This window comes from Lissotriton vulgaris, chromosome 7, assembly GCF_964263255.1.
Source record: "Lissotriton vulgaris chromosome 7, aLisVul1.2, whole genome shotgun sequence".
Lineage (NCBI taxonomy): Eukaryota > Metazoa > Chordata > Amphibia > Caudata > Salamandridae > Lissotriton > Lissotriton vulgaris.
The window spans coordinates 245176356-245320534 of NC_141695.1; the positions used below are offsets into that span (position 1 = coordinate 245176356).

A 144179-nucleotide genomic window follows, 5' to 3' on the forward strand; every position below is an offset into this window, starting at 1 on the left:
TATCTAATTCTCGCATACGTATCCTGGTGCAGAAGATTAAGCAAACGGCATAAGTACTATGGAACTCCAATTTTCTGGAGGATGCCCCAGAGCTGATCACACTGCACCATATCGAATGCGGATTTGAGATCCACAAAGGTTAGGTAAAGACTACCTCCCTCCAAAATCACTGTTTTTCAGTGGATCAGTTGCAATCTGAAAATCTGATCAATGGTTGAGGTTTTACATCTCAAACCTGCTTGTAGAGGTGTTAGAGCATTTTTTTCCTCAATCCAAGACTGCAATCGACCCAGGAGAACGTGGGCAAATAGCTTTTGTGTCACATCAATTAAACCCTTCAGTGCTCCTGACGGAGCGGTTCCGTCATGAGCGCCGGTTGCGCTGTGCTGATGATGGAACCGCTCTGTCATGGCCCCGTCCGCTCAATAGAACCTTCAGCACAGCGTGAAAATTTGGGCCGCGCTGAAGGAATTAAGCTTATTTGGCGGTAGTTAGCTGGATTAAGCCAAGAGCCCTTCTTGTAAATCGGGATGATTTCTGCGCCTGCCCAATTCGTGGGTAGCCCAGAGATAGGGTATCCACACAGATCCTTCATTCTTAAATAAGTCCCCAGGAATTTTATCCAAGCCTGGTGCTTTGGCTGGAAGCAATTTCCCGAGTGCTGCAGTAACGTCCCTTATAGTGCAGGTAGAAGCACTACTACACAGGGTAGAATTGTAGGTGGATGAATCCCTAGTTGGTCGGACTTGATCCATAGGTCTCGAGTATAATGATTTAATGTGCATCCTCCAGACTTCCTTCCCCAAATTCGGTTCAATTGCCAAGTTGCCTTCGGACTTCCCAGTTCTCACTAGGTTCCAAAAGCCACTCATATCTCTATTCTCTAGAGCCTTTTTGATTGCTTCCCATTTGTCTAGTTCCCATGTTAACTTTGCTTCATCCACAGTTTTGTTTGTGTACTGCCCTGGCGTCTTTGATATATTGGTTGTCCTTTTCTTTAACCACTAACACCAGGGTAATTTTTGCATCCCTACATGATTTATTATACCAGGAATGTCTATTTTTGTGATCTAAGCGTTTTTTTTGGTGCTCTGTTAAAAAAAACATTGCTAGTTTAGAGAGCATATCCTGGTGATTCTTGCCTATTTCCTGCAAGGATTCTAAACCTTGGGCATTTGCAAATATATGAAAGGCAAATTCCAAATGGGGAATGATTTGTTCATAAAGTAAATATTAATGTACTCATGCCTCCAAACACACCTTGGAACCAGAAATAACATAAGAATATTTTTTTTAAGGGTGCTTTTATACTTGTTCCACTACTGTAATGTAAACTATTTGTAGACATTACAGCTCTATCGCAGTGCAGCATTTTTTCCAGTAAGATTTGTTGAATCTGAGGGTACTTTCTTTTTGAGAAAGTCTATACTGCCATATCTCACTTATAAACTTTTCTCTTTAATAATCAGCACCTCACCTCTATTTCCCTGGCATTGGCCCTATTTTCAACAATCCCATACAGGTAATTGGCATCTTTGTTGTGCATTTTGTGCCCAGTTTTGAAGCTAAATTGTAGCTGTCTCCTAGTCACTTACTCAAATCAAGGATGAAAGACGAAACCATGCCGTTACCACACAGTGTTATAAAAATATTTTCTTGCTAGTTGCAGCGCACTTTTCCACCAAGTTATGATACACTCAACAAGTGTTTGCACACCCAGATGTATTATGGAACACAATCCACCTTCCACTATATACAACAACCTTAATTCTGCTCTCACTGCCATTACTGTGGATGTGAACATTGTTCTTCTCTACACAGGCCAGTTTAGAATCAGGGAGGTTAGTGACCATGAAGTAAGCTGATATAAATGAGTGGGCCAGTTGCTGGTTATTGTATGGTATCAAGCCTGCGCAACACTCATTGTCCATGACAGCAGTTCTAATAAGTCCATTTATTAATTGTCTTGGCTACTTGCCAAAGAGAAATATAAAAGAGAAAAATGCTTGCTCTACACATTTAATGTATGTTTTATGTTTGCATCTTTTCCAGCTCATACAGCTCTTGCCAGTTGTTTCAGATGCAAAAAAGGGAATCACCAATTTTTGATACTCAATTATTCAAACTCATTTGTTTTCTGTTTTAGGAGCTGGTTTATAGCTCATTATGAAAAATGATGAAAATGACTACTCTTTAACCCCTTCGATGCTTATGACGGAACAGTTCCATCATCAGCGTTGGTTGGGCTGTGCTGATGACGGAACCGTTCCGTCATGACCACGCCCGTTTTTAGAACCTTCAGCACAGCGCGAAAATTCATGCCGCGCTGAAGGTGTTCATGGTTTGTCTTGCAACCCATTTAAATGATTATGTGCTACTACATGTTAAGCGACATTTCTCCTATTATCAAGGATATCGCTAACCCTGTTAGTGATAAAAAAAAGCAACGCTAACCGCGTTTAGCACTGCTTTTTTTACACCTGGTATTTTCCTGACTTAGCCATGATAACCTATGGAAGGTGGATATCATGGCTACGTTTGTGAGCCCCTATCATCAAGCTAACGCCAAACTTCGAGAGATTATCGTTGGTTTTCCAGCTAAAAGCACGCTATCTCAGTGATAAAAATCCACGCTACCCAGCAATAATTATCCTAGCGCTAAGTGCGCTTAGCGATAATTATCGCTGGGGCTTGATAATATGGGCCACAGGGCGTAAATGTACAACACTGTTACTATGCATATATGTTCTGGTTCACCAAATGTGTCACCTATAAAAAAAATATATATATTTCATTTTAACACAGTTAACACGCATGCAGAAATGGCTATGGATTTTCCATCATGCATTTGAAGGCAGACGAATTTGCTTTGGCAATATCAAGACTGGTGATGAAAGCGAGTCAGAAACATGTAGTGGATCAATTGTGGTACTAAAGGTGACTTGCTTTATTTTCCTCTATATTTTGTGCACATTTAAATCTGAAATAAATCCATCACCTTGTTATGTTTGTAAATGACAATTTAATTTACTGGAAAAGGAAACTGTACACTGAAGACTTGTAGATATCCTTTTGACATAGCTGCTATTTTCTGGAAACAGTCATTCCTAATCACTGCTACTTATGCTGTTTAAAAATGTCAGTAAACCAGCTTTAATTGACTTGCATTTCATCTTAAAATACGGGTGGTAACTTGATAGCATGTGTAATAATGCTTTGTGTTTAGCTTCTGTCTGATCTGCAAAAGCAACAAAGGATTGCTATAGTAACTGCCAGTTCGGAAAAGTCCTTTATGCGGAAAGCGAATTACTTGGCATCCTCAAGAATTGAAAGGCTGCCATGAATGCTTCCGCAATGTTTCTCCTCAGTGGTTAAAGAGAAATTATTTTTCCACCAAAACAACTTGTATCTTTTCAAAATGCCATAAGCTCTACTTCTCAAAAGCAAGAAGCACTGTGTAAACATGCATGTGTGTCAAACCATTGAATTCAACACTGAGCAGAGTTTGGAATCCACCCTAATGTCTTTTCTTCTGAAAAACAAAACTGAACAAAGAAGCTTGCTTATTGACTATATCTGACTAACTCCTAGACTGATGTCCTGAATCTACAACTTAATCCATCACACTTAAGAGTTTGAAAAGGAATGGTGGTAGAGGAGTTAATCTCACACCAGGGGCCCGATGTAGGTATCGAAATACCGGTCGGAAACGGCCGAAAATACCGATTTTCGGCCGTTTCCGACCGGTATTTTGATATTGATGTGTAGGGGCATTTCAAAATACAGAATCGATAATTTTACCGATTCTGTAAAATACCGAATCAGTAAAAATACCGAATCTGTATTTTGGAATGTAGGTAGCACTGAAATCACTGCTACAGGGGTGTAAGAATTCATAATTTACCACCAACTAGAAGTTGGTGGTAAATAATGAAAACCCTCTAAAAAGCATTTTTTTTGCTTTTTAAACGGTGCCATGTTGCAGACAAACATGCCCTTAGGGCATGTATGTCTGCAACATGTGCACCTATACATAATTGAGGGGTGCAACAGGGTGTCAAAGTGACACCCTGCCACCCTTCAATGTTTCCTTAAATTACCGAATCGGTAAATACCGATTCGGTAATTGGCATTCATTCCTATGGGCCTCCAGGCCCATAGGAATGAATGGCAATTACCGAATCGGTATTTACCGATTCGGTAATTACCGAATCATTCCGATTCGGTAAATAATTTGGTAAATATACCTACATCCCGATTGCCAGTTCTTAAATACCGAATCGGTATGATTCGGTATTTAAGAATCGGTAATCTGGGATTACCTACATCGGGCCCTATGTCTCTTAACAACACCACCACATGCTACCTTCATTGTTCCACTCAGAAGTGCACTCATTATTAAATCATCAACTCTTGAAACAAAACTTAAATCATCATATCAGGCTCACAGTATGATGTAAAGGGCTGCACTAATTTTTGAAGACTGGCTTGCCCTATAAAAAGGTAAAATAAAGTTGTGGAGACCCGAACTAATTCATGCTTTTTTTTTTCTTTCAGTGTATAAAATATCTGTAAAAGATCAACACACCATCAATGGACAATCTATTAGTCTGGAGCTTGCCGTGAAGATCTTTCAATGTGGAATAGTTGAAAAGAAAGTCTGACTTTGTAAACACAAATGAAATTGCTTGTGTTTGTTGGCCTTTTTCTATGTGTACTTTTCGTGTTATCTTCTGCAGGTTCTTTGGGCCAAGCATGTTGCAAATAAAATAACATCCACGTTAACCATCCATTTTAGTACTCATTTTGTTTCATATTAATATTCATTTTTGCCACTGAAGGCCACCATTTGTAAAAAACAAAAGTAAAAACCTGTACCCCAACTGAAGACAAAGCCAGTGAGTCTGACTCAAGCTTTAAGCTGCTGTAGAATGCAAGATAATACATTCTTGAAACACTTACTTTCCACCCAGATTCATTTCATGCCACAGTCCACTTTTTAGCATAGAGATCCAAAAACACACAAAAAAATCTGATTCTTTGTTATTTATAATTCAGCAGATTGCTAAAATAAGGAGGTTGTATTATATCTGATTACTATTTTCTTTTGTATAGGGATGTGTAAAGTGGTATTTAGTCTGCGAAGGTACTCCTTAATGAATTAACGTTCCCAAATTCCAGCTCAGTGACAGAGTGTAATTACATAAAGTAGTGATACAAACAAAACAATATTTGAACATTCAGGGGTAATCCATAGCCATCAAAACTTTTAATCCATACTCATCCTGAAGTTGTCCTGAATTGTCCTAGAGTAATCCACACTCATCAAAAAGATATCATGAAATCATCCAAGAGAAATCCACACTCCTCGTGGAGTTGGCATGAAATCATCCTAGGGTATTCCACACTCATCCTTAAATTATCAGCTAGTATTTCTGGAGTAGCAGATCATCATCCTGCATATTCAAATGAAGTAATAAGGACACCATCCTGGAGTAGTTTTTGTGATGACCAGTCATCTCATTTAAATATTATGCCTTACAGGGCCGGACTGGCCGTTGCGGGCCCCGGGCAATCCCCGGGTGGGCCGCAAGGCTTGGGGGCGGTTTTGGGCCCCTGGGGGCTGTTTTTAATACAGGGCCGTTTTTGCAGCATTGCTGCAAAAACGGCACCTGTAACAAAATCGGCCGAAAGCCGGCCCTGGCAAAGAGCGCGGTCGCACCCCCAACCCCCCGGGGGAGGTGGGGGCCAGCCTAGCACTTTGCCAGGGCAAGTTTTGGTGCCCAGTCCGGCCCTGATGCCCTATATACATATTGGAGGATGGTTTGGGATGACTTCCCCAGCTAATTACAGTTTACTGGAGGATGTAGTCATCCAATGACTTTAGAATGACTCCAGGAAGATCTTCCTTTTTGACTTGGGATGTCTGAGCAATTTGTGCTGTACAGCTATCCTAGACTTCAAGAGCTCAGGAGTTGCATGGCCTGTATTCTTTAGTCAGCCAAGACTTCAAGGAGCTGCAGCAAGCGCCTTAAGTTCTGTAGCTAGGCAGTTTGGGCTTCAAGGTGCTGCTGAGGCCTCCGTTCACAAGGTCATGAGATGCGTGAAAGAGCTGCAACGGCCTGCCTTCCAGGAGAGCCAGCAGCCTGAGCTCCCTGCACTACACAGGCTTCTTAGGGATGCGGGGACTTGCAGCCCTCTAGGCGCAAGGGCTTCAAGGAGCTATGAGACCTGTGCTCAGTCGCCAGCAAAGGGCCTTAGTGAACAGCACAGGCCTCAAGGAGATGCAGCATTGGTCCTCAATAGGCTGCTGCAAGTTCAAAGAACACAAATGCCCAGAGCCCTCTAAGCTACATGTGACCCTGCAGAACCATGTTTTCTATGCACCCTGGCTTCAAGGAGCTGCAGCATTTTGTGCTCTTTGCTGAGGCGGCTTGCATTCGCCGGACAACATAGGTTTGCCTGTGCCCTCTAAACCAAACTTCTAAACATTATGGTATTGTTTTTTTTAACATGTTTATCATTTGATTAAAATATTCACCTATAAAGTCACTAACAATGGAAGAAGAAAGTCGGTATGCTTAGTTTTTGCATAGAAAATTAGAAAGTACAGTGTGAGAGCAGTACATTAGAAATGTACTGGTGATGGTTTGAATGAGCTGCACATGAACACACCCTAAAACCTGTTTGTAAAATACACGCCATTTGTCCAGTTCCCAAGCTTTAAAAACCAGATTATGCCTGCTTTGCTCAGAAACTGTTTAGATTAACTAGATAGAAACTACAAACCTGTATTTCAAGAAATGTTAGGTGACCCGAGAAATGGAAGCGTTCTTTTTAAAGTTTTTGTGGTGCGTTTCTGGGTGCTTTCCATAGTTGTGCACAACTTAATGAAATTCTGTGCTCCGTGCAGTGTGTCCATGACTACAGGGGAATAACAGAGGCCCCCGCAGCCCCCGTGGTGCTGGGGGGGCCCCGGCCCCATGTTCCAGGAACCAGGGGCAGGGGCAGCCTTAGGCATGTGCAAGCTGTGCACCTGCACAGGGCCACCAAACACCAGGGGCCTCCACGCTAATATATATCCTTAATATAATAATCCTCTGAGGATGGGTACATATTTGCGTGGTGGCCCCTGGCAGGCATTTGGCGGTCTCCGGCTCTGTTCCACTTCCTAACACCCTGACCCCGCCTCCTGAGCTCTGGGGGGCTCTGCCCTGCCCAGAACCCCTCTTCCGGGGCCCCCTACCTACGCTTCCTGCCCAGGGCCACCATGAGCCTAGAGCCGCCCCTGCCAGGGCCCCCGCCCCCTTACTCTCAGCAGAGGAAGACGGCTGCAAGCAAGGCAGCAAGCCTAAATTAAACAGTGCGCACCCGCCACCACGAAAGGTGACAGCCTCTATAAACATTAAATTACAGGGGGGTGTATTAACAGAGACTTCCCCCGCAGGGGGCCCCAATGCTCCAAGGGCCCCCTCACATCTCTCGAAAGAAGACGACTGCAAGCAAGCCAGCCAGCTATAAACAGTGCGCTTGCCGCACACCATGGACGATGCCGGCCTCTATTTAACCATTCATTATAGGGGCATATTAACACAGCTCCAGCAAGGGGCCCCCTCACTCTCAGTAAAGGAAGACGCAGAAGCACGGCAAGCCAGGCCTATAAACAGTGCGCGCACCGCCACCGACGGTGACGTGCCTCCTCGGCCTCTATTTTGTTAAGCACTAATTATGGTGCCGTGCGTGTGCACCCCCTGCTTCAAGCTGTATTTGTAAGCTCCCCTCTGAAGTAGGGGGAGACCAAACTAATGGGGAAGATGAGCTAGTTAGAACACCTGCCTGTCTGAGCCTTTAAATTATTTAAATAGTTGGCGCGCACTGAGCACAACAGCTCTTTAGTCTTATTCACATAATTTAAAATGGTCCGTGCTCGTGGTCGTGGCGGCGCGCAGTTGTTGTCTATGCGTCTACGTGCCACGGTGCCGCAGTCTTTTGGGTGTGGGCGGGGCTCGTGACCAATGCATGCCAATTTTGTCATGCGCATTGTAAAAGTGTGCATGACTTTAGAAGAAGCTAGAAGAAGGGTGCGGCCGCCGTGGTATTAAAAGAGTACTACTAGCCCATGCCTGGCCCTGGTGCTAGCCTCGCCCAGTCAGTCGCCCCCTTTTTTCTGCTGCTCAGTGTCCACCCCACTCGCCTTCAAAGCTGCAGGCCAGCCAGGCCTAACTAAGGTGAGCTAATATGTTGTGTCCTGCTCAGGACTCGGATGGAGGATCTAATGATAATGAAGCCTGCCCGCTATGCATTCTCAGGGCAGGAATAGGTGGTATAGAGAGGGCTGAGGGCGGCGCAGATTGCAGAAGGGAGATGGTACCATGGGAACCATTAAAGAAATATCCCTCTTAGCACTGTCAGGGCTGGACTGGAGCCTGGATGTCGATGAGATGGGGGAGGGGCGAACGAGTACCGGTCCGGTAGTAGTGCTGAGCCTAAAAGCAGTAGAGTAGGTGTTACCCCTCAAGTCAAGTGCCTAAGAGATGAGAGGCCCCCAGCGCGAGGCCGCGAGCATGGGCAGAATGCTTGGTATGCAAAACCAGACAACTGTCTGAGGACAGGGTTAACTTGCACACTTCACACAGAGGATGTTAAATTAGTATTGTCGGTCATATAACACAAAAAGAGGCAGAAATAAAATGCATGTCACACAAGCACACTACTTACCCTGCACTCATGTCACACTTCACTCACCTGTTCCCCTCACTGCTCAATCTGTAATCTCACTCAAATAAGCCTACTACTACCCATGCATTCTTTTGTTCAACTCTGCACTTACATATGGTCACCTCACTCACCCTGCAGTCACTCCTATTACCCAACTCCAGTGGCGGTTTCTCTTTGAGGGCATCGGGGCTCCACCCCAGTTACATTTTGTAAGAGATTTCAACGTTATAAAATCCCCCCAATGAAGATTTAATTTTAGAAAAAATAGATTCCCAAAGAAGAAAACGGGACATTGTAAACACGGGGAACTGTCTCTGCGAGTCTGCCCCACTCACCACAGCAGTTCTGCTGTTGTCACTGTCACTCACGTGACTGATTGCTTTGCTCCCGGGCCCAAAGAAGCCTCCTACGCTACGTGTTTGCAGGGCAGACAACCTCACAGCCCTGAAGGCTGTGATGTCATCAGCTCGGCAAAGACTTAGCCTGGAGGCCCAGTCTCCACCCCTGATGGCGTGGAGGTAAAGGTAGCCCCGGGATAACAAAACCTCCACATCAATCAGAGAGTGGAGGGGAGCTTGTCACAGTGTCACCCCATCCCTTTCCAACTCGTGGAAAGGGGAGACCTCTCAGTCACCCCGAACGTATGGCTGGGTGCTCCGACTGCCCGGGAAACCTTTGCAGGCGGGGGGCGTGTCCCCGGCCGGTATGCCCAAAGTGGCATGGTTGGAGCACACCCCCGCCGCCTAAGAGGGTTGTCCTAACACCCGCCGGGAAGTCCGTGCACTTTTGGGTGGGATGGGGATGCTGCCCCGCCTTCCCGCCTCAAGATAAGAGTCGCGGGAATCCAGGCAGGCATCCTCTTGTTCCTGCGCTCTGAAGGCTGCACCACTCGTGAGCCCTCAAGGGAACAAGCTGCAGTTTTTTGACCCACCCACCAGCCCCTGTTGCAGAAGTTTGGGAATTAGCAAAGTTCTGATTCGCAATTGATTGTGATGCATAAACATCATAGATTATTCCAAAAGTGTGTATGTAACTGAATACTTGTCTAGAGGCCTTTTTTCCTTTGTAGAAGTGTAATGGACAGTATGCAATAAAATCGTTTCTCTGTTATAGGACCTTTTTTCCTTTGTAGCAATGTTTGTAGTATGTTGGATACTATCTTGGGACGTCCGCTCGACAAGGGCGGGAGTAGCAGTGAGGGATATATCTAGCTGTAATATAAGATTAAGCATAGGTTTTTTCCCATTAGTAGGTAACTAACTGACGTATTTATTTAGTCTTCGGTCGGGCGGTAAGGTCATGATCGGTGAGCAGTGATCTCAAGGTCCCTAGTGCGGGCGCCACCCATTATCGATGGGAGCGCCCGGGGGGAGGCGGCCATCTTTCTTTTTCATGATTTTAACATAATTTGTGCATGGGATAGAATTCCTTGTGGGAACTTTGAAACTGGATGTGAGCAAAGGTCCAGTCAGTGTCAAACAAAAATACACCATTTAGGGGCTGTTTGCGCATCTTGTCTCCACTGTGCCGAAGCTACAATTTCAAACTCGAGCGGACCATTTGGAGACCCTGTGCCCTTGAACACAGAGCCGCATCCAGCTCCTTGCGTCTTGACCACACACCTACTCCCCCCTATGTGGCAAACACAACATAATGCATAGGAATCAACAATAAAACTAACACAGGTGCCTACGTAGCTGAAATGAAATTTCAAGCCATGCTGTGTATTTAAAGACATCGTGATTAGCAACCACCCACCCCCAGCCACAATAGTAAAATGAATACAGAATCATACAAAGCTTTAACATGTTTAGCCCCTGAAGGTTTGCTTAAGCAGGGCTTTAAATGGGGTGGTCGGCGTGAGGTGCCTGGTGTCCTATGTTTTCCGCAACCTCGCTGCACCCTGGTAATAATGCGACCCCCGGTACCCTCGGGTTTTGTGCCCTTTGTCCCGGGCCTGTGTCCATACGCTTTCCCAGACCATGCAGAGGCGAGGGGTTTCTCCATCTGCCACTTTCTATGCTGAACCCTCCTCAGGTCGTTCAGGCGCCCTCGCTACACTCGCGCGCAACGGTGTGGTTCATTACTAATTTTATGGTCCACCACTAATTTCGCGCCTCACCACTTTCAAATGTCACCAGCTGTCACTGCCCTACTCTCCCACTGTTGCATCACTCACCGTGTACTCTTTAATCTATGCCTACTCAGGACCATTAACTTTAAACACTAGGCATAGTATTTTCAGAATGGACGACTCCGTGCAGTATTCACCAAGGTGGGATTATGAACAAAATATATACCATAAAGGGACCTGTATAGATGAAAAACAAAATAGTGTGCACATCTCTCACCTCTTAAGCTATTGCTAATCCCTGCATCCCATTGCACAGTAAGCTGCACGCACCCCATTCAGTAGTCCTCATGCACAACATGGAATGGGAACACTTCTAACATAGCATCAAATTCAAAACAAATACAACGCCCTTCCAACCACACACCCTACTCGTATAGTTGCTTGCTACTCATGTAGGCAAGCGCTTCAGAGCTCCACATAGGGGTAGTAGGCCCTCTGTAAATATTGCAATACAATACATTCTAGACCGCTCCCTCCCCTGTCTTCTTGGCTCTGTCCTTTGGCTCCTGCCTCCTTGCAGCCGTCCATTAAGTTAATGCCTTCTTGCATCTGCCTTCAACTCCTGCATTCTTCGCTCTCACCATCCTCATCCAACTGTTGAACGATTACCTCCTCAATCCCATCCTTTCTGCTATTTCCTTCTTGGTTTTTTTTCATTTTTTTTTACAGAGTTTTATGTAGCACAAACTTGACCCGAAGGTATCTGGCATCAGAGCGCTTTACATAGTACCAGTTGCGTTACATGAGGATACATTCATTTTTGTTAGGCACGGGGAGATTAAGACATTTTCACAGGATGTTCAGCGTCCTTGCCGAGACTCAAACCCAGTTCCTCAGATTCGAGGTCGACCACCCTAGCCGTTAGGCTAACTCCTCTCCTCTCTTGTATCTCTCCACTGAGTACTCACCTTGTTGCATCCATTCCTCCAGTGCCTGCCTTCAAGTATCCCTTACGTTAACTCTCTACATCAATAGTTGGTATGGTTAAGCTACCGTAGTGTTTAATAACTTTGTATTTTCCTTCCTTTTAGGCAGTATTGGTGGAATAAAACCCACAATTACAATCTTTGTGGTGTACACAAAATATTCTTACTGCTACCTTCATATTCATGGACTCTACTACTACATTGACTTTCTACAATTACTTTTTAATCAATGAAATGAGCAAACGGCCAAGAAAGTATTCAAGCGGTGCTCAAAAGCGGCAAATTAAATCAAAACAAGCGCAGTTTGAAGACAAATTTATGAAAATTGACTCTATCTTTGTGCAGGTGATCATGACGCATCATCATCTCATGCATCATTACCAGAAAGCGATACAGCTGCATCATCAACAGGAGACAAAGCAGCATTGCCACAATCCCAATTGGTCCCACCACATGACAAAACATTACAGTGCTGTGATCAAACCACAGCACTACAGGCAACAACAACCACTATAGGAAACATAGAAAGCAAAAGTAAAAAAGCTGTGTCAGCAGTGCCTCCATCTATTACAGAAGGAGTCAGAGAAAGTGTAGGTACACCGGCTAGGCCTACACTGCTACCAGTGACTGAAGGAAGCTCAGAGACTGAGAATACACCATCAGCAGATGAATCTCTGAGTCAAATATTACAAACAAGTGAAGGAAGTGCTGAAATTGTAAGTGCACCAGATGTATCACTGCTGCTACCAGTGGCTAAAGAAAGTGAAGAACCTTCAAATGTGCTACTTGTTTCTGAAGTATTGTCAAACATTGAAGAAGAAACTGAAGACATTATGAGTAAGGATGTGGAATTTCATTTAGAAGAACTAGAATCGAGCAGTACCCAGTTTTGCCAGGATTTGTACCCGAGTGATAGAGGTAACTTTTTAGACAAACCTTCGCATGATACCAAGTTATGAAGGTTTGTCATTAGAAGTGGCGCATGCAAGCCTAGAGGACCCTTCCCACAAGATAATAAAAACAGGTGCTTTTCCACAAATGACTACTACAAGGAAAATAGGACCGGAGATAAGACTCCAAGACTGTCGTTGTGCTACTTTTTAAAAATGGACAGTGCATACTGTGAACCTTGTTGACTTTTTGGAGATAGAAAACTTTCATCCTATCAGCAAGCATGGGCTAATGATGTAAAAGACTGGCAAGGCTTGTCTTGAAAAATTAAAGAACATGAAATGATGCGCTCACATTTAGAGGCTTGTGCTGTACATGGAAGATGGAGGCAGGAGGAGACAATCGATAGACAACTGGAATCCGACTACAAAGAGCAGGTGAACTATTGGACACAAATTCTGAGTAGGATCATCAATGTTACACTTCTGTTGTCAACTTGCAATTTACCTTTCAGAGGACATAGAGAAAACCTGAAAGAAAAAAATGATGATGGGATCTTTCTGTCATTAAACTTTTGGCCACATATGATCCTGTTTTAAACCATCTTATTACAACAGAGAGTAGAGTTAAATACTTGAGTCCTACTATTCAAAATGAGCTGATTGAAATGTTTTCAAATAAAGTGCAAAATGAGATAGTAAGTGAAATACAAAATGCACCATTTTACTCTGTTATAATGGACACAACACAGGACATTAAAAAAGAAGACCAATAAAGCCTGGTTATCCGATATATATCACTGTGCCTTAATACTGATGAAATTCCAACTGAAATCAAAATTAATGAAAGCTTTGTTGGTTTCTATAAAATTACAAACCAAAGTGCTGAGGGGATAGCAACAGAACTCGTAAACCTTTTAGAGGACAAAGGCCTAATGCTTAATAAATGTAGAGGTCAGAGATATGATGGTGCCAGCATAATGAGTGGTATATATAGTGGAGTGCAAACCAGAATACAACAGCAAGAACCCAATGCAGTCTATGTACACTGTGCAGCTCATAATCTAAATTTAGTGTTGAATGATGCCTGCATGCACATTCCTGAAATTGCAGAATTGTATGACATTATACAGAAAGTGTATTTTTTTTTCAGCCAAAGCATCAAACGGTGGGAACTTCTTACGATTACAAAAGAGAGCACAACTCATTCAAAGCCAACACTTAAGAGACTCTGTCCAACACGTTTGGAAAGGGGCGACCAACTCGGTCCCCCCGAACTTATGGCAGAGTGCCTCGATCCCCCCGGGAAGCCATTTTTGGGCGGGGGGCGCGTCTCGGCTGGTATGCCCGAAGCGGCGTAGCTGGGGCGCGCCCGTTCCCGCCCTAGAGTGGGCTGGCCTAGACACTGACGCAGCCAGCCACGCCCTCGGGGCAGGCAGGGGCGGGTATACGCCCGCCCTGAAGACGAATAAAAGGGACGCAAGACCAGAAGACATCCTCTTGTTCCTGTGCCTTGAAGCTGCACCTCCTCGCTGCACGTGAGCTCGGGACGGAACGAAGAGCCAATTTTGAGCGTTTTAATCTTTCTTTTTGGTTTCTAGATACTTCGTTTGAAAGATGCCCAAGAAAGGCGCGAAGGGAATGACGACTGACCAGATGGTTCGGGTCCTCATGAAGGAGATGTCCGAAATAAAGAAGCGGTTGGCGGAGCGAGACGGGGAGGAGGGATCGGGGCGTCCACCGGATGGAGGGAAGCCAAAGAGGCCGAGAAGGGGGCCATCCGGGGGAGACGTCCCGGTCCCCTGTTCCCCGCTCGAGGCGCCAGCCCCGGTACCGGCCCCGGTACCGAAGGAAGGGAATCCGATTCCCGTCGTAGTCACCCCGACATCCACTGAGGATATGCCCCCTGAGTTGGCGGCACAGTTAGCAGCGTGGTTGGGGGACAGTAGCGAGGGCGCCACGGCGGCCGAAGCGCAAGCACTGATGAAACAGTTGCGCGAGAAACGTGATACAGCCAAGGTACCCGCGCCGGCTGCGGTGATAGACAAGCCACGAGTGGCGGAAGCAGCGTTCGGTGCAGGTAAGCGGCCATTGCCGATCGCGAGGGATGAGTCAGCACCCTCTCGTAGAGAAAAATTGGGGCAACATGTTCCTTTGGCAATAAAGGAGAAGATTTGGGCGGGGGAATATGTAAACATTTTCTCCTTGCTTGTTGATCATTATGAGGTTGAAACTGTTAAGAGTCAAAAGGATCTGATGCATCCAAGTGTTTGGCGCGCAAAAATGGCCGCCTTTAAAGTAAATGAGAATATTGGCAACTGGGGCAATGCATGGGGAATTTTTACGTCAATTTTGGGGGAACGTAGGCCTGAATTGCTCCCTGAGTTTCCAGTATATCAGTCACGAATTATGGGGTACTCGACATCGCACCAAGGTAACCAATGGTTCTGTTATGACAACCTTTTCAGGAAAGCGATGGAGCATAACAAAAGTTTAACCTGGGACTGTTATGATTCTTTGACATGGGATAAAATGAAAGAGTCAGGGATGTTGAAAATGCCGTTGGTGGGGAGTACTGTTGGTGAATCCTCCCGCCAATATGGGGGGACGCCCTTTCGGTCGGGTACGGGTACCGACGATTATCCAAGACCCGCCGGCAATGCAGGGAAGAAGGGTTTCTGTTTCAATTTCAACAAAGGTAAATGTACTAGGCCCCCGGGATCGTGTAAGTTCAAGCACGAATGTAGTGGTTGCGGGGCACCCCATCCTGAGTCCTCGTGCAGAGCCAGAACGAGTGAGAACGGGGGTAGAGGAGGCGCCAAACAGGTCTAATGTAGTCCGAGGGGCGCCTTTACCAACCCCGATTGATACCTTGGCGATGATTCCCTGGCTCAGCGAATACCCGGATCGTACTTCTGCCGGGGTGCTGCGGAACGGTTTTTCATATGGTTTCCGCATCCCGGTGGGGGACTTTCAGGGTGTCGGGACGTGCAAAAATCAACTTTCCGTCTTGCAGCATACGACTGTAGTGCAGGATAAGATCCGGAAAGAGGTTACCCGAGGTCGGGTTGCCGGCCCGTTTAGTGTTCCCCCGGTACAGAATTTTGTCTGTTCTCCTTTAGGGGTGGTCCCCAAGAAGGACCCAGGTGAGTTTAGATTGATCCACAATTTATCAGCTCCTCATGGCCTTTCTGTAAACGATGCAATTGATCCAGAGGTATGTTCGGTGCGGTACGCATCATTCGATGAGGCCGTAGCCATTTTAAATCGCTTGGGGCCCGGGACGCTGATGGCGAAATCAGATATCGAGTCAGCGTTCCGTTTGCTCCCGGTACACCCGGACGACCAACGTCTTCTGGGATTCATGTTTCAAGGTTCGTATTACTTGGATAGGTGTATGCCGATGGGGTGCTCTATATCTTGTGCATATTTCGAGAAATTCAGTAGTTTTCTACAATGGGTTTACACGAAGGAAACGGGTTTTCGAAATGTGATGCATTACCTTGATGACTTTCTGTTCCTTGGGGCCGCTGGGGATGACGAATGTGCCCGGGCCTTGACTGAATTTTGTGTATTAATGGATCGATTTGGCGTGCCATTGGCACCAGGTAAAACTGTGGGTCCCTCGACTTGCCTCGAGTTTCTGGGGATCGAGTTGGACTCTAGTGAGGGTTGTTTTCGTTTACCAGCTGCCAAAGTGTCGAAATTCAGGGCAGCCCTGCAAATGTGTATAAATGCATCTAAAGTTACGCTGCATCAATTGCAGCAATTGGTGGGGAAGTTGAATTTTGCCCTGAGGGTGATCCCAATGGCCCGCCCCTTTTCCCGTTCAATTGCCCAGGCGATGGTCGGCCTAAACGAGGGTCATCATCGCACGAGATTATCGGCTGAGGTCCGCCAAGACATGCGTATTTGGTTAGCATTTTTGGCGGATTTCAATGGTCGAGTCGTCTGGAACAAACCAGCCTTGTCCTCTGAAGAGCTCGGTCTATGGACGGATTCAGCGGGAAGCATGGGCTTTGGCGCCATCTTCGGAACAAAACGGTCGGCACAAAGGTGGCCAACATGGTGGCATGAAGGGGGGCTGACGAGTAATATTGCTTTCCTTGAACTGTTTCCCATTTTGGTGGCCCTCAGAACCTGGCCCGATGGATTCAAAAATCACTCTGTCATATTCTGGTCTGACAATATGACCGTTGTAGAATGCATCAATAGTCAGGCAGCACGTTGTAAAATGATTTTAAGGCTGCTTAAAGAAATTGTCTTACTGTGTATGCAACTGAACGTGGTATTCAGAGCGAAGCATGTCCCAGGGGTGATGAATCAGGCGGCTGATGCACTGTCTCGTTTTCAAATGCAGGCTTTCTCGGGTTTCCTTCCCTCAGCGGACCCAGAGCCGGCACCCTTTCCCGAAGCTCTCTGGTCTCTCGGTGCCCCGAACTTCGTTACCTCGTGGGAGAGAGTCTAGCACCAAGGACGAGGAAGGCATACGAAGGGGCGTTTCGGGCCTATTTAGCCTTTTTGGGGACTGAGAGAGGGGGGCTTTGGGGGCAGGAGGATTGGGTAGTGCATTTTCTGATGTCCTTGCGTAGGGCTGGGAAGTCGGTGGCTACAGCCCAGAGGCATCGTGCTGCCATTTCCTTTGTTGCCAGGGCTCATAATATCCAGGACCCGACAGCGTCTTTTGTGGTACAGAAAGCGCTGCGTGGGTGGCAACGCCTTGAGGGTCGCAGAGTAGATGAGAGGCGCCCGATAGGTCTGGATAGGTTGTCCCAGTTGCTGGCCACACTCCCCGACACATGCTCGTCTCAGTTCGAGGCCTGTTTGTTCCGAGCTGCTTTTACGCTTGCATTTCACGGGGCGATGAGGATAAGTGAGCTGGTGGCAAGGAACAAACAGGATGTGGTGGGGGGTTTGTGCCGGGAACACGTTCAGATCTGGGGTGAGACGATGACTGTATCCTTTGTCAAGTCCAAAACCGATCAAGGTGGGGTAGGGGACTGCATAGTCATTCGCAGGATTCCAGGGTCCTCCATGTGTCCGGTAAAGTGTTTAGAAGACTACCTAGCACGAAGGGTGGCATCATGGGGAGGGACATTGTTGAGACACGCGGACGCCACCCCACTGACGAAATTTCAGTTTCAGCGGGTGCTCGCGATGTCGATTACCGCAGCGGGCTTGGACCCGGGCGAGTTTGGGACCCATTCCTTTAGGATAGGGGCTGCCACTGAAGCTACAGCCAGGGGTCTCAATGTGGAACAAGTGAAACGTGTGGGGCGCTGGTCCTCCAATTGTTATAAGAGGTATGTGCGGTTGCACATGTTGTGAAGCTATGATAATGTACTCACGCTTCTTGTTTTTTGTTTGGTTTTCAGTTACGCAAGCCTTCGAGGCGGGGCGGACTATGCAGTCGACCCAACACCAGGCCAGCGGTCAGACATCACCGGCTGTGAGGAAAGAGGTGTGGGTCGTGGGCCACTCATACGTGAGGCGTGCCGCTGACGTATTCAAAGCAGGTGACATGATTCACGTAGCTGGGGAATACGGGTACAGGGTGTCCTTCTACGGAAGAGGCGGTCTCTGTATTGACCAGTTTCAGGCATTCTTTGAGGGTTTGTTAGGGCGGACGAGGTCACCGCCGTCTATAGTCATAGTACATTTAGGGGGCAATGATTTGGTCACCACCGGTAGACGACTTCTCCTAGAGGCAATGCTTTCCACTGTAAGTTGGTTGGCGAGGAAAGTTCCGGGGTGCATAATTGCGTGGTCTCATATGATCCCACGAAAAGTGTGGCGGGGGGCTGTTTCGATTCCTGCTTTGAACCATTCTGTTAGAAAACTTAATAACAAAGTGAGTAGGTTGTTCCGTTCCAGGACATTGCATTCTATCTCGCATGGTTGTATTAATGATGACAGTATGTATCTAGGGGATGGTGTGCATTTGTCTCGGGTGGGAAATGAGTTACTCATAGGAGACTTCTTAGCATGGTTAAAAAACGTTGAAACATGACCTTTAGGTAGGAGTTTGGTGGGGGTCCGGATAGCCGGTCAACTATCCGGCCTGTGGCGGTAAGGTCATGATCGGTGAGCACTAATTAGTAGATCCCTATGAGTGGGCGTCACCCAACACGGATGGGAGCGCTCGGGAGAGGTGGCCATTGGCCCCTCAATGGGGAGGCGGTCCCGTCTAAGGATGGGTCGCCGGAAGTAAAGGAAAAGGCGGTCAAGGCCCCTTCCTTTGTAGGAGGGGTTACAGCCCCCTCCTGGGGAATTTCCCGGGGCCAGTGACATCTGCGACGGCAGATGCGGTAAGTTGTGTGGGGTTGGGATAAGGTCTACGATACCTTCTAGATACCTCACACGAGTATTCGAACGACCTTTAACTGGCGTTGAGTCTTTAGGTGCCCCCGTCAAGTCAAGGGAAATTGGTAGTAGTTGCACTTGAGGTACGCCTCCGTGCTGTCGCCCCTCCCAAGTGGGAGGGGTAAGTCGGGTTAGGGATCTTGACACCGGTTATGACCTTGCCGTTGGCCCTTAAACGTTAGGATGTACAATTTCAATATGTCAAGAAAATGTTTGTAGGATGCTAGTTCCGCTAGGAGAACCTCTGTATTAGAGAATCTGTGAAGGTTAGCCAAACATCGTAATGTGGTAATGAAATTGTACATAACATGAAACGTTTAATGTTTTAATTTTGTTTTAATAAATACGGCCGGGATGGTCACTCCATCCCACTTCCAAAAACTTCAAGAACTGTTTCCGGTTTCCCTCCTTTTGGGGATTGTGTTGAGAGGGGGTGGCGGGTATCTCGGCCATATGGAAAGGGGCGACCAACTCGGTCCCCCCGAACTTATGGCAGAGTGCCTCGATTCCCCCGGGAAGCCATTTTTGGGCGGGGGGCGCGTCTCGGCTGGTATGCCCGAAGCGGCGTAGCTGGGGCGCGCCCGTTCCCGCCCTAGAGTGGGCTGGCCTAGACACTGACGCAGCCAGCCACGCCCTCGGGGCAGGCAGGGGCGGGTATACGCCCGCCCTGAAGACGAATAAAAGGGACGCAAGACCAGAAGACATCCTCTTGTTCCTGTGCCTTGAAGCTGCACCTCCTCGCTGCACGTGAGCTCGGGACGGAACGAAGAGCCAATTTTGACCCACCCACCAGCCCCTGAAGACAGCCAGTTGTTTGTAATAAAGTTGATTAATTTTGCTTCCATTTCGTTTACAGGTTGTGGAGTCCTGTTGATGTTGAGTATAATAAAGAATGGTCGGTTTGAGTGCTTTTTTGCCATTAAAAAGATTCAGATATAGTGTTGGATTTTAAGCATGCTCTTTCGGTCATAGTGGCCAATGTATTCTTAGGTTTTGTTAGCACTATCTTTGTTAGCACTGTCGTATTTATTTTGGTAGGCGGTAAGGTCATGATCGGTGAGCACTAATTAGTAGATCCCTATGAGTGGGCGTCACCCAACACGGATGGGAGCGCTCGGGAGAGGTGGCCATTGGCCCCTCAATGGGGAGGCGGTCCCGTCTAAGGATGGGTCGCCGGAAGTAAAGGAAAAGGCGGTCAAGGCCCCTTCCTTTGTAGGAGGGGTTACAGCCCCCTCCTGGGGAATTTCCCGGGGCCAGTGACATCTGCGACGGCAGATGCGGTAAGTTGTGTGGGGTTGGGATAAGGTCTACGATACCTTCTAGATACCTCACACGAGTATTCGAACGACCTTTAACTGGCGTCGAGTCTTTAGGTGCCCCCGTCAAGTCAAGGGAAATTGGTAGTAGTTGCACTTGAGGTACGCCTCCGTGCTGTCGCCCCTCCCAAGTGGGAGGGGTAAGTCGGGTTAGGGATCTTGACACCGGTTATGACCTTGCCGTTGGCCCTTAAACGTTAGGATGTACAATTTCAATATGTCAAGAAAATGTTTGTAGGATGCTAGTTCGGCTAGGAGAACCTCTGTATTAGAGAATCTGTGAAGGTTAGCCAAACATCGTAATGTGGTAATGAAATTGTACATAACATGAAACGTTTAATGTTTTAATTTTGTTTTAATAAATACGGCCGGGATGGTCACTCCATCCCACTTCCAAAAACTTCAAGAACTGTTTCCGGTTTCCCTCCTTTTGGGGATTGTGTTGAGAGGGGGTGGCGGGTATCTCGGCCATAGGGCATCGAGACATGATGATCTCCATGCGCTATGCTATCATTTTATGGACATCATGAAAGCACTCACTACCATGTTACTGCATTCTAAACAGGTTGAGGAGCGCACAGAAGCTCAGGGTCTTAGGAAGTGCATGGAAACTTTTGAGTTTGTGGTAATTGTTGTAATCCAGTCCAAAGTGCTGGAGACAATATATATTGTGTCCAAACTGCTTCAGTCTAAAGATCTGGACCTATTACAAGCATCAAATATGTTAAGTAGTGCAGCGAAAACATTTGCCAGTTTCAGAGAACAGTTTAAAGATGTTAAAAGCTCAGCATCTTTACTTGCAGCTGCATGGGGAATTCAATTGCATTTTACACAAAAAATCCTTTTGCTGATATGAACACCATAATGCAATGCTTTCATTTCACGATGCCTTCAGAAATCCTAAGAGCTAGTGAAGAGGAGTTATTTGAAGCAGCCATGACCCTGGCAGCTCATTACGAAAAAGTGGCACAATAAAGGATCTGCAGTCCAGCCAAGTATCACGCATCAGACCTGAAGCTAACGCATTTCGGTGCGGTGGTCCGCATCACCGCACTAAAATGCAAAATCACGCATTATAGAGCCTTCTCTGCTGACAAGCAGAGCGGTACTATAACGCATGACTGAGCTGCAGCCGGTGATACTCCCGTAGGCTAGAGGGCTGCCTCTAGATCTTACCCGCAGCTCTATTCTGCTCGCTGCAATGTTTCTATTGCAGTGAGATACCCCCACCCCGGAGTCCCGAGTTCGCATGCGCATAACTGCCATCGACCTTACAGGAGTCAGTGCCCATGATTGACTATAAGTGAGCGCATCAGAGACAGACACAGTCTAAGGTGGGGAATGAGTCACAGGTCCACCATTGCCCTGCTGAACTCAGCTGCCGCCCGCAGTGCGACAGGCAGCATTATATTAAGTTTTTGCTGCACTTTAGACGGCGCCGTAATTCTGAACTGCGCAGCATCCTGAGAGCCCGCTTTGAGCTATTTGACGCTGTTGCGTTGGGGATCTTGAGGTTTGTCACGATTCTTGCGCCACCCTGGGACAGCCAGGCCCAGGCAACGCCGGCCGCAGCTGAATTGTCTTTGTGAACGAAGTAGGAGCTGATCAAAGCTGCGCAGGATGATGGGATCTCGCCCGCCCAGCGACTGAACCCTTAACCCCAGGCCTATCTGTGGTTTACCCGAGTGAGGCACCTGGCAGGCCTCATGATTTGCCAGTGAAGCAGTGCAGCAATAAAGGAGCAGAGCTTGCTAACATCTGACTTCCCCGAGTGGATCCGATACCAGCTTGCTGTCGCAGCAGGTGCAGCCGGGCTCAGCTGCCCCAAGAAGTCATTGGTCATCAGAATGAAGTAGGTACCAGAGCGAGAGAGTGCCGGTATGTTTTAAAATGAACACTTCTGTGCCATATGTGTGTTTTTAGACTACCTGCTGCATGACACACACTGGTGCAAGTACTCTTAGGTAGTGGGGGTGACATGCCACTGAACCATGGCCAGGGCTGACGGCTGCACACCTATTTATGAATATTACTGCTCACTCTCTCAAAAAGTGTATATTTTAGATAATACAGCTTACAGTCGAGCTCTGAACTAGGCTATGTGTAGCTCAGTCAGCCTCTCCTCATGAGGCTTACCCTGCCCCCCCTCCAATGCCTTACTGAGTCGTATGGTAATGGCTTAGAATAGCAATGCAATTTATTCTCAGCCTCAGGTAAATAATAAATAATGAGCGGGGCTGCGCACCCCGCTATAATCAGCGAATTGATTTTTAGTAAACTGCTCAGTGTGTCTTTTTGAAATAAAGTGCAGTATGCGTCCGGGTTGTGACCCCTATGGGTGTAATTTCTGATATTTATCTTTCCCTCGTTTTAATTGCATGATTTTGCTTGTGGAAAAAGTGTCACTCATAGTTGTTGAAATGTCACTCATAATTACGCTGAAATTATAAAAATGTCACATAAAGCAATCTGAAACCTTGGCAGCCATGGATCTGGCTGACTTTTTATTTTTGTGACACCAAACCATGCAATTCTGCCCAGTGTTTTGGATGTTGCAACAGCACTGAAACTTTTTCTAACCATTCCAGTTACTGTAGCCAGTGCAGAAAGGTCATTTTAAAGTTAAAATTAATCAATAACTATCTCCGAAGCACAATGACGAAGGAAAGGCTGTCAGGGCTTTCAACTTTAAGCATTGCGAGTGATCGAGCAAAAATAATAAAGGTGAAAGCTTTAACAGAAGACTGCACGAAGAAAGGCCAAGAGGCAAACATTCTTTCAGTCAATTACATCTCTCCAATTCCGTGAACCAAGCTTTAGTAGCCTTCAGCCACCGGTCTAATTTGCCAGTCACTCTTCCTGGTGTAAGTAGTCTTCAGCCTTATGTTCACTCTTTAAGTATTGTTTTCTGCTGTACCAGCCTTCAAACTCTGCAATACATTTCATCAGGCTCCTGCAACTACTGTTCCTACTTCAAGTCTGATTTTCTAAATGTATCTGTCCTTTGAGTCCCATGAGGAAGCAGTAAGTAATATGGTATTCTGCCAGTATATCATACTTTAACCCCTTCCAAGCTGATGACGAGCTGGGCTCGTCATGGTGTAGCCTCCTCAAACACTGATGACGAGCCCAGCTCGTCATGAAACAATAGAAAATAGCAATTCCCAGCACAGGAGGGGAATTGCCTTAGCAGCCATGGAGTTAAATATTGTTCGCTTATATATAGGCTACCTCAATATTCTGAACATACGTTTATAGAGGCAAAAATAAATGTATTCAGTTTAACCTGACTTATATGCACCCCCTTGACACTTTTCTTTTGCACAGACAAAAGGGGCATTATTTGAGTAAACAGCTTTCTGTATTTTGCTGCTGAACTTGTTATTGTTTTTGCCGGTCCCTTAAATATTGGCGCCTTTATGCACAAATGAAAGGGGCATACTTTGTCGAAATTGGCTTAATGTTTATGCTCCTAAACTTGTTATTGTTTTTATCACTCACGCTGAAATATTTGCACCTTTATGCACAAATAAAAGGGGCATTGTTTGACTGGATGGGTTTGATGTTCATGCTGCTAAATTGTTATTACTTTACCAGGCACTTTGAAATATTTATGCCTTCATGCACAAACAAAAGGGGAATTAATCTGATTAAATAGGTTTGATTTACGTATGCTGCTGTCTGCTTTACTTGTTACTGTTTTGCTAGTCACTTTGAAATATTTGAGCCTTCAAAAAGGGAATTGTTAGTTAAAACTGGTTTGATTATTGAATGTGCTGTATTTGTTGTTTATCAGTTGCTTTGAAATATATGTGCCTTTATGCACACACAAACGGGGAATTGTTTGACCAACCTGGCTTCATTTTTGCATATTGCTGGACTTGTTTTTACAATGCACTTTGAAAGTATTTTCACTTTGATGCAAGAAGAAAGTTTGATTATTTTACAAAACATGCTTTCTTTTTGTATATTGCTGGACTTGTGATTGCTTTATTTTGTACTTTGAAAGTATTTGAACTTTTTCTTTTCCTTTACCAACTACAGTTTTTATAGATTGGCATTAGGTACTTGCTGATATGGTTTGTTTTTATTCTACATGCAGTGTTATTTATGGTGTTTCTTGCACTTGTCTGTAATACGTGTACCTTACATCTTGTATTTAGCATTGTTTATACTACAGAAATTATAAATTAAAACAAACATCTGCATCAGTGTTCTGAAGCATCCAAACAGTTTTCTTCCTCAGCCTTGTTTGCCTGCTTGTTTTGCAGTGCTTACTAATAAAGACATTATGATTGAAATTGATTCCTCCGTTCATGTTATTATCATGCACAACCCTTGACAGTCGCTAGTGTGTAGCATGGAGATAATTCACCAGTCTATTTCTCTTGACTTTCGCAGGATACTGAGTTAAAGCTTGTGTGTTTATGGAATTGCAGGTTTGGGTTTGTCTTTCAAAGTTTCAAGGTATTTTCAATTCTATTTTAGACCCTTCATAGTTGTTCTTCAGCCATAGGCAGTTTCTGAGACAATAGGATCGCTCCTTGGCATTGTTTTGACTGTTGCCTCAGTTAAATAATCTGCTTTTGACAGTATTGTTACAAATGGCAGAGCTTGTTTGTTAAGAGTGTTTTCCACTTTCTCATTAGAACTTAGAGAAAGACAATATAAAGGCATTTCATTTAAATGTTGGAGGTTTCAAATCAAAATATGCTAGATTTCTGGGTGTTAGGGCAAAGTGGTACATGGTGGGCCAAGCCGCCGAAGGGGGGGGGCTCCATGTGCTTTGCAGGGGGCCCCTCAAGTTTTGTTACACCACTGCATGACTAACACTGTGTATATACATCCTGAGTGGAGGTAGAGACGTGTTTAGTGGGGCACCGCTAGCTGTACTGTGTCTAAGTGCTCCTTTACTGAACAAGAAATGGTAGGATGGATGGAAGAGGTTTGTATTCAGTTTATTTCTATAAACTGGTTATTTGCCACTGTGAGGATTTATTTCACGGTTTCAGAGCCACTGAGCCCACATATGTAGAGTACACTGGCATGCTGGGGAGTGTTGGTGCTGTAAGACACAGCCATGGTGGAGAGAGGGCTTGTACGGTAGGCAGCCAGTTATGAGATGAGGAGCCAGAGCTCACCACTATTAAATATCACCAGCCAACACTGAATTACTGCCCATTATGTTATGTTATGTTATGTTATGTTATGTTATGTTATGTTATGTTATGTTATGTTATGTTATGTTATGTTATCGGTATTTGTTATGCGCACAGCGGCTCCAGCGAAGGAGCGTCCTGGCGCAGTGACAAGGTAGGACATAACATAACAAGGAACTGAACAGGGAAGGACCACTGAGAAGACTCACTAAAACAAAAATGTTTTAATAGCTTTCCGAAAAAGCAAAAGGTCCTCCAACAGGCGGATTTCAACCGGAAGGGAGTTCCAGATGGTTGCAGCTTTGACACTAAATGAGCGTCCACCTGCACGACAGAGCCTGAATCTAGGGACCACAGCGAGAGCCTGGCCTTGAGAACGCAGGGTGCGTGTAGGTACATAAAAGGACAGGAAGCTAGACATAATCTGGGGACCTATACCCTTCAGAATTTTAAAGGTCAAGCAAAGGACCTTAAAATGGATTCGCTTCCTCACTGGAAGCCAGTGCAAGGAGCGGAGGACATTTGAGACAGGACAAAATCTGGGCAGGCCGACAATCGCTCTAGCCACAGCATTTTGTACCCGTTGTAAGCGGGTGATTTCTGCCAGGTTGGCCCCCACCAGGAGAGAGCTGGCGTAATCCAGGCGAGAGATGACAATGGCCTGGGTTACCAGCTGCCTGGTTTGGGCATCAAAAAATTTGAGGACAGGTCTTAAGCCCCGAAGGAGGCCAAAACAGCACGCTGCTGTTTTCTTGGTGTGGCCAACGAAGGTGAGACCAGCATCCAACCAAACTCCCAGGTTTTTCAGTTCCGATACCGGAGTCGGAGTCGGTCCCAACTCTGACGGCCACCATTGGTCACCCCATAATTCCACTCTCTTCCCGACAATCATAACCTCTGTCTTGGTGGCATTGAGCTGGAGACAGTTCCCCGTCAACCAGCTCACAAGCCTGCTGTTCACTACCTTGCTTCACTGTAATCTCTATTTTTAACGATTGTTGATGTCACAAATCCTGACATTTTGCCAAATTTTGTACTTATGCTTTTTTGCATATTAATGAATGGGACACAATATCTATAACACAAATAACAATGGTTTGAGTTACTACCACTAGGTGTACAGCCTTGGTGTAGTTTAGAAAGTAATAAATTCCATATCCCATGCCTCCCTTGAGTACATTACTATATTCGGATGTCAACAAATGACCTGTGAGTTATTTTTATTTTTGTAACGTAAATCTGCAGATTTGGAGTTGCCTTCGAGACTTGTTGAGAACAATAATGTACATAGATGCTATTTTGACGCAAAACAATAGTAACATTAGGAACATTGTAAGGAGGTTTTCAGTTTAAATAGTTTATTTAGAAAAATACATGGTTTTCAAATATTCTTTTGTGTCTCAATTCTTTATAAACTTTTTTCGAAATCAAACATGCAATGATCAATAATCAAATACCTTCATAAAAACAGAAAAAAAGAAGCACCAGTTATACAATATTAGATGCAAGCAATGACATAGATACCAAAAAGAAATAATAACAAAGCAGAAGGAAAAAAAAAACAAGCAAAGTACAAATACAGATATTTTTTGAAGTGGCTGTGCTAACCTCACGCTTTAGCAACTAGGCCCTCCCCGCCTCCCCCGGCCCCTTCCCAGATCTTTCCTGGAGTAGGGGCTGTCCCACAGTTTGAAGGTCTGTCAGGAGTCCAGGGGAACAGCTGCCTCCAATAGGCGCTTCCAGAGCCAGGCTAGACACAAAATAAAAGTGGCCCCCATTTGTGAATTAGAAAGATAAAAAAAAACAAGTGGCCCATGTTTACAAAGTGGGGTAGTTTTGAACTTGTAAAGACATGCTGTGTAAATGTTTTGCAAAGTATGGAAGAGTGAAGTGATTTAAGCTTGCTGCGGCAATGTTTGTTTAAATATGAGGAAAATATTTGTGTGTTGCAAATTTAATAAAGAAATCTAAACCATAAATATGAGGAAAATCAACTGTATAGACCTGCTCAGTAGACCATAAAACAGGTCCACAGACAGCTAGAAGACTTGCCCACACACTGACTTTTCAGGCCGGCCCATTGGGCACTGCCTGATTGCTTCATAGGCCAGTCCAACCCTGGGCGCTGCCATCAAGAACAGCGTGAGTGCTATACAGCCATCAAAATCTAATGCCACAAAATCAACCCACATGCCTTAAGCGGGTGTAAGAGGCTTTCTTACCGCTCATCTGATGATGATGTAATTTTATGTGAGGTCATCAAGAACAAATCTTGTGTCACTTCCTGCAATATCTTCAAAGGGAGAGTGTATGCTGCAGTAGGAATTAAGGAAGGGAATGTCTTGCTTATCATTAGGGTGTTAAAATGGCTGCAGCCAGAAACGTAAGAAGGTATAGTATGGGATAAACACATTAGATTAAGAATCTATCTTGGCCTCTGTGTGGCACTGCAGCCTGTTTACTGCTGGTGGGTAATTGGATAGACTCGAATCCTGGTGGCTTCTCACCGCAAATGTCTTTATCTAATCAGTTGAGGCATTACACGGCAGGCTCGCTTTCAGACTGGATTTTATTTCATCGCTTATACCACAAACATCCTTGAAATCCCTCTGATAGATTACCATGTTGTAAACGCTGGTGTGACTGAATAACCACATGTCATGCTCTTACCACAAAAGCCACACAAGCTCATACCGTGTCAAAAGAAACACACCCAGCATAAGTAATGTGGGAGGTCTTCAGTGAAAGGGAATGACTGATGTAGAGCTCCACAGAAGAAAGAATTTGCAAAGCCAACAGACCTGGGTTAAGTGTGTTATTGTGTGCAGTTTAATCACATTGAAGGCGTACAAGAAACACAAGGCAGACTGATTGAAGGCTCCCAAGCATTTTGTGATAGTCCAGTGGTTTTTTGATGTTTGAATGGTGTGATGTACTATACTTATGAAACTGTGCTACAGAAGCACTCCGAGGCAGCCGCGGCCTATGACAGGTATGAACGGTGGGGCCGGTGAGGAGCGGGGGAAGGGCGGAGGGAATTATAATGCCAAAAGAAAATTAAATAAATAATTATTTTGCCCTCGTCATGGTCTGTCTAAATCCCCCCAGCCCGCCGCTCCGCAGTTACCTGCACAGGCCGCGGCTGCTCAAAGGTTACTCGGATGTGCATTATTTCTTGTTATTGGCACACAGGAAGTCACCAATGGCACCCTGCTAGTGATTGCCATGAGTGTACCTGCGCTAGAGGGGAATAGCTATAAGAGGGCTAAAAATGGTGAATCAAACAGAAAACGATAGTTACTGAAGGCATCAAAATATTTAGAGCTGACCCCAGGTACACATATGGGGGCCTGCCCCAATTACTGTACAAGTAGCCATATATGTATTTGGTCTATACTACATTCCCTACAATATATAAGGTCTGTCTTTTATGGCCCTTAAAATGTGAAGTCTATTCTGAAGTTCCTTTCACCTGTTCCGCCATGAGAAGCAAACCAAAGACCTCTTTCAGGTATTGGTGTCTTACCCATGGGCAGTGTGAGCTGAGCTCAAAACCAACAACCCTTCCTCAGGTCGACCCGGTTGATGACTACTCCAAGGTGCACCCGAGGTGCAGAATGACTGCACTTCAGCCCAGTTCTTGATATCTAAAAGAATATGTTCCAGGGCTCAAAGTTTTGATCAGAAGTTTGCTACTGGTGCTATCCAGGCAGGTAACACCAAGTGTGCGTTGTCTTGATTGCACTTCATGTCTCTTTCATCCATCACAAGCCACTCCATGCCCCTTTATCTCACTCATTTACATGACTTTTTCATCCCTGCTGTCTTTCTTGCTTTCTCACTGCTTTCCCATCTTTCTCTCGCTACTTCTTTCCTCTTATTGTGTTTTCTCTCTCTTGCTCTGGCTCAAAGTCTGATGAGGAGAAATACATGTGGGTTGTTGCCACCTGCAACCACCAGTTCAAATTAAGCACTTGGGGTGTCTATTGATGTTTGTCAAATTTAGCACTTGGGGTTCCAATTGATGTTTGTCAAATTAAGCACTTGGGGTTCCAATTGATGTTTGTCAAATTAGGCACTTGGGGTTCCCATTGATGTTTGTTAAATTTAGCTCTTGGTGTGCCCATTGATATCTGTGGATCTGCCTATGGGGCGCTTTCAACACTAAAAAGGTGGGCCTCATAGACCTTTTACTGAGGTATGTGTGCAACCTCTTGAGTGGTGCCTTCAGGACTTGAGCTGGGCCTCACAAACCTTTAACTAAAGTACCAATGGTTCTCTTTGGATGGTTCCTTCAAGGGGTTCGAGATGTGCCCCAAAATATTAAGCCGGTATAATTTAAGGCACACATGGGCTTTTCAGTGGCGTAACACAAAATGAAGCCTCCCCCCCCACCCTGCAGTAGGTGTTGAGGTGGCCCCTTGTATCCCACATCTCACAGATATACATTGCCTTCAGCCAAATGTGGGTCCCCGACAGAATTAGGTCCCTTAAAGGATTGGGAGGCCCCCTCTGATCCCAGGGCTGCATGAACCTGCGTGCACCCCTGGGGCCTTCTCAAAACTGGATTGGAGTAAAAGTCTCGAGGCTTACATTTATTCCTGTGCCAATACATACATTGAGCATCATGAGCTAAATGTACATACCAATATAGGCACAAAGTACCCAGGCTTTATGTGCAATTTTACATAAAGAAAGCCTATTAAACAGCCTGAAGGGAAACCCAATAGAGATGTCACAACAGATTTTCACCATTGCCCACACAATAGTGCATGTACTGGAGCCTGCTCAGCTCAGTTAGCCGCAATGCATGGCCCTTTGTGTTTCTGAGCTGAGCACTCTGCAGTCAATTTGTGTTTGTTAACGCTTTACCCATGTGCTACAGAAAGAGGGCTACACTTTGAAACAAGAACAAAGCTCCCTTCTGCATCTGTGTGCAGGTTCCAACGGATAGTACCAGGCAATATCGAAGTCAGAATATCGAAGAAACACAATATTGTGAGCAGAATATTGAGGGACATAATATCATAGAGGTAAAGGCACAGTGGGGGTATAGATTTACCATACTAATTTAAAACATCTCTGTTTAATGAGTTTTCACATTTTTGTAACTATATTTGAAATTAGATTGAGACTTAACATCAACAATTATGTGTTTACATCATTGCAGGACGTACAGATCACTGCCCTGAGACTAATTTCTCTTCAGCTACGAAACATAACAATTTACTCTTGGGCTACAGTGCAAGCAGCCTGCCCTTAAAATCACCCCACTGAGTCTATTGTGTCTCCAGGTGTAACTAGTCTAAAGGTGTTGAAGTGGTTCAATCAGGGTTCTAAGATCTTGGTGTGTTTCTCTGGACAACTCTTCAATTTGTATGCTGCCAACTCTTCTGTAGTGGAGTATTTATCCTGTAATTACTATTCTTTATTTCAAGTCATTTTTATTGAGTAATAATAAATGAACAAATGACAAATAGATGCTGGAACTCAAACACCTACCTGCCGTGAGGGGAATGGCCATTGACGCCATCATTTGTCTGCTGTGAGGGGAACGGCCAACAAGTCCTTCTCGCCGCTGGGGTGACTACATCCCCCAGCAGCCCCTCAGCGGTGCCTGCCGTGACGTCTCTCCCCACGCCTGGAGGCGCATAAAAGACCAGCCATCCTCCAGCAGCGCGTAGGGTGACCAACTGGCATAGGTGCAAATTCAGGACGGTGAGTGTAAAAATTCAGGACAAAGTGACAAAATTCAGGACAAAAATTCAAGACAAAAGGTCAAAATTCAGGACAAAACTTCGGGACAAAAAGTACGTTTTACAGACACGTCAGAGGTGGTAGCGCAATAGCATATAAGTAAGTAAATAGACAACCATCTAAGTACAAGTCAAAATAAGTTTATATTAGGTTGAGAAAATCATACACTTCACGTTTTTTCAGTATGGCCGCAGCTTGCTACCTTAGACGATTAAAAATGTGCATCTCGCTCCAGCAGGTACATTAGTCATTAGACAATGATGAATCACACCAGAATATAAGTGAGCCCGCTTTTATTGTTGATTGAAAACTACTGGATATACAAGGAACTTTGCAGTACCAGCCCCCAGTAACAAAACCGCTCCCCACCCTTTCCAGCCTCCCAGGAAAACAACAGATGCCCGGTCCGGCCAGTCCTGCCTTGCTACCACCCTTCAATGGTGCCCCTCATCTTCACTTAGACAGTCTCTCATGTGTATTTAATTTCTCTTAGTGGTACTCATCCCAATTATGTAGGGCAGGGTGTCGGAGTGCGTTACATCACACACATTATACATAGACAATGACTCATATTAATGTGAAAGTCAATGTATAGGAAATGTTACTTAAGATAATAGGTGCCACAAGGTGTAATCATTCTTTCATCCTCCATTCAGTCTTTCACCATTCATTCTGTCCTTCCATCTATCTGCCCATTTATATCCAAACATATTCAACCATTTACAAACCTATCCACCATATATCCTTCCATCCATCATTTCACTCATCCATCCCTCATCCACCCTTTCACTCATCCATCCATTATTCATCTACCCACCCTTTCACCCCATCCATCTGTAGTCATCCATCCAATCTTTCACCCATCCATCTATTCACTCGTCCATCCAGCCATTTACCCTTTTACCCATCCAGCCATCTATTCACTCACTCACCCATCCACCCAGTCACTTATCCATCCATCCATCCACCCATCCACCTACTCATCCATTCATTAATTCCATCCATTGATCCTATGACTCATCCATCCTTTCACTCATCCATCCATTCTGTCATCCATCCACCCTTTCACTTCTTCACTCATCTATCCATTCTTTTGTCCATCCATCCACCCTTTTACTTATTAATTCAATCCATCCTTTCACTCATCCATTCACCCATTCACTCGCCCATCTAAGCTTTCACTCACCCATCCATCCTTTCACACACCCATCCACCCTTTTACCCATCCATCAACCCTACCACCCATACATACATCTTTTTACCTTTTCTCTCATCCATACTTCCACTCATTCATCCATCCTTTCATTTTTTATCTATCCATTCACCCTCTCATTCATCCATTCATCCTTTCAGAAATCCATCCAGCCATTCACACATTCCATCACTTATTTACTCACCCACCTTTTCACATTATGAGCTGAGCCTTTGTCTGCAGAGTTGTAGACAGAAGAGGCCCATCAAGAGCTTCACCTCGCTGTAGTTCCTAAAGCAAGGGGTGGGGTGGGGTGGGGGAAAGTTCACTATGCCCCTGCACATAGGCAGTCTGAAAACGCAGAAGTCATGAGTCATGCATGATGCACAGTGCCAGGATGTGAGTTGACTGTGACATGGTGTTTCCAGGGCTTTAAGTGGTGTAAAAAAACTGGGGTGTCTCTTCAAAGGGGGTGTTCGATGTAATTAAGGACGTGGTTTAAAACACCTAGGCTAAAAATCTGCGCTACGTAGTGTTCCGCCGGACTGGTATTATGTTGTTTATGTCATTGTATCCAGATATATAATACGGCAAGTATCATTACACAAACAACAAGCCAGGACTATTGGCTTTGTCAATGGTTGTTAGTTGCTTAAAATAAAAGAGCAGCAACCATGGCTTTGTTGATTATAATATTGAAAATACTTCAGTTCAAAAATGATGAGGCAGTGCAAGAACTATAACCCGTTCTTTTTAACTTATTTTACAGGCTTCTTTATATGAAATGTTTTCCAACGTTGCAGCATTAGCATTTCTTTTTTACATTTTATCAATCAGATTGCCCTGCTGTACACTGAGGCAGGAGGAGGCCGCCACATGCTCTAACACCCTAGACAGACCCATTGACATTCTGTATGCGGCAATTAGCCGGCATACAGAATGATAATGGGGGGTGTGGGGGGGGGGGGGGGCTGCTCTTGTGCAACAGGAAGAGTGTGAGGCGCCAGCACCAAGGGTCTGAGGCCTCTCACAGGGAACAGTGCTGTTCCCTGCAAGGCCAAAATTACGGACAAAAGGCGTCCGTAAAAAGGATCCTCACGGACAACGGACGTGAGGTCCAAAAAACGGACTGTCCATGAAATTTACGGGCGGTTGGTCACCCTAGCAGCGCAGGATGCTGGAACTCAGCGCACTTGCACTTTGCCATTGCTGTTAGGGGAACGGCCATACAAACACCTAGCTGCCGTGAGGGGAACGGCCATTGACGCCATAATTTGTCTGCCGTGAGGGGAAAGGGCAACAAGTCCTTCTTGCCGCTGGGATGACTACATCCCCCAGCAGCCCCTCAGCGGAGCCTGCCGTGACGCGCACTGGTGTGCCCGGGCCAAGGGCAGGCCCGTCTGCGCCCATCAGAGGCCGAAGGAGGCCGGGCAGGGCCACATTATTTTCAGCTTCCACATCGGAAGCCACCTTTGATAAGCACACAAACTTAAAAGGTACTGTTTGAACTTGCGGTGGGTTGTTATTGATATTATTGACACTACTGACTTTATTTATTGATTTTGGTATAAAGGAAGATGGGAAAGTAAATCATGTCAAAAATAAAAGTGGGACAAGGAGTAGTTGGCACGTTGATGCATTTTTACTAAGAGCAGATACCGCTCTCATTCACGAAATAGAGTTAACAGAGCGCAGCCTGTCTTTGAATCCCCCATACTCAATCAGTCTGTAGTAACCAGGGAAGGTTGGGTGACTGGCAACTTCAACCTCCAACCAGTGGGCTACATTCATCAAGCCCAATGCCTAATAATGGCACAGTATAGATAATTGCATGCATAGGCCAATCAGGACTATGGATGGGCCCGCCGGAGGGGATGCACGGGCCTTGATTTCCCCACCAAAAGTGATGTTACAGGTTGGGCTAGAGGGCTCATTTGTACGATGTTGAGCTCTCATCGCAGAGTCAGGGTCTACTCCGAAAAGATGGAAAGGCCAAAGACTCTTTAAATTTGCAGTCTGTTGGCCAGGTTTATGCCAAACCAGATAATAGACCGCAAAGCCAAAGGGGCATATCATCAAGACGATTATCGCCGCTTTAGCGGCCGTTTTTCGACCATGAAGTGGCTATAATCCTAATGCGGTATTAGCAAGGGCATGCTAACCGGCTTCAGCATGTGTAACCTTATGGCATAGCACATTTCACCAACACCTTGCATCTCATCGCTAATGAGATGCAAGGTAGGCGTTTCTGACATTCACTACATGCCAGAACATCGATAACGCGGCTTCCTGCTATCAACAAGGATGGCCCATTCCCGCGTTGCGACCATGAAAGTCGCACAAAGAGCCGATTAAAGCTGGTTCCTTACGCCAGGTTAATTGCTGACTTAGCCATATTGCCCTATGGGGGGTGGATTATCATGCTGAATCCCCCATGGCATATCAACAAGACCTACCCTATAGCTGACATGTTATCGCTGGATTACCAGCGATGTTGAAGCATTTTGCCGCTATCACTGAATATATTATCGATTTGGAGATAGCCGTTGTTGATACGCGGTATCTCAGTGACAATATCCAGCGATAGCATGCGATAACTTCAATCGTGCTAAGCGCGATTAGCGATATTTATTGCGGGGCCTTGTAGATATGCCCCAAAGTACTTTTGTGAGTCAGCAAATAGATGATTTAATTATAAGTGGCACTGATATTAATTTGCACCTTCCCTCACAAAGTACACCTTACATTATTGTGTTAGCCAATGTTCTTCCGTTGCGGTCTGGCCAGAGGGAACACTGGTATTCTCTGAGAAATAAGGCACTGCACTTTGTAAATATAAAAACAGGGTTTGATAACAGATTCTTATTCTCAGCATTCAAGATGGCTCGCAGGATTGGGTGGGTAGGTGCAACTTATAAGAACCTTCCAGGGGATTATGGTGTGCTGACCTTTAGATCCCCAGGCCTGGTAAAATCAATATTAGACATGATGGTTAATAAATCGGAGAACAAGCACACAATTTCTGTATTACCGCTGGGTTTGTTCTATCCACCACCCAAACCTGTAATTTATAATATGGAAGAAGAGAGACACCCGATGATAAATCAGCACCTTCAGCCCCAACCCTGGTTTCATAGAAATCAATTTGCACCATTAAGCGATATAGCAGAATTAGATTCATAAAAGGGGGTAGGTCGCATGAAAATTCACATGATTCTTTCAATGATTTTGCCAACATCCCCATTACAACTGGGAATCTACGGGTACCTTCATTCCCCAGGATTACCAGGCCAACATTTGTTTTAATCCTGAATCTGCTCAGCAGCTAAGTGCATCCCTGTCTTTAGGTGCAGTGGAGGAGGCCCTGCGAAAGGGTATTGATTCCAAAGCCCCAGGGACAGATTGGGCACCCTTGGACTTCTTTCAAAGAAATCCAGTGACATTGGGCCCCTTGATACCAAGGGCCAGATGTAGGTAGCCAAATACCGGTCTGTAACGGCCGAAATTCGCTAATTTCGGCCATTACCGACCGGTATATTGAAAAGGAGATGTAGGAGTCAAAAATCTACAGAATCGAAAAATATGAGTCGGTATTTTACCGATTCGGAATTTACTGAATTCATAGTTACCGATTACTTATTTACCGAATCGGTAAATAAGAAACGGTAAAAAATGTCAATTGAGATGTAGGAAACCAAAAAAATACCGAATTTCATGAAATTCGGTATTTAGGAGTCAGTATTTACCATGGATTGAAAGCAGGTGGTAACCAGGTGCGGGCTATAAAATAAGGCCCCAAAATGCAACAGTGTAACCAGAATGGCGGCATTCTACGTCATAGCAATGCGTCTACGACTACAGGCAGCAGGAGAGAGGGTATGGAGAAGGGAGGAGCAAGTGTACAGGCAGAGGATAACACTCTTCCAATTGACGGAGCCAGAGATACTGCAAAGGTACAGGCTACACCCCAGAACCATCCTGGACTTGATCAGGGACCTGCACCCACTCCTGGATCACCCAACACCAAGGGCGCACGCCATCCCTCCCCATGTGCAGGTGCTGTATAGCCTACACCTGCTTGCCTGTGGTAGTTACCAGAGTGTGATTGCTGCAGTACGTGGTGTGTCCCACAGCTGCCTGTCCCGTTTCTTTAGGAAGTTCCTTGAGGCCATGATGCACAGAATGCATCATTATATTCGGGTCCCTGACACACCTGCGGAACTTACGAAGACCAAAACTGAGTTATATGAACTGGCACACTTCCCTCACGTGATAGGCTGCATAGATGGCACCCACATCCCAATCTGCCCACCTGCAGCCACAGAACACAAATACAGGAACCGGAAGTCAACGCACTCCATCAATGTGCAGGTGATATGCAACGCTGGCAAAATCATTACAGACATTGTGGTGAAATTCCCTGGGAGTACCCACGATTCGTACATATTCCAGAACAGTGGGAACTACGCACGCCTTGTTGCTGGAGAGTTTGGGGAAGGATACCTGCTAGGTAAATGACTGTGACACAACCTGATAGTTATAGCAGATGAATGTATCATGAGAATGTAACTAATGGCACTCTCTTTTCCACCTAGGCAATAGCGCATATGCCCTGCGGTCCTTCGTTCTCACCCCCTACCTCAATCCATCTACCAGGAGTGAGAGGCGTTACAATGCGGCTCACAGATCAACTTGCAACATTGAACGCACATTTGGACTCCTCAAAAGCAGGTTCCGCTGCCTCCACAAGAGCGGAGGTGCACGCCAGTATACTCCAATCCTGTGCTGCAAAATGATAGCGACCTGTGCCATGTTGCACAATCTTACTACCAAGGAAGGCACAGAGGTGGAGCTCACACATCATGAGGACATTGATGATGACACAGAACAGGCAGAGCCCTATGCAACAGGAGCAGCACCAGCAACAGATGGGAGACTGAGACGGGCAGAGATCACACGCCGATATTGCTAAGTAAGTAAGGAGACACAGACAGGCTTAGTTTTTGAAGTACGTAGTTTAATTGTCACTACGACATTTAAATGATACCACACCATGGTACTACAATGTCTATTTTTCTGACTGGGTGGTCACAGTTAACCTCACCGTGACCTGTCCTGTGGGTTGAGGATATGTTCAATGTTTGCGCCCACGCACTACAGTGGGGGATGCACGAGTCTGGGGCTTTCGGTGGTACCTGGGTTACCAGATTGGCGCCTGCTGCTCCTACGCATGTCAGGAACAGGAGTGCTAGAGCCACTCCTGCTTGTGGAGTCTTCTGTTTCCCCGACACCTGTGTCTCCAGCATTGGCTGCTTAGTTAGTGAGCATCAGCTCCATAGCAGAGGTGACTCTCCCCATCTCCCTTGACAAATCTGTGCAGCAGTGCACAATTGCATCCTGCATGGCGACAGAACGCCGGCACAGCAGGGAGGTTGCTGTAGCAAAGCGGTTCAAGGCTTTTGACTGTTGCCGCATATACTGAAGATTTCTGCGCCTCTCACAGTGGTCTCTATCTAATTTGTCGCACAGAGCATTCATGCACTGTGTCATGTCTGTCATCCCCTTTGCCATGGACTGCATGCTCTCAGTCTTGTTGCCAATGCCATGGTCTATGTTTGACATCTTTCAATTTATACTGCGTACCTACCTGTACACTGCTAACATTGCCTTTGCCTGCAGGCGCTGGACTTTTACCATGGTGGCCTCAAGACCATAGAAGACCCACTCTCCATCCTGGCCTTCGCCTCTCTCCCATGCCCTTCGGCCTCAGACACTGGCCCGCACAGCTCCTGAGGTAGTCTGCTGCCCAGCGTTGATAGCCACAGGTGGATTACTTGGAATTACACCCTCCTCATCTTCCTCATCTGACGTTTGCAAAATCCTGAGAGGGGGCACACCAAGCCTCCTTGCCCTTCCCTGCACAGATGACTGTGATGTTGGTGTGTGGGAAAGTGCTGCTGGTTCCAACTCTTGGGTCCCAAACAACAGAGGTGTCTGATGCTGTGGTGTGGTAGGTCGCTCAGGTGTAGTGGCTTCCTGCGTTGTGGTGTTGTCTTCCTGAACAGCGCTATGACCTGCTCTTTCTTTTGTCTTCTCCCTCCTCTCAGTTGTCGGTGCCCTCTCCTCCCTTGCCTGTGCTTTACTGCGCGATGACTCTCCTGTGGACAGATATGGACATTGAGTCAGTGGTGTAGTTCACCTGTGTGTCATGATTAAATCACACTTCTATCACACAATTGCCTAGTCTTCATCAGCTTCTGGAAGTAGTGTGTGGCATGCCTTGCTGAATGCTATGGTCACTGCATTGATGAATGTACCTATGACTACGTCTCCCATGATGCATTGCTGGACATAAGTGCAACCTGTTCTGAAGGGTGATGCTGACACACACAGTTGAGTTGAGTTGAGTTGAGTTGGGATTTATAACGAGCGTAGCTACCCTAGGGCATCCCAGCGCTGACATGATCTTAGATCCAGAGAAGAAGTAGGAAAAAGAAGATTGAAGGTTAAGGGAAGAGCCAGGTTTTTAATTGCCTCCGAAAAGTAAAGAGGTTATGTTCTCTCTTCATAGCAAGTGGGAGGGTGTTCCACAGTTTTGGGGCATTGTAAGAGAACAAGTGGCCCCCGGATCTGGCCTTTCTTATTCTTGGAACGCTGGCGAGGGCGAGAGAGTCGGATCTTAATTGTTTGTTGGACTGGTGAGGTTTCATCAGGGGTCTCAGAATTGGGGGGCCTTTGTCGTGCATTATTTTGTGGGAGATGCATAAGGTCTTGAAGGTAATTCCTTCTTTCACTGGGAGCCAGTGAAGGCTTCTGAGAGCTGGTTTGGCCGAGCATCTCGCTTTGGTTCCAGTTAGGATTCTGGCAGTCGCGTTCTGGGCGCACTGCAGTCTGTGAACATCTGATGCCGGAGCCCCCAGATACAGGACGTTGCCGTAGTGCAGTCTGGAGTTCACCAGCCCCTGCATCAGTAGTTTCCTTGATTGGAAGGGGATCAGATGGAGGATCTTTCGGGACATACGGATGAGGCCAAAACAGGTGCCGGAGGTTTTTCTGGCCTGAGTCTTAAAGTTGAGGTCCTGGTCCAGCCAAATGCCAAGACTTTTGACCTTGGGTTTGGGGGTTGGAGGCGTTCCCATGCATGGTGGCCAGGAGAGGTTTGTAGGGAGCTTGTGTGGGTTTCCCAGGAGAAGTATCTCCGATTTATCTCCGTTCAGTTTTAGTCGAGATTCACACATCCATTGAAAAACCCTATCTAGGCATATAGCCAGGTTGTCTAGGCTATTGCTCAACTGGTTAATAGAGACCACCAGCTGGGTGTCATCGGCGTACATTACTGTTTTGATGCCAAAAGGAGCAACAATGTCCTCTAAAGGGGACATGTAAACGTTAAAAAGCGTGGGGCTCAGGGAGGAGCCCTGGAGTGGCAGGGCCTTGGACGTGGCGGTGCCATCCGACACTTGGAAGGATCTTTCTTCCAGGAAAGATTTGATCCAGGACAGGGCGGAGTCAGCGACTCCTATCAGACTTAGCCGGTGGATGAGGATGGCGTGGTCCACCCTGTCGAAGGCGGCACTCAGGTCGAGGAGGATCACTGAAACTGATCCTCCTGCGTCCATGATGCTTCTAGCCTCTTCGACCACGGCTAGAAGGGCGGTGTCGGTACCCTGTCCAGGTCTGAACCTGGTCTGGGATTGACGGAGCAGGTGATTGGCTTCCAGGAAATTAGAGAGTTGATGGTTGGCAATACGTTTGGCCACTTTGCTGATAGCAGGGAGAAGCGATATGGGTCTGAAGTTGGTTGGGTCCATGGGATCGAGGTGAGTTTTTTTTAAAAGAGCCCTGACCGTGGCTTTCTTCCAGTTGGCCGGAACAGAGCCCAATTTAAAGGAGACGTTATTGAGGTTGGTGAGAGAAGGAGCCACCGTGGAGGCGACCAATTTTAACTTGCTGATGGGAGCTGGGTCTGAAGGGGAACCACTTTTTACAGTTTGTAAGGTGGACAGAAAAATCTCTGTGGTGATCTGGGGGAAGGTTCGTAGGCGTGGAGCCTCTGGGAGGGGGGTGGAGTAATGGTAGCTTGTGGGGGAGTGGGGGCCGGGAGTGAGGTCAGAATTTTGTCGATTTTTGAAGAAAAGAACTCGGCCAGCTGATTGCATCTGGCGCCCTCTGGGTCCGGAGTGGGTAAGGGGTCTTGAATTTTCGTGAGGAGACGTACAATGCAGTAAGTTTCTTTCGCAGGATTGGCTGCTGCTGCTATCTTTTCCTCAAAAAAGATAGCCTGTGTTTTTTTTATAGAGTTTTTATAGAGCTTGATGGTGGCTCTACTCTTTTTTGCTTTCCGTCGTCCAGTTTTTTCTCCATAGGCGCTCGAGTTTTTTACATTTTTTTTTGAGATTTCGTAGTTCCTGGGTGAACCATGGTGATTTGGCGGTTTTCTTAATACTGGGGAGGGATTTGACTGGCAGGGTGATGTCTAGAGATTGGTTGATCCACTTGTGTAGTTGGACATCGGCTCTGGAGGGATCTGGGTCCAGTACTGGTATGGTGGAATAAAGTACTTGGGCCCAGGAGTTTATGTCCAAGTTTTTCCACGGGCGGTAAGGTGGTTGGGGGGGGTGTCTGTCAGGGGCCTTGACCAAGAGTTTTAGTTTAAAAGGGACTAAGAAGTGGTCTGACCAGGGGAGAGGGATGGGGGACTGAACTGTCAGTCTCGTGAGATTGGAAAATATGGGGTCCAACAGATGTCCCTTGATATAGGTGGGTAGGTTGCTTTGTAGTTGGAGACTTATGGAGCCTAGGTCTGCTTTAAGATCCGCAGCTGGCTTGATAGACAGGTCATCAAAGTGGAGATTTAAGTCTCCCAGGATCGTGAAGTTCGGGGATAAGCATGCGAGGGAGGAGATAGCTTCAATTAGGGAGTCACTAAAACGTCGTACCGGCCCAGGTGGGCGATACACTAGTATCCCTGATAGGGTAGTAGAAGGTGGCCGGTGGATGGAAAAATGAACATTTTCGCAGTCCAAGATAGGGCTTTCTTTGAACTGGCAGGACAGGTAGTCTCGATATATGATCGCTATTCCCCCTCCAATACCTGCGGGTCTGTTCTGAAATTTTATAAGGTAGCCAGGTGGTAGTGTTTGGATGATGTCTGGCTCCGAGCCTGAAGTGAGCCAAGTTTCTGTAAGAAAGAGTGCCTCGATATCCGAGTCCTTCAGGAGTAAATTGATTTCAGTCTGGTGCTTCGGGAGGGATCTGCAATTAAGCAGGGCCATGCCGAGACAGATTGGTTTGGGGGGGGTGTGGGCTGAACCTGTAGGTGCAATTTGGACAGCGTGAGTGTCCTTCCTCTAGGGCAATAGTACTATTACATGGGGTGGCTGGGAGGCCTCTTAGTCTATGCAGAGTTTCCTGGGAGTATTTGAAGTGTAGTAGAGTGGGTGAGTTAGGGGTTGTGGGCTCTGGGCTTGGTCTGGAGCGGACGGGCGCAGACGGGCTTGCCTTAGGCGCTCCCGCTGCGCTCGTCCGCTGCGCTTCCGGCCTAGGCACATTTTATAGGCGGTTGCTGATGGTGATGGGCAGGGGGCGTGGCCTAAAAGGGGCGTGGCCTGAGTCCTTGCGGTGCTCGTCGAGAGGAGTGAACAAGGTCCGTGGGGAAGGGGGACAGTGAAATGAGTGGGGATTAATGTCCATGCATCTTACCTTGGTTCTTTGCAGCTCTGGCAGAGCTGTCAGCGTCCCCAATCCCATGGATGCTTTCAGGCTCCAGGGTGGATTCTACCAGCTCCTCAAGGTCTGTCAGTCTTGGGGCTCTGTTTTTCCCTCCACCTGTGGCTCCAGCTTCTTATCTCAGTGCAGCAAGTTTTTTCTTGGTGATGATGCGCAGATCGTACCATCTTTTTTTAAGGTCATCTATGTCCCTGTTTAAGACCCCAATGGCATTGACCTTGGACTGGATGTCAAGCCAGGTGCTACGTTTTTACAGACTCTGCAACATGCAGAGACTGTTTTCCAAAGATTTTGGTGTGGTGTTTCACCACCTCCTCAACCAGCACCTGCAGTTCTGCTGGGCTGAATTTGATTTTCCTCCTGCGCTCAGCTGTATCCTTCTGGCCATCCTGGGACTCCATTCTGCTGATCAGGTATGCTCAGGGAAGCCAGCTCCTCTCGGTTTCCTTCTGCTCTCCAAACAGTTCAGTTGCTTTGCACCTGCATGGGTGTTGCCACTCCCGGGTACTGGGGAGGGGTGGTTGCATCTGATTGGTTGGTTCCTCTGTGGCTTTGTTGTGGGGTGTGGTGGGTGTTCCTGATTGGCTCACAGGCTCACATGGGTTATTTTTCGAATTACCGAATTGGTATTTTCCTAGGACTGGTTTCTGGCATTACAGCCGTCTTCAGCCAGGCTTGCTCGAATCCAGTGGCAAAGTGAGCAAGGGACTCACGTCTGAGCATACCCTATCAAACTTATAGCGAACAAAGCAGTACAAAAGGGGGTGGTGATGGACAGAGCATCTGAACGAATGCCAGAAACCGGTCCCCTGAGGCTTGTTTCCGCTCAAGGGAAGGCATGGCTGGGCAGTTCGGGCTGGACTGTTCCCATGAGGCACAGGGTCAGACTGATTTGCATATGGCCATGTCTGAACTGGGGTGGCAGAGTGGGCTAAAGAACGGTGATGGATTAAACCCAGATCTGTTGACTGGGTGTGAGTGTTTGATTGGTTCAGATGCTCCGTCCATCACCACCCCCTTTTGTACCACTTCAATTAATTCAAAGCATATGGCAGGAAAGGCGCGCGCGCTGCACCACTCACAAGCTTCTTTTTTTTTTTCATCCATTTCACGGCCGAAGCAACTAAACGCTGATGTCTTGTTCTTTTCTGTTTAGTCTCTATGCGTGCACGTCTTATCTTCAGTACCTTTTTATCTCCTTAGCGCATTCCTATCTCCTCATAACTCACGATCTCTGACCTTGTCTGCCTACTGGGCCACCTCTTCTCTACACGCCTGGGTCCTCTTGTTTCACCCTCCCTCGGCATGCGTGCCCCCTGCATTACTCACCTCCCTATGTCTCCTTTCGGTTCATCCTCTCTGTGCAGTGTGCACGCACGCCTTGTCTTTTGTATCTCTTTTCTCTGTGCATGCCTGCCTCCTTTACTTTCACCCTATCCTACCGATTGCATTGCGCACTCCTCTTTCTCTTGACCTCCACTGTGGGGGATGACTGTCTCCTGCACTCCGCTCCTCCAGGCGAATGACCCCAGGTTTGATTGCATACATTTTTTCAGCTGCACAGCGCTGCTAAAACAAGGATGAAAAGCGACACAAAATGTTCCCTTTAATATTCATTTCAGGCAGTGGAAGAACCAGAAAACTGCTTATTATCCACGAGAACAAAGGCGATTTGGACGATTCTCTGTGAGACGTAAAACAAAGGAGAGTAGAGGAAGCAGAAATGTTTCCAAGCAATGGGGAGGGATATAGCACCCCCCCGCCCCCTCACCCACACACCACACCCCTCATCCCTACAGTGCACATAACTTGGATGGGGAGGGCGATCCCTAGAGTTGTGATTTTTTGCGCTTTGCGGGGGTGGCATAATTTAGTTAACATTCTGAGTAGGGCCTTCTCAAGACTAACCAGTAGTTTAATTAAGGGGTGAACATTGAGCCACCTGAAAGATTATGCACACACTGGACCACATGCTGTCATCAAATTCCGTCAAAACGTTGAAGTTGAAATCATTTCAGACGTTCAACACAATTTCCCCTGTAACATGAGTTGTGGACATTGGAATATCTGACAGCAGGGCACAAGTCCTAAACAAGCATTGCCATAGCCAATAGGTCTCACCTTTAGAACCTTTTAAGTGTTTAGCCAGGCAACAGGTTATACTGGGTGCTAGAACACCTATTCGTACTGCACTAGTAGTGGGCTAAAATGACTGCACCTAGCCAACACGCTAAATAAAATTAGTAATTTCCAGGAAAGTGCAGTAGCTCCGCGCTCATGGGTAGAAACGTTGCAATACAATAGTCAAGATGAGAACTAATGATGATATGTGATAACGTGATTCTCTCCCACACCTTCCCACCATGTATAAAAACAGCCACAACTCTGCCACAAAATATTTAACTATACATAACTCCTAACTTCACAAGTGACAGCAAATCCCTTTTCAAAATGGCCACAATACAAAACACACAGTTTACCAACCACGCAGAAGAGAGTGGCCGCTTGCGGTCTCACCCTGAAAGCAATTGAGGTCTCATGCATGGTAAAAATGAACTAAAGAAAATAATATGATATGACATATTACCTCAAGTGGTAGGTTGTATTATGGGAAATACCAATGAGCACTTGCCAGACAACCTCGGGCCCAGACTATTGAAACCATTAATTTAGAAAAGCTGTGTCACCCTCACACCCCTCACCCTCACACCCTCACACCCCCTCACCCTCACACCCTCACACGCCCTCACCCTCACACACCCTCACACACCCTCACTCACCCTCTCACCCACCATCGACCCACCCTCTCACCCTCACCCACCCTCTCACCCTCACACACCTTTTCATCCTCACACACCCTCTCACCCTCACACTAACACACCCTCTCACCCACCCTCACCCTCACACCCCCTCACCTTCACACCCCTTCACCCTTACACACTCTCATCCTCACACACACCCTCACCCTCACACCCCCTCACCCTCACACACCCTCACACCCCTCACCCTCATACCCCCTCACCCTCACACTCCCTCACCCATCCTCACCATCTCACCCACCCTCTCACACTCATCCACCCTCTCACCCTCACACACCCTTTCACCCTCACACACCCTCTCACCCTCACCATCACCATCACACACCCTCTCACCCTCACCATCACACGCCCTCTCACCCACCCTCACCCTCACTTCCCCTCACCCTCAAACCCCCTCACCCTCACACCCCCTCACCCTCACCCTCACCCCTCACACCCCCATACCACCTCACACCCCTGCAACCCCTCACACACTCACACACACCCTCACACACCCTCACTCTCATACCCCGTCACCCTCACACCCCCTCACATCCCCTAACCCTCACATCCCCTCACCTTCCCTCAAACCCTCACCCCCTCACCCTCACACCCCCTCACCCTCACCCACCATCACCCACCCTCACACCCTCACCCTGTGGAACAGAAGCCCAGATTACTACCGATGCCCAGGCCGCTGGCGCAAACCGCCTCTTAGTTCCCATGTTGAATAGTTACCAAATAAAGAGACGGGCGCTGGAGGCAGGAATCAAGAACAGAGTTTAATTCTCATGAGGAGAGCCAGTCATTTCGGACACGAAACACGGTGTCTTTCAGGAGGTGCTCTAACAAGTGAGCTGAGACTCAACCTTTTATACCTTACAAAACACTTGGCATTACAGTCACAGCATTGTGAAACGAAGGAAAGATAACCCTATAATCCTCGTGTCAATCCTACCCCACATGTGTTCACTATAGGGACCCTTGACCTGCTGATAAGAGGGGAGGGCAATCACGCAGCTGAGTGTTTCATCAACAGTTTAGGATGTGCGCGCCTAATCATAGCCAGGGGGTGGGGTGGCCAGGATCAATAGTGGGTCCTTTGAAGAGGAGTGACTTCATACAATAAGGGCAGTAAATGGTATCTCCTGAATCAGGCGATGGCCTCGGACATGTGTGGTCAGCCGGACTCGGGGGAAGAGGTCATCAAAGGAGTGGTATTCATGCTGCGTGGACAATCGAGCGCGGAGGGAAGGCTTGTCAACAGAGGGGCATTCATGGAAGGGAAGGAGGTGTTGGTCAGGCGCGGCCGTGGCTCTTCAAGGACAGGGTCTTGCAGAAGAAGAAGGTTTATGGCTTGCCCATGTGAGGAGAAGGGAGGGGGAGCCAGGGTGGACACGGGGACAGAGTCACATAGAGAGAGAGAGAGATCTTATGACCAGTACAAGAGAGAGCGGGGGCAGTCAGGTGCAGCTGGGGAGGGCTATGCCAGCTAAGGCGAAGGATGCCTCTTCAAGAGGGAATGGGGGGGGGGGGTTTTGTGCGGGTCAAGCAGGAGAGTTGCCTTTCACAGCAGGGTCGCGCAGAGGGAGAGGGTTTCATGGTCTATGCATGAGAGAGGGGGTTTAAGATACGCGCAGGAGGGAAGCCGGGGATTCCAATGGGTAAAAGGCCATGGTGCCTAGAATGGCTATACATATGCATAGGGGTACGGGTTCTTACTGGCAGAGTGTTATGGTCAATAATTTACGGTATTCATGGTGCTCACAGGGAGAGGAGTGGGAGAATAAGGGAAATGAATGCTGTTCATGTACATCAATTTCTTCAATTTCTACAGTCGCCCCTTTTTACATTACAGCAGTCATTTTTGTAATTGATGGGGTTACAGGCAGACAAGCATCGTTGATGAATTAGCATTTTGTCGATACTAACATTTGGCGTACGATCATAGACAGTTGAGGTGATGGGCAGAATGCAGCACATAGGAAATTGCATTTCGTTGTGTTCCTGACAATTAAACGCACTACATAGCATAAATCTTTCTAAAAAAATGTGACCAATGAACAGTTTTTACCAGGTAGTTGAGAGTGGAATTCAGTTCAATACACAAGGTTTCTTCATCACAGTGTCTTTTTGTCATTGAGCCATCACTGGTAGGCTCTAGTCCGTGTACTTTCGTTGGCGCTGTTGAGCACCGGCGGTGGAGCTATAGGTCCAGCTCGGTTCTATCCTTACGCGTTGCAGGGTGCGGTCAGTCCTCTGCTGTTAGACCACAGTCCTGTTCCCTAAACAATCCGCTTGGCGGCGCCTTATGCTCGGCACCTATATTTCCGTGGCAACACCCTTTTCCCATATGAATGCAGTTCTTCCTTTTGGCAAAAAGTCACGTGGAAAAGAGGGTGAGTGCGGTTCAAATAGTCGATAGGAGAGAGGGCGGAGTTGGGTCAGAGTTCCTGGGACACACAAAAGGGACCAAGGGAGCAAAGGATAACAAGCAGGCAGGCCCATCAATCGGGCCCAAAGAAGGGGGACGGAGACTCCAGGCACATGTGGGTTAGCAGACGGAGGGCTTCAAGGCGGCCCGTCATTTTTCATTTTCCACGTTGAAATTGCGGTCTCGTCCCGTATCTTGTTGCTCTGCAGCTCCACCTTTGGTCGAGGTCACACGTGTCCCAAGATCTGCAGCCAGGCTGTACGTCACATCTGACCCTTCTCCTTCGGTGATCGTGAATCTTTGAATAGGTACAAAACAAGCTTTAGAGAACTGGTCAGGGGAAGACATTTATGCATGTGAATTCCTCTCTCAATCCAACACACTTGGGAGATACGCCCATTGGTCACAGTCAGAAGTTCATTTACCAAGCAGTGCATATGTCGGCATTCCTACTGGGTGCATGCCAAGTTTTATTCATGGTCTACACAGGTCACATATGGAGGAAAGTCAGACTCTTATCAACTGTGTATTTCATCAAACTCTACATTTCGGAGCCTCCAGGGAGACTCGTCTTTCTAACCTGAGCCGTAACAGTCTAACATTTCCCTTCAAGGCTGGCTAACTTTTTCAAACAGGGCGGGGGCGCTATCATCGAGAGTCAGGGTAAAACAGTTTTTCCTTTTTCGAGGGACAACAGTTGCGCATGGTCATCATGTTTATATCCGGGACAGCAGCTGGGGTCTATCAAGATGGGGGCGGGGATGCTTCGGGCGATCGCGCTTGGGTACAAAGGGGGTGGGGCAATCTGGACGTTTGGGGGTCAATCTAGACGCTGGCGTTCGTCTCTGATGATGCTATGAGGTGCCATTGACATACAGTTCCCCTATAAATGGCCAGATTTGGGGGACCTTAGTCGTCTTACCTGTCCTTTCCTTCTCAGCCAATTCAAGTTCATTCATTTTGCAGAAAGGAGAGGTAGTAATATGGCGAGATACAATCTTTTTAGTTTCGGTCAATTTCGCTGAACACCTTCGCGTTCAATATGTATCAAATCAGACTGGTGCCGGTGGGGCACAATTTTACCAAAAAGAGGGAGAGAAAATAGGGAGACTCTCATAGAGAGTGAGAGTCGTCCGCAATCTAAACGAGCCATTCGGTACACGTATGACATGTAGAGAGAGGGAGAGAGAGAGAGAGAGAGAGATAAGGGGGTGGTGAGAGAGAGAGAGAGAGAGAGAGAGAGAGAGAGAGAGAGAGACGTGTACGAAAATAGGTCATTTAGTGCGCTCACAACACAGAACAGCAAAGGTTAGGTAACACGCAAATACAGACAGAGGGAAGACATAAATCCGTACGTTACACAAACTCAGACAGGGGAGACAGCACATGCATTACACATATATAAGACATTCGCGACAAGACAGTAAACAATTGTTAGCCAACAAGATCTGTTTTATATCCTACGTATCTTTACTGTCCTATTTATCTACGTGCTTAGCTCTTTTTACCCTTCCCTCCTTTTCTTTCTCGCCCGTTATCTCTGTGAGTGTTCTCAATTGCCAATACTTACACCTCGGTTGGTCGGTCAGAAATTAACCTGGTCGCGCTATTTACCCATGGTTGGATCTTAAACCATTTTTCAGTTCCTTCCTTTGGTGGGAAGTTCTCCAGGCTGAGGCAACGGCAAGTATTGATCGGGAGAACAGTCGGACAGCTTGGCTATATCTATAAGAGTGTGAGAAAGGGGGCAGTGCATTTTGAACATCAGCAACATTTCTAACTTCCCAGACGGGTGGTGCCGTGATAACCCTTACCCGTATATATTTTTCTTCGTCCTTTCCCTACCTAGTCAAACGTCCAGTTACATTATTTAACGCGTCATTTCTAGTCAATTTTTCGTCATTCAGTACCTGTCCAGTTTCTATGTCAGTCCATCCTCCCAGTTGCTATGTTCTAAGGAGGAACAGTCATGTTTAAGTCTACGTCTTTTAAAAACTTATCGTTATGAGGACTATGCACATATTCCCTCCTTCCCTTTTCGTCGGTGGTTCGACCATCGCTCTCCCATATTTCAGCCGACGTTCTGACGTGACCTGCAGAAGGGAGGGAAAAGAAGGGGTGGGGGCAGCATTCAAAGTACATCAGCATGTAGTAGTCCGAAAATGTTTTTACCTACCACATACTCGACCTATCTCCACGTACTGCATTTCTTTACCATCTCGGCGTTTAAGCCCAGAGGGACCAGTAATGTCAGATAGATAATCATTGACGATCTGCGTATCTACATGAGTTACTTGGTCGTAACCCTCTTTGTCGGGTGCAAGGGTGACGGTCAGGTGGCATTTCTGTGGTGTCGTTTTAAGGGTGTCTAAAACACTTTTCTGGCTGCCTGTGACACATAATGTAGCTGCTAAATATCTGATCCTTTTTGATCTACATCTTTCATCATACTTATTCTTCGCTCACAGTAGTAAGACATCCAAAACTCATTAATGCAACTGCTACAACCATGCTTTCTTTTTCAAAATACTTTTAATAAAAAGTGTTGAGGTACAGATACAGGCCTACAACTCAGTGGGCCGGCTACGAAGCAAATTGAAACTGTACATAAGAAGAACGAAGTTGGTGGCAGTTCATTGCATAAAGTGCAGCAGTGCAATAAAATCGTATTAAACTTCCCTACAGAGCAAGCATGATGCATGTCAGTAATTCATCTTTAATAAATTCATAAATTCATTATCCTATGTTCATTCATTACCTAAATTACACCAATTCATTTTCCAAATCATAATCAGTACCCACCCTAAGTCAGTTCATTGTTCAAGCACATACTCAATATCCTTCGTATCTACTTTCATTATCCAAGAAAACTACATACATATCCCGGGGCAAAAAGCTGCGTGGTCAGGGTGCAACAAAGTTTATTCAAAAAGTCTCATTTTGTGTCGCCATTTTGGGTGGGGTCAGGCGAGTTCCAGTACAGTCAGAATATCTCCAATGACTCGTGGTTGGACCAGAACCTTCCGTTGGGAGTTCAAAAAGTTTTGAATCATGTGGTTAACAGTTCTAACAATATGGACCATTAGTCAAAGAGTGGGGAGGGCGGCAACAATTTTCCTACCGGGTCATTCTGGTGTTCCACCGGAACTGAACAAGTCTGTGCCGTGGCTGCATTTTAGCCATTTCCCATCCGAGGCTGGCGCCGGCAGGAGTTGCACCGATGTTGTGGTTCCCAGTGAGGGGGCGGGGGCACCCATGCGGAGGGATCGGGGTGCCCCCCGGCTCTCATAGAATCTTCAAGGTTGAGGAGAGAAGGCATGGGATGCGTGCCCGTCCTAGGCAAAAAGACCGCTTTTTGATGTGGACCCTCTTTAAGCAAAGAGTGTTGGGGTGTCGCTGGAAGCCTCCACCTGGAGGGAGGTGGGGGAGGCTCGTTCGCGTCACCTCCCCCTTCCAGCGACCCTGCGCCGTTCCTCGGCTCCGTTGCTTCGATATCGGCCGTGCTGGCTATTGAAGATGGGGGGGGTGGTCGGCGGCTGAGGCAAGACAGCCCCCCCCTTCCTTTTCGACAGGTGGCGGGACTACCTCCAACTCTCCAGGGGTGGACATGTGGCGGGACTACCTGTAACTATGCAGGCGAGGGCATGTGGCGGGACTACTTGCAACTGTCAGGCGTTGGGTGTAGTTGCGGCCATTATAGCTCAAAGAAATGCCGTCATCCTTGCTTTGGCTTCGGCCTTCGACGAAAGCCGAATCGGGTGAGAGAGAGAGGGGTGGTCGGTGGCCGAGGCAAGACAGCCCCCTCTCTCCCCGCGGCCTGCAGGGCGGCAGAAGAGGAAAAGGTGGAGAGGTCCTTATTATTCTTTTGGGCCGCCTGCCCACCAGCATCTCCTACTGACCGCGGTCAGGCGAGCCCCGCATGCCTCGAGGCCTCGCCCTCCGGATGGGCGTAACCGCGGACCTGTTGCACTTCGGGAGCTTCCGGAATGGGGGTAGGTACCTATTGAATTGTTTCTATTTCATGTGACCGTTATTTGGGCGTGGCGGGTAATGAGGCAGACATGTTGGGAGCAGGAATAGGCAGTGAAGCCTAGCTACCACGTGGTTGTCTTTGCTGTCAAACTTTTCGCCATTTTATATTTCTTATTACGAACTATTTCTAATGTTTCTTATTTTTAGTGAAGTCAAAAGCTCATCAGGGGGTTACTGACTTAGCCTGATTTCTTTTTATTTTCTTTCTCTTCCTTAGCGTGTTTCGAGCTAAAGTTTTCTGTTAGTAGGGAACGGTGATCACTTCATATTTTTATGTGTCCTTTTCACTAGGGGGTACTTCTGGACGGACCAGACGAGTTCCCTCCAATAAATGGTCCGGGGTGGAACTAGATTATCGATCAAAAGGGGAACATATATTCCTTCATTAGGGTATCATCCTGGACAGACCGAGCGATGTACTTCCACTTACTAGGGTAGCCTCCTGGACGGACCAGATGGTCTACTTCCACTAAATGGCCCATGAGCGGGGAGCATATGTCCTCCATAAGGGTAGTCTCCTGGGCGGACCATGCGAGCTACCCCCCAAATAACCAAACAGTGGGGAGTGGGTAGGACTGACGAATTCACAAAGGGGCATAACCTACCCTTTACTACTTGCAAAGACTAGACAGAATATTTCTATTCCACGTTGTTTGCAAGTAGAAAATACCTCAAACTAAACAATTCCTGGAACAACAATGTCCAGGCAACCAACCAATCAGTGGGGAGAAAAACAGGCATGACGGATTACAACGGGGACAAATGTCTGCATTACCTGCCCTTCGCTATCCAAAAAGGAAGACAGAATATTTCTACTCGTCTCAGTTTGTAGACAGGGAAGATCTCAAAGAGCAACATTCGATTATTAATCGATTTCAAACAATCAGTGGGGAGAAAAGTAGGCATGACCGATTACAACGGGGACAAACGTCTGCATTACCTACCCTTCTCTATCTGCAAAGAGGGACGACGTTCCTATTCGCCGCTGTTTGCAAACAGAGAATGTCTCGTTCTCCAGAAGAGAACCAATATGTCAAGTAGCCTTCAAAGCTAAATGAACCAATACCAACAATATCAGTATACAAATACCGATTCCAATACAATCAATCAATCAATCAGGTGGATAGAACCACCCTACCAATCAGGCGTAAAAACACCCTACTTAATCTTACCCGGACCGGACCATACGGACAGTTCTTCGACTTCCTCCTCCAGCGCCCGATCGTTCTCTTACTCCATGTAGCATTCCTGTGGGATTCCAGTCAGGACAATAGGTCACTCAAGGGAGGTCCGTTCAGAATTGGCGAAGTTCTTTTGATCGGCAGCCGGGCTAGGGCCCTCTCAAGGCAGGTATACTCCGATCATTTTAGATGTTCGCTTCTTCGTCTGGATCTCTCTTACCGAACCTTATGTCACTGATGGACCCCGCGTTGGGACGCCAATTGTGGAACAGGAGCCCAGATTACTACCGATGCCCAGGCCGCTGGCGCAAACCGCCTCTTAGTTCCCATGTTGAATAGTTACCAAATATAGAGACGGGCGCTGGAGGCAGGAATCAAGAACAGAGTTTAATTCTCATGAGGAGAGCCAGTCATTTCGGACACGAAACACGGTGTCTTTCAGGAGGTGCTCTAACAAGTGAGCTGAGACTCAACCTTTTATACCTTACAAAACACTTGGCATTACAGTCACAGCATTGTGAAACGAAGGAAAGATAACCCTATAATCCTCGTGTCAATCCTACCCCACATGTGTTCACAATAGGGACCCTTGACCTGCTGATAAGAGGGGAGGGCAATCACGCAGCTGAGTGTTTCATCAACAGTTTAGGATGTGCGCGCCTAATCATAGCCAGGGGGTGGGGTGGCCAGGATCAATAGTGGGTCCTTTGAAGAGGAGTGACTTCATACAATAAGGGCAGTAAATGGTATCTCCTGACTCAGGCGATGGCCTCGGACATGTGTGGTCAGCCGGACTCGGGGGAAGAGGTCATCAAAGGAGTGGTATTCATGCTGCGTGGACAATCGAGCGCGGAGGGAAGGCTTGTCAACAGAGGGGCATTCATGGAAGGGAAGGAGGTGTTGGTCAGGCGCGGCCATGGCTCTTCAAGGACAGGGTCTTGCAGAAGAAGAAGGTTTATGGCTTGCCCATGTGAGGAGAAGGGAGGGGGAGCCAGGGTGGACACGGGGACAGAGTCACATAGAGAGAGAGAGAGATCTTATGACCAGTACAAGAGAGAGCGGGGGCAGTCAGGTGCAGCTGGGGAGGGCTATGCCAGCTAAGGCGAAGGATGCCTCTTCAAGAGGGAATGGGGGGGGTTTGTGCGGGTCAAGCAGGAGAGTTGCCTTTCACAGCAGGGTCACGCAGAGGGAGAGGGTTTCATGGTCTATGCATGAGAGAGGGGGTTTAAGATACGCGCAGGAGGGAAGCCGGGGATTCCAATGGGTAAAAGGCCATGGTGCCTAGAATGGCTATACATATGCATAGGGGTACGGGTTCTTACTGGCAGAGTGTTATGGTCAATAATTTACGGTATTCATGGTGCTCACAGGGAGAGGAGTGGGAGAATAAGGGAAATGAATGCTGTTCATGTACATCAATTTCTTCAATTTCTACAACCCACCCTCTCACCCTCACCCACCCTTTCACCCTCACACACCCTCTCTCCCTCACCCACCCTCTCACCCACCCTCACCAACCCTCACCCTCACACACCCTCACACCCCCACCCTCACACACCCCTCACACCCCCTCACTCACACACCCCCTTACCCTCAAACCCCTCACCCTCACCCACCCTCACCCTCACACACCTCCTCACCCTCACACCCCTCACTCTCACACCCCATCAACCTCAACCCTCACCCTCACACACTCTCACACACCTTCACCCTCGCTCACCCGCACACACTCTCTCACCCTCACACACACTCTCACCCTCACACCCCCTCACCCTCACATCCCCTCACCCTCCCTCACACCCCCTTACCCTCACACCCCGCACCCTCACACCCCATCACCCTCACTCACCCTCTAACCCCCCTCACCCACCCTCTCACCCTCACACAGCCTTTCACCCTCACACACCCTCTCACCCTCACTCACCCTCTAACCCACCCTCACCCTGATACCCCCTCACCCTCACACACCCTCACACACCACCTCATGCTCACACCCCTCACCCTCACCCCCTCACACCCCCACACACCCTCACACCCCCGCACACCCTCACACCCTCACCCTCACACCCTCCCCCTCACACACCCTCACTCTTACACCCCCTCACACCCCTCACCCTCACACCCCCTTAAATCCCCTCACACACCCTCACCCTCACACACCCTCACCCTCACTCACCCTCACTCACTGTTTCACCATCACACACACTCTCACCCTCACACACCCTCACCCCCACCCTCACACACCCTCACTCACCCTCTCTCTCACACACCCTCACACCCTCTCACCCTCACACCCTCTCACCCTCAAACACACTCAGACCCCCTCATCCTCACACCCCCTCACCCTCACACCCTCACCCTCACACCCCCTCACCCCCTCACCCTCACACACACCCTCACACACCCTCTCACCCTCACACACCCTCACCCTCACCCCTGTCAGCCTCACCCCATCACCCTAACCCTCCCTCACCCTCACACCCCCTCACCCTCACAACTCCACATCCTCACCCTCACACCCCCTCACAAACCCTCACCCTCACACCCCCACACCCTCACACCCCACACCCTCGCACCCCTCACCCTCACACACCCCCTCACGCTCACACCCCCTCACCCTCACACCCTCTCATCCTCACTCCCCCTCACCCTCACACCCCCTCACCCTCACACACCCTCACACCCGCTCACCTTATCACCCTCTCACACTTTATCACCCTCACACCCCCTCAGCCTCACACCCCCTCACACCCGATCCCACCCCTCACCCTCACACCCACTCACCCTCACACACCCTCACACACCCTCACAACCCTCACCCTCTTACCCTCACACACCCTCACATACCCTCACACCCCCTCACCTTCACACACCCTCACCCCGTCACCCTCACACCCCTTCACCCCCTCTCACCTCACACAGCCGCACTTACCCTCACTGCCTCATCCTCACACCCCCTAACCCACTCACACCCCCTCACCCTCACCCACCCTCACCCCCTCACCCTCATACCCCCTCACCCTCACACCCCCTCACCCTCACCCTCACACACCCTCACACCCCCTCACCCTCACACCCTCTCACCCTCACACACCCTCACCCTCACACCCCCTCACCCTCACACACCCTCACCCTCACACACACTCACACCATCACAAGCATAGCATAACAAAACACAACAAAACATAGCATAGCATTACAAAATATAGCATAACAAAACATAGCATAATATAACAAAGCATAGGAAAACATAGCATAGTAGAACAAAACATAGCATAGCATAACAAAACACAACAAAACATAGCAGAACAAAACATAGCATAACATAACAAAACATAGCATAACAAAAAATAGCAAACCACAACAAAACACTACAGAACATACCATACATAACAAAACATAGCATTACAAAGCATAGCAAAACATAGCATAGCAAAACAAAACACAACAAAACATAGCATAGCATAACAAAACACAACACAACATAGCATAGCATAGCAAAACAAAGCTTAGCATAGCATACCAAAACAAAGCAATACAAAGCATAGCATAGCATAACAAAATATAGCATAACAAAACATAGCATAGCAAAACAAAGCATAGCATAATAAAACACTACAAAAGATAGCATAGCATAACAAAACATAGCATAGCATAACAAAGCATAGCATAGCAAAACACAACAAAACATAGCATAGCATAACAAAACAAAGCATAGGATAGCAAAACAAAACATAGCATAGCATAACACAACATAGCGTAACATAACAAAACATAGCATAACAAAACACAACAACACATAGCATAACAAAACATATCATAGCTTAACAAAACACAACAAAACATAGCAAAGCAAAACCAAACATATAATAGCATAGCAAAACATAGCATACTAAACACAACAAAACATAGCATAGCATAACAAAACATAGCATAGCAAAACAAAGCATAGCATAATAAAACACAACAAAACCTAGCATAGCATAACAAAACATAGCATAGCATACCAAAGCATTGCATAGCAAAACATAGCATAGCATAACAAAACATAGCATAGCATAACAAAACACAGCATAGCATAACATAACAAATCAAAGCATAGGATAGCAAAACATAGCATAGCATAACAGAGCAATACATAGTATAGCAAAACAGAACATAGCATAGCATACAACATCACTCCGAACCACCACAGCATCACTCAGGGGCACCACAACATCACTATGTGCTACCACAGCATCACTGAACGCCACAGCATCACTCGTTCGCCATCACATCTCTCAGCACCACCACAGCATCAATCTGTGCAACCATTCAACAACACCTGGTTCAAATATGTTCTCTCAATGTTTCAAGCTTTATTACAAATGTAACAAAAATATGTTAATATTTCACTTCTGTTCTTGGATTTTCGTCACAATAAAATACACTGAACATAATCTTCACAAAAGTTATTTACAAAACTTTAAGCTATTGCCATTATAAATAATTGATTATTGAAAAAAAATTAAAAGCCATTGTTATTTGTAATATCAATACTTGTAAGTCACGTAAATACAACACATATTGTATTACAAATGCTACAGGTGTCACATTTGCGAACGTTATAACTATTGGCATTGTAAATGACAAAGCTATAAATTTCGCTATTTTCAAAAACAAAATATAAATAAAAAATGTGTCATTTACAATACCAATAGCACAAACTTTCCTAATGCGAGACCTATTGCATTGCAAATGCTTGTTATTTATGTGTTGTTTTTGAAAACAGATAAATAAATGGCATTGTCATTTACAATGCCAATAGCTTTATCTCTCGAAAATGCGAGACCTATTGCCAGCATTGTCTAGTGCCACGGGTTACGTCAATGTTAAAAATGGGGGACGCTCTATTATACAGGCATTGATTCCCCTATGCAAAAAAATATACTCACGTAGTGAGCACAGTGTAATTAGCAGGTGCACAATCTTCTCAAAGGCGTGGGCAGTTTTGCTGTGATAGAGAAAACATGCTTCTAGGCTCTGTGACGATTTATAAAGATGCGGAATACTAAATTAGCACCTCTTCGGAACGGCCTGTAAACCCATTTTAGCCAGCATACTTAAAATGTGATGTATACACCACCACGTAGCATAATTTTTTCCAAACAAAGGGAGAAAGATTCCTGAGGGGGAACCCCCGTGAACCCTCGAGGGATGACCCAGGTCCCTTCCCATGTTGGCCTCTGTGGAACAAGTTGCATCTTTTATCCAGCGCCGGGTATGTCCGCAAGCTGCTTTCTTGTCCTGCATTGTGTGTAGCACACAAATAATTAAACACTCTGCATGTAACGTGTACCACCGTTAACCAGTTCCATGAACCGATGTAAGTAGTGCATATAAAATGTCTTCTGACCTTCGCGTACTTGCAACAATAACTATAAAAATAAATACATATTGGTCATAAAGTTAAGAGCAAGTGGGCTTTTGAGTGAAACTTCTTTTGTGGTGCTTACGATATCGGTTACTCCCCACTGTTCTCATTTTGTACACAAACGTAATTTGATATACCTTTACCACGTGAGGGTGGAGTCACCAGCAAGGAAATGCTACACCAGGCATGCACATTCATAACATTTTATTGCTTGTGTGATAGAGCTGCAGACCACTTGTGTAGCGTCACTTCTCCTCACAAAGGGTCTGTACTGTAATGGGAAGTGGCGTACCCCCCTGATCAAGGTGGCTGCGGGGGGCTTGTGTTACGCCACTACGTGAGTGAACAACTACTTCTCATTGGTGTTAATATTATTAATAGCCATCCTGCGTGCAGACAGGCGCTACAAAGCCAGGCTGGGTGAGTAGGATTGAAATGGATACACTATCTCCTGCCCTTATCCGCCCCGAGGGCAGGAACTACTCTCAGACGCGGGAGAGCTGCCAATGACCCACGGATATATGAAGTCCACCCATCAAAGCTCTAGACACACTGGCGGAAGCACCCTCTTCCATTGTGGGGCCCCGCGGCGCAGTGCACTTCAGGGGTAGCCCAGAGCGGCTCCTGTTCCTCGACCCCCCTACCCACCCCATTGTGGGCAGCTGTAACCTAAACTGACGCAGTGATGCTGGTCGGTGGAATTCATTTGTCGTCGCTCGCAGCCATGCGAGACAAAACATTTGTAAGCCAAGCTGTGAGTGAATGAAAGCACTGCCCTAGTTCGTCACTGTGACTTCTTAACTCTTTAGGCAGACCGCTCCAGCCCCTAGCACACTCCAAAGCCTGGCTTGTTCTAGTGCTGGCACCCTCTTGTAGTCCTGATCTGTTTTAAATAGGGCTTCAGGTTTCGTGGTCTGTTTGTTTATTTAAACATTTCCGTGTACTATGTATCCGTGTTTATTTGTGCTCATCTTATAGGTGTTTATCCATATTTATTTTGTGATATATAAAAACTGAAGTTGGAGCTGGTATAGTTGTGCATTTATTTATCTGATAAATACGCACTCATCCTGAGATATGTGTCCTGTATGTGCACTAACATAATAGTACAAATGCATGAGCACATCTCCACTTATGTAAGGAAACCGCCTTACTTTTGAAGGTATAATGCTGCCGATATCCTGGGCAAATGTAAAGGTTAGTCACTCCAAAGACCTCTATTAGTTTTTTCCAGTTTTCAAAAATATGCACAAAGAGGGAAGTACATTGTATGCTCTCTGCATAAGAGTAAGTAAAATGGAAAACTGAGAGCCCAACTCCTAAGCTCTCATGATACACGCTCAAAAGATGAAGCTTGTGACCAAAACCCAGTTACTCTGCTGTAACCCCCGTCCTTTTCAGACTGGGGGGCGTGTTTTTGACTGAGGACGTCACTGAGAGCAAGAAAGTAAAAAAAAACGCCCCTCAATCCGAATAAGACGGGACTTAGAGGCAAAGAAGAACGTCACTGGGACCTCTTCTCCAATGGCTGGCCGCCATTTAGGAGGCCAGTCAATGGAGAAGAGGGGCGGGGTTAACCCTCGCTACTGAGAGACATTGAGTATCGCTGGCGAGACTGCGCATGTGCGCAGCCTACGCCAGTCTCGACCTAAAAATAGGTATAAAAGATGCATATCGGTCCGATTTGAGAATATCACACCGGGCTATGGAAAGATTGGACTGTTTTCTGCCAAATCTGCAACAATTTTATTTGTCTTTTACCCAGCAAGCTCATTCAAGTTTTTTTATGACCAGATTTTGCTTAGGCACTTTGCACTTTCTTGTAGCTTCTCCAAAACAGGCGGGGTGATGTGAGGGACTACCCCCCTATTCGTGTAATAATTTAGCACAACAAAGTACAATGCGCAATATGCTATTTTGCACATTATACATAGACCCCAGGATGCGTTTCCTTACACCGATTTTAAATACAATTCGTCCGTCTTCTTATAAGGAGGGTTTTAATTATTTATGGTCATTATCAACTGTTTCTATCTGCAGCTCTGTCCTTAGTTTTATCAGAAATATTGTATAATAAGGAAACGTGTGCAATGTAAAAGTAATTTACAGGGGTCATGTGATTAGGCTGCAATCTGTCTTTGTCCTGTATATTTTAAATTTTGGTGTAGAAATTTTTATTCTTGAACGTATGTTTTTTTTGGTGAACTTTTATGATTCATTCGAATTGAATAAAGTTATTTGACTGACTGACAAACAGAAATACAATAAAACATACAATAAGACATACCCTAAGTTATAATAGTACAAGTCATGAAGCACCGGGAAATCATGATAATAATAATAATAATAATGGTAATAACAATAATAATAATATTATTATTATTAATAATAGTACTAATAATAATAATAATAATAACTACTATTCTTAACTCCATATCTACATACCTTGAATATATATAAATATATTAAGAAGATGAATATATGTTGAATAAGGTATAGAAAATCTATACAAACCTACCTTTCAATATTATGTTATTCGATATTCTGGTCATCATACTGTGACCCTTCAATTCTCTTTATTCAATATTCCCAATCCGGGCTGTGCCAATCGAGACATAATACTGGCCAATATATTTAAACCATAAGCGTACAGTTACCAGATAACTCCAAGCTATCTAAGACACCCATTTGCAGTCTTGGATTTTCAGCTGACAAACAATACATGCGGGGAGCTTCAGTCCTGATAAACCTCAACCGACACAATTGGACTGATGCTCTAAATTATGAGTGGCAGAGAAATACAAATTTAGACTGGAGTCATCCCTCATGACATGGAGTAATCTGGTAACATTATTCCGGCCAGCTTTGAATGGCCACTGCGAGACCAAATCACATCAAATCTGCCATACTACCCGCACTTATCGACTTGCAGTCACCGTAACCATCCCTGGTGGGCTCGGAGAGTAACAGGGCACAAATCACAACCATTCTATCAAGGAAAGTAGTCCACTATACTTACAACAGAATGCCTACCACACCCTAACTGGTGAGCAACAATTACATGTAATCGACTGTCAATCCGCACCACTCTGCCCGTCCCACCCTACGGTCTCAGTATCTCTCGCTCTTCACGAACCCTCTAGTACATGGGTACTCACAGATATTTCTCTGGGGACCACAAAGTACTTTCTGTGGATTTCCAAGTGCCGCACCAATGCCAGCAGGAGAGGGTCGGGTGTTGAAAGGTGGGCGTAAAGTAGATTCATAATAAATACAAGTTGTGGAGAAAACATTCTTTGCTTCTATACCTTCAGTTTAGTTAACCTGCAAGTAAAGAATGCAGGTTCCACAGCTTTCTGAATGCTCTTGTTCTGTCAAGTGAACAACTGCCCACTGCTGCTGTTCACCAGGGGGCCAAACTTAAAGGTCAGGAGGGCCGCATGCAGCCCACTGACCGTACTTTGAGTATCCCATCTCTAGTAGGACACCTAAAAACATGTTCAGTTGGATGGAGGGAAAAGATGTGAGGCTGCCATTGATGATGGAGGAAAGATGACAAGGCAGAAGAGAGTACAGATGGTAAATAAGGCTCGCGGTATAAAGAGAATATGTAAGGGCATAAAATTAACACATTCTCCTAGTCCTGAGCACAGCCATAAGTGATTCTAAGTGAGAAATATTTCTCATTCCTTGAATTCTGTAAATGAATAGGGGCCAGATGTACGACCCGTTTTTTCATGCGCAAACGGGTTCCCGACCTGTTTGCGCATGCAAAAACCCTACAGGGCCATATGCACATGCTAATTATCGAGTCGCAATTTATTTGCGACTCGCTAAATAGCATTTGCGACTCACAATTAGGAAGGGGTGTTACAAGGGCGTCCCTTCCTAATTGCGACTCTGAGCCCTATGTATGACTGTTCTCCAACCGCAATTGAGGTCGTAAAACTGTCACAATTTACTACTGAATTCAAGTAGGTGGTAATGCAGTCCCAATTGGGAAGGGGTCTCAAGGGGACCCCTTCCCCTTTGCAAATGCATGCGAAAAAATTTTTTAAGGGTAGGCAGTGGCTTGCCTTAAAAAATAAAACAAAAACGTTTCATTTTTTTTAATATGCAGCCCGTTTTCCGTTAGGGAAAATGGGCTGCATTTTTTTTTTAAAAAGCTGCTTTATCTAAAAGCAGTCCCAGACAAGGTGGTCTGCTGATCCCAGCAGGCCACCATCCCTAGGAGGGCTAACCATTCTCAATGGGGTCGCAAAATGCGAGTGCCTCATAAATATGGATGAGCCTCGCATTCTGCGACCCCATTGTGAATCGCTAACAGTGCCTCTGACACCGCTGTGCATTTGGGTTTGCAACTCGCAATTTTTTGCAATTTGGAAGTCGCAAACTCCAAATGGTTATACATCTGGCCCTAACTCGCATTGTGTTAAGAGGTGACCACACACCTGATCAAGAACATGCTAATAGTCGTCATGCCGGCAGCACACGTTAGGGTTAAGTTTGTAAAAAAGTCTACGTTAGTGTATCCTTTTCTTTTTTCTTTCCACGCTTTTAGCTCCGGGTCTTAACAATGCAGCCATCACGCAAACTGTATGCAACCAAAATGCATTGAGTTGGCTTCGGGTCCACCAATTCCATCCATTGGCTTTCTTCTACCAGCCTCTTTCAGCTATAACATTGAGACAAAACAATTAAGACGTGGCTCAGCACCTCTTATCTAATTCTGTAGGCCATTTGGGTGGATCCTTTGGCCTCTAATTGACTGCATGATAGACAACTTTACAAATACAGCCCTCTCCGTGCACTCCTGCTGGTGTCCTCACGTGTGTCTCTCTAATGTGTCTATGCTGCATGCGTTAGCACATTAAACCCACTCCAATTGGCTGTGCAAATGCATGGTTATGTTTGGTGTCTTGGGCATTTTAAAGTGGCCACATTTCACCATATTGTAGCTATAGAAAAACATTAAGGGCCAAATTAATATAGAAATCATGCAACACTGCGCAGCAACCAAGTTACTTTGCTACTTTGCGTGAATGGGAGAGAGCAGGAGAGCACCATATTTGCTATGATTTGGTGCTGTTGCTCTCCCCCTTTCCAATGGTGCACTTTAGGCCTTGCCTTGTGCCACAAATAGCCCTGTGTTGCCTTGTTTAGGTTTTGTACTTACCCTTACAATACAACAAACTATGCTTAGACATAGTTAACACTTTCACAACTTTGTATGTGTGCTTCACAGTGCAGCACTCACGTAAAGTTTTGAATGTTTGGAGAAAAGAAAACATTTCTGCAAATTTACACTTGCAGCATATATTTTTGGTGCTGAGCCCTGCCTACAAATGTTAGTAGTTTAAGCTTTCTCAATATCCATGCATGGTTGCACAGGAACACCCATGTACCACCCCTGGGACGCCCCTTTGATGCAAAGTAGAGCAAAGCAGTGTACAGCACTACTTTATGTTATTTTAGGGCTACTTTCTAGTGCATCACAAGTTGCACTGGAAAGTAAACCTGAAATCAACACTTGACTTTACCGTTGTCTTCTTCATTTTTGGTGCCACTAATCCGGCACAAAGTGTTGAGAAATCAGTGCCTAAAAATGTAATAAAAATCAGTAGTTCAATATTCTATTGAACTTGTGGAACTGGACCCATCTTTGGAAGGATTGAATTTCTGTGACAACAGATAGGTAAAAAACACTGAACAAATATTTTGCCTCTGGATAGGAAAGTGGTTCAGCTTTGTTTTGCCTACAAGAGAACTCCTGCGACATAAGAACTTTGTTCCTTTGTGCATTGTTGGTGGCACAACACCAGTACTTGGCTAGAAAGTGTAAGGTACGTGTTTAATTGTCCCCTTAGGCTATAGTAAATACTCGACATAACATATGAATCATTAAAGGCATAATGCCTTTTAGTACAAGACCAGGAGGTGTGAGCTTCACAATGGCACCCAGCCATGTACCATGGTCTTTGCAATTGAAAGATATGTGTAGAGGTTTATTATTAATCAGTGTATACGTTTTGTAAGGAACTACATGTCCTCCTCCCAGTACTTTACAGTTTTCCAGCAGGAATGCAACTTTGTGGGGGGTTGAGGTAAACAACCCCCTAAAACGTTCTTAGTCAGTCTTGGCTTGGCAGTGTAAATCGGATGGCTGTCTGCAGCAACAGTGGTGTTAGTCACTTTGGCTACAGACTGGGTAGAGGCGAGCGAGCCAACAGATTAGTAAGGAGAGTAGAGCCAGCATCAACCAAGGGCGGCACTTGGCTCTAAAAGAAGGTACACGAGCTGAGACATGAACATTTTTGGCATGTAAATCATGCAACAAACATCATGGGAAAAAATGGCAGTCATTTTAAAACAAGTGTATTTCATTAACATGCAGATGTGTTCGACCAAAGTACTTCGGATGTTATCACTGCAATAGGTGGCATTTACTAGAGGTGATAAACTTACAAATATTCATGCCCCTTTCCCCTCGCCCTGATGGCAATGCTACTAGTCAAATCAGAGGCAAGTCAGTTGTCATGTGTACCCCATATGTGGCCAAGATGTCTATTATAAATGGAGAAATATTATAGTCTGTTTGATCAAACTCAAAAGGTTTTTTTACAGCGTACTTCCTGAACGTACACATTTGATGGTCTCATTTGAGATAGTGAAGAAAAAAGAGGCTCAATAAAATAAAATATTTGCCTAGGGTCACACAATTTGTTCAAACCTGGAAGCTGTGATTGACTCCAGATGTTCTGGTTTCACAATGTGCAATTCAGCTACTAGATCGGTATCTCTTTCACCAGCCCGTGTTTCATCAAAGGTCGGTGCTCTGCCATCAGTTTTTGGTGGGTGCAGTTAGAGTTTGGAAGCAGGCAGACACCACATGAAAGCTCAGCTGGTGTTGGTGTGAATGGTAGAAGAGGACCTTGAGAATTCTGAAGCTTGTTCACCTCTATAACTGGGCCTGGGATTGCGGAGTGACCTTCAAAGATGTGTGTGATACATTGGCATGGTTGAGGACATGGATCTGATTGCTCCACTGGCCATCACTCACTCTAAAATAGACGGCTACCTACAGGGCTGAAAGTGGTTCGGGTACTGCCAGATCTCAGATGAAGCAAATCCAAAGGGGATGATGGATGGAGTGTTGAACATTGCAAGAACTCACCTGGAGTCAACTGATCTGGGTTTGATGTATCATCATTCTTTAGCTCACTCCACCACCCCAGTACAGATATAGCCATATTCAAATCAGTCCTACCCTGTACCTCATGGGAACAGTCCAGTCCGAACTGCCAAGCAATGTCTTCCCTGGACCGTAAACAAGCATCCTCGGACCAGTTTCTGGCTAATCAGCCGTCATCAGCCAGACTAGCTTGAATCCAGTGGCAAAGTGAGCAAGGGACCCAAGTCTGGGCATACCCTGCCCACTTATGCGAACAAAGCAAAACCAAAGGGAATGATGGACTGAGTGTTGAACATTGCAAGCACTCACCCCCAGTCAACTGATCTGGATCTAATCCATCATCATTCTTTAGGTCACTTCACCACCCCATTTCAGACATAGCCATATACAAATCAGCCTGACCCTGTGCCTCATGTGATCTCCAAACTAATCAACATCTACATAACACAGGGTATTGTGCCCCAGAGTTGGAAAAGGGCCACAGTAAGGGCACTGCTAAAGAAAAAAAACCTCGATCCAAACGAGATGAGCAACTACCGCCCCATCTCGCTATTACCAGGAATTAGCAAGGTGGCGGAGAAATTCATCAATCACCAGCTCTCTGCCTTTTTGGAGTCTGGAGGACACTTACACCCCCCCAGAATGGGCTTTCGCCCTGGCCAGGGCACTGAAACCGCGCTGATAGCAGTTGTGGAAGAGGCAAAAAATATTCTTGATTCAGGAGGACCAGTAGCCGTGATCCTTCTGGATCTGAGCGCAGCGTTCGACTCGGTGAACCACTGGATGCTGGTACACCGGCTAAAGAGAATAGGAGTCACGGGCTCAGCTCTATCTTGGCTGACATAATTCCTGGAAAATAGAAAGTTCCAGGTCTCCGAGGATAATATACGATCGTGAACGATTCCACTCTTGAGTGGGGTCCCTCAGGGCCCATCCCTGAGCCCCACCCTTTTTAACGTTTATATGTCCCCACTGGAGGAAATAGTCGCCCCTTATAGTATCTAACTGGTCACCTATGCAGATGATACGCAACTGGTTGTATCTCTGAACCAGTTTGACCAATACCGGAGAACCTGGGTTCCTGTCTTGGAGAATTCACCAACTAGATGAACACAGCCCACTTGAAGCTTAACGGCGAAAAACTGAGCTCCTGGTCCTGGGCAACCAGTTGAGATTTACCCCAAGCTTGATGTGGCCGACCTCCATAGGTCCTGCCCCCACCCCGAAAAAAGAGATCAAAAGCCTGGGTATCTGGCTCGACCAGGAACGTACCATCCATACCCAAGCTAGGCAGGAGCCTGCTGTGGTCTACTCCAAACCGTGTGGAAATACTTCCCCTCCTACCTGCCAACTATAGAAAACTCCTCATGCAGGGGCTCATTCTCTTAAAACTGGAGTATGGCAACGCCCTTTATCTTGGTGTTCCAAAAAAAGTCATCTCTAAACTCCAACTAGTCCAGAACTCCGCAGCTAGGCTTCTTACAGGTACAAACTCCCGGTGCTCTGCTAGGCCCGCTCTAAATTCCCTGCATTGGCTTCCGATTCAGGAAAGAATCAATTTTAAATCTATCTGCATGACACATAGAATTCTTCAGGGCAAGGGCCCCGCAATTCTGCGATCATTGATTTAACCATACAAAGCCAATAGAGAGCGTCGGTCTGACCATCTTTACTTAGCTGATGTACCCAGAGTCAAGAAGGCAGGCACAGGGGGGCGCCTTTTCTTTCAATTCCCGCAGACTCTGGAATTCTCTACCACTCAGCATTCGTAGAGAAACCAACCTATCCACATTCGCAAGCTCCTTAAAACATGGCTTTACCCATAATCTTCTCGGGCCCGTTAGTCCACAAGAGCTGGTAGCCATGTGCTATACAAATCCAATCCAATCCAAATCCAAATCCGTGGACCTGTTTCTGGCTCATCAGCGGTCATCAGCCAGGCTAGCTTGAATCCAGTGGCAAAGTGAGCAAGGGATCCACGATGGGGCATACCTGACAACTTAGGGTGAACAAAGAAAAACCAAAGAGGATGATGGACCGAGTGTTAAACATTGCAAGCACTCACCCCCTGTCAAAATACACCCCTGCACCCGGTGCCCCACAGCCCCCTGTGCCCAACTCCTGGGTGCCTAACTATCCTCCAAGATCCCAACTTACCCCTCGAAGTGTTGGTCACTCCTGAAGATCCACCATCCCCGAGCCTGCAGCCTTTGTTCCCTTTTCAAGATCCTCATTGGATAACATTGAGCGCCCGACGGCTCAAAAGCATCCTACACCCAGCCGCCCGAGTGCCCCTGGCAGTGCAACCTGTACCCTATTCTACTTCCCCATTTGCCCTGAGCAAGTGACCAGGAGCCCAGCTCCCACAGCCGCGTGGCCTGCTAGCCAGCAGCCACCAACCGGAGGCCCCCTTTCCCTCATTGGATAACATTGGGCCTAACTACCTCTGCACCCAGCCGTTCCTGTGCTGCTGGGGCTGAACCAACTGTACTTACCTGACCCTGGAGGACCCCTGAGTCTAAGCCCAAACCTTAACTTCACCAGTCGAGGACTCACCTGAAAACCGATGGCTAACTTTCCTGTCATAGGATAACATTGACTGGTTTGACTCGAAAAATCTTCTAAGTGTGAAGTTTTGAAATGTTAAAATATTCACCTAAAATCAGCCGAATATCAAAATCCGAAGTACTCACCTGTAATCAGGAGAGAAGCCAGTATTGTACCTTGTAGCCCAGTACTGAACCGCAAAAGTAATCACAACCGTGTTTGCTAGTAATCTACATTTCTGCCATAGGAAACCATTGACTATTTTTCTGTGAAATTTCTTCTAAGTGTGAAGTTTTGAAGTGTTAGAATATTCATCTAAAATCAGCCGAATATCGAAACCCAAAGTACTGACCTGTAATCAGGAGAGAAGCCAGTGCTGTATCTTGTAGCCCAGTACTGATCCGCAAAAGTAATCAGAATCGTGGTAACTAGTAATCTAAATTTAATCCGTAGGAAACCATTGACAGTTTTTCTGTGAAATTTCTTCTGTCTACTTTTGAAAATGACAAATATTCCTTAAAAATGGTACCTACTACTGAAACGTAATTGCTTACCTATTTGAAGTAGAGGCCCCAGTGCTGGACTTAGGAGCCAAGTCCTGGATTACAAAAGTAACGAGAACGTACTTTAACCGCGACTTGATTTTCCTCCCATTGGATAACATTGCCAGATTTTCATTGAAAAGTTTTGAAGTATGAACTTTTCAAATAGCTTTATATTTCTTAAAAATCATAGCAATAGCCAAATCGTTTTTGCTAAACTGGTTCCAGCTTAGACCCCAAGAATGAATGTATGATCCAGTCATGGGACTACAAAAGTAATCAATAAAGTAACTAGCTGCATTTATGTAGACAACCCATTGAGCTCAATGTTAAATGGTGTTTAGAATTGTATTGCCTACTGCAACCATTTTACCTATTGTGTTTACAAAGTTTATTGCTTCTTTGCAAAGTAATTATATGAGAGTACTCATATCGAGAAAAGTAAATTTTTATACCTGTTGGTTCTAAAAATAAAACAACTATATCTTTTGATATAAAAACAATTGGCCCAGAGTTCAGTCTTTGAGTGTGTGAAACCTTTTGCTGACTGAGTGTGTACAACAAATGCTATACACTGTCCTCTGGTACTGCCTTACTGCTCGACCAAGCTACCACTTTAGAGAGTAGGTTCACACCTGGCTTTAACCTCTGTTATACCTCTGGGGTTTGTGGACTCCATACACACTGTACCTTATTCTGGTCCAGTACATATAGAGCCACTTTCTCACAACATGTCCCCCAAAACATATACCCAGGTGGTGATTGTAGCAGAGTCTGACATGGACAAAAGGGAACTCTTAGTTACCTCAGGCCTCATAGATGCAATTACTGATGTTTCAAGAGGTGAGGGCAGCACCAAGACCAACAAGTACATGGTGTGTGTGGTAAAATGTCACGACGACTGGACAAGGCCACAGAGTGCTGCTTTCTCATTGCATGCCAGGGCCTGGTGTTGCGCGATCACGCCAGACGCTCCTGTTGTTTCCTTCTTGATGCCGTTAAGTCCCAACTCCCTTTTGCACTAGTAACTCAGCAAGGATTGTGGAAATGCTTGCTAAATGACTCCTCCTCAAGGGAAAGGGGAAGTGGATAGAGAAACAAACAAAATAACACTGGTCTTCGTCCAGTCGCAGTTTCTCTTGCAAGTGTTCAGGGCCGGAGGTATCTTGATTGATTTCACGTGGTTCTCTGAAGTTACACAAACATACAATGACCTGGTATACTATGCCTTTGTTGAAAAGCTAATATAAATATCATCCTTATTGTAAAATGTTTAGGGATGCCAGAATCTACGTTGGTAGCGTAGTGAGAGATCTTTTCTGAAACAATAATTCTCGGGGAATCAATCTCGTCTTTCTCCGAGAAACCTAGTTTTCCGACTGTATATGAGAAACTGAATCTATCACTAAGGCCTTTTTCTGCACGGGTTTTATAGTACAGTTTCTAGCGAAATGTCCGGGCTTTCCACAATAAAGGCACAAATTCCCTTTGCACCTTCTTTCTTTTTCTTCATTAGTTAACGGCCCTTTGACACCTCAGATTTGCATGGGTTCCACTGCAGAGGATTTGTATTCAGTTTCTTTTTTATCTTTTCTAAAATGTAAATTTCTTATGTCTCTCCTGGGTCTTTCATTCCTACGCTCCCCTAATCTGCGATCTAATTTTACCACTAGATCTTGAAATCCAGCGAAATCGTCAGGTAGGTTCACAATGTGTGCTAATGAATCCTTCAGATCATCTTTTAATCCTCTGTAAAATAAGGAAATTCTTTTCCCCTCGGGCCAATGTGTTTTAGCTAAGAGTCTGTTAAAAGTGGTGACATAGGAGATCAAATCCTTTGATCCCTGTCGCAGATTTAAACGTCCGTTATCAGAAGCCTGGATAAACACGTGTTTAGCAAATAGATTGGACATTGCTGCCTTGAAGTCTGTTAAATTATGGAGAAGAGGATCATTAGTGTCAACCAAGGGCATAGCCCAGTTGGCAGCAACCCCCCCACCCCCCTAAATAAGAAATGATGAAGGCAACCTTGGAAGTGTCATTGGCAAAAAACCTAAGGTTTGCACATAAAGTGCAATTGGCATTGACTTATAAAAGTAGTATATTTGGTACTGTCTCCTGTGAACCTTTCAGGGTTGGCCAAAGGGACTGGATTAGGGGTAACTACTGTGACCTGTACTGGAGACTCAGTGGACTGGTTATTAGGGGAACTTGTCTGAAATGCAGTGGAACCAAATTTGGGAGGAGCTATGATTGTTTTTTTCTCCACAGAGGTATCCCTCCATGAGGTAACCCCTGCTTTAGTTTTATTCAGTTCCTGTCGAAGGAACTGGTTTTCCAGCAAGGATTGTGGAAACGCTCGCTAAATGACTCGTCCTCAAGGGAAAGGGGAAGTGGATAGAGAAACAAACAAAACAACACTGATCTTCGTCCAGTCGCAGTTTCTCTTGCAAGTGTTCAGGGCCGGAGGTATCTTGATTGATTTCACGTGGTTTTCTGAAGTTACACAAACATACAATGACCTCCTAGAATTCCTTAAAATCTGGTTCACAAAAGAAATACTAGAACATGCACAACAACTGTACCAACCGTTTGAATAACCGGCCCTTGTATACACTTCACTGGGTTCTGAGTTTGGAAGATTATCTTGACTCTTGGTTACCTCTTAAAAAATAATGAACAAGAGATTCTCAAAAGCTGTCTACTATGAATGATGAAACTAGGCTAATATGGGTTAGTTGTGAATTAGTTTGAAAGAACATTCACTCCATGCACATACCTTGAAACCCAGATTGTATGCTGGAAGATGGGTTCTGTAAATAAAAGAGAACAAAAGAAAACAAAGCACCCTGCTCTAGAAGATTCGTGCAGAATGTACTCTTCTAAATGATTCAGCTTATGAGGTACATAGGCTGATTATACACTCTGGTTTTGATCCTAGACAATACTCAAACCTTGGATTGTCTTAGGCTTGTTTTCTACTTAGATTGACCAAAGCTTGTTTACTACTTGAATTGTCTTTCGACTTGAATTGCCTTGGGGTTGTTTTCTAACATGCAATACAATTGTGCAATACAAAACTGTTGTGCTAGATTCTAAACATACACGATTTTTAAAAGAACATTCAGCTCAAAAAGTCTTTTATACAATTAAACAACGTCGTGTTTAGTTAGAGTTCCGAGTTGCTAGGCAACCGTAAATCTTACTGTCCTTCTTTCCTTTTGTATTCTAGAGTCCGAGTTCCTGTGGGTGCGGCCGCCGACGGGGCTTCCGGAAGTTTGTGACGACGACCGCCGATGTCAGGAAACTCCAAGGGGATGACTGAAGAAATGAAGAAACCCGAAGCGCAAGGTGAGGGAGTCGGAAAAGGGAGGTTTTGAAAGGAGGGAGGCGGAGGTAGCTGGGAGGAAATGAAGGCAAGGATTTTTGAATCAAGAAGCTGGATCTCTTGAAGAACCGGCAGGAGCGCTTGTCGTGACAGGTGCAAAGGGACGAAGCACCGTCTCGATTGAAAGTCTCGCTTTTATACACTCGGCAGGCTCACAGTTTAGACATTTGCATATTCCACACGCGGAGCCCCAAACACGTGTCATTATTCCAGAACTTGGCAGAATGGTTGCTACGAGGAGACTATACTAAGATACTAGCATCAGGAAACAAGCATTGGTACCAACAAATTCACAAGTATTAACATTAAGGAACAAGCATTGGCAATTTAACTCATACCCATAAACAGTGTGTTTATTCAAGAACAAACAAACAGTGTGCTATTGACGGCATGAGTTCTTGTTCCCCTAACAGTTCCCTCCCCCCAAAGTTCTTCCCACGGGGCGTGGCTTGTCAGGATGTAATGCATGAAATGATCTTACTAGTCTAGGGGCATGTACATCATTTGCTGGTTCCCATGACCGTTCTGAGGGGTCATTGACTTTCCACTCAATGAGGTAAAAAAGATGACCTTGTATCCGTTTGGCATCTATACATTTTTTTTACTTCATATTCGAGGTGGTCTCCTACTACAATTGGAGGAGGAGGATTATCTGGTCGTGTAGTGGGTTCATACGGCTTCAGGAGGGAAACGTGAAATACAGGATGAATTGCATAGTCTTCAGGGAGTCACAATCTTATTGATACTGGGTTTACAATCTTATCAATGGGAAAGGGACCAATATACCTTGGTTTCAGTTTTTTGGGACCTTCTACTTGAATATTTCTAGTGGATAACCAAATCATTTGCCCCTCTTGGTACACAGGTGCGGGTATTCTATGCTTGTCAGCAGTATGTTTCATTTTATCTTTACTTTTTATCCGCTGTCTTTTCGCACGCTCTTGAACATCTAGTAACTTAGTTAATCTGTCCATTACTGCTGGCATGATTTGTTGTTTATTAGGTAGGAAGATGGGAAGAGACCGGGGATGTTGACCCGTAAGGAAATAAAAAGGAGAACAACCCAAGGCTGAGTGTGAGGTATTATTGTATAAAAACTCTGCCCAAGGTAACATCTCGTCCCACTGCGTGGTTGTGGTGGACAATAGACAACGCAAACCTTGTTCAACATATTGATTAACTTTCTCAGTTTGTCCGTCCGTCTGTGAGTGAAAGGAGGACGACAAAGCCAATTCTATTCCTAAATGTTTACTGAGTTGCGACCAAAATCTGTACACAAACTGAGGGCCTCTGTTCGAAATGATTTTGCTTGGCAAACCATGCAATCTAACAATGGTGGATAGGAAGATGGTACTAAATTCTGTTGTGGTCGGTAGTTTCAACAACGGAATGAAATGTCCCATTTTAGAAAGCACATCTACAACAACCAAGACTTTAGTTTAACCATTAGACTCTGGTAGATCGGTGATAAAATCTAAACTAATGGTATGCCACGGTTGTGGAGGAAGATCTGTTGGATGAAGTAATCCCATGGGAGGTTTATGTAATGATTTCTGTCTTGAACAAACAGGACAAGCTCGGATGCATTGCTGGATACCCGGAATCATTGGTTCCCACCAGAAATATCGTTGACATAATTCTAGTGTTTTATTTATTCCTGGGTGCGCGGCCATAGCCGAATCGTGATTCCATTGTATGACTTTTTCCTGCAAGTCTCTGGTAGGGATGAACAGTTTGTCTTGATGAAAGAAAAACCCTTCATTAATCGTATTGTTCTTTTTAGATAACCATTTTTTAGTATCGTTGGACTCAAGCTCTTTTTTGACTGTGTTGAGAAAACTACTTGTGTCAACTGCTACCACTATCCTTTCTTTTGGAAGAATACTTGGTGACTCTTTAGTCTGGTCATCATCTCTTTTACATACTAAACGAGACAGAGTGTCAGACAGTAATTGTTCATTTCCTGGTCGATAGGTGATTATGAAATCAAATTCACTGAAGAATTGTAACCACCGCATTTGTCTTGGAGTGAAGGCTTTTACTGTGGAATAAAATTGTAGATTTTTATGATCCAAGTATACTGTTATGGTATGTTTGGCCCCTAATAAATGGTGTCTCCATTCCTTAAAAACATCTTTGATTGCCAATAGCTCTCGTTTGGCTATTGTGTAATTCTGTTCAGCTTCTAGCAATTTCCTGGAATGGAAAGCTACCGGATGTAAATTACCAGATTCAGGATTTTTTTGTAGAAGGACACCACCTAGTGCAGTTTGAGAAGCATCTGCCTCAACATAAAATGGTCTGTCAGGGTCTGGATGTACCAAAATGGATGCAGAAGTAAATGCTTTTTTTAACAAAATGAACGCGTTGTTTGCCTCCTCAGTCCAGAGAAAAGATTTTCCCTTTTTCAATAGTTGCATGATGGGTACCACTATTTCAGAAAAATGTGCAATGAATCATCTGTAGAAGTTTGCGAACCCCAAGATTCGTTGTGTGTCTTTAACTGTCTTTGGTGTTGGCCAATTAAGAATAGCATCTACTTTATTTGGATCCATAAGGATCCCATTTGGAGATAAACAATATCCCAAAAACTCCACAGTAGTTTTGTCGAATTCGCACTTTTCTAGTTTTACGAATAATGAATGCTCTTTTAACCTTTGTAGAACTGAACGAACATGTTGTGTATGATCTGCTGTATTTTTAGAGAATATCAAAATGTCGTCTATTTACACAATACAGCAAATGTCCAGAAGATCGTATAAGACTTCATTAATGAAATACTGGAATGCTGCTGGTGCATTACAGAGACCAAACGGCATGACCGTATATTCATATAGACCAAACTTGGTGCGGAAGGCAGTCTTCCTCTCGTCTCCTTCTTTTACACAAATCAAGTGGTAGGCCCCTCTGAGATCTAACTTAGTATAAATACTGGAGCCTTTGACCTGATTTAGTAATACTGGAGTAAGATGAAGTGGATATCGGTTCTTGATTGTCGCCTTATTGACTGCGCAATGGTCTATGCAAGCCCTCAAATCACCCATCTTCTTCGCTACGAAGAAAAGCGGCGATGAAACTGGAGAGGTTGAATGTCTATTAAACCCAAGTTCTAATAATTCATCAAGATATTTTCCCAGATACTCGTTTTCTGGTTCTGTCAGAGCGTAGATTCTACTACACGGTAGTACTGCTTCAGGAACCAAGTCTATTCGACAATCGTAAACCCAATGAGGTGGAAGTTTGGTGGCTTGTACCGGATCAAAAACATCAGAGTAGTCATTGTAATTAGTTGGAAGGCTACTGGCTTCAGGAGTCATTGTGGCACAAAACAAAGGCATTACCGGGTCTTTGGTTTCTTGATAGCAGTGTAACCTACAATGAGAAGAGTCCAGGGTCACGGTCCTTTTTTGCCAATCTACTTTGGGGTTATGTAATTCCAACAAAGGAATTCCCAAAATAACTCCAAAGGTGGGGGTATCGATTAGATCAAATACAGTGTGTTCTGTATGACCGTTATCAGTACCTATAGTCAAAGGTTCTGTGTGGAACCGAATTAGACCAGATGACAGCGCAGACCCATCAACTGCCCTTACTGGCTCTGGTTCCTTCTTAGGGACTTGTATCAAATGTAATATGCGAGCGAGTGCCAAATCAAAAAAGTTTCCAGTGGCACCTGACACTAGAAGCACTGGTATACAATGCCTTTGTTAAAAAGATAATATAAATATCATCCTTATTGTAAAATGTTTAGGGATGCCCGAATCTACGTTGGTAGCGTAGTGAGAGATCTTTTCTGAAACAATAATTCTCGGGGAATCGATCTCGTCTTTCTCCGCGAAACCTACTTTACCGACTGTATATGAGAAACTGAATCTATCACTAAGGCCTTTTTCTGCACGGGTTTTATGGTACAGTTTCTAGTGAAATGTCCGGGCTTTTCACAATAAAGGCACAAATTCCCTTTGCACCTTCTTTCTTTTTCTTCATTAGTTAACGGCCCTTTGACACCTCAGATTTGCATGGGTTCCACTGCAGAGGATTTGTATTCAGTTTCTTTTTTATCTGTTCTAAAATATAAATTTCTTATGTCTCCCCTGGGTCTTTCATTCCTACGCTCCCCAAATCTGTGATATAATTTTACCACTAGATCTTGAAATTCAGCGAAATTGTCAGGTAGGGTCACAATGTGAGCTAATGAATCCTTCAGATCATCTTTTAATCCTCTGTAAAATAGGGAAATTCTTTTTCCCTCAGGCCAATGTGTTTCAGCTAAGAGTCTGTTAAAAGTGGTGACATAGGAGATCAAATCCTTGGATCTCTGTCGCAGATTTAAAAGTTCGTTATCAGAAGCCTGGTTAAATACGTGTTTAGCAAATAGATTGAACATTGCTGCCTTGAAGTCTGTTAAATTATGGAGAAGAGGATCATTAGTGCCAACCAAGGGCATAGCCCAGTTGGCAGAAACCCCCCACTAAATAAGAAATGATGAAGGCAACCTTGGAAGTGTCATTGGCAAAAACCTAAGGTTTGAACATAAAGTGCAATTGGCATTGACTTATAAAAGTAGTATATTTGCTACTGTCTCCTGTGAACCTTTCAGGGTTGGCCAAAGGGACTGGATTAGGGGTAACTACTGTGACCTGTACTGGAGACTCAGTGGACTGGTTATTAGGGGAACTTGTCTGAAATGCAGTGGAACCAAATTTGGGAGGAGCTATGATTGTTTTTTTCTCCACAGAGGTATCCCTCCATGAGGTAACCCCTGCTTTAGTTTTCTCTAATTCCTGTCGAAGGAACTGGTTTTCCACTTGCAACTCCTCCATTTCCGCACTTAGTTTGTGTACTAACTGAGTGAGTTGCGGAACGTCCATGGGAATGAGATAACGGAATCAAGAGGAAACAAGGTGTGGCTTCGTCTTCTGTTGCACAATCACGCCAGACGCTCCTGTTGTTTCCTTCTTGATGCCGTTAAGTCCCAACTCCCTTTTAAACTAGTAGCTCAGCAAGGATTGTGGAAACGCTTGCTAAATGACTCGTCCTCAAGGGGAAGGGGAAGTGGATAGGGAAACAAACAAAACAACACTGGTCTTTGTCCAGTCGCAGTTTCTCTTGCAAGTGTTCAGGGCCGGAGGTATCTTGATTGATTGCACATGGTTTTCTGAAGTTACACAAACATACAATGACCTCCTAGAATTTCTTAAAATCTGGTACACAAAAGAAATACTAGAAAATGCAAAACAACTGTACCAACCGTTTGAATTACCGGCCCTTGTATACACTTCACTGGGTTCTTAGGTTGGAAGATTATCTTGACTCTTGGTTACCTCTTTAAAAAATAATGAACAAGAGATTCTCAAAAGCTGTCTACTAAAAATGATAAAACTAGGTTAATATGGGTTAGTTGTGAATTAGTTTGAAAGAACATTCACTCCATGCACATACCTTGAAACCCAGATTGTATGCTGGAAGATGGGTTCTGTAAATAAAAGAGAACAAAAGAAAACAAAGCACCCTGCTCTAGAAGATTCGTGCAGAATGTACTCTTCTAAATGATTCAGCTTATTAGGTACATAGACTGATTATACACTCTGGTTTTGATCCTAGACAGTACTCAAACCTTGGATTGTCTTAGGCTTGTTTTCTACTTAGATTGACCAAAGCTTGTTTACTACTTGAATTGTCTTTCGACTTGAATTGCCTTGGGATTGTTTTCTAACATGCAATACAATTGTGCAATACAATACTGTTGTGCTAGATTCTAAACATACACAATTTTTAAAAGAACATTCAGCTCAAAAAGTCTTTTATACAATTAAACATCGTCGTGTTTAGTTAGAGTTCCGAGTTGCTAGGCAACCGTAAATCTTACTGTCCTTCTTTCCTTTTGTATTCTAGAGTCCGAGTTCCTGTGGGTGCGGCCGCTGACGGGGCTTCCGGAAGTTCGTGACGACGACCGCCGATGTCAGGAAACTACGAGGGGATGACTGAAGAAATGAAGAAAACGGGACTGAAGTGCAAGGTGAGGAGTCGGAAAACGGGAGGTTTTGAAAGGAGGGAGGTAGAGGTAACTGGGAGGAAATGAAGGCAAGGATTTCTGAATCGGGAAGCAGGATCTCTTGAAGAACCGGCAGGAGCGCTTGTTGTGACAGGTGCAAAGAGACGAAGCACCGTCTCGATTGAAAGTCTCGCTTTTATACACTTACAGTTTAGACATTTGCATATTCCTTCCTAGCCTTACGCACTTGACAGACAGAATAAGCTTTCCTTAAATCCCTGAAAACACATCTATTCTCCTCTTAACAGTGGAAATCCGACCCCATGACCTCTATTTCTCAGAGTTCTCAGCGCCAGGACGCCCCGTTGGGGCCGCTGCACGCTCTACAAAATTCTCAAATAAATAATAAATAAATTCCACACGTGGAGCCCCAAACACGAGTCATTATTCCAGAACTTGGCAGAATCGTTGCTACGAGGAGACTATACTAAGATACTAGCATCAGGAAACAAGCATTGGTACCGACAAATTCCCAAGTATTAACATTAAGGAACAAGCATTGGCAATTTAACTCATACCCATAAACAGTGTGTTTATTCAAGAACAAACAAACGGTGTGCTATTGACAGCATGAGCTCTTGTTCCGCTAATACCTGGGATATGATTTGTAATTGTTCCATTCGAGGAGGTATTAGGAATTTATCGAGTGCATTAATTATCATCTGGACCATGTGTTGGTCTGAAAATGGGGAATAAATAAATAAAAATACAAACAGTTATTTATTGCTGCTGTCTCATTAGAAGAAGTCAAAAGAAATAGTGTATCTACAGAAAGCTGACACAGCAATTCTGTAAGTGTCCTTTATGTGATTCTTTGAGCATGTACTTAATAACTACAACGGATTAAAAATCTTTTTTAGTACATTAGCATAGTACGTTACTTTGTAGCATCAACTGCTATATAGTGCGGAGACCTCGGTACACATGGGCAGTTGGATTCATGCACATAGGAGTAAACCATCAGTTATTGCAAAAACATATTTCTCTATATAGTTATGTCAATGCTTAGTAGCAAAATTAATTTAGTATGATTGAAGTTAGTTACTTGCTTAGTTTGTATATCGAGAGGTAAGCAAGTTTAAGCACATAATGTTCAATATTCAGGCTACTGTGGCAACTAAATGAGACATACAGTGCCTTGTAAGGTGCCCTACTGCCCTTTAATGTCTATTCCTTGCTCTATCATTATGTCCTGTCCGAGAAATCACAATAACTTGTATTTCATTAGTAGATTAGTTACATTAATTTGTAAAGGTATCAATAAATAAGGAAATTTGTGCGGTACTCACTACTGTTATCTCAAAGTATGTTATAAAGTTCTCTGGTTATACTGAATAAGCAGCTACCATTATGCTATTCATTCTCATTATCAATGTCAATACTGCATTTTTGCAAGTGCTTAATTAACCTTTGAGAAAGCACAAATATGCTTGAAAATTCACCATTTGCCCTCTCTTTATTCACAATTGTCTTGTGGATGCACTTGATATGCTCACTTGCCACAGGTCACTCATATAGAAATTTTACACACACCACTTTCAAATGTAATTAGCCGCCACTCCCAAGAGTGACTCCAAGGGTCTGTTAGCTGACCTCCTGTGTGAGCTACAGGGAGATAACATGTTTCAAAGGCTTTCCTGCAACTGCCCAGCTGACCTGTTGCAAAGTAAAGCTATATCCAGTAGACTATTTAAAGTAGTGTAACACAATGTAAATGTAGGTGTAAATGTAGGTATACTTATATAGCGCAACCTGTCACCACAAAGGGCATCCTGGCGCTTGCCTAGGGAACCCGTCCTGGTATTCCCCTGTGAGAAGCCCCACAGGGTGTCCACAAGGTGAAAGTCAGGCATCCCGCCGCGAGGGGCCGTTGTGGAGATTAAGCAAGCTATTGCCCCGAGTCGCAGAGTGTGAACCCGTGAGTCAAGGAGGCACCGGGACGAGAATTATCGAGTCCGTGGAATTTTTAGCCCAAGACCCACCGGGGCGGGGAATTGAACCCTGATCCAGGACCGATCTCAGATTCCGGGTCTGCCGCCTCTAACCCCTGAGCCACACTTCTCCATTATTAGGGGGAACCTCTAATTCAAACATCCAAAGGCTGAAGATCTTCCAGAACAGGAGAGGTAGATTTATGAAGGAGATACTACTTAGAATATGCGTTTGATCTGTTCCAAGAAATTTATGTTGGCTGGAATTTCAAGAAAGAATTCAGCTCAAGTCCCTCACAATTCACATAAAGGTATTATGGCTCAGCACCAGGTTTTCCTAAAGAGCAATTGAAGACCAAAGAGAGTTGAGATCTTAAAGGGAGGTTCTTCTAAAATAAAACTAAGCACAGAAAACAAGTTCTGGTAGTAGATTGTTATTATGTTATGTTAAACTTTATTTGTAAAGTGCACGTACACCAGATTGGTTTCATGGCGCTACTCTAAGGGTGCTAGTCCTGGGATGGTACTCGTATACCTGTCTAAATAGCCATGTCTTTAGAAGCATTTGAAAACTCATGAGGTGTGTGCAGGATCTGATTTCTAGAGGCAGGGAATTCCAGTATCTGGGGCCTAGTATGGCAAACCTTGTTTCACCAAAACGCTGCAGTTTGAAGTAAGGTATGGTAAGGAAATGCATATGGGCAGATCACAGATTGTGGGTCGGATGGAATCTTTCAATAAACGAACAAGGAAGTGAGAGGAAATGAGAGCTTGACAATTTTGGTCACGTGACAGACGAGCGGAGTGGACGAGCTGACGAGCAGAGTGAGCCTCTGAGCTCAGAGCCCCTGGAGCTGCGGAGCGTGGTGTGTCCGGTCAACCAGTTCAGACAGGATCAGAAGCAGCAGCAAGGCAGTAGGGCGACGGAGTAGGAGTGGGAACGACGGTGAGGCCATCGCTAGCGGTAGTGGTAGCAGGCTGGGTGTAGGCTAGCTCTCGAACCTGGGCTTGGGTGTGAGCCAGTTTTTAAAACATTACGGCCATAGGTGCAAAGGGAGCCGGTCATTTTCTCAGCTCTTCCCAGCCTCCCCTGCCTCTGCCTCCCCACGCCCCTCCTCCTCCAACTCGCAACCCTGGTCTCCCCCAGCCACATCCTCCTCTTCCAGCAATCATTTAAACCAACACAGTGGTCACGGGCCACAGGCTTCTGCACTGACCAAGCTACAGGACACTCTACGCCACGATTCATCAGTAGGGCAAGCTCGGTTGCCATTTAGCAGGCAGCCGCACCGAGTGAGAACCCCTGGCTAGCTGCTAAGGCGGCCTGTTAGATCAGGTCTGTCCAAAGCCTGCAGTAGCCTTATGAGCCCTGCTTGCAAAAAGCCATACGTGCACCCGCACCTACACCTGAAGCCCTTTCATCAACCTTCAACTACTTATACTACCTAAAATCCGTCAGCCTTCAGCTTACAGTTTTTCTGTCTTAGGAATGGTTTTAAAAAACTGACAAGAACCAAGAGTCAAGAATCTTTACTTTGAAACACCTCATTACCTCGAGTCACTTTAAGCATGCTATTACATCCAGGCCTGGGGGTTTGCCCTGGGGGTCTGTAGTGCCTCACAGTCCGGAGCAGTCTGTGGTTTCCAGAAGAGCCATGGGGTATCAGGGACAATAGCAACAGTCAGAGCGCACCTTATTTCATACGTCAGAGCCTGAGCTGATCTGCGAGGAGTGCTCTGTGGCGTGCGCTACCTGGGCTGCAGCAAGAGCAGCCGGAGCTGAACTGTGAGCTGAACGCCCTCTGGGGAAAACGCCGACAACGCCGCCCTGCATCCGGAGAGACACTGACCATGGGGAGTGTAGCGCCTACCTGGGGACTTTGGGGGGGCCGGCGGTAGAGAACTATAGTGCGGTAGTTTGATTTTTCAGGGCTTCTTACCGTACTCAGAGCAGTTTGGAGCTTGTGGAAGTGTCAGAACCTGGGCAGCAGCAGGAGCGGCTGATGCTGTAAAAGCTGTATAAGGTTTGCTGGGCACGGAGGCCGCAGCCTGAGTGATCTGAAGGGTAGGCCTTCAGGGGGGCCTTAGTGCTGCTGTGGGGGTCGCATTGATTGATTGATTTTCAGAGGCTGGTGAAGGCCGGTGAATAAAAGCACTGATTATCCACATTTAGGTTACCAAGTGCTTCCCCGAACAGGCCCTGCGAATCCTTGGTAGAACGTCATCCTTCCTACCTCCTTATCCTTCTCTATCCTTGATTCTTCAACAAACGGAAAAGCACCAAGAGTAAGTGTCTTCTAAGTCTTGTAAGCAATGGTAATCCCATCTAGGTGTTTGCGCTCAAATATAAAAGCAAAATCAGTAGTAGACTCAGAAAGTTGTAACTTGAGAGATAAGAGTTCCCTTAAGCCCCAGAAAACCATTAGTCGCCGGAGAAACGGGGATCATCTTTCACTCCTGAAAACATACCCATTGGTGATGTCAATGTTTTCAAAATGGGTAAGAAGCTCTAAGCGAGGAAAGGGGTTAAAAGAGAAAGAGATAAAGAAGGTTTCAGGTGAAGAAGCGATGGACACCCATGTAATAGCGGGAATAGGGTGGAGAGCCAATTCATAAAAACGGAAGCGCTTTACCCCGCTGTAATCGTACATCAGAATTACGGGGGTGAATTTCATGTGTTACTACCTCCATGTGAAATGGATGTACGGCAAGTAGAAAAGGATGGTAGTACTCCGGAAATGGAAAAAAACTCATCGATGGGAAAGGTAGAGGGTTACCCCCTGGAGAAGAATGTTGAAAAAATAGGAAGTCATCCTATTATCACCAGTGGCAGGATTGGTAACCCTCTTGGATAATTCAAGAGGCACACAGAGATCTGTGCCGGGCTTTCTGTCGACTAAATCAAGTGATCTTTCTTCTAAAGTACAACAGCGGATAGAATCCAGCTTTAGATCTGGGCAGGCGAAAACGGAGGATTACACCTTATCGGACATTGCTAATCAAATGGAAAAGAATGCACAACTAATGATGCAGCTGAAAAAGTCTGGCACTTTGGAGATGGATCCTCAATTGTATCCAGATTCAGAAGAGTACCCGGCCCCAATTGGAGCTCAAACACATTTGCCTACCATGTACAGCAGTACACCTACCAATTTATCCCAAGCTGCTAATTTATTAGACCTCTCTGTTGAAAAGATATCAGGAGTTTCAGTGGTTGAGGATAAAGGGGCAGGGAATTTTCTGAATGTAAGTGAGAATGCGTAGAAAGAACCCTCTCCGTAAATGTTATCTTTGTTGGAGAAAAGTACATTAAACACTGATCACATACTGGAAGTCCTCTCGCCCATATTAGTAGGGGTTCAAGATCTTAAACAATTCAAGCAAGCCCTAACAATCCCTGAAAAGGCTCTTCTAGTACCCAGTCAAGCATGTCAAATACACAATTGGATGCAAAATATTGATACAAATTCAGTGGTGGGGGAAATAAAAGAACTGTTTGTTGGTCCTGAAAGTGCTTCTCCCGAAAGAAATCAAATTATAAGCTCACTCCGAGCTAATCTTCACGAGTGTGCAAAGGTCACTACAATAGGGGAAAACTTAAAATTAAAGGTTTCCTCAGCTCTAAATCCATTACATGTTTACCCAATTTTTAAAAAAATTAATCCGAAAGAATCAAGACTTCAGGTACCTGATGAATTAGTTAACATCTCAGTTAGTGTACCTTTGAAAGAGGTCTCAACATGAGTAAAGGAAACGCCAAAAATGGCCGTAGGGGGAAGAAGACGATGAAGAACTGCTGTTTCCCGAAACGTAAACAGAAAAAACTGTGGTTCCATCCTGAAAGTGAAATAGGAAATAGCTATACATCCCCCTCTATCAAAAAGAATACAAGGACTGTGGGTCAATCAATTATGAATGCGAGTCAAAATCATGGGCAGGAAAATGATTTTCAGCCGAATAGTCCAACTTTTGTGTTGAACGCCCCTTCGTATCAAGAAGGTAAGGAAGAAAGTGGGCTAAATTATGATACAAGCAGTGACCTTAGTTTAAGAAGTAAATTGGATAATTTAGATGACCCTGTAACAGATCCAACTGTAGCTCCAGGAGGTGCGTACGACACCCCTGTGGGCAGGATCTGTCCCCAATGAGGCCTGAATCTAGCCAGGGGAGAGGTGGGGGCTGCGAATGATTACGGCTGTTAATAGTAAAGGGGGTCAGTTAGAAAGAGATTTACCCTTAGGACAACCAGGTATCAATAAAACTAGGAACACTGGTATAGGTGCCGGGCAAGCGAGTAGGGTTTTAACTTTTATCTCCTTGTTCGATGCCGAACCAATGCTATTGAATAGAAGTGCCCTCCTCAAGACACTATCTGAACTAGAGGATCTGGGGTTAATCACTAGTATAGATTTTGAATTGGTACACTTAGATTGGAGCAGCGAACCCCCTAGAACTAAAGCTACTTTCTCATCAAGGGTAGTGGCAGCACTGGTTTTAGCAAACGTTGACAGTTTTAGGAGAAGCGGAATAGACGTGATCCCTAGTGTAGTCCCTTGTAGCATACCGACCAAAAGCCTTGGAACAATTTATCAGGCGCAAGGGAATGGCTCCACTAAGTATGAAAGTGTAAACACCCACATAAAGTATGAGGACATGGAAATAACAGTAGGAAGAAAAAAGGGTGTTAGAGAAATTAATATTTTAGCACCCGAGGTTCGGTGGGCTCCTAGTGCAAACGGGGACAATGATGTGACAAAGTGGAGCTGGGTTGCAGGTACTTTGAATGGGTCAAAAACATCCACCATAAATCCCACAGAGCGGGGTAGCCAATTGGGGAACATTATATCATGGAAGGTGGCTGGGTTAGGTACATCTAGTTATAATTGATTGTGAAGCCCAAACTCTGGAATCAGAGGAATGAAAATTTCACTTATTCTCGAAATAATGGCGGTACTTGTTGGTCATATAAGGCGCTTCCAAACTTTAAGAGGGTTTTCAAGAAAATTGCTTTTAGCCCAAGTCCGGAGATTCCGGTTCTGAGGTATGAGAGGGTTTTGGCAGCATTTAGAAGATTGGGAAGAAATAAGCAAGGTGTGAGAGTCCCCCCAATAGTAATCACATCATGGGAAATAAAAAAAATTGAATGAGGGGATTAATGGTTTAATTAGAGACCAATTTAGAGAGCCCAGATTACAAAGGCAGAGAGAGATATATAGGCTAAAACAGGTTCGGAAAAGGAAAATAGCATCAGATCGAAGGACGGCTGAAGATGAAAAATGGGTTAATTTTTGAGAAGTGGCTTTATCCAGGGATACTAGAAAGTATTGGGCATTGATAGCAAAGTTTTGTGGTGGGAGAGAAAAATTAGAACCCATTTTAATCTCAGAAACCGAATGGTTTATTTATATTTCCCAACTTTATGCTCCAAATCAACTAGCTGATCAGTTTGAAGAGGTTGCTAATGCTTTTATAACGGGGGGTGATGTAGGAGCACCAACATGTTTGGAGATTGAAGGATACATTAAAGGGGCAAGATACTCTAGTGCAAAGGGGCCAGATGATGTTCCTGTAGCTATAATAAAACAGGACTGCGAGGATTGGGCTAAATTTTTACATCCGTTGTTTGTCCACTGTTATAATGATGGGGACATCCCCCGATCTTGGAAGGGAAGTATATTAGTCCCATTATATAAGAAGGGCCCAAAAAAATCCCCGGCCAGTTTTAGACAAATTTCCCTTTTAGATGCAACGGGGAAACTGTTTGCAAAGAGTATCATTGGCCACTTGCAAGAGTGGGCATTCAGAAATAATTATATACCTTTGGAACAAACAGGATTCCGTTAGAATAGTGGCACACTGGATAACATCTCTGTTCTGCAAACCTTAATTGAAAAATATCCCGTTGGTCGGGGGGTCCCGTTGTACTCAGCCTTTATACATTTCTCCACAGCGTTTGATAGGGTAGATCGGGGGACGCTGTGGAGGAAATTGGTTACAATGGGTATTCCAGGGAACCTTCTAAGATTAATAATTGCTCTCCATTCTTCGACCTGGACAAAAGTTTTATTGGGGGGAACACAAGGCCTCTCAAAGAAAATAAGTACACATAACAGGCTGAAGCAGGGGTGCCTTCTGGCCCTTTTACTCTTTTCTATTTATATCAATGATCTGCCGAGTAGTGTAGGTCAGAGTAAAGGGGACCCTCCTCAAGTAGGTAACCTAAAACTGAGTTGTCTGTTATATGCAGACGACAATTGGTTTGCAAAGACGACTGACAGAGCTAGTTAGTTATACAGAAGTGTATTTTTTTTAAATAAATATTTTAAAGAGTAAAGTTGTGATTTTTAGTTATCAAGGTTGTACGGTTAGAAAAAATTTGAATTGGTTTCTGGGAAAGGAAAAACTGGAAGTAGTAACCTTTTATCCATATTTACGACAAATATTTACTAACAGGTGTTCAGCCTATATACACATGGATCACTGCAAAGGTAAAGCGATTTCACAAGCCTCTGCAATTAATCGCCTGTACATGCAATGTGGGAAAAGACATTTCTCACATATTATTTCAGTTCATAAAATAAAGATCCCACCGACTTTAAATTATGCTAGCGAAACAATAGATGCGCATGAGTGGGCCAAATTTGAGAAAGTGGAAGGAAAGATCTGGCGCCAAATATGTAATCTGAACCGTGCAGCGCCGATCGCAGCGCTTAGATTCGAATTTGGTCTTCTTTCTACATATGTGTTATCAATGGCTGCCTGTTTAAGGTGATGCAATGCTCTGATAAACGGTTCCGACAATTTACTAAGGGCAGCGTTCCACAGGGAAATATTTGTAAACATATTGGGAAAAAGTGCTATTTTTAGAAAATATTTAAAAGCATTAAGCATGTTTGGTTTAGATATGGACGGGGCAGCGGTTTTATGTAAAATAGCCTTAAAGAAGATAATTAAGAAAACAATATTTGTGGTTTCTCGTGAAAGAGATTTGAAATTGTGCTCATTGAACAGAAGTATGGATTGTATTGTTGGGGGCTCCATTGTTAAAAATCCCCAACCTTATGTCCTATGGAACCTAAAACACGTAGTACGTAGGGTGATTCTGTTATTAAGATTGAATTTATTACCTCTAAGAATTGTAACAGGTTCCTGGGAGGGTATTCCCAAAAATTAAAGATATTGTCAGCTATGTAATTGTGGTATACAAGATCTGAATCATGTTTTGTTTGTGTGCCCTGCACTCCATTCAATACGACGTAGATATTTAGGGATTGTTTTTCTAAAGTATAATATTTCCACAGCAGAACAGGCCAGTAACAGCCTTCTGTCCCCTCCATCCGAACTGATGTGTTTTAAAATTTTTTGCTTTTTTAAAGAATTTTTAAATATTTATTGAGATCGTAAAATGTTATGGTGATTTGAGTGTCCATAGTACTTCTATGTTAGATCATTTACCCTGCTGCTAGGGAGGTTGGGAAATAATCTCCCAAAAAGTTACACAGAGCACTTGCACTTTTTTCGGACGTGTTAGCCGTCTTGTTATGTGCACCTTATGAGATACTTTGCTGCTAGTTATTCATTGGTGAAGAGTGTTCTGTAGAGGATGCTTAGAGCATTAGCACTTTATTGAGCACTTTATAACACCTTTTTGCTGCTAGTATTCAAAAGAAGTTGCACAGAGCACTTGCACCTTTTTTTGGACGTGTTAGTCGTCTTTTTAAGCTCTTATGTGAACCTTATGAGATACTTTTGCTGCTAGTTATTCATTGGTAAAGAGTGTTCCGTAGAAGATGCTTAGAGCATTAGCACTTTATTGAGCACTTTATAAAAACTTTTTGCTGCTAGTATTAATTGGGATAATGTTTCCAAAAGAAGATGCACAGAGTCCTTTAAGCTCAGGTTTTTATGCTTACAACCAACATGTGTATCTTTTTAAATGTTGTGAGTTGTTTGATATGTATTTTTAGACCACAACTGTATATTAATTCTTCTGTGTACCTCACTTAATCAGGTTTTCCCGATAAACCTTAGTGTGCTGCAATTGAAAGGAGCCTGTATATCTTGAAAGACATTCTGTATTGATATGAAGTTGACCACCGTAGAGTATAGCTTAGTGAACAGAAAAACTGTTCTCTTTTAATTGAATGTTTTTAGCATAGAATTAGCCTAAACAATTTGTATAAATTGGTAATAATTTATATATGGTAACTTTACTACCTAACGCTCATGTTTTTTTTTTAATGAAATGCGAATTTGTAATTTTATTTGAATTTTTTGGTGTATGGAATTGTGTTTTAATTATGTACTTTATGTGGAATTCCTCGGAATTCTAAATTATAATAAATATTGAATTGTGAATTGTGAATTGTGGAATCTTTCAATAAGACTATCAATGAATTTGGGGCTTCTACCATTCAGGGACTTAAAGATAATGCATCCTACCTTAAAGGTGCATCTCTGAGTTATAGGGAGCCAGTGCGCCTGTTTTCCTGACGAATCAGTCTAGCTGCCTGATTCTGTACCAGTTGAAGAAGGTGGGTGAGATAAACAGGAATGCTGAAGTATAGAGAATTGGCGTAATCTATATTGGATGTCACCATAGCAAGGACTGCCTGTATTTTTGCTTCCTAATTTTCCTTATTTTTCTCAACTGGAAAAAGCACGTTGAGAATACAGATCCTATTTCAGTTTTCATTGTGAGGTCATTCTTAATTATGACCCTAAGGGGGCTGTCCCAGCTCTTTAGGCCAGAAACTGGTGACTCCAAGGTTTTAAAGGACCTCCTGTTAGGATCACTTCTGTCTTATCTGGATTTAAATTTAGATGGTTGCCTGTTCATCCAGTCGCGGATGAACAGCATCGTAGTCTGGAATTCATGGATGGATGTAGGAGAGTTACTAATGGAAAACACAAGTTGAAAATCGTCCTCGTAGTTAAAGGTGTGAACTTTCCTTTCTTTCAGGATGTGGATCAAAGGAAGAAGGTATAAGTTGAATAAGTGAGGGGAAAGTGAGGAGCCTTGAGGAACACCACATGTTGCTCTCATCTTGGGGGTTGTGAACTGGCCTAGGCAGACCACATGAAATCGATTTCCTAGAAAGGAACAGATCCATTCACGTGTCAAATGCAGCAGAAAGGTCCAGGTCAGCCTCCTCCCTAACGGTGTCCAATACTGTCAGTTTAACTGACTCTGTGGAATGGGCTGGACGGAACCCTGCTTGATGTGCGTCCAGATAGTTGGACCGCTCCAGAAAGGCTGATAGACTTCTCGCCACAAGGGCTTCGAGTAATTTGGCCAAGTAAGGTAATAAAGAAATAGGGCGGTAATTGGTTCGAATTTTAGGGTCTGCCCCTGGCTTCCTCAGGAGGGGGATGACAGTAGCCTCCTGAAAGGTGTCAGGTACATAACCCTGGGACAGTGACTCATTTAGAAGGGACATAGCTGGACCAGGGAGAGCAGTAAAGGCTTCCCTTAAGATCCAAGGAGGGGGGGGGGGGGGGGGGGGGGGTTGGGCAGCAATCCCTAGGTGAGCCAGATTTTACTTTTATCAACAAGTCTAAAAATACTTCTTGACTTCTTACTGGAATCTGTTCCAGAATGCAGGTATTCTTAGGTATTGTTGGACATGCGGGCTCGAACATATAGGGATACTAGCTTTAATGGCTTTGATTTTATCGATGAAGAAGTTGTTTTGAGAGTCGCATAATGTCTTCGAGGGTGTGGGTTTTAGTGTCACTCTGTCGGAGTTAGATAGTTCATTACCATCGAGAAAATTTCTTCTGACCAATTTGAGGAGGTGACAATTTTTGAGGAGAAATATGCAGCTTTTGTGACCAGGAGAGATTTTTGGAATTTCTAAGTGCTGCTAAATAGGTGCCTTTATCATCAGGCAAGTATTTACTTCTCCTCCTCCTTTTGGCCTGTCGCAGAGCTAGTTTTAATTGCTTTAAATCAGAGGAAAACCATCTCTGGGCCTCATTGAAACGTGATCCATGTACTCTCCTAAGTTGGGCAAGTTTGTTGCTAGCTGTCAGTAGCCAGTCGGATAGGTCTTACTCACTATGGTTGATTGAAAATTGGGTAGGTGGAATGGTGTTGGTCAGTGTTTCGAAGAATTGACTTATAGTGTTCCAACTCCTAACTGATCCAACATCAGGTAAGGGTGTTTTAGACCTGGTGAGATTATTAATAGCAAATTTGATCAAATTATGATCATACCATTTACAGGGAGTGACCGCTGGGTTGGTCATAGCTAGGTTGGCTGACCATGCCTGGTCAAGTATGTGCCCTTTAATATGTGTAGCAGTGGTAATATGCTGAATGAGATTGAGCCCCGTGAGTAAATCCATTACTTCAGCTGAGTGAGGACCACCTGATGTTTCATTTGCCCAGTAATTAAAATCACCAATCAATAATATTTTTGCATAGTTTGATATTAAATGTGACAACTGTTCGCCCAAAGATTGTGGGAATAGTGCCATGTTCTGGGGTGGTCTATAAAGTAGGACACAGACCAAAGGGGCAAAATCATATTCCAATTTGATCACCAGGTTGTCTACTAGTGGTAAGTCAAATCTGTTGCCTTGCAGATTAACACCTCTAAAGAACAATTTTGTGGAGTGCCATAGCCTATGTTCAAATTTGGTCTCCTATAGAAAAGCATTAAAATCGTCCCTTTTCAAATCTCCCTTTCTAAGAGCACTTGGATGCTTCTAGGGAGTAAAGCACACATGTATACTAATGATAATTATGATTTGATTATGTAGTCTTGATAGTTATGTGAGTCGTAGTGTAGACAAGTCCATTACTTCATACTCAAAAAGAAAATGGCTGTGTGAAAATAAAGTGACTCTGTCTACCAAGTGGAATTCTAAAAAACAAATGATTAATTGAGACGCTGAAGGTAGGGTGGCTAAAATGGTTTGGTATTAAGCACTGTAGCCCTAGTGATAATAGGTTGACTCCTGAAGACTGGAAACACATTGCTACTTTATGGGCAACTTTTGTATATTCTTGTATTATATTCTTTGTCCTTACTATCAAAATCCAATTATAAATATTTGCAAATTTCTGCAAAGTCACTCTGTGAGTAGTTCTAAGTCCAACACATGTTTTATGCCTCAATGATATACTCTAAAATAACAGTGAAGAGAAGGACATCTACGGCAACCTGTAGATTAAAGCTTAAAACACATTTTGTGTTTGCATTTTCTACAAGCTGCGATAAAGGAGGTGGCATTGTAGTTATCGACACTATCGATTATGAAACTAAAATGAATACTATGCTTAGTGACAATGCTTTTTACAAGAAAATTGCAGTTAACCCTAGACTAGCCATTTTCAAGAAGATATTCGATCTTACCTGTACGGCCCTTCACAATGGAGAAATTAACAATAAAGAATTTGAATTTTTGAACTTTAATAAGAATAAAACAGCATGTATATATGGCATGCCTAAAGTGCATAAAATTATGATAGATCCACCATATAGGCCAATTGTATCTACCATTGGGACGAATATGGAGCCCCTATCTAAATTTGTAGGCCACTATTTACGTTCATATATTCCTAAAATACCGTCTTATGCCAAAGACACAGGGGAGATGATGAACAAGGTGGAGAATATTGCCTTCAATCAGAACACTGACATATTAGTCACATTGGATGTGGAGGATTTATATAATAATATTCCCCTGATAGGTGCTATGGAAGCAACCAAATGGTTTATTGAAACATACCATATAAATTGTCCTAAGTTATTTATCTTAGAGATTTTAAATATTGTATTGTCTGATAACATCATTGAATTTGGTCATGATTTATATCGCCAGATTAAAGGCATTAGTATGGGGGCATCAGTGGCGCCTTCTGTTTCAAAAATATATATGGCAGCATTTGAACAACGTTTCATACACAATGAGATAGCACCGTTTTTTGAGTCAGTCTCCCATTGGTCCAGATATATTGATGACATCTTTCGTGTCTGGACCAATGGGAGGGATGCCTTACTCGAATTTCTTGATTGGCTCAATGCTACTGATCCAAATCTGAATTTCACTGCCCAAATCAGTGCAAAAAAAGAATTTTTGGACATATTGATCTTTCAAAGTCAAGATAAATTAAAAGTGGATTTATATGTAAAACCCCCTGCATGAAATACAGTTTTACATTTTAGCAGTTTCCACCCCAGGAATCAGAAGCAGGGCATCCCCTTCTCCCAATTCTTAAGAGTAAGAAGAAACTGCACTGTCCTAAAAGACTTTGATCGTCAAGCTGCAATTATGAGGACAAAGATCTTAGCATGTGGGAATCCCCACCGTCTTATAAGAGAGCTAGATTTTTTGACAGCGACCATCTCCTCAAATCGAAAAAATGTACAGAGAATACCCAATTACTATGTGTCACAAGACATTCGACATTGGATGCAAAGATAAAACAGATTGTAAATGCCAATTGGCATATTTTAAATAGCAATCCCACTGACAGCCAGAAACTAGAAAAGCCTTTGTTCACCTACTGGCGAAATAAAAATTTGAAAGATCTGGTTGTACATTCCAGATTTGAAGGTACTAACAGGATAACAAACTAAGTTCAAAGATCTCTTGACAGTGAGCTCCAATCAGGGGCACAAAGAAATGTTCCATGTGTAAATCAGGCAGTTCCATTTTGGAAGAAGAAACCTTTGTTCACGATAAATATAGTACTCGTGCAACAGAAATGTGGAACTGCAAAACTTCAAATGTTGTTTATTTTTACCTTTGCCCATGCGCTTTAGGTTATATAGGAGAGACATCCAGACCGATTCAAATTCGGCTCACCGAACATCGTTCTGCGATCCGTACCAAAAAACTTCTGTCACCCATGGTCAAACATTATGTAGAGAAAGATCATAAACCAAAAGACTTCAAGTGGAGGATCCTGGAAAAGATCAGGACCCCAACTAGTAAAGGAGGTGATAAGATCGGAAAGAAGTGAGAAGTTTTTTGGATTTTCTCACTTGACACTCACAGAAGATCCCTTGGGAGAATGCTATCATCTAGATATAGTATAGACTCAGTATACTTGGCACACGTTAGGTATTATGCTGTACCCACAGTAAACAACAGTTTTGTACTATAGGTACAATTTTGTTACTATTAATAGTGAAAATAAGACTTTTAACAAATGTTTGTCTGTAATTATCTTTAACATCTTAGGATACTAATTTGTCTCGAAATTGTCATCTCTTATATTTTAACTTATACTGTGAGATAGATTGAACCTAACCTCAAATCGAGATTTAACCTCGTTTAAGGTCCTTGGTATTTTTTGCCTGAAGAAGAAAAATATGAAGGCAGAATTGAAACATCGATTATAAATCGAATAACCATATATAAAAGAACTGTCAAATAAAATATAGCCCGGGACAAATCTATTACACTGTAGCCCCAGAACCTGTTCAGACATAGTCTGTTGTCTATGTCCACATGAATATGTTAACATTAATCCGTTCCCGCAAAAAACAAAAAAAGAGATAGGAACATACATGTAGGTCTTTATAATAATAAAATGACTATGTCTTGTATATTAATAAGATCGCATATTAGTATCTCCAGACCCGCTATCTGCGATCGTTTATGTTAGCAATCCGGGACAGATTCAGTTCCGTAATCACATGACTGCTCACTACCAATCAGCAGCCAGTACTTAAAGCGGCCGTTCGACGGGTTGAAGTGTTTGACTTCCTTATCCTGTGACGTCAGACGCCACCAGCGGACGAGTCTCCTAGATGAAACTTTGTATCACTAACTCGCATGTAGGTACTTTGATAACCATTCAAAACTCTGGTATGATAATATGGAATTTCATAATAAATTAGATTTAGTCATTTACGTTGCACTCCTATTTGTTTTTTCTTTTTCATTAAGGAGCGTAACGATTTTTAAAAGCAGGATTCAATGTCGACTATATCTAGTGTGTCAGTTAAGCAATTGGTGTCTTCGTTGCACCTATAATATTGGGAAAAAAGATATGACCTAGCTAGAAGACATAACCTAAGTCGAATGTCTATACTAGGCGAAATACAAAAGTCAGACGTTCTTTGACCAGTGTAATACTATTGATCACGCTTTACCATTATCTATTCCTCTAGCGTTGCTGTGCCCAATTTTAATAGATATCTACAAGGAGATGTTATCAAGCCGCTTCTATGATTATACTTATATGCTAAACAAGGTTATTTCGTATACAGGTATGAGTAGCGCTCCTAGACCTATATGTAGTAAAGTGTGCTGTATAAATATAACTGGCAATTACAGAGAATCCAGCCCTTTTAATTAAATAATCCATACCGATTAAGTAAGCTAGATAAATGCTGATTTTCTACCTATGGTATGTTCGATGCGTTCATTGTAGAAAAAGAGTAAATATAGGGTGATATTACAATTACAAATTTTTATCGTTACAACACTGTGTACAGGGTGATGCTTTTATTATAAATATATCCGATAATTTTAAGCATATATTAGCACATGTGTTATAAAGTATTCCAGAGAGAGAATAAAAGATATAATTATCCATGTAGATAATCAACGTAGACAAGACAGGTTTATTCATATCCCTGTGTTTTACTAACAGGATACCCTTGGATTGACCTTTTAATAAAAACCTCTTATCTTCATATGAGTTTTTATGATCCCTATATCAATGAAAGTGGGACCTTTTAGTAAGTACTATATATTCTATCCATATTAGCCTATCTTGCAGTTTACATCCCAACAGACTAGTATGGCTAAAATTTCTTTATAAATGTATATTTCAGAAAAAACTATTGTAAAGCCAACAGAATTACGAACACAAGCGTCTTTATTTTAACGTTTGTCAAGGCTCCACTTAAAAATAAGTAAGTAGATTTAAAAATCCATCTCTGTAACAGGTTAAGAACTACTCTTTTTTCATATTCGCCTCCTTTTATATATTCCCCCCCCTCTCTTTTTTTACCTATCTATGATCCAACTTTGCTTTTTGATCCTTGGGTTTATTTGGTGTAACCCTTCTTCCTCTCGTTTCACTACTTATCCTTTACTTCATCTGATTTAATCTGTATACCGCAGTGATTTTTGTTACCTGCATTGGAGTATTCAGACTATTTAGCGTCTATACACTGTTTAAGTATGGAGTTTGGAGTCATTATTATCGAATAGGTTATATCCTATTGCATCCAAGTGATGGAGTACTTTACTATTATTAGATAAGGGCTAGTTTTATCATTGTATGTTAATTTCATATATGATTAATGGAGTGGTATCGCTCAAACAGACAGTACACATGGATGTCCATAAATGAATAACTGCATAGAGTTCGCCCATTTTTAGCTATTATAACTGTACAGTCCATAAAGATAGGTAGTCATATTGTGGATTATCATAGACTAAAATAATCAATGATCAATAATTGTGATGTAATTATTTGATTATGTTGTGGTTATGTAAATATATAAAACATTTACAGATTTGTAACAATATTTTTTATGTTGTAGGTTTTGTTGTAGTAATTTCCAGAAGAAGGCGTCCACTACGCCGAAACGCGTGTCAAATTATTACTACCTGATTTATTATTGATTGTATAATTGTATTGTTTTTTGAGCGGATTATTATTATCAGATTTATTATTGATTGCATCATTTTATTACCTATTGACTGTAATTTTTACCTGATTTTATTATTTGAAATATTGAGTTATGATTTGTATATATTATGATTATTGTTTATAAATAGTGATGTATTAAAAATATGATACTTACCTTTACAGACATTCTTTATTGTCCTTGGTTACTGTGATACTCTCCGCCTATATATTTGTATCTACTAGGATTGCCTAGGAATTGTCTTTTCACATATGCTTTATTCCCTGTCCTAGGAATCACACGATTAGAGTTCAGGGGGCCTTTGTTTATTCCCTACATGACAGTACAACTCAGCAGCCATGAGTGGACAAGAGGGGAACTATGCAGCAGGAGACAAACTATTTGAAACTGGGCTAATGTTTAAGATCACAGGTAATAAGCTGAAGAGATACACTAATTTGGATTAGAGGGAACAGATTTTTTCATACATAAACAGAGCCTGAACGTATAATGTAGTTTGAGGGCAAAGTATGTCAAGCTGCATGGATCAGTGAGAGTGATAAAGCATAATGAATGTCCCTTCTGCATCAGAAAACTACATATCTATCATCATTTCAGTGTCAGAAGGTCATGCACTACTTATCAAAAGGCCACCAAATTAATGAGAAAACATCTAGGTCCTCTTTAGCTTCACCCTCACTTATGAGACTGTTTCCTAATTTCCCTGGAAAATCTATATGGATACCTAACACAGTAAACTTTTTCTCTTTCCACCAACACCCCTCAAAGCTGTGCACAGCAGTAGCTATCTACTGCCTCAACTCTGCTCTATCTTGAGAGCCCCCTTTGCCAAGTTTGTCGTCACTACAACATTTTGACCTTACTGTTTAGTCTGTGTTTTCCAATATAGGTTGTCATTTACTAATCTATGGGCTCCCCAAAACCTCTTATATGTATATATTTTATTTTTCTAAAAAACATTTGATTGAGTTTTTTTATAGGCAAAAGCACAAGTGCTGCATTTACAGGATAATGTTGTACAGAAAATGTGTCAGGTTGGTCAAACATCAGCGTGGAGTGTAGCAATTGTCTGTGAGCTCCACCCATGTCTGTTCCCCCACGTGTTGTAAATTTGCAGCGGTTGGGTTGGCATTAGCAGAAGCCATCCTGTATTTAGAGGTATCTTATCCGTTTTGTGGAATCCATTTTGTATTTCTGGCAACCATCTTGTTTGCCATGTGCTACCACGTGTGTGCCATGTGCTCTGTCCTACCTTGCTGTTGTCTGCTCTTGAAATCTACCTAGAGACAGGTTATATTTAGCTTCTTCTGCTTTGCACATGCTCAGTTGAGCTTGCAGCTGCCAATGCAGCTGCTTTTAGTCTGTAACTGTCAGGATGTGTTCACCAGAATTAGCAACTGTTAGCTCCTCCCACTTGTTGACTGTGCATTTAACATTATATGTGCCTAAAACCTTCTTGTTGTACTTGTACCGCCTTCTTTTGAGCCCCAGTGTGGGTATAAAAGGACCAAGCTCCTTCCATTCAGTGTGCTACTTCAAACACTACCGAAGGGTGTTGTGTGAATGTAGTTCCACCTCATGAGGTCAATAAATACTTTGTTTTCTATTCCAGTTTCTGTGCCAACTTGTATCCTATTGGTCTGAGGACTTGTGCAGAGAAGGGCGAACCCCTAGCACTGGTAGGCCTTGCTGAGGTCCACCACTACACATTGGTGCCCGACACATGGGGCTCATTTGCGATTCGGATGCCTAAAGGAGTGCTCGAAAGGAAAGATTGGAATCTCGCTTTGGACAATAACTACCCGATGAGACCCGCGTCTTGGCAACCACGGCGTTTTTCCTCTTTTGCTGATCTGACCCTCCAGGTGGTGCTGGTCCTCAAATGAGATCTCTTCTGGTGATTCGCCGTGTGTCAGACTCTATAAATCTTGTCTAATTACTCTAATATTTCTTGCCATGTAGCCGCACAGGAACAGAGATGCTGGGTCCCAAATCCCACTAGCCAATAACCCAGAGCTCAGTAGTACGAGTCTCTAGTTTATTTGCATTGGGGGAAGGGGGAAGTGGATAAATTAGCAAAAGAGAAGAGACTGGTCTTGGCTGGTTCCTCTCGTCCTAGTCCGTCCTGCAGACTTCTTGTGTATTTTGAACCTGAGGAAAAAGAGTAAAATTAACAACCAAATCCTCTCTACACTCTTCTTTCCTAACTTCTCTACAATGTTCACCTACCAATTATCTTCAAAAGCTAAACACCAATTCTGGTCTTGCTGTTTGCTTTCTTGCTAGTTGCTAATTGCGCCAAATTAGTTTTTACCTGAAATTACAAACAAACTTTTAAGTTTATTATTGCCTACTATTAGCCTCTTTCTTTATTTCCTTCTATTCCTAAGATTACTCACTTCACTATTTAGACACCTTCTTATTATTCCTGTTCTCCTTCTTCTAAGTGTTCTCCTTTTAGTCTTAAGACATATCCTGTTTTCAAAAACATACCTTGTTAGTCAAATCCTAAGTTATCTTGCCTATTTAAGCATTATCTTACTATGTACTTCACTTACTTATCCCTTGACTACTGAAGACTTGTTTATCCAATCTTGTCTTTTCCTTTTTATAACGTGTCTAATACATTTGTCTTTCGTTTTTCACGGGTTCCTCCTAAGATACACTGCGTATCTTGTAGTCACGAAGAAATGAATTATGTCTTTTCCTTACGGGAAGTAATAGCAAATACCTTTAGCGTGACATGTATTCTCCTTATTTAATTAGCAAATATCTTTTCACTTAGCTTAGTCTTGCTCTTGCATCTCTTTTCTCCTCAGGAGTTTTCTCTCTCTCTCTGCACCTTCTATTTGCCAACTCGGTCAGTAAGGCGCAGTCTGTGAATGAAGTATTCCAGGAGGACTATTCCATTTTTCTATCTCTCAGGATTCGTGTTGCGATGAGGATTCACGATGTCGAACCTTTTCCTCACTCATCTTTGAACTAAAACTACTTGAAAATGAACTTTAACTATAGACTCTCTGCGACGCAACTTCTCTCGGCAAAATCCTCACTGAAGTGCGCAGTTCAATTCTGACGTGCGCTTCTCCTGGATTCCTGACTGCTGCCTGACCAAAGACTACACCGCTGACTCGAACTCAGAAGCGGCGGCCATCTTACTGTGCCGAACTCGAGTCAAATCAGACCAGGAAGCAACCGGTGACAGAAATTTACCTGTCGACCTTTTACTTAGATTAATTACAGGCACTAGAGACCTTGGGGTCCTGACACAGTGCAGTGACCATTTGGTCGATTTTGAGAACTTGGCAGTTGGAACCTGGACACCAAGTGATTATGCAACACTTGCTGTTGGTTTTGATGCCTGGGATTGGTAAGGTAGTTTAGTAACGCTTACTGTGGCTTTGGAATTTTGGAATTGGGTTGGCCAACTTGGATTTGTATGGGATTAATATATGAATTGCAATTTATATAGGCAGGTAATGAGGAGAATTTTCTCTATTTGAATTGATTTAAACGGCACATTGTACCAAAGGTACCTTAAGTGCTACTTTGGTTATAATACTGCATATTCTGCACTATTTTTGGCATGCCTGTTTCTAGCACACTTCGTAGGATGTATTGCTTTTGTAGTGGTACCAGTTTGAGACTTGATGAAGCACAACCGGCTCCCCCGGAGGGGGCGCCTAATAGGGATATGTATATTAAATATGGTATTTCTTCTATAATGTACAGCATGTTATGGAATAAATATACTCATAAGGATCCTGAGTTGCGTTGGCCTATGCATTGGTCATTTGATTTAGGAAAGATTCAGTATGTGGAACAATGTATGTCTGAGCGAAAGACTAGGCACGATGTGTTTGACTGTGGGAGAAAGAAGTGCGTGAACGAATGAAGCATGAACAAGCCTTGATTGAAAAAGAACAGCGAAAGAACATCCATGCAAAAGCATTAGAAATGAAAAATAAAGGAACTAAAAGAGAGAGAAGATAGGGAGCGCCATTTACAGGCAACTGGCCAATAAGCTGATCGGCGACCACTCTATCCTATTCTGAATAAACCGCAAGATGATTTTTTGTTATTAGATCGTTCTCTGCCTCCGTATATTTTTTCTTCTGCTCCTTATGAGTCAGATGAGGATGCTCCTACAGATCAGGATAAAGCACGAGCAACTCGCTCTATGTTGACCACTGCGCGTTCTGCTGAGCTTAGATCTGCTGCTCGCAAAGCCGCCCATTGTACTGCTTCTGCTTCTGAACTTTTAGACGACTTAAAGGATTGGCAGGAAAGGGAGCAAGTATATTTTACAGAGGTGTTTGCAGCAGAAGTTGTTGAACGGTTTAGGAAACATTCTGAGTATTTGGAGCCTGTTGATGTAGCAAATGATTGCAAGCAAATGCGTGATGGCCTTTTTGTCTTTTCTCAGGTGGCTGACTCAATCAGGCGACTGGATGTAGAGAGGGAACCTGCACAGAAACCATGTCAGTTAATTTTAGATCTTCCAGCAGCTGTATTAGTTAAGTTAAAAACGATTATACCCCCTAAAAAGAAAGATTGGACTGTATTAGTGTTTTGTAAGCAAAAGGCAGATGAATCGGTTTCTGACTTCTTTACACTCTTTTAGTGGCCAGTCATTGACAGATGACAAAGGCAGGCCTCTGTTCATCGATAAGTATGTCGCAAACCTGTTGCCTGGAATAGCTCGTCGCCTTAAGGCCAGTGAAAGCTCATGGACTACCTCTTCTCCGGTTTCTCTTTTGACTATGGCTCAGTATTATGAACGGCGGGAATTAGAAGAAAAGGGTAATGAGGATAAAAAGACTAAGGAATTGAAGACAAAGGTTATGTTAGCTCAGGCCTATGGCCCTCTAGAGGAAATTATAGAAGTAATGATAGAGGTGGACATGAATCTTATGGCTCGTCTTTTTCTTCTTATACTCGTTCAAATTTGTCCATTGATCAGTGTGCGTACTGCAGGAAATTTGGACATTGGGCTTCTGATTGCCCAGCATTGCGTGCTCAGCAGTATCCACGTGGTCGGGAACAAATGAGAACTCATTCAGGATATACAGGGTGTAGAGGAAGCACAGACGATAGTGCTATGTTTGATTCTAATACATGTGGACAGGATGGGTTTAACACTTTTGATAGACAGAACCAATATCAATTGTCAGACTATGTGTGGTCTGATTTTAAAGATTCTGCTTAGGCATAGGATTGCCTAGGATGGGGTAAGGAATCAGTTGAAGTTCCAGTAGATCAGAAGGGTCCCTATGTGACAGCACATGTTTTGGGTTCTACTGATCAGTTTCTGGTTGATACAGGAGCTACTCGTAGCGCCTTTTCTAAACAATTGGTTCCAAGGGCTCCCCTGTCTGGCTTAACCATTACATCGATAGGTTTTGATGGAACCCCTTTCCACTATCACAGCCACTTGCATTCTATATTGATAAATTTACTGCTCCATGTCCGTTTTTGCTCCCTCCAAGCACACCAGACAATATTGTGGGACTTAATATGCTCAAATATTTCAGGGCTACCATACAATGTTCTCCTGAAGGAGTACGTGTTATTTTAAATGGCAACTACCCCGTGATTGGGAGATCTTGTCTTGTTAAAGAGGATATTGCATTACCTTCACTTCCCAATATGTTGTGGGCTACTTCAGACACAGATGTAGGGCAAATGGTTATCCCACCAGTGCATATTAGTGTCAAGGAGGGCACTTCATTGCCACAATTGCCTCAATATAACATTTCTCAGGAAGGGGAAGAAGCACTTATATGCCTTGTCCATGATTTGATTAACGTGGGGGTTGTGGAAGAAGTTCCTTATAATGTTTGCAACAGTCCTATTCCTGTTTTGAAAAAAGACACTGACACTAGGATTTACAGATTCATTATTGATTTGCGAGAACTTAACAAGATTATATTACCCCAATACCATGTGGTTTCTGACATAACGACACTTCTTACTTTGGTTCCCCCGACCGCGACTACATTTTCTGTGATTGACCTGAAGAATGCTTTCTTTTCGATTCCTATTCATCCTGATGGCCGATATTTGTTCGGCTTCACTTTGAATAATAGATCGTATAGACTTTGTAGAATTCCTCAAGGGTAAACTGAGAGTCCTAGCATTTACAGTCAAGCATTGAAGAGACAACTTGATTTTTTCGGTTTGCCTGAAGGAGTAGCTCTCGTACAATATGCTGATGACATCTTGTTGGCAGCCGATACGCCAGAACAGTGTGAAGAATGTACTTTGTCTTTGCTTTCTTTTCTTGCTACACACCATCATTAAGGAAGAAATTGCAATATTGTAGACCGAAGGTAACCTATTTAGGGCAGCTTTTGTCTAACGAGGGCTGTGCATTGACACCAGATCGCATTCAAGCAATTTTAGATACACCAGTGCCTTCCACTCAGAAAGATGTTCGTGCATTCATTGGTTTGACTTCCTTTTGTAGGCAATGGATATTAGGGTTTTCACACATTATTAAACCCCTGCTAGCTCTTTTAACTAAAGGCACTCCAATGCACCTTCCGTGGACAGATGAATGTGAGAATGCTTTTTGACAGTTACGACAAGCTCTATGTTCTGCATCAGTGTTAGGTACTCCAGATTACACAAAGGCTTTCACACTCTATGTACACACGAAAGATGGGTGTGCATTGTCGGTTTTAGTACAGACACACGGTGACAAGCAGCGTCCCTGTGTATACTTTTCAGCAGTTCTTGATCCTGTTGCTCGTGCATTTCCTGGATGCTTCCGTTCAGTTGCAGCAACAGCTGTGTCCATACATGAAGGGATAGTTTTGTCATATAAACTGTTGGTGCTAGTACCCCATGCAGTTGATGCGCCATTGAATCAGACTAAAACGCAGCACTTAACTAGTGCTCACCTGACAGGATATGAATCAACACTTTTGGCCCTTCACATTACCCTAAAGAGGTGTGCGACTCTAAATCCAGCTACTTTGTTGCCATATCCTGTGGCTCAGTCTCAAACAAAAGAGCCTCATGATTGTATATTCCTTAAAGAGGAACAGACATAGGGTTGCGTTGATTTTTAAGATACACCCCTTTCAGATGTAGATGGGGAACTGTGGGTTAATGGGTCCTGTTTGAAGTTACCAGATGGCACGACCTCAGCTGCATATGCAATTACGACACTTAAGACAGTAGTGGAGACAGCTCGGATACAACAGAAGTCGGCTCAAGCAGCTAAGCTAATAGCTTTAACACAAGTGTGTGAACTTAGCACTGACTTGCGTGTGAACATCTATACAGACAGCTGCTATGCTTTTAGAGTGGGCCATTATTTTGGCCTGCTTTGGAAGGAAAGAGGCTTTCTTACGTCCCACGGGATGCAGATAATGCACGGAGAACTAGTGCATAATCTTTTGACTGCACTAACGTATCCAAAGAAGATAGCTATTGTGAAGTGTAGTGCACACAAGAAAGTCACTGATAAGATAGGACAAGGTAATGCTTTTGCAGATCGCGTAGCTCGTGAGACTGCGATGCAACAGAGCACTACATCCATGTACAGAGTGAAGTCACAAGTTGAGCGTGGGCATGATGCTAGACATGAAGTGTTGGCATTCAGAGATCTGCTTCTGTAGCAGAACTTGAGCAATGGACTAAAGAGGGGATATTGGACGATGAGGGTTGTTGGCGCAACAAAGAAATTGATAAATGGAAACTGCCTGCAGCCTATTTACAACCTATGGTTCACATGGCACGTGGGCTGGCACATGTTGGAGCTCTAGCGATAACGAAATTGCTTGCGCGAGTTTGGGAGCATCCTGAAATTGCCAGCACAGCTAAGAGAATAGTACAGTCCTGTTTGATCTGTTGGCAGTATAATCCTGGTAAAGGGACACGGACTACTACAGGAGGGTTTGCTACACCGACTGCACCTTTTGAAGTTTTGCCGATGGATTACATCCAACTTGAACGCTGCAATAACTTGAAGTAAGTCCTAGGGGTGGTATGTGCCTTCAGTAAATGGATAGAGGCATACCTTACAAAGGATAATACAGCTCTCACTACAGCGAAGGTGCTTCTAAAAGAGTTTTCCCTAGATATGGTGTTTGCAAACTTATGTGGAGTGACAAAGGACCTCATTTTATTGGGCAAGTTGTTGAATATGGCCTGAAAGGATTAGGGATCAAGTAGAAATTCCATGCAGTCTTCCACCCACAATCAGCAGGATTAGTGGAGAGGTACAACGCTACTCTGAAACTGAAATTAGCGAAAATACTGTCTTCCAGGTCTCTGAAATGGCCAGATGCACTACCTCTGGCATTGTTGTCCATAAGATGGGTGCCACATTCACGATCTGAACTTACACCATATGAAGTGGTATTTGGGAGACCGATGAACATTTGGGGAGTTCCTAAGCCACGCCCCATACATGATGTACCTTGTGTTCAGATGAATGATTATTTGGCACAGTTAACCAACAGTTTGATCTCTATTCATCAACAGGTTCAAGGAGCTCTACCTGACAGATCTACAGGTGAGGCTCACGATCTCCGGCCTGGGGACCAGGATATGGTCAGAATATTTGAGAGGTCGAATAGCTTGGAGCCGAGGTGGCAAGGACCAGAGCAAGTGCTCCTGCCTATGAGGGCAGCAGTTCGAGTGACGAACAGAAATAATTGGATCCATAGAATACACTTCAAATGTGTGTCGACTACCTTGGTGGAACCTGCTGTGCTTGAGCGACCATCAAGAGATTCTGGACACAGAGAAAAACCAAGCAATCCCACCTGACGAATCTGAGGAAGTCTTCCCGGACCACACGATTTCTGGAGCATCGCGATACCAACAGAGACCGCGGAAAGAGCCTGCGTTTTCGAAAAGGACTGGTTGAGCTACCGCCCTGGGTTAGTGAAACAGAGTGCCGATGTGGCAAGGGGGGATCACTCCTGCGAAGTGACACCCGTGTTGACCCTCTGTGAAGAAACCAACGGCTGCCCAGGGCTAAGCGCTCCAACGATTGTTTCAACGATGAGCTGATCATGTCTGCAGAAAGATCGACTGTTGCTGTTGCTAAACCTAGTGCTAAGAAGATTATTTGTGCTGAAGGGTTTGTTGTTGCTATGGTGGTTATGGCAATAATAACTTGGTTTATTGAGAAAGTGACTCCTGCTCGACAGCTTTTGATCACCACTACTCCAGTGCCAGTTGAGCACCATTAGTTTACGCTTACCTACCATGAGCAGAAGCATCGACAATCCTACCTAAATAACACGTTCATTCAGATGCTGCATCACACTCATAATGCCACAAATACTACCAACTGTTGGGGTATGTTGGATGATACCTGCTAACCAGAAAAAGGGAGGAACACCTTTCATTCCTCTTCCATTCTCGTACAATGGTTCTTGTTAGGCTTGGTTTGTGCTTTTGTTTGCTTCTGGAAAGCCTTCAGTAAGTGGGATTAACTTTCACCTCAATAAAGTATGTAAAGATGGTTATCCTCAAGGTAAAGGAACTAAATGGGAATGGGAAGTATATCAACCTGACAATATTTCGACACCATATTTCTTCACGAATATGAGAACTATTAAGAACAATTGACCTTTTGTGATTTCTGTGACCAGAGCTAAAGCAGATTTATGAATAGGCAGTGTTGGGAGAGTCCCAGTAGGAAGGAGTGGGTGTACAGTGGTACTGACTATTGAAGGTCCCAATAAGAGCAGTTTCACGGCCTCACATAATACCTACTTTGTATGCGGCAACAAAGGATATTATCAACTACTTGTTGGTTGGTCTGGCGTATGCCACGTGTCCTTCCTGTTGCCCCCTGTGTTTTTGGCACCTGCATCATATCATCGTGATTTCCGACTGTACAACGATGTTTCCAAAAACAGAAATAAGATGTAAATGTAAATGTATGTGTCTTGTAAAGCGCACTGCTGCGCTGAGACGTCGTGGCGCTGTAGACAGCTGGGGAACCCGTCCTGGCTATCCCTGTGAGATGGTCCCAAATGGGTATCTCCAAGGTGAAACCAGGCATCCCCGGCGAATATGGGGGGCCGTTGTAGAGATGAGGCAAGCTAATGCCCAGAGTTGCCGAGTGTGATCCCTGGTTAGAGTAGGCACCGAGGTGAGAATTATCGAGTCCGTTGACCCTGGTCCACGACCCATGCCGCGTCAGGAATTGAACCCTGGTCCCGGGCCGTTCTCTCCTTCCAGGTCTGCTGCCTCTAACCAGTGAGCCACACCACTCCATAAGAGAACAATAAATATGGATGAAGTGGACCAGACTGACACCACTCTGCAACAATATGTTGATTTAAATTTAGGCTTGTTTTTCTTTTGTGGGTGCTGCATTAAACAGCAGGAAAATAAGACAATTGACTAGAGTTGTGGAAGCTGTTACTAATCAGACAGCTATGGCACTTGGGAACATTACAGCTGCAAGGATTGTAGCACTCCAGAATCACATGGTGCTTGATGTGATTTTGGCTGATCGATGGGGTGCATGTTCCATCATTGGGAGCAGTTGTTGTGTTTTCATTCCGGATCACTCGCCTTCAGTACATGATGCAATCTCTAAACTACATATGTTTGCTGCAGAGATTCACCCAGAGACTAGTACATGGACTTTTTCGAACTAGATATGGACTCTCTTTTTTACTTGGGGCTGGAAGCTACTGACTGTTCTATATACACTAATGGTGATACTATTTACATGCTGTATATGTATACATTGTGGTCCTATGCTTTGCTATATTTGCATTACTGCTTGTACACCTGCCAAGAGAAATGTTGCAGAAATGAAAGCCCAACAAATGCTAAATAAAGAGGTCACTGAACTGATGAGCATCGTTGTACAGGATGCATATCTAGAATACCCCAGATGAATGAATGTCTTCAGCTAATGCTAAAAGGGTCATCTGTTGTAAATTGGCAGCAATTGGGTTAGAATTAGCGGAAGCCATCCTGTATTTAGAGGTTATCTTATACATTTTGTGGAATCCATTTTGTATTTCTGGAACTTTCTTGTTTGCCATGTACTACCACGTGCGTGCCATGTGCTCTGTCCTACCTTGCTGTTGTCTGCTCTAGGAATCTGCCTAGAGACAGGTTATATTTAGCTTCTTCTGCTTTGCACATGCTCAGTTGAGCTTGCAGCTGTCCATGCAGCTGCTGTTAGTCTGTAACTGTCAGGATGTGTTTCCCAGAATTAGCAACTGTTATCTCCTCCCACTTGTTGACTGTGCATTTTCTGTACCTAAAACCTTCTTGTTGCACTCGTACCGCCTTCTATTGAGCCCCTGTGTGGGTATAAAAGGACCAAGCTCCTCCCATTCAGTGTGCTACTTCTTTCACTACCGAAGGGTGTTGTGTGAATGTAGTTCCACCTCATGAGGTTAACTTTGTTTTCTATTCCAGTTTCAGTGCCAACTTTTGTCCTATTGGTCTGAGGACTTGTGCAGAGAAGGGCGAACCCCTAGCACTGGTAGGCCTTGCTGAGGTCCACCACTACACATGTCCTTGGGTTACCCAGGGAGAGGGGGAACACACCAATATATTTATCCATATCCCAAGATTTTCTCGGTTTCGCAAATTGTGCTATATAAACATCCTCCATAAAAAAGTAAATTGAGGCGAGTGATGTTGTTGGTGTATGGGCTATGCTCCAATAGGGTCCTCAAGAGTTTATCGGAGGTTGGGAAGTATTAACAAACTTGTTGGACCTGACATTCTTGGAGTGGTTTTCCTCCAACTGTTCAATTTCCATACTCATATTTTTGCTCGCCTTTGGACTCTGTACACTTTACCACTGTTAACCAGTGATAAAGTGGCTGTACTATCTCCTTATAGGTCCCTAGTAAAGTGGAACTATCAGTAACCATGACCTGTAGTTTAAATGCTGCTAGCATCCCTTCAGCCCGCATGCCCTCCCCTCCGCTCCGCTGACTACATCCTCCTGGGGGACCTCAACTTCCATCTGGAGAACAACAACGACCGCAACACCAGCACCCTGCTCGACAACCTCGCCAATCTTGGACTCCAGCAACTGGTGTCCACCCCCACCCACCTCGCCGGACACACACTCGACGCAGTCTTCTCTTCCAGCACAGACGTCGACTTCAGCCACGCCACAGAGCTTCAATGGGCGGACCACAGCTGCGTCCACTTCACCTTCAAGAGAACGACGACCCACCACCACCAGCAACAGGCCGCCCGCAGAAGCTGGAACAAGATCACAGCAGACCAGCTCGCCACCTCCCTGAGCCAGCACCCTCCTGCCAGCTCAGCGAACCCCAGCCAGGCCGCCGACAACCTCACGAAGTGGATCAGCATCTGCGCGGACGAGCTCGCCCCGTTGAGGACCCCGCCCAGCAGACCCGGCAGCAAGAAAGCCCCGTGGTTCACCGACGAACTCAAGAGCTCCAAGAAGAACTGCCGAGCCCTCGAGAAAGTCTGGAGAAGGGAACCTACACCGGACAACAGGACCTCCTTCAAGCTTGCCACCCGGAAGCACCACCAGCTGATCCGCGCCGCCAAGAAAACAGCATTCAAGGACCGGTTGGACAACAACGCACACAACTGCAAGGAACTCTTCAACATCGTGAAAGAGCTCTCCAACCCCAGCGCAGGAAACAACGACATCACCCCATCGCACCACCTCTGCAACTCCCTCGCTTCATACTTCCACAACAAGATCGCGGACATACACAGCAGCTTCAACAACCAACCAACGCACACCATGACCGAACAACCACCCCCCACCACCACCATCCACGCCTGGACCCCGATCAGCACCGAAGACACCATCCGCACGATGAACTCCATCCACTCCGGATCACCGACCGACCCCTGCCCTCACCACGTCTTCAACAAGGCCGACGCTGTCATCGCACCCCACCTGCGAGACATCATCAACACATCCTTCGACACCGCCACCTTCCCTGAGAGCTGGAAGCACGCCGAACTCAGCGCTCTACTCAAGAAACCAACAGCGGACCCCACCGAACTCAAGAACTACCGCCCCATCTCGCTCCTCCCGTTTCCAGCCAAAGTCATCGAGAAGACCGTCAACAAGCAGATGGCCGCCTTCCTTGAGACGAATAGATCCCTCGACCCCTCACAGTCCGGCTTCCGAGCCAATCACAGCACCGAGACCGCCCTCATCGCCGCCACCGATGACATCCGAGCCCTGATGGACAACGGAGAAACAGCGGCCCTCATCCTCCTAGACCTCTCCGCGGCATTCGACACTGTCTGCCACCGCACCCTAGTACAGCGCCTCAGCAACATCGGAATCCAGGACAAGGCGCTGGAATGGATCATCTCCTTCCTCGACGGAAGAACACAGAGAGTCCGCCTACCACCGTACAAGTCAGAGGCCTCATCTGCGGCGTCCCTCAAGGATCATCTCTGAGCCCCACCCTCTTCAACGTCTACATGAGCCCCCTCGCGCCATCGCACGCAAACACAACCTCAGCATAATCTCCTACGCCGACGACACACAGCTGATCCTCTCCCTGACCAACGACCCCGCCTCCGCCAGAGCCAACCTGCACGAAGGGATGAAAGAGGTAGCCGAGTGGATGACGACCAGCCGCCTGAAACTAAACTCTGACAAGACGGAGGTCCTCATCCTGGGCTCTTCACCCTCCGCCTGGGACGACTCCTGGTGGCCTCCCGCCCTGGGCACCGCACCCAAACCGACAGACCATGCACGCAACCTGGGCTTCATCCTGGACTCCTCCCTCTCCATGACCAGGCAAGTCAACAACGTCTCCTCGGCGTGCTTCAACATCCTACGCATGCTACGGAAGATCTTCTGGTGGATCCCCACCGAGACCAGGAAGACCGTCACCCAGGCCCTCATCACCAGCCGACTGGACTACGGCAATGCCCTCTACGCCGGTACCACCGCCAAGCTCCAGAAGAGACTCCAGCGGATCCAGAACGCCTCAGCCAGACTCATCCTCGACATCCCACGAACCAGCCACATCTCCGGACATCTGAGAGACCTTCACTGGCTCCCCGTCAACAAAAGAATCACCTTCCGCCTCCTCACCCACGCACACAAAGCCCTACACGACCAAGGCCCGAGCTACCTCAACAGCCGGATCAACTTCTACGCTCCCAAACGCCACCTCCGATCAGCCAACCACGCCCTCGCCGCCGTCCCCCGCATCCGAAGAGCGACTACAGGAGGAAGGTCCTTCTCCTACCTGGCCGCCAAGACCTGGAACTCCCTCCCTCCCGACCTGCGCCTGACCCAAGACCACCTCTCCTTCAGGAAGAAGCTGAAGACCTGGCTGTTCGAGCAGTAGCGCCCCCCCCAGTGCCTTGAGACCCTACGGGTAGGTAGCGCGCTCTATAAGTGTCATTGATTGATTGATTGATTGATTGATTGTGTCACCCACTTAGGTAGCCATTTAAATGTGTCTAAGGCCTGACATTGCAGCCTGTGTGTGCAGATTAAAACTGACACTTTGACCTGGCAAGAAAAGCCAGTTGTCAGGTCCAAAGCTCTCTTTTTGATACCTGTGAGTCATCTCTAAAGTAGGCCCTAAACAGCCCAGAAGACAGGGTGCAGTGTATTAAAAAAGTTGAATGTGTACTTCTTAGTTTTACATGTCCTGTGGTTGTGGAAAACTCTTCAATTCATTTTTCACTACTGTTAGGCTTACGACTCCCATGGGATAACATTGAGTTCCCTGATTACATTTAATAAGTGATAACTTTCCATTGAGAGCAGATAGGAAAATCAAGTTTGGTGTCTATAGAATTGTAATTTAAAACCCTCTTTAATGGTAAAGTTGGAAAATTCCACTTTTTGAAAGTTGTCTTTTTCTTGTCTTTTCAATTTGGTGCCTACAGCCTTATCCTGGATCACATGACTAGGTGTAGCTGACAGTTGGACTTTGTGTGTTGCTCCCAAACAGTGGGAAGAAGGGGGAATTGATGTTTACAGGATGGACCCTCTCCAAATGTATGAGGAGCTCTCACCTACCACACTTGCACATCACAAAGCTTCTGTCTGAGCACACTCAAGAAGGGTTTGACAATAGCTTTTTGTGACCCCAGGCAAGCTGGGCAAGGGCAGGGAGGCAGGATATTCCAAGCACCTCCGGGTGTGAAAGACTCTAGAAACTTCTCCTCCTTCAAACTGGGCACCAAATATTAATATTGGACCCGCAGACCCAACTCCTTGGTACCTCGTTTGGACCTGTGAAAGACATAGAAGGATTGCTGTGCATCTCTGCAAGAAGGACTGCCATGCTGCAGTCCTGCTGCCTGAGAGCAAAGGATTAGACCTGCTTCTTGAGTCCAGGACCATCTTAGTGACTGAAAGCACTAGATGACTGGCATCCAGATCAAAGTTTCAGGGACAGAAAAGGCTCCAACCACCTTGAACCCAGCACCTGGAATATACCAGCTGTGAGTCCTATCCCCCAAGTGGGGCCACTCCAGTCCTGGACCCTTGGAGATGAGCCTGAAGGTGGTCTGCGAGCTCAATTGTGGCCCCTTGAGTAGAACTGATGCTGCGTGACTCATCGCCTCGCAGCTCCATCCGAACCACTGCATCCCCGAACATGACCTCACATCACAGCCTGCAACCTCCTCAGAACCGCTGATGTTCCTTGACACAGGCCTTCACATCACAAACCCCTGGCTGACAGCATCCTCGACAATAACTCAAGTCTCCACGGCACAGCCTCCACTGAGCGCTCCAACCTCGCTGTGGAATCTCATAATTCTCCACAAAGGCGAATTTAAGATTCTTTTTTCAGCAGGCCTAGCTTTGTCCCCGTATACAGCCTGCACCCAATTGTGGTCGACCTGAACTTCTGACTTTGTGCCGGTTTAGCGCGACCAGATAACCACAGTTGGTGCTTAAATCTTTCACTTGAATAATTAAACCTGCCTATTAATTGGATTTTTGTTGTTTTGGTGCCAAATAATTTATGACATTTTCCTCAATTTATCTGAGTTGATGTGGGATTATTCTTGTGTTGTGTTTTCACTTTATTACTTTTCGAAGTGCTACATTAATACTTAACATATTGCCTCTAAGTTAAAATGAACTTTTGTGCCAAGCTTCCAGAGGGTTAAGCACAGGTTAATCTAAGGTTTGAGTGTGTTTCACCCTGATAAAAATTGTGGTGTACTACTTGAGAGGGGCTTCACCCCCCCTCATGCAATCTCCCAATTTCATACATGAAGAATCCCTATAAAAGAACAGTGAGAAGTCCTAACCCATATTGCACCTTTAAATACCTCTATTATGTGTCCTAGTCTTCCTGTACTGTATCACAGGAATAATTTCAAGACAAAAAAAGTGTACTAAAGATGTGTCCAGGGATTTCCCCCTAGCTGAAATAAATTTTGGGGACTCACTTATATTTCACAGGTTACGAATGGAAATTAGCATGATTCAAAGTTTTCCAGTTATAATCCAGGAAAATCTTTGTGAATTTAAACTATGCTGATGTATTTCTACATACACACTGTAGATTGTGCACAGCTGTGTATGAATAAATGCGATTGTATTAGTGAAATGACATTTTTCGTGCATATCGACAGTATCTTTCTCCATGTAGAAACCTTTTTCCTACACCTCCATCAAAGTTGGAGGTATTACCATACACTAATGAAAGAAATTGATCAGTTTCTGGACAGGAGTACATTTCTAACCTTTTTAAGGGAGGGAAAGGGCTGGAGGAAAGCTTTAGAATAACCACAAACAAGTACGGTTGGTCAAGTGAATATCTCAGTTTGAGTAGATCCTTTTCACAAGTAAAAAGCGAACCTTTTGAATTCCAAATGTGTTATCTATACTACTATAATAAAGCAAGAACTTTCAGGCTTTGAGGCAGGTGAACTCGGGAACCACAGCGGCAATCTACACACCCGATACACCGTTGACATCGTCAGGGTGTGTAGATGGTTATAGGCTATATAAATTTTAAAAATAAATGTTACTTAAAAAGTTATATTAAAAAAAAAGTAGTCCCTCCAAAGTAGCGCCGGCCGCGACGTGCGTCCTGACATCAGGAGGAGCGGTGTACAGCGCGGGGAGGAGCAGTGACGATCAGCGCGGGGAGCAGCGGACATGAACACACGATTGGAGGGCAGGCAGTGAGGAGCGGCTCCGGGGAGGAGCGATAGGGTGAAAGCAGAGAGAAGCGGTGAGCGAGCGACAGGAAAAAGAAACGTGTCCAGGTAAGTGGAGCGGGTAGCAAACAGCCCATTACAGGAGGAAAAAGCGGCGGCGGAGAGGTGGGCAGTGAGGAGTGTGCAGGTTAAGAAACGTGTGCAGGGCGCCAGCGGCCGTGGAAAAAGAAACGTGGAGCAGCTAGCAAACAGCCCATTACAGGAGGAAAAAGCGGCGGCGGGTACGTGGGCAGTGAGGAGCGTGCAGGTTAACAAATGTGTGCAGGTTACAAAAGCCTCCAAAAGTAAACATACAGCCATAATACTGCACTACGTCAGGGCGGGCGGGGGCCCTAAGCCATGATTGCTCCCGGACAAGGTCGGGACGGGCTGCTAGTATAGTCATAAAAAGACTATTTGCATGTGTATGTGGTCAAGTAGCCATAAAAATGTGGCCTGTGATTTTTACCCTGACCCCCCGTACATATTCTAGATTTTTGTTATCTATGCATTTTATTTTTTGAATGTATGAATATTTCTTACCCAAGTAATAAGCACTTAGGGCCTCATTGACAATGAATTGGCGTAGGGCAGCGCCGCAAGTCTTTTTGCTGTGCTGCCCAACGGCAATTTAAAATGCAGGATTGCACCGTATTTACAAAATAAAGTGCATTCCTTTCCTTTCTGTCTGTGCCAGTGCACAATTTGGTGCCTAGAGTCAACGCAGGCCCTCATGCACCATAGTAGTAAGAGTGTCTGTGTTGTTGGTAGGATTGTTTTTTGTGCAGGAAGGGATGCCTTCCTGCACAAAAACAATCCATAGTGGATTTTTCCTATTTTTATGTGTGCTGCATAATGCTGCACAGAAGAAAGAGGAAACAAGCATTTACAATGCAATAGGTCTCACAACTGCGAATTTTGGAGCTATTGGCATTGTAAATGGCAATGCCTTTAAAAAACTTCAAAGCCATTGTTATTAACCAAACCAAAAACAACACCTATTGCAATGCATAGCGCGTGTCCGTTACTGACCATATCTTGTAAGTAGGGATTGTTCGTCTTTTGGTCGTGGCTCCACACAAGTGTTAATATTCAGGACTTCAGACCCTCACAGTTAGTGGGAAATGGGTCTGTAGTGCGATAGCAAAAATCTACACCATTCCTCAAGCGGTAAAGATGTGAACACAGGCTTTGAATACAGTCTGAATTCTGGAGATTTATCGGGGTGTGGGGTAGGGAGGGGGGTTAGCGGATATAAACTGCAAATCAGTTCCTCAGATGGACAGCATATTTGGCAAGAAGGAGTGGTTTGGGTCCAACACTGAGAGCAGACGTGTCCGTGTTTTTTGCGCCTTTTGAGATCTACTGCTGGGAATCTACGTTTGGGAATAACTAAAAATAACAACACGGGCACACTTGGATTGAACAAACTGTTGTTCGAGTGATTTAAGTATATTTACAATAAACTGCCGGTCACATAAAATATCAAAAGGGCCCTGTGAAACACTGCTGAGGCTGGGGTGGGTGCTGGTGGGATTTTGTTGTCACAGCTCCTTGCAGCCGCTTTTCGTAGCTGTGCGGAATGATAGAACCGACATGGAAGTAGAAGTCAAAGGCGCGCGTCCCCCGCACAGTTTAGTAAGCAGGGCATTGCAGCATTATGGAAGTCTATGCTGACATCACACATGCAAGGCGCTGCTTTTGTCTGGCCAGTGACACCCTTGTTTTTTTCAGAACCCATAATAATGGAGGGGTCCCTGGAGTTCCGTATGCTCGAAGATAAGTAGACAGCGGTATCCGTGGCCAATAGAAGGTGAGCCTGGGGGAAGGGGTGTGTGAGTGTGTGGGGGGCAGGGCACAAGTCCTAAAAAAAGAAGTGGGGGTACAGGGTCACTGGAAGTGACGTCATGACAGGAAGTGGCATCACGAAAGGTGGCTTGCACCATCGGTCTCATTGCCTCCCCTAGCTCACCCCTTAGATGATATTGTATCTGAGAAGTCAATGTGTGAGCAGTGTGCTGTCAGCTCCGAGCTCCTCGTCCCAGAGAGGCCAAAGAGTGAAGTCCAGGTGTTTGGCAGGGGGGACGGCGTACACCCAGTAAAATAAGTGGGGGGATGCCGTCCACCCACGTTGTGCCCCAACTCGAGCCCTGGTGGGGGGTTGGGGGGAGGTGGAGATTACTTGGTCCGCATGGGTCGGACATTAAATGCTGCTAAGTCCTAATATTTCTGGCAAATTGGCGCAGTTTGAGCATACCATTGTCATCAAAATGGACGGGCTGAGATCCTGACAGACGCAATATCACGCCTGAGGAATTCCCGAAGCTCCACTGCGCACCCAGACTGGCGGAGACCCTAGTGGACATGTTCTTTGTGTGCAGGCTCAGGGATACAAACGCTCAATGTAAAGTACACACTGTCCGATGTCTGCGTGCATGTACAAAGATGTCAACAAACACATGATCAGGTCTGCATTGTGGAGCTGCGGTGCTACGACTCACTGAATGACATGTTTATGCCTGGAGACCACGAATATAAGTTTAATCTATACAGATCCGTTCCAGAAGGTCACACAATATGTTGCCAGCGCTACTGTTAATTTCGCAGTCACGTATTTTGATTTTGCTTCATGCACTAATGGTTTTCTCCAAACTCAGTTTCGTCAGCTGTATTTACCAACAGAAAACAAACATTTCTGAGCAGTCCCGTCTGCGTCTGCTTAACCCATTTACCGCAGCCTTTATTTCGGCACAGTGCAGGCGTTCTTAAGAGTGGGCGGGCCGCATCTGCCGTTGGACTTTCGCAGCACCAGCCAGGTAGTGCTCGCGATGGCCAACGGCCGACGTGAGCACGGAAGGAGTTAAATAACACTGTTTACCATTTTTTTTGCAGCTTCTATTCGTACTTCTATATGACAAAAGTAATTTTTCTTTCCATCCCCTGTTTTGCACTCAAATAAACTGTAAGGTTAAAAAAAGATAAAGTTGTATTTCGTTGTCCTTACTTTGGTGGTGTTTTCATGTTTATAAAGTGATTGTTGAATGTAGTATTTACTGAAACCCTGAACAAATGTTTTGTGCGTTTTTGAAGGGCAGTCTGTGAACAGATATTACGTTCTTCATTTTGTGTGAAGTCATCTGACTCAGAAAAAAGCAACACTGCGCACTTTAAATAAAGCAGCTGGGAAATATTAATTTCACTGAATCCGTTCTTACAAACAAACACATGGGCACTCATACACTTATTGTGATGCCTCGTATTTAGATACTGTTTTAAAAATCTATTTTTGTATGTAGTAAATCTGAGTATACCCCAAGTAAATTTTGAATATCATAAAATGACAATGCAGGGCGGTGGGAATGGGAGGGCACGAAAGTCTTCCGATGGAAAGCATATAGGGGAGACAGCCAGTTTCGGACACAGCAGAGAGGGGTGACTATTCACACATGCTCGCAGCGCTCTTTATTAGCAGTATTGTACGGGGGAATGCTCGCTGGGGATGTGCAGTGCGCAGTGACACTGCCGCCAGGCTTTAAGGAAATGCAACATTGTTGCACAGGGGTGTGCTGAAAATATTTTAACAGTGTGGACAGAGGTGTGTCTCGTCCCAGGGGTGATGGAGGGGGGTCTCTGTTCCTGCAGAGGAAGAGCTGGAAAAGCAGCAGGCTGTGCACACTTCATGAGAGAGTATCTGGGTCCCAGCCAACCTGTCTGGGCAAGGGAATTGGTGGCAGTGGTTGCAGCATCGACCTCGGTGTGAGTATCTGGGATTACTTTTATTGAAGTTGCAGATATTTCCAGCTGTTGAGGTAGCAAGCTCTATGTGTTGTCATATTTGTAGCCCCCATTACTGTGGATGCAACGAGCGGTACTGGGAGACATGGAGGCAGGGTGCGGGCTGTCTGGAGAATCCCATGGGAAACCTTTGGGGGTGGGGGGCCTGCAGCTGCTGAGCCAGTAACCCCTCCTTTGATTGAAAAACACAGCATCTGGGGGCCATCCCCACATATAGCCGCCCCTCTCAGCAAAGAGGCCCGCTGCCCCGCGGTCTGCTTCCTGCCCTCGGGTCATGGAAGGGACTCTGCCGAATGTCACATCCTTACGTCGGGTGGAGCGCTTTGGGAACAGGTGCTGTTGCGTCAAACACAAAACAAGCGCTCACCATGTGTTTTCACTCAACCGCTTGTTTATATTTGCAACGTGCTTTCACTTTCACTTTAAGAGAAAGAGTCATGCAAAAGTAAACACGGGGCTGAGTGAAAACAGATGGAAAGATAAGAAATTGATTTGCGACAGCAGCAAAGCAGACAACCCTGTCCGGATCGGCCGGACTAAAGGGAGAAAGGGCAGTGGCATGAAAATCTAATTTCAATGGCAGGCCACTGTTTAGCATAAACAGTGACACCAGCCAATGGAAATGATGGACGGGGCGCAAGCCCCCTTCTGAAAGTCCTCATCCACAATATCTCTCGCCAGTGAGCAGCGCATGCGCTGCAACGCTAGGCGAGACCTAAAAACGAGGAGTAATAAACATATTTCTCAACATTACTCCTCCCCTAGAGAGGTGTACAGTTTTGAAGCCTTTGCATGTTTACAGATCCTTGTGAATCTAAAAATGTGTCAAGACCCTTGGGTGTTGGATGGGAAACCCCACCACAACACCGATGGAACTCCTCAAACCGAGGCAGTGTGAGGCAACAATCTAATTCTTCGAACTGTTAATTAATACATTTTCAAAGTTCCCGTTTTCCTTTTTAAAATTAAGCGCATGAAATGATCCTGAACAGCCGACACGTGTTTCGCCCTACAGTGTCAATCGGACCAGGGCTTTTTCAAGGCTTTTACAATAATGGCTTCATCATGTTCATCATGTTCAGATCACACTTGTAGGCATACAATAGATTCTGCACTAGTAATCTTAATGTGGTCTTTGTAATTGCAATAATGGTGTGTCCGTTCAGGAGCAGTATGTGCATGACGCACACACTGCTCGCGAACGGACACACCATTATTGCAATTGCACAGGCCGCATTCAAATTACCAATGCAGAATACATTATGTGCCTACAAATGTGATCTGAACATAAAGTCATTATTGTAATTAGAGTCCCTCCTTTGTGATTGGCCATGATAACCACACCACATGGCTTTATATTGCCTCTTAGATATGGGTGTGCACTCAGCACTGCCAGACCATCATCATAAAAAGTGGTGCGCTGCAAGGCACTTGTAAATAGGCCCCTTAATGCACAGGGATTCCAGGATCCTAGACTATGGCATGTAAATGTGAATGTAAATGTGGCGTATTTCTATAGCGCGAACAGTGACCCGGAGGCATCCCGGCGCTTGTACTCCTACCACAAGGGAACCCCTCCTGTCTTTTCCTTGTGGGGTGTCCACTCCTGGGCATCCCATGGTGAAGCCAGGCATTCCTTGTGTATCAGGGGGCCTTTGTGGAGACTAAGCAAGCTATTGCCCAGAGTTGCAGCGTGGGACCCATGCTTAGAATCGGCACTGAGGCGAGAATATCCGGTCAGAGGAATTTAAGCCCGAAACCCGCTGAGGCGGGAATCGAACCCTGGTCCCTGGCCAGCGTTCTGCATCAAGGTCTGCCGCTCTAAGCATTGAGCCACACTTCTCCACGGAGCATGTGCTCCATAGATCTTCAGGGATCAGAGATGGTTCAGGAATTACCTTGCTCTGATTAAACTACTGCTTAAGATCCCTCACTTCTCCACACTCACGGGGTCATCACTTCTGATTTCTACCCATGAGGAGTACATATTAAGGAAAATCCAGCTTGTGAAAATGTAGGGCCCCCAAAGACAGAAGGACTTCCTCACAAAGGACAGAAGCTATTGTATCATTTTATCAGTAGTTCCTGTATAGTTATTTTAGTAAATGTTCTGCATCGTGCAGCTAAAGCAAACTAAGCTCATTCCACTTGGTAAAGGAGGTCGCTTTATGAACCAACTAGACGCAATCAAGAGGAAAGGGATGCTGATAGCTACCACGCTTAAACAGCTAAAGTCTAATCTGAATGGTCCCACTCTACTCCCACTGCTCTGTGTGGCACAAGTCAAGCTAGAGTCATCTATAACATACGGCAGTAAGGCTCTAAAAGGCATAGATGAGAAATTGCTGGACACAACCATTGCAAAGGCCTACCGACTTCTCTTTAATCTGCCAGCCTACACCTCACAAGCCCAGATCCGGTTAGAGTTTGGACTGACCTCCCAAAAGCTTGCAAGAAGAGGTTCATACATAAAGTGCTGGCAGAAAATAAAGAACTCGCCAGAAAATTCACTGAACCATCTGCTATGGCTAGACCTAAGCAGCTCTCTTCAACTGCCGCCGAAAACTTTTCTAGAGGAATCCCTGACTGTCACAGGTCTAAAAGAACTATGGGAAACTCCTTTACCGCATGTGCAATTCAAGCGTGTTGTAAACAAGAGCATAAAAAGTCAATCGCACCTGGAAGATAAAGCGACCTTTTCACAAAGGCGACACGCATGGATGACTTTGTCCACATACAAATCGCCTGGGTTACAAGCATACTTTGGTCTGGGGTATGGCAGGAAATCAAAAGAAGCCTTCTTAAAACATAGGTTAGGAATTCTACCCTGTATTCCGCATCTGCAAGGGGTTGGGGGACAAAATGCAGGCTGTGCAGGGTAGAGTATGAAGACTTCGAACATCTACTATGCACCTGCCCAAGGCTGAAAGAGGAAAGAGTAGCCCTGTTAAAAACTGCCTTCAATGAACAAAAAATCTTCACACGCAGACAAGCGGTTCTTGCTTGTTTTGACCCAGGCCTTCCCCCATTAAATGGGAAGATGGTCAAATTCCTGAAATGTCTGGAACTGAAACTAAAAAATCTGGAAGATGGCACCAGACCGGACTAGTTGAATATTGTCCAAGACACCACACTTGGACCTCACACCTGCACCAAACTGTTTTTATCAAAATTCTCTTGTTTTAAAAATAATATATTTTTCTAAAAAACTTTTATCCGAAGGTATGAGCTATCAATGTACTTTTGTAATGGTTTTAATTAACCTAAAACAATATAATTACTTACTTACTTACACTTGGTAAGTCAGAACATTGGGAGTAACTACATTGTATTTTCGTTGCAGCCACTCTATCAGGGACCACGACATCAGGAGTACCATCGCGTGCCAAAAGTCACATTACTTTCTAGGTTAGTTAAAAATCTATTTTTGTTTATTTCCATTTGGAATTTTGCTCTTTGCTACAACAAAAACTGCTGAACAGATTTCAACCAAACTTGTCTGAAAGAATTTCACTCAGAAAGTGTACTTGTGGTTTTATGAAAATTCATTCAGTAGTTTTAGTGCTAGCAATTAAACAAATGTGTAATGGGGGCCTCACACAGGGCACAGTGTCTTTTGGCACAGGTTTAAGGATGTAATCTCAGGAGGCCACATTAAGCTCGCCTAGAGACATCATTCATTTTATTTCCAGGTTGAGGGGCCTGTCCATTCTTTTCAGGTGCTGCGTAAATGATCTTGTCTCCCTTCCTTTCTCCCTTATCAATATCCCCCTCTGCCTCTCCAAGGGCATCTTAAATCTAATTTAGCAACTGAATAGGTGATGCAGGTGAAGGGAAGGAGGTGACCAGACCTGTAACCACAAGCGCCCTGCACACCTCACCCCCTCTATCTTCAACACCAGCAGCAATGACGTGGAGGCACTTCCAGATAAGGTCAGTGGCAGACTGCCAGCGGTGAGAGTCAACACTCACCGGCTCTTTAGTAGCCCAGGTGCAGGCCAGGAGCTGCCGTGGTGCAAGGCCTCCACTCTTCGCCATGCAGGCGGGAGACTGAAGACCTCTGCCATGCTCCCATGAGGCGCAGACTGGCCTTCTCTGCTGCAAGTAAGTAGTTAGTGACCCAGACCTCTGGCTTGCAACACCTGTGTTGATTGTGCTCTCCCTGCCCCCTCCTGCTCCCTGTGCTGCTTTACCCACCCCCACTGTCCACATAACCCTTTGGTTCACCTGCCACGCTGTCTGTTCTGCTCCCTCCCCCTCCACCGCACCTTCTTCGGTGTGGCTTGTTATTCACATGGCTTAAAGTTAAAAACAAAAAAAAGTGCTATGACGCAGTCAATGCTAGCCACGTAGGTGCGTTTGTTTTTTTTAAACTTTAAGTTATGTGCACAGTAGAGAAGCAGGTTAACTTTCTTCTGTAACATCCCACAGTCTACTTTGGGATGCCAGCATGAAGGGCACTGTGCTGACAGTCACTGACCAGCAGACCTCAGTCACACAGGTACAGCACATGAATGATTGGCAGAAGCTCCTCTCCCTCGCATACCCATGGCTACTGTCCATTCGACCACCATCACCTCTGCCTCCTGCATCACTGAAAAGCTTGCGATATCATTCGGTGGACATACCTTAGGCCTTGGGATACTGTGCGATCTCCTATTATGCCTGATGCCTGTAGTGTCCTGCTGGACACGGTCTAGTTGTTTTAGGTGATGTAACCCACACTCTACACCCATCCACCACTGGTGTCACCAGTCACGTGACCCAGTTAATAAAGGGGGCCGGGCGCTCGTGCTCGAGGCCAGTTTGCTAACCCACTACCGGGTGTCCGTGTCTCTCTGATCTCTGCAATGAGGGCCTATGGCCCGACACGACAATGCCCGATCTAGCAGACTCCCGGGCTTTTCCCCCCACCACAGGGATCTGGGCTCGCAGCACCTCTCAGTTGTGTTATTGTCGGTAGGAGGCATGGGAGCTTGTGTCCTTGCACACATCAGAGGTTATGGTACACTCCCTGATTCGTTTTCAGGGGCCTCCGCATAGTTGTTTCATTCCACAGTGTCTGTGATTCACACTGAACATTGGAATTGTTCATTGTGGGTCTTGATTTCCATCTGCCCTGTCTTCTGAGCATCATAGTGTCACTGTCTCAGGGCTTGTGTTGACAGGTGAGGGGCAACGAGCTCAAGGTGTTGTTATAGTGCGAGTCTCACACGTTTTATCAGAATATACAGAGCTGCAGAACGGGATGGACCGGCTCGTCAACATAAATTACCATCTATCGCTGGGGCAGGGAATGCATATTCTGTGGCTATGGCCTGAAATGTAATGCTTTATTCACAAATTTTTTATACACTAAAAAGTATTAAATTGCATTTGAAAAACTGAGGTATGACTTGAGGAAAAGGTGACGCGTGCCGCACGATGTATCTTGCTAATCCCAGAGAGCGCTAATGGCAGCATAGTTATTGAGATTTCATGAAATTAAATGCCTGGGTCTATTATGCAAACCTTTATGTTGCCACCTATCATCTCGTCATTTTACACCTTTTGTTTATCTTTGTGTTAAAATATTATGCGTATATAGGCCTTATACTAGATTTTCTTAGTTTTTGAAGGGTTCAGGATAGTGATTAGAACTGATTCCCATTAGGTTTGCATTGGGTTGAGGCACAGTAAAAACAATATTAAGTAGCATTCGTGTACAGGCAAACATGAGCTCTGTGTCCCAAAGTTTATCCTTATGTAAATTTAGACGTCTGCCAGCATAGTGGCCAGAGCGGCGACTTTTGAGCTGGTTAACCAAGCTCGAGTCTAGGCTTCGGCTCAACATCCTGTGATTCTGGGCAAATCACTCCCCGTGCCTGTAAAAACCAAGCATTTGCAATGCAATCAGTCTCGCCTTCGGGATCTTGTAAGTATTTCGCTATACAGCACATTATTGTGGGTACAACAATATTAACTCTTTTACTGTGCACGAAGCAGTGTAAGGGTGCAGTACCACAGGCTGTCACCAGGTGTACATTGGGACCTTTTTTGGCAACATAAGATACTGCACCCTACAACATGGACAGGGAAAGGATATGGTGCAGCGGAGAGAGCTGCCAACTGGGGAGCTGGGGATCCCTATTCAGGTCTGGTGTCAGCACAACATGAAAGCTACTAACTTAAAATAAGGATAAGAAATCAGTGCAGCGATCTCGGAGGTGGTCAAGCAGTGTTGTGCAAGGGGAGGTGTTAGACTTGGGCCTTTTTGGCAGGTTCACCCCTAAACTTTTTGCATTTAGCCTCTGGCATGGTGGTAGTGATTTTAGGCCTCTGTGCACTTTAGCACTGTGGCCCAGTGTAAAGTGTGTGCTCACTCAGAGTGTGTGCTGAGAGTGGCCTGCCACTCTCAGCACACACTCATAGGGGATATGTGTGTCCATGGTAGTTCCTGATGTGTGGGGAGTGCAAGGTCGAGTTTGGAATGTGCGAACTCGTGATAACAAATGTTGCGCGATGGTGTGCGCAGATTTATTGTGTCTAGTGTAGAAGTGCCACTTTTAAAAGTTGGCATGTCTGTGCAGTGAATGTGAATTGTCTGTCTGGGTTGTGATTGGCTGGAGCTGGCTGGTGTGCCTGGCTCCAGGAGTCAGGATGGGTCTGCCCGGTGGTGAATGGGGAGATCTGCATGTTGATGGCAGGGATGAGCTGCACCTGGGACCTGAATAGGGCTGTGCCTTCCCTCCACAATGCTGGCTCCACCCCCTGTGGTGCATCTGATGTCCCTGGCCTGTCTTGTGAATTGGGAGAGGGGCTGAATAATACAAAGTGCTCCAGAACCAGTTACATCTGGTTTCCCCTTGCCTACATTGCTACAATAAAGGATTTCTGTGTATAAAAGAGGGGCTGTGACCCCAAGTAAATGTTCCTGTCTTGGACTGGAATCTGCCAGGGGCGTGCTGCTGCTGGACCTCAGGGAAAGGCTTGCCTCACTGGGCTCTGCCCAGACCCTGGATGCCTGAAGGACTTATTGGGACCCTTCTGCCTTGCCCTTGATGCATGGAAAGACTTCTGAGACCTTTGGCTTTACTTTCCTTGCCCCCAGGACATTTTGCAAACCTTTTAGTGCCCTGGGAGCACTGTGCTTATTTCCTTGGTTAGCCTTTTAAGAAGGAATCCCCAGTGTAGGGATCCACCCCCTGGACGATAATGGCGGCGGGTGCCCACCCCGCTTATTTTAATGTTTAATCTTGTAGGTGCCCACCCTGCATTATGCCTGCTTATTTTTTTGTTACCCCGTGCGCAGGTGCCCACCCTGAGTCTTTGTTTTATTACATAATTAATGCGGGTGCCCACCACCCCGCGTATTTGTTTTCCTTAGCAGGTGCCTACCCAGCATGCCAGCTTATTTTTAAACTCGAGGGAGCCTACCCCTCGCTTTTCACACTAAAAGATCACTGCGGCGACCCAAGTATTGAAGAGGGTGGAAGTCAGGCAGCAATGCACCTGACGGCGGGTGGGACTTCCGGTTTCATGAAGGAAGTCCTGCGCACGCCGCCAGAGAAGCCACCCGGAGAAACAGGAGATGCGCCGGGTTTCCATGAGTGAGGGAGAGCCCTGCAGGCGCCACCAGGTGCAACAAAGAGACGGCGGGGGCTCAAGGCACATTGCTGGTGCCTTCCCCCACCGCATTGACGGAGTGCTCCGCCAGCGTAGTAGAACCCGGTAATTGTGGCTCGCCGAGCGAAGGGGGCAGTACTCCCAGTTCCAGAGTGGGACTGCTTACTGGTACCATTTTTTCCAGAGCGGTCCCGATGGCAGCGGGCCGCTCCGACCTTTACGGCCATTAGTTAATAACCGAGCCCCGAGTGGCTCCAACATGGGTGGCATTTGTTTTCGGGCCCCAGGTGTGCCCAGAGTTTGCGCGAGGCCCCGTCACTGGGGACATATTTACTTTAAGGCCCCTATCGTTTCCGACATTTCTGCCGTATTATTTTAAGAGCCTGATGGTACATGATTTATTTACTGAGCTTAGATGGCTCCAACAGTTTGCTGATTGATTTGTAGAGCCCCTTGTGGCTCCGACGTTGGGCACAATGTATTCTGAGGGCCAGTGAGAGCCCATGTCGTAGTTTTGGCTTCACAGCTGCCCAGCAAGTAGTGGGCAGCTGCACCGTTTAGGTTCTTCTTTATTTCAGGGGACATGTTCTTGTAACCCAGGAGTGAGACGCACTCCTTCATCCCTACCTTGGCCTGCACAGCTGCGCAGCACTTAGTGCCAGCTGCAACGTTTAGGCCATTCATTTCAGTTTTTCAGCTCCCCAGCAAGTAGTGGGCTGCTGCCACGATTAGGTTTGCGCCAAGTGCGCCCCAGTGACTGTCGCTGCTTAGGCAGCAGCCCTGACTTTGTGGCCAGAGGGCATTTGAGCCCCTTATAGATGGCCAGTTGACCCTGGAGACTATTAAGGTTTTGTATGGCGCAAGGCCCTAGTGTACTTTTTATAGGTGCTGCAGGTTATGTCATTAAGTGTATTTCCTGATGTTTAGGAGATTTTGGTTTATCCTATTTTAGCTTGTGAGGTTGTCGCAGAATAGAGTTCTCACCTTATGTGATACTGTGCCTGTATGATTTATGTGACAGGTTGACGCTGAGTATAGTGTCTGCCAGTGTTTCATGGCTGTTTTCTAAGTTCACAGATATTTTTACTTTACTATTTATTTTACCAAGTGCTACTTCTGACAGTAGCCCATGTGGCCCTGTCATGTGTAAATAGTCCCTTGTAAATATTGCCTGTGCCAGTTGGCACAGTGTATATTGTGTGAATACTATCTGATGTGTTTTTATTATAATACAAAGGCTATTTCTTTATAACCTTGTGTGGAGTTCCTTTCGTGGTGTGCCTAGTGTGTTGTTACTGTGTGTTGTGCAAATGCTTTACACATCGCCACCGAGATAATCCTAACTGCTCGTGCCAAGCTACCAAGGGGGTGAGCAGGGGTTATCTTTGGTGTGTAACTCCCTTGCCCTGACTAGAGTGGTGGTCTCTGCCGGGCTTTGGTACAAGCCTTAGCCAACCAGAGATCCCCAGTTCTAACAGGAGGAAATTATTTTTCCTGCTTCTATCGTAGTTGCTTACTCATACCTACCCCTTCTGTCGTTGCTTGAACGTCCCACCTGCCCTTCCCCTCACTTGTGCTTCTTTAACTTAAAGCTGGAACATTCTCTAGCATATGAGACTGTCTGTTCCAGTGGTATAATTATGCATTTTTATGGCTCATGCCGGGACCCAGTCCTGGGTGAGCAAAGAGTCATTGTGGATGTGTTGGATTCAATAACATTTCAGGGTGCAGTACTATATGTGGCCAAACGATGTCCCAAGTGACACCTAGTAACAGCCTGTGGTACTGTACCCTTTCCCTGCTTTGTGCATTTTCTTTTATTGCTTATACTACTGCTGGTAGTCCAAGAGTTGCTTATGTCCCACACAGTAGGACAATATTGCTATACCCACAATAATGAGCTGCATGGCTAAAAACTTATAAGGTCCCAAAGGCGAGACCGATCGCATTGCAAATGCTTGTTGTTATGTGGTCCCACTTAACAAATGCAATATATGAAGATAATTTGGGCTCTAAGCCAGCAGTGTGCTGGGACGTTCAGGCCCCAAGTTGGTGGTCTGCACCAGTCTTCCCTAATCAAAGAAAAAAATAGATGTACTTAATCAATTTAAAGGTAACATGTGTGATGCCCAAATAAAATAAATAGACACCTTCTGTGTAAAAAGCGATACTACAGGTCCCAGAATGCAAAGTGTCACTAACTAAAGTACCATTGCTGGCTGAAAAGAATAGTGAGCTAGGCAACTTGGCTAGGGCAGTTCCCTTATCTTTCACCGTCCCTGTCCCAGACACACACCCCGACAATCACAGTGCATGTTCAGATCTGGTGTCCAGACCAAGCTCACTGATGGCAGAGCAATGTTTCAAAATTCATCACTCTAATTAAATTAAATTAAAACAAAACTACAACTCCCAGAATGCAATGATTTGTAAAATGGCCTGACTGGAACCTTATTATTATGTCACAATCCTACTCCAAAAGTTATGTTATGTTATGTTATGTTATTTATTGTCTTGTATAGCGCACGGCTACTCAGAAGAGTGTCCCGGCGCTTTATTACCAACCTGCATCACAACATAACGGGCAGAAAGAAACAGAAAAGTGGAAGAAACCCTAACTAACAGTCAAGATTGCTGTCTACAAAGTGAAAGGCCAGGTTTTAAGGCACTTCCTCAAAGCCAGTAGATTTGCAGTGCTACGCAGAGTCACTGGCAGAGTGTTCCAAAGCTGCGGAGCCAGCAATCTAAAAGAACGACCTCCTATGGGTGCCCTATTAATCCGAGGGACCACGGCAAGAAACAAGGATACCGATCTCAAGGATCTAGCAGAGTGGTAAAAAGCTAGCCTTTTTTGTAGATATTTTGCTCCAGAGGCATGTAGAGCTTTGTGGGTCAAGGTCAGGGCCTTGAAAATTATCCGCCTCTGAATGGGGAGCCAATGAAGTGACTGCAGGAGGCCCGAGGTTCGAGCACGGCCAGGTAATCCAGAAATGGTCCGTGCTGCCGAGTTCTGGACCACCTGCAGTCGTTGCAGCAAATACTCCGGCAGGCCGAGATAAAGGATGTTAGCCTGCACCGTTATCTTCCTGTGATCCTCCGATAGTATAGGAAGAAACTTACGGAGCATCCGGAGCAGACCGAAACAGGTGCCGGTGAGACCAAGAATCTGGGATCGCAGTGTCAAACCATTATCGATCTTAATACCCAGGTTCTTGGCTATCTGAGAGGAGCCTGCAGGAGGAAACATATTCACAGGCCACCATTCCTCCCAGTCTGGATCCGACCAAAGTGATGGTCGTCTCTAACTGTCCTTAGCACACTCTGGTTGGAACCAAAAACCGTATTGTCGAATTTAAAAATGTAAGTTCCAGTTCAACAGGAAGAACAGCTGTTCACGTGCCAAGAAGGCGGCAGCCACCTCGGGCCCAGATGCAAAAAAACCACAAGAAAGTTTGATTTTTTGCCGTTTCAAGTTTGTTCTGGTTTCTTTCCTTCCATGTTTAACCAGGTGGCTGGGGGTTCTTGCTAATAAGTGTCTGCACCCTTCTATGCAAGGCCTGTTTATCGAGGCTTAACAAAATGTTTAGAGAGTTGTAAATCTTTTCAGTGACTCTTTGTGCATATAACCAACCTCCTCTTACTTGTCAGTGATCAAGCAGCCTCCCGAGTGAGAAGAGGCCAACAGCACATTTACAACCAGTGACAGCGTGAGAGAAGCTGCGCTCCCCTTTCCTTTCAGAAATACATCCTCATGCTGCATGGAATGCCTCTCGTGAGCTGGGGCCGGTGGTGAAGGGGGAGCAGAGCCTCTGAGGGGGTGTCCGCAGGGACCGACTGGAAATAAAGAGAGAGAGCAGTTAATAGCTGCAACTTGTTCAAGAGGCATAGTATCGTCATTGGCATTCTTTTCCAACCCCCCAAGATAATATACATTTCCCAAAAATAAAGACACAACACATTTTTGGTTTGGGTAAAGTAGCTGCAGGTTTATTGCATACACCGTTATGTAATAGGTGGGTTATCTTATAGGCGATCCAAGGGCAGGCAACCAACTCGGCCGCCTGCCCGCCTGATGAGCCAGGCAGCACTGGGCCGAACCCTGCCTATGCTGCCCTTTCTAGTGATCCTCTCCTGGATCACGTGACCGTTGGTACATTACTCACGCCCCTCTCAGGGCGTAGTGTCGCACAGCAAACCCCCCGTTGTTCAGACCCACAACTGCCAGAAGGACTAGCGGGGCGCCAACACGGTTTCAAGGACCCTCCCATGAGGCTCCTCAGATTTGGCTCTGGCACCCACCATGGTGCCGCACAGAGGTACCCTTCACTATCCTATTGCTTTCAAATCGCCCAAACTCGGCCTGCAATAAAAAAGGAAAAAATTACAATATTCTCTGCCACCTTCCTGCCACCACCATGCCGGGTAAGCGGTAGGGAGGGAGATAGCATGTACAGCGATCAAAGAGATCGCCAAAATGTTGGGGGAGGGATATATAGGATAGGATAGGATAGGATGTGCATTTGTAGAGCGCGAATTGCTGCCCGGAGGCGTCCAAGCGCTAGGAATACCGTAAATCCGCCCAGTGGCTCAGGAGGGGAGAGGAAGGAGATTAGTTAGACTGGATGAAATAAGAAGGTTTTCAGCTGGTTACGAAAGGCCGTGAGGTTGGGGTTGGCTCTTAGATGCAGAGGAAGGGCATTCCAGGCCCTGGCAGCATTGTAGGAGAATGTCCTGCCTCCAGATCTAGACCTTTTAATTCTGGGGGCCAATGCAAGAAAAGTCTGACTAGAACGCAGGCTTCTATTGGGCGTACAGTGAGTAATTAGGTCCTGTGTGATCCTGGGACCAGTGTTCCAGAATGACTGGTGTGCTATGCACAAGGCTTTAAACATTACTCTCTGGCGCACCGGCAGCCAATGAAGGGTTATCAGTCCGGTCCTTACTGACTGTCTGCAGGGAAGGTCGAGTAGAATACGTGCTGCGCAATTCTGGACTATCTGAAGCCTTCTCAGAGTGGATTCAGGAGCGCCGAGATAGAGTACATTGTTAAAATCAAGGCGTGACTGGATCAGACCTTGTACAGCTGTTTGTTTGGCTTCCATGGGGAGGAGGGGGAGGATTTTCTTTAGCATCCTCATGATGCCGAAGCAAGTGGCTGACAGTTTTGTAGCTTGTACATTGAAGGACAGAGATCTGTCCAGCCAAATTCCGAGACTCTTAATGCTGTTTTTGGGGGTAGGGGGGGACCCAGACTGGGCGGCCACAGGCAAGCGGGGAAACTAAGATCCGGGTGGCCTAAGACCATAAGCTCGGTTTTGTCTCCATTCAGTTTTAAGGACGATAGGGACATCCAGGTCTTCACTTCCTCCAGACACTCTCTAAGCCCGCCCTGTACAGGTGGATTGGCTTCCTGTGTCAGGGAGACCACCAGCTGCGTGTCATCCGCATAGGAAATGATCTTGATCCCAAATGGGTGGACGACAGCGGCCAGTGGCCACATGTACAGGTTAAAAAGTGCAGGGCTTAGAGAGGAGCCCTGGGGGACTCCGCATTTCAAAGGTCTGCTGGTGGATACAGACTCGCCATCGAACACACGGAAGGATCTGTCCTCTAGGAAAGACTGGAACCAAGACCAAGCTTTGCTCTTAATCCCGACCTGGGACATACGGTACAGCAGAGTGTCATGGCTGACCGTGTCGAAGGCCGCGCTGAGATCCAGGAGGATCACTGCCACTGATCCTCCCTGATCTAGGATTTTTCTGGCCTCCTCAGTGACCATGAGCAGGGCGGTCTCGGTCCCATGTTTTGGTCTAAAGCCAGTCTGGGTGGGGTCCAGTAGGTGGTGATCTCCCAGAAAGTTTATGAGATGTTGGTTTATATATTTCGTTTTAACAATGGGGTTTTTTTTTACCAGGTAATATTTATTGACCTAGCATTGCTACAATCCCTAACGTACTTACAAAGAACAAATAATAGCAACATGTCAAAACAGGGTATAACTATCTATAGAAACCGTGTAGTCACAACAGGGTACAATCACGAAATCCAGGTAAAGTAATTTGTGGTGAAAAATGTGTTCCCATCAGATACCCATCCTGTACCGCCCTACATCATTTGGGATCCTTCACCCGAAGGAAGTGGATAAGTATCCACTGTGGATTAGGTAGATTGTAGCCTAACCTATTCGAAGGATACACAGATGTAATGAAGAGAAGATGGTATCAGGGGGGAATCGAGGTCGATTCCATCTAAGTAGTCATTTGTTATATACTACTTTGCACTGTTTTTATTCTTGGGTGTGGATAGGATCTCATTAAAATGTACCTTCCATTTCCGCAACCCAATCTTAACTGATTCACATTTTTTGCACACAGCACTTGCACTAATTTCTTTGCACTGCTAGTCAGATTTCCCCCTGATACCATCTTCTCTTCATTACATCTGTGTATCCTTCGAATAGGTTAGGCTACAATCTACCTAGTCCACAGTGGATACCTATCCACTTCCTTCGGGTGAAGGATCCCAAATGATGTAGGGCGGTACAGGATGGGTATCTGATGGGAACACATTTTTCACCACGAATTACTTTACCTGGATTTCGTGATTGTACCCTGTTGTGACTACACGGTTTCTATAGATAGTTATACCCTGTTCTGACCCATTGCTATTATTTGTTCTTTGTAGGTTTATATATTTCTCCAAAATCTTGCTTGCCCAGGGGAGTAGGGATATGGGGTGGTAGTTACTCAGCTCCGAAGGATCCAAGTTGGGCTTTTTCAGCAAGGCAATAGCCTGCTTCCATGCGGTAGGGACTGTGCCCGAAGAGATGGAGGAGTTTAAAACCTCCCTTATGATTGGCAAGGTGGTGTGTGAGGCTGCCATTATTATGTCTGGTGGTGCAGGATCATCAGGGGATTCGGATTTAACTTTCTGTGCTAAAGGTTCAAGAGTGGCGAGATCTAAAGGAGGAAAGTGAGTCAGCGTGGGTAGCTGTTGGCTGGAGGGGGGAGCTGAGGGATAGAGAGGAGGGGCTAAGGGAGTGGAGTTTTTCGGGGGAAAGGCAGCATAGATCGAACTTATCTTCTGATGAAAGAATTCGGCGACATTATTGCAGTGGTTGGTGGACTTGTCCGCTTGTACGCTAGGAGGTTGTTTAGTTAGTTTATTAATGATTTGGAAAATTTCCTTAGGTTTGGATTTAGCAAGCAAAATTTTCTCGGAGAAGTATGAGGCCTGAGCCTCTTTTATCAGAGTTTTGTATTCACCAATAGCTTCTCGGTAGAGGGTTTTATTGTCTGTAGAATAGTCGGATCACCAGCGTCTTTCCGATTTCCTGCAGAGACGTTTTTTCTCTCTAAGAGTCTCCATGAACCACGGGGCAGTTTTTTGGGGGCGTTTGAGCGTGATTTTCTTTTTGGGAAGGTCAACGTCAAGAGATTGGGTGATCCAGTTGACCTATGCCTGATTTGCTAGGCTGGGATTATTTTTAATCAGGGGAGGATTCTCAGCAAGTTTGTTAGTCCAATTGTCAACTGCTAGGTGGGACCAGGCTCTCATGAGTCTTGTAATAGGTATTGGTTCAGGGGGTTTAGAAGCGGTCCAGTTAATGGGGATCAAGAGATGGTCCGTCCAAGGCAGGGGAATGGGTGGACTGGTTAGAAGGCCAGGGCAGTTGCTGAAGACCGGGTCCAGCAAATGGCCCTTCACGTGGGTGTGAGAGTTAACCCTGCTGGGAGAGTTGCAGAGCTGCTAAATCATCTGCTAAGGTCATGGCAATGTGGTCTGAAGATGAATCGAAATGAAAGTTAAAGTCGCCTAGCAGGATGAAGTTGGAAGTGGAATTAAGACGTTCAGCCACGTTTGAAGGTAGGCTGACGTGGAACTGCCTCTCCCCAAGTCCTAGGCACCCAGGAAGTGACGCCCCCTGTGTGCCGCTAAAATGCTGAAGAGGTGGGGGGACTCCAACCAGAGTCCCTGCCCCTGAAGGGGTTGGGGGGTATGGGGTGCCCAGGCGACACTAGAGAGCTGACCTCTCTAGTGGCTACCTATGTGTGCCTCGGCCAGCTGCATAGTATTGTCATTGGCATCCTTTTCCACCCCCCCAACATAATATAAATTTCCCATAAATAAGCACACAACACATTTTTGGTTTGGGTAAAGTTGCTGCAGGTTTATTACATACACTGTTATGTAATAGGTGGGTTATCTTACGGGCGATCCAAGGGCAGGCAACCAACTGGGCCGCCTGCCCACCTGATGAACCAGGCAGCACTGGGGCGAACCCCGCCTGGTATATAAAACTACCTATAACATTGCTGTACCCAAACCATTTATGTGGGTTGAGAGTTGATGCAAACTTAGATTTCACAGTGTGGTTTTCAATACACAAACTGGAACTTTCATGCCAAAATATGTGGGTCTGAGTACGGTATAAATATATTGTTTGCATCGTTGTTAACCATCTGCTTCTCAGTGGATATTTTTGGGCATCTCCACATCAGGAGTACCTAAAATGGCATTTTTAGGTCTCAGCACAATCAGCGATAGATATTGTAAATACAATTATTTAATAAAGCGCAACTGTGTAACATGTCTATGCGTTGAACGCATCATACTGCTTTTTCTTTACTTTAAGACATGGTACACAGCAGCTAGTGCTGCTATGTAACATATTTAAAAGCATTGACAAAAACATGAGTTTGCAGAGACAAAACCAATTGCCTTTGCCAATGCTTGTTTATTTCTCCCGTGATGCGGGTGTTTGTATCCCATACTTCACCCTCACCCTCCTGTTTGGAAGGTTTGAACATTTCATTAACGTGCATGGCACATTGACTAATAGATTGTTAAATATCCACCCTTCCCCTTAAAAGTACATTTCAAGAGTTGAAAAAAAAAGTGGTGAAGAAAGGTGCTGTATACTTTTTGATAAGAGATAGACCATGTGATATTGGATGGGTAAGTTCAAATAACCCTGGGAAGTGCCATGTTTAAATAAGATTGCACATAGCACGAATTTAGCCAGAGAGTATTAGAATGCTTTAAATGTACACCAGATTGCATTATAAAAGGTTCGATTCATTTTTTTTGGGGAACAGGGAGATCAAGTGATTTGCCTAGAATTACAGCATGTTGAGTAGTCACGGAGATTGAAACATGGCTCCCTAGTTCAAAAATTAGCAGCTCTGACCTTCAGGCCATATGTCTTCCCCTCATTACCTAAAGTCTTGCATGGAACACCAAAAAAAGTATTGGTATATTTCCTCAGTTCCCCTTCAGAACCTCTGGCTTTTTGACCATTCATGTATGTGCTGTAAAATACACCATCTGGTGCACTTTCTTTCCAAGCATTCTTGGTGTTGGAACTGAAACAGTGGGAAGTGTGGTGCTGGATCGGTGGATGAAGTGTGCCAAGCATTCCTGGTGTTGGAACTGAAACAGTGGGCAGTGTGGTGCTGGATCGGTGGATGAAGTGTGCTACATCAGAGTCAAAGGTGGGCCGCATACTCCTAAGAAAAACTTTGGACAATTGCACTTCTATTTTTTTTTATAAATTAAACACTGAATACATGTAACTCCTATTATGTATAGCAGTTTGAAAAAGGAAGTGAAACTCTTGGGGAAAGAGAACTGCAGGGGGAGCAGAAAGGGCGCCACATTACATTTCGCAATATTAGCATAGACCAGTGCTACACAAAAGAGCTATCATTTAGAGATATCGTGGTCATTTAGGTCATAAAGTTGCCTCTGAACATGGGTTCAAGGGCAGGTGCATTACACAATCCAAAAAAGAAGAGTCCTAGGACAAGGAAGCATCTTTTCCCACCGTCAATTTCAGGTCCACTGGAGGTTTCACTTGTGGCTGTCAATAAAGGGTGTTGGGCTTCGACTTCATATCCTGCAAAAGAAAATTAAGAGTCATAAGGGGGAAGGAAAAGCATCCCGTAACACTCTGCCTCATTGAAGAAGGATGAAGTTTTTAAATAAAATATTTTTTATTGTGAGGTTTGCATACCCTATGATCGGGTTTGTGAACCCAGAGTTCTCGAACGCGAGTTTGAGGGCAATTGAAGTACCCAAATAAAAAGAGATATCCAAAAGTGATATGATAAGAGAGAATTTTGTACAAAGCACATGATTGGGTTTGGAACCCAGAAAATCCTTTGGGTTTGCGAACCCAGTCCCGGGTCTGACGTGTGTCCAATCCTGACATGCACGGATGAGGCTGTGTACAACAGAGAAGGCCTGGTCGGTTTTCCATCTGCAGGGCCTGGTCTAAGAATGGGCCCTCTAACCTATCCCTACTTCGCACGCATAAAGGCCTCTGGCCAGGTCCTGCCCCCTACCTTGACAAGGAGGCTAACCAAGCCTATGTTCAAGGTAGTCCGCCATGTGTAGTGGGTTTGGCCACAGGCTACTTCACAGGTTATAGAGGTTAATAGAGGCAAGCTCTTCCATTCAGTTTTGCATGTAGACATCAACAGAACAGTTTTTTGGCGGTGTTTTTTGATGACTTTCTTCGCTTTTTTGGTTTTTGTGCGTTTTTGTACTGAAGTTTGGTGCAAATGTGGTGACAACAGCAACTTACAAGGTTTCAACATGTTATAAGTTAAGCACTTTTTTTATAGTCACCTCCAATCTTCTTAATTGCGATTCTAGAATTCTGCTCCCCACATCCTATTTGTTTTACACCACATGCGATATAAGGTGAAGATTTTAAGGTGTGGAGCTGTTGTCATCAGCTTGTAGCAGCACCTGTGCAGGTACATTTTGCTGTGTTTCTGCATTCTGTCATTAAACCGTTTGTGCTTTTCTTTCTTGTTTCCATAAAACTTGAAATACTCCTTTTAATTCTTCAAAATGAGGTGTTGTGCCATGGTGGAAGTGCCAAACGAGGACAAACCTCTTTGCTCCTTGCTTTTTATCTGTTCACTAAACTTGCAGGTGACCCTCCTTCTAAACTGTGAAATCCTTGGTGTGCTTTTCCCGCTCCACTCTCTCCCCTGTAAAAGTCACTTCTTCCTCAGGAGAAAAAGGTGATGGTCCTGGAACCTCCTCTTGGCGCTAGCTAAACCTAGAAATGCAGCAGTGACTGCTAGTAGACTGCAAAGGTCTCTTACTTTTCACAAAACTTTGCTATTGTAAGGATACATAAAGTGACAGCCAATAAAAACCCAAGATGCTCTCAAAGGTTCCCAAAAGAATGGGGACTGGAGAGATGAAATCTGGGCCATGGTGCTAGGGGCACTGAGTCCATGGACTCATACCTGAGTTCACTGACTTGACATAGTTTTGAAAAGTTTCATTTGACTAAGATTGCACCACCGGTTCACTAAAGACGTTATGTGTGCCAGTAACGAGTTGCATCAACATACAGCAATCAATGCAACATATCATCAGAACTATATCAGCCATTTTGTGCACACTCCCACTTTTAAAGGCCTTAGGCCACAGGCAAGAGCCACATGGATGATACATAATCCAAACATATGCCTCCCGCCCCCCTGCCCCCCCCTCCCCCGGTTCATTGCGATTCAGTAATATGGTATTGGTCACAAAGTGTAGGAGTGAAAATGTACTCTCTGTACTGTAAGAACGTGATTTAGCAGTCTAGTAGTTGGTGGGAGGAGATGTGGGAGGGACAGGAAAGGGAGGAGCGGGGGCAAAGGAAATGGGCAGTTAGTGTAGGGACGAGTAGAAGAAGGGTGTGAATGAATAAAGCTCTGTTAGAATCATCACTGATGTCGGACTCGTCATTGTGAGGATGACGTGACAACTGGCGACGAAGATGGGACGGTAGCGCTGTGCAAGTCGCCGTCACGACGAGCGTGCCCCCCCCCCTTCTGTCTCTGAGAGCGCGGGCCGTGTGAGCGAGGAGCCCCGGTAGCGCGTCTCTGGCCGAGGCTCCGCGACTTGGAGGTCGTGTCGAGCGTGGCACTGTGAGCACTGCGTGAGCGCTGAAGCATGGGTGCCCACCCCAGCTCCAAAAGGGGTCGGCGCGAAGACACCGAGGACGGGAGCCCACCCCGATCCTACCTGTATCTGAGAGGTTTCTGGGGTCTGCCAGTGTGGAGGTGAAGTGGTCCTGGCATTCGCGAGTGGCCTGCTGCCTGCAACCCGGTGGTGAGTGAGCATCGGCATGGAAATAAACGGCAAGCAATACTGAGCCAAAATCTCGACGAAAACGAGATTTCCACAGCAGCGGCCATCTTGGAGTCAGGCATTCTGCTCCCATCCCATGTTAAAGATACTGAGCGGCCATTTGAAGCCAGGCAGTGGCAAAAGTAGACAAACACAATCAAATACAAGAGATAAAGTCAACAAGCACAAGCAAATGCAGGAGCCCAATTCAACAGGCATAAGCAAATGCAAATCCCAAATGCAATAATCACAGGCAAATGCAAAGTTTAAAATACAACAAGCACTAGGAAATGCAAATCCTAAACCCAACAAGCACGAGCAAATATAAATCGTGAAAGCAATAGGCACGAGTAGAGACAAGACCTAAAGGCAACAAGCAAATGCAAGTCTCAAATGCAACAAGCATGAGCAAATGCAAGTCCTGAATGCAACAAACACAAGTAAATACAAGTCCCGAATGCAACAAGCACAAGCAAATGCAAGTTTTGAGTGTAATAAGCCCAAGCAGATGCAAATTCTAAATACAACAAGCCCAAGTAAATGCAAGTTTTGAGTGCAACAAGCACAAGCAAATGCAAGTCTCAAATGCGACAAGCAAAAGCAAATGCAAATCCCAAGTGTAAGAAGTACGAGCAAGTGCAAGTCCAGAAATACATTTTCAGCACCAAGTAAAGATAAGTAACTGAAACTAAAGGGAGAAAGAAAATAAATGATCTAGAAACACGAGTAAACAAGTGTCAGGGAAGTTTTCTCTCATCAACCACAGTGGCTAGTAACCCACATAAGCCTTGAGAAAAAGAACAAGATGTCGACATCGCCAAGTACCAGTGCTGAGGAAGCATAAATCACCTGCAGCTGAGTGGCGACCATTTTGAACTCAGGCAGTCCAAGCCTAACTCACTGAAGCCTACTGAGACCGACATAAAAGCTGGAACATCTTTATAAGGAAAGGTGAAACTGGCGGATAAAACACAGTGGTCACCTGTGAGTGAGTTTTTCCAAAAATCAAAGGAAAACAATGATACGCAAGATCTCGACAGAAGAGGGCCAGCGAATGATACAGAAAGCCAAGTGAGCAGTCCTGTGATATTATCATACTAGAACTTTCCTCCATCATGTTGGTGGGAAAAGAAACACAAAATTCTAACCCCTGCATTGAAGTGCCACCCCCAGTGACACAGACCGGCATCCAAAGTTTGGGTCCCAAATGGAACCGGTGGCTGGCGTCACTGGATGAATTTCTTACAACAACTGGTGAGCGAAGAGATGGAAACTGTCTACTACTTCTACTTCAGCTGGTGGGTCATGAAGGCCGACGCTTAATGAGAACATTTTCAGCAAAGGACACAGAGACATATGAAAAACTTAAGGAGACACTACGTGCCCATTTCAACACAAAGGAAGACGTGGATCATGAACGCATCATCTTCAATGCAGCACGGCAGGAACCAGGGGAATCATTACCAAACTTCATTACAAGGTTGCAAAGTCTGGTACAATGCTGCCATTTCAACAAATTCACAAATGAGGAAGCAATTCCACTCCGGGTAATCGAGGGCTGTTCAATACCTGACACAAAGCGCAAGATCCTTCAAGGGCAGTTCCCTCTAAAGGAAATCATCAGGAGGGCCAAAGCTGGAGAGCGGGCCAAAGCAAGAGAATTATCAAAAAAATTGCACCCGATTGCAAGAAACGAAGATAAAAGAAAGGAGATATCTCTCATGTCTATGAATAAAGCCCAAGAAACAAACAAAACCAGAAAGAGGGAGGGAGAAGGCAGACAAGAGATAAGACAGCAGGAGAGACAAAGTGACATGAAATACTCTGATTCAACAATACAAAAGACAGTGGAGGATGGCAAACAAAAGACCTGGATGATCCAGGATTATGACAGCCTCACTGATATAACCTCGAGGAGTTATTCAACGTCAAGGAGTCATTCAACAAACGTTACAAACTATTCTGAAGAAGCATCAAGTGGGACAGACCACACAAATGGAACACATGACAGCCTGCTCGACAAGTATGAAGGAAAGACAAACTACAGAAGACTGGACCAGTCATGCCAACCCTGGAAACTGGTACACAAACACACCCGAGCAACCCACTGTTCATCAAACTTTGTAGACGAGTCCGAAGAAGCATCAAGCAATGGGAGAATTCACACCCATGGCACAGACGTCAGTGCACCCAACAAGCGAGAAGAAGAAACAAACCGCATAAGACGGGGTGATTCACTCAGACACCGGAAAGGGGTAGGCAAATACACTCAAGACACCTGTGACAAAGCGCAAACTGAGAGGAGACAATTAACATCATACGAGAGAGGCAGAGACAAAATGTCCTGGGATCAAACAAAAGAAATAAACGCGTGGCTATCAAACAATCTCTCCATTGCAATAGCACAGACGACCCTTCGAGAGATGTATCCAAAGAAATGTCCCAAAGATAGCTCCGACTCCAAGAGCAGTTCGTCACAGCCTACCAGCTCAAGAAACCTACCAGTCAAGACACACCCAAAAGAAAGTTCTCAGAGGAAATCAGTAAAAGACTCCTCTGATTCAGAAGGCATGTCTGTACAGTCACCCGGGTCAACAGAATCAAGGTCACGAAAGCGTCCCTGGCATCGATCACCCGAATGCACAATGGAAACAGAGAACGTTCTCCCCGTCCAGAGCAACATATCTCATGCTGATGACACCGAATATTCGATCACCCCACCACGAAAAACATCATGTCAGTCACAGTCATATCAAGACATGAATACTATACCGTCAACCCGAATGGGGTCAGCGAGGCTGACTCAAAGGGCTTGCAGAAGGAAAACGAATATATGGGACATTACCCACCATGTTAGGAAAGGACTGTCTCATCACTCTGCATGGAAGGCAAAATGTGTTGACAGAGATAGATCATTCTCAAAACAAAAAGGGATGAGAGAGGAACATGCACATGCCTGGATGGTCAAAGAGTTCAACATTCCCAAACACGAGTGGGAGTGGGTGAAACAAACAGAGCCATCAAATGAGTCCCAGAACCGAATAAGGACACCTATTTCAGATAATGCCGTACCGTCTGATATGCATGATTTTGAACATGAGGACATTGCTGACTCTGACCGGAAAAGATAAAAAGAAGTGAAATTACATGCGGATGCTCGGAAGAAAGCCAGAACCCCATCCACTCATGAAGGAGATCGAGTGTCAGTCGAACAAGAGCTACAAAGGAAGACAGATTGACGCTATTGAGCTGGGTCATTAATAGTCACCCACCAAAAGGGAACTATAATCGCATCAGAGTCTAAAAATGAGTGGATTGCGAGAAACGTGTCATGTTTCTAAAAGTGCCCATCCGCAGTAAAAGACGCCCTTGCCAATCCTTCGAGGAACCTGGTTTGTGAAAATTACACAGCTGGTAATGTTTAGCCGAGACCCGATAATCTCGTTGAGTCTGAAGTCAAGAACTCAGAAACTTATCGGAAATCGCAACGAACAATTCGAAAATATGCACGGCTGATTGAAGAACTGTAAATATGTCCACACCCTCACCGAAGTAGCAAGCTGTTATCAGCATGATTGCCTGGTGCATTTGTTCAAGAAGAGGGGAGATGTAAGAACGTGATTTAGCAGTCTAGTAGTTGGTGGGTGGAGATGTGGGAGGGACAGGAAAGGGAGGAGCGGGGGCAAAGGAAAGGGGCAGTTAGTGTAGGGACGAGTAGAAGAAGGGTGTGAATGAATACAGCTCTGTTGGAACCATCACCAGTGTCGGACTCGTCATTGTGAGGACGACGTGACATGTACGTTGTGACATGTTGCAATGTTTGCAAATGTAGAGTTGTTTCATACATTAGGCACTAATTTATATATGATATGCACCTCAGTGGATCTAAAAAATATTTTATAGGAAGTACATAACTTTTAAAATTCCTTATTACTAACATGTGTGTGAACTTCACAAATATTATGCAAATAAATGGGTATGTTTCAATATTTTCATGCTAACTCCACATACATTTACTAGGACCTGAATATGTCTTTACATATATTCTATTAATCCTATATGAACCTCACATATATATTTACTGTGAAAGGAGTAAATCTTTATGTTCCTTATAAATGGAATTTGGCTGGAACTTAAAACTATCTTCTGTGGAACAGGTTAACGCTTTTAAGTTGCTTTTAAATCACACATTGATGAAGTCTGCTAATATTTGTAATTAAATTAATAATCTTCTGTGTTTTTCGAATTCAATTCAGGGTAGGCCGTCACAAAAATCTCTGATGGATACTACCTGCAGATGGACCTTATAAATAGCGTCTTTAGAAAAGAGTCACGGTCTAGATTTAATAATCACACTTAGGCTGATGTCATTACTATGTTCTTTGGAATAAATTAACTCTCTGGCTCTGTATCAGTTTCCTGGGTGTACCTCAACATTTTCTTGCAAGAATTTATTATACTGCTTGGTAAAATAAGCTAAACAGTTGCTAGCTGAAATAAAACGTTTAAGAAAAGAAAATCAGGGGATGCTGACTGATACATAAGGTGTCTGTTGCTACAGAAATAAAAAAATCAACACAACACATGATAGAATGTAAGAGTATGAATTACAGCAATGAGGATGCCACCTAAATGAGCAGAATGGTGGTGAAAACACACTTTTACGTACGATTAATTTAGCAAATGCTAAGAGCACCTAAAGATTTGTTACAGAGGAGAAGCAAAAAAAAAAAAAGAAAGCGAGGCTGATGAATACTACACTTCCAAAAACAGATATGTCCCAGCATTCGAAGAATATAGGAACTTCACACTGAACAATATGAATGTGTCATTCCTGATGGAAGACAGTATGCCATTATTATTAAGGTGTACTGATGACTAAACGCCAGCCGACCTGAAGGGCTCTCAAAGTGGATGATCTGAAGGTCTTCATATTTGTACCATCAAAGATTGTGAAAAAAGAAGTACCTTTTTTGTGGGATTTAGAAAACTGTCACAGATACCGTACTTTAGAAAAAAATGTGTGGCATATTCATTCTTGGAGAAGGATGTAGATTGCTACTGACCTCTAAGTAATAAAGACGAGAGTTTTCATCAAACAGAATGGAAGGATGCCAAATAAACTGATTTCCTGGAGAAGGGCAATAGCTTATGGTACCCTGAAGGAAAGTAGTAGCAAAAATAAAAAGACCAGAAAGACACCCTCTTCCCCTCTCCATTTCCAGGACATGACTCACAGAATGGGGACAGAAGTATAAGAAAACGGAAGTAGAATTAGAAATGCTGAGTTTGGGATTAATACTAAGGGCCTTATTTATGAAGGACTTGCGCCGCCGGTGCGTCACTTTTAACATGGGAAAAAGTGACGCACCAGCGGCGCAAATCCTTCATAAATAAGGCCCTAAGTGTTTTGATTAATGATGGATTGTAATGGTTCTGAAGAGTGTGGCTATTACTGGGAAGCTGCCGTCCAACTTTTGAGACTACTTTCCAAAATGTCCATCAAACACCAACTCACTCCAAAATTCTAGAGTGTTTCTTCCAAATTTCAACCCCTCCCTGTCTGGTGGTTCCAGTTCAGAGTACAGCCCTTCCTAACAGTTCTGGCTCCAAGAGTGCATACAAGGACCAAGAGCAAAGTACCAATGTTTCTCAACTCCCCGCCTTATTCCTGCTGTTAGATTCTGCTTATATGCTCTACTCTCCTTTGCTCCAGTCCTGCCAGCTCCACCTTCTATGCGACTCAAGTTTATGCTCTGCTCCAACCCCTGGTCTTACTCCAGCTCCTGCTCCGCTCACTTTGATCCTATTTGGCTCCCACTTCCTGCTCTTCTCCTGCTCCTATTCTGCTCCAACTCTCCTCCAGCTCAGGTCATTCTCGAGGTCTATTCTATCCCACCCAGATTCGCTCCAGTCCTGGTCTTACTTCAGCTCTGCTCTAGGCCTGCGGTCTCCAGCTCTTCTACAGTGTAGGTCTTACTTAATCTCTGCTCCAGTCCTGTCAGGTCATGATATGCTGTAGTCCTGGTTTTATTCTGGGCATGCCAGCGTTAGCTCTATTTCAGTCCTAGTCATAATTCAGCTCTGCCAACCTGAACTACATTTCTGCTTCAGTCCCGTTGGCAACACACTTCAATTTCAGCTCAATTATCCTGCAAACCTAGTTACATAGATGTATGTTTTACAGGAAATGAGCCTGTGTTTGTTTTCCCGAAATGAGGAGGCTGCCTGTGGCTAAACTGCATCATCCAAGGGCCCCTGCGGCAGCAAAGAGAAGGAAGTTCTGGCAGACAAAATAAAAAGCGTTCAGGGTTCCTCGTGGCGCGGGGCGCATGCAGGACTCGCCTGGGCGATGACCAGGGCAACAGCTGGCTTGTCTGCACCCGTCATTTTCTTGGCACCTTAATGTTTGATTGTCCATTGTCTAAGTAGGCACTATATATCATCGACAATCGGGAACAGAAAAAACAATATTGTGTCATGTGCGTAGAGCGCCACTCTTGTTGGTTTTCTGCAGTGGGCAGTAGTAATAATTAATGAAGAACAGAACTTTCAGAAAGAAGGTTCTCATATTCCTTTCCTTCATCCCCTCTTTTGGTGCCAGAGATAGACATTCAGTTCGGTCAGGAGAGACTTCAATATGAGAATGTAAAGACAGATCCACTTTCACCAACTGTGATAATTGATAACCAGGTTATAACTTTGGATGTGGTCAATCATGTTCTAGCCCAGATTAGGGAGACTGAATTAGCTTCTGACCTTAGGATGGTGAAATGCAAGAAGGCTGAAGAAGGCCCAAACCCAAACAAATGCTGCAATATTACAAAAAAGGCCCAAAAGGGTCCACCCGGCCCAGTTCCTATGGATCATTCTAGATTCTGCCAGGTAGGAGAGAGAGGGATCCTTGGACTCTAGAGAAAATGTATGAACAATTAGGTCTTCTTATTTTAGATGCACTAAACCCTGTTATGATCCATTTGGGGAAGATTGAGAATAGGTTGCTGTTGTTAAAGGGTTCTAACAAGGAAATACATGGTCTAACCTGTAATGAGGAGGTTATTTCTCATCAAAAGGTTGAGGTAGGCAAAAGTAATATAACTCAGTCATTATCCTGGCTAGAGGGACTTCTAATGAACTTAGCCATGCCACCTTTGATAATCCTAGAAGACCCCCTTCTTTAAATCTATTGTCAAGGGGGTTGACTGGGTTAGCGAAATCAGTACTGGCACCAACCTGCTGAACCTGAAGAGATAGTGAATACTACCTCTAGGTCTGATGATCTCCGCATATGTTTAAAAAAAGCACGGTTTGGAGAGAATCCTTCGATTGGAGCCACAAGTCCCCCCATAGGTACAGCACTATTAGAAGAAACCCTAACGGCTCCTCCTATTTGTGATCGTTGCTTCTCTGTTTTATCCTGGAATGTAGCAGGTATGAATTCAAAGTTGAGGAACGATGACTTGATATAATTTGTATCTAGACACAATTTAGTTGGTTTTCAAGATACTTGGTCATTAACAGACTTTCATATAGATGTGTTCCTTTCCATTTGTACACAAGCAATCCCAGCAACCTCAGGAAGAGCAAAGGGAGGTTTAGCAATGTTAGTCTCGCTTAAACATACAGAGATTGAGATCAAATTAATTTGTTCCTCACCTTGGTATCAGTTACTTGTCATTTTCCAAAGCTCATGCTGTGCCAAGGGACAAAAATCTAGTGAAGGTCCTTCGAAAAGAATATAAAGTAGTTATAGAGAACCCAGAGCCCAGCAATAGATGGGGTAATTGGAGCCCATGAGATAGCTTTGCAAGCACACCCGCGTGAGTCTTGAATGAGCCCAGCTGCCTTAGTGAGATTGATTAGGGAAGCGGGTTGTTGCATAGCCTAAAAATTATCTCATGGAATATAAATGGGTATATAGGGCAAAGATTGAAAGCATAAAACTTGTCTCACTGCAGGCAGACATCATTTGTCTGCAGGAAACTTGGCTATGCGACAACACCCCGGTAATCGAGGGGTTTGTAAAACACAATAAACCAGCTAATAAAAAGAGATTGGTTCGACCAGCTGGGGGGATTATGACTTTTGTCTCCACTTGGATTGCAAAAAGAGTGAAGTCAATAACAACATCCTGTAAATGTGTGTTGGTTAGCGAATTAACCCTATTGGATTC

General features: G+C 45.0%; 1 long non-coding RNA gene across 1 annotated transcript; it reads left to right on the forward strand.

Moving 5' to 3' along the window:
• Positions 1–23058: 23058 nt before the first annotated feature.
• Positions 23059–95326, forward strand: LOC147701295 (uncharacterized). Its single transcript, XR_015297445.1, has 5 exons — positions 23059–23211; positions 71556–71674; positions 77607–77730; positions 94499–94579; positions 95216–95326. It is a non-coding gene; the product is annotated as an uncharacterized LOC147701295 (long non-coding RNA).
• Positions 95327–144179: the final 48853 nt, after the last annotated feature.